This window comes from Erpetoichthys calabaricus, chromosome 2 (assembly GCF_900747795.2).
Source record: "Erpetoichthys calabaricus chromosome 2, fErpCal1.3, whole genome shotgun sequence".
Taxonomy (NCBI): domain Eukaryota; kingdom Metazoa; phylum Chordata; class Cladistia; order Polypteriformes; family Polypteridae; genus Erpetoichthys; species Erpetoichthys calabaricus.
Window position 1 is genome coordinate 103620360 of NC_041395.2, and position 144179 is coordinate 103764538.

Sequence of the window (144179 nt, forward strand, 5' to 3'; positions counted from 1 at the left end):
GACAGCCTATTTCTTCTCCCATTTCATTTTGATTGCTCTTCATCAAAAAAAAAAACAAAAAAAAAAACAAACAAACAAAAAAAAGCTGCCATTTGTGTGTCAGTCCACAACACACATTCAGAGTTGTTCTTTGCCATAAAAGGTCAATTCTGCCTTCTAGTGGTAACTACAGTCATATTCCCTCCTTGCTTATCTTAGATTTTGATTCAGATGGATAGAATAGTGCTTGGGGTATCTCCATCAACCCTTTGGTCCCCACAGAAGAGACACTACCTGTGGTGGAGTAAATATCGAGTGATTACATTTAATGACCTATAAGCCTATAATGAGCCCATAAAACCTTCCCAGCAATATAAACAGAAGAAAAAGAAGTCTAGTTTGTCAGCTTTCTTGGACCTGGCTATATATATGAAACCTGCAATTTCCCTGAATTTATTTTCTCTTGGCTGTCTACCAAATAACAGAAATCTTCCTCTCAGAGCTTCCACCTTAGCCCCTGGCAAAATCTTGTAATAAATAAACACGTTTTATTTTATAGTGAATTTCACAAAAGGGTGACATGGTGGTGGTGCAGGATTTGGAGGTACTGTATCACAAAAAATCAACACTGGGCAGGGGGGCAAGTCTAGTTTAAGGGGCAATTATGCACACAGCCACACACATTCAAACTAGGACAGTTTTGGGTTGCCAGTTAAAATAACACGCACATCTTTGGCATGTTAGAAGAAAACCATACAGACACAGAGAGAACACAGCACAGCGAGTCCCTTGGACAGAACTTGAACTGTTGCAACTGAATGCTACTTATACTCTCCAATGGACTCACAGTTAGTGCTGCATTTATTATTGACAGTAGAGAGATATAAGTAAATCAGGTTCTAATATTACAAAGTCATATGCATTCCCCATATTAGCTTCAGAACATCCATTTATGGCATGCATAAAATCTAGTCAAGGCAGAGATAAGCCACGAGCAGGTTTATGTCTCAAAACTTATTAAATAGCATTAGAGCTTACCTTTGTTACATAAACTTCCTGAAAGTATATGAAAGTATTCAGACAACAGAAGACAATCATTTAACATAATTTATTACCATGTTTTTCCAAGGGCTGGAATACATGTCTGGTTTTACAAAAAGGAAACCCACTAATTTCACATCAACTATGATGAAGCTGAAGTAACAAGATAGCTAGTCAGTGTACCACTAATACTCAAAATGTATTAACATCATAAAGAGTAAAAAATTGTGTAAAATTGCTACTGTGTCACCATATATTAAAAATAAATACCAAACAATGATATAAAACAATTCTGGAAGATATTCATTCAAATGAGAACACACTTTTTTCCAGCATAGTGCTTTCTAATTATCCATGCTTATAATTCTGGAGAACTGAACCTTTTGTAAATAATAATTATAATAATAAAAGATATCATGCACAACCTTTATGTTCACTGGAATTGCATTATTCTAACATCCAAAATGTCTTTGAATATAAAAACATAATACCTTTCTCTTCAATTCAGCTTAGTGAAAGAAAATTGGAGGCATCATTCTGTAATGCCTCGGGAGTGTGGAGGAATATTTCAGACAAAATTAAATTAATAGTTTATTGATAAATGTGACAATACATAAATAAGAAGACAATGATATTTGAGCATAAGTAAATGTGTCATAAAATGTTTTTTGCTTATTTCTTTCTGTATTATTTGATTATTTCAGTGACACACACACACACACACACTATGAAATATGTCTTGAAATAAAAACTGCTATTAACGCTCGTCAAAATGATGAGGGTAGGCTTTACTGAGTACTGTCTTTTGATTAGTGAATTGTCAATAGAGGGGATGTGCACAGTCTCAACTCCGCACATGCCTATGAACCTCAGGATTTCTAAGGTGAGCAAAGTTGCTGAGAATTGCGATTCAAGAAGCTCTGAATTCATTATTCTCTCAGGAGTCTGCATCTGAAGAGTCTGCTGTGAATGTAGCACTAGACGGGCGAAAATCTACATCCACTTTACAGACAAGTCTACAATTAAAACACTGTACTCAACATTTCATGAAAGACACTTTTCATTTCATGTATTTTATGTTGCCTGCAGTACCACTGAAATAAATAAATGAACAAATACATAAAGAAACAAGCAACAATAAACAATTTATGACACATTTAATTATCTTTGCTCATATATAATTATGTTTTTATTGACATATTTTCACATTATGACACAATACATTTATTAGCATATCTTTTTTTTCTGAAATATTCCTCCAATACAAGAGGTTAAAACTTCATTACCCCCATTAGATGCTTTACTTGATCCGGGCTCTTGTATTCATCGACCCCCAGATTAAGTGCAAGCAAACAAATTACAACATAAAATTAATCCAATCTTTTAATTAGGATTCATGATATAAGACAGGCTTCAGATAGAATGAACTGAATCAGCAGTGAACATTATCATGTCAGGGGGACTCGTGGGCTGGGAACACGTGCCAAAGTAAAATATCATTATTATTATTATTAAAGAAAATGAGACCACCCTAACACAATGTTTTCTTTTACTCATTACCACGTTGCTTCACACAATGTTGGACATTTTGGTAAAGATCATTTTAATGCACAAATCATTCCCTTTTGGGGGCTAAAGATGCATTTGCATTAGTGTTTAGTAAAGCTCTGTCATAAGAAATGACATATAGAAACTAGACCTGCTGATTCATTTTATAATTCTTTTACAATTTAATTGTGCAAATAATGAATTTAACTAAGACTGAATGCCTGTACGAAACATGAATTAGTGATAGACAATATTACCTCCAATTTTCTATGAACGAAATAATAAACATATTAAGTGTTAAAAAACAAACTTCCTTGCAGTTGTTACGCACAATAAATTAAAGTACAATCATGTGCATACATACAACATTGTCCTTCCGCTAGTCAGTTGCATATTTGCTCAATAGTATTTAGGATGTATTAGTTAGCACACAATTCTGCCCAAATATACATACATTTCTATGATGTTTCCTTTGTTTTTTCAAGAAGAATTATACATTGTAATAATTTCAGCCAGTATAAGGCCAAGGAGCACTTAGATATTCAGGCACTCCCGGTAAAAAGAAAAACGCAGGAAAAGTTGGCAGTTGCCCAGTTACCCAATCACGTGGTCCTGAAAATAACACATAATTGAGAGAAGGGAAAATGTTAAACAAGGTTGAGTGAATGTTAAACACTGCAACTTCCTGACGGAGTTGTGAGCAATGTGGGGGCATCTGCCAGAAAAGGGATCACCAGGTGGCCAGCAAATAAGCACCAACTGGACCAGAGGGATGTTCCTAAATCAGGCAGGCTTACTTGCTCAAGGCTTAAAGGCAAACTTGTGCTTGATCTTTACAAACGACAATGTTGTACAATTTGTTAATTACACTTTATGACTTCAATGAATACTTTAATTCAATTATTTGGTATTTTGTTTCATAATGTTAACCTGCAAAACAAGTACAAGTGCTTGCTCAAAAACAATTAATAGAATGAGGGAATCTATGCATTAAAAAGTGTAGGGATCAGAAACAACTTTTAACAAATCATTTTAATATTAATAATAATAACAATAATAATTAAGCATTCTCATTTAACTTAAATATTTATTGGAATAAAAGACAGCTGTGGAGCAATGCTCTTTCACATGCATGTACAACTGAGTGCACTATTTTCTCCTGCAAATACAGTAAAAACAATCAATTATATTTTAATCACAAGGAATACAACAGCAAGAAGGAACATTAGGCTATATATTAAATTTGATAAATACAATGTGCCATAAAAAATTACAAACTCAATCCCTAAAAAAGAAACAAACTTGCATTTCAGAATTTAAGTGACACTGCTTAGCCCTGACACAAAGTGCTTCTCACATTTTAACCATTTTAAGAGAATTTTAGTGGTGGTATAGTTAGTATATTTTATTGGCAGGGATTTGGTTTATGCTCTAAATATGTAAAACAAAATGGCGTGAACATTTTCTTCAAGATGTTAAAAATGTGCACTGTTTAATACAGCTACTTGCTTAGGTGCAACCCATTTTTAAGTATCAAAGAGCAAAAGTCTTTCCTATAAAATAAAATTTGTTTAATGATTTACTAAATGGCAAGAATATTTGTTAATATTGCTGTTTTCATGAACAATACGCATTGCGCTATATACCCATCGCCACATTTTTGACGACTGGAACTGTAAACAACATTGATATCGTGAGACAAAACTAGGATCGCAAAAGTTTACTACACAACTAAATGAATTCTTGTATTTTTTGCCATTGTGGGTACACCCATAAAAGTTTACAGTTCTATGCTTTTAGGAAGCATTTGGTGGTCCTGTCACCATAAATTCAAATACTGTGTCATATTCTGAATAAACTGAAGAAATGGCTCTCATAACATCACAGCAGTCTGCATGCAAGATGTGCTCAAAGTGAAGCATTTTAAGCTGGGAGAAATACAAACCTTGAAACAGTATAATTCTATCACACCTTCACAGAGTATAAGAATATATAAAGAACCTGAGAATTGTGATTGTTTTTAAAACTGATAATATATAAATAAGTATGCTTCATTTACAGAGATTATCAAAAAAGGAATTTGTTAACAGTTGTAAATAAAAAAATTAGATTAATAAAAAAAATGTGAGATTATTGTGGCAGACATCTGAAGGAACTAAATGTTCATTTTAGTGTTCTGACCTTTAATTAAATTTTCACCATAGACACAAATGGTCAGTTGGTGAAATATATATATATACCACAATTTACAATTATTTAACTACTATAATGGCAGTTGTTGCTAAGAAAAGAAAAAAAGAAAAATCGGAATGCTGCAGCTTTATTCATTTGGCAAGAAATGAGGCAATCTCCTTCCCACCATTATCCTTCTATAAATGTGTGTGTGTGTATAAGTAATATGTATGGAAATATATGTAGTTACTGAATCCAGTTTTACCAGTTCCCCTGCCAACAGCCCCAACACTACATCTCACGCAGACCATGTACAAACAATAGAAACTATGAACACCTTTCTAAGCTACAATGAATTGTAGACCCTCTGTGAAAGGCAAAAGGTCTAAGATATGCAAACACAAGACAATGTTGGACAGAAGCAATGAGCTACTGAGGAATATTGTTCTGCTGCCTGCGTTTTGCAGACCTCATCTTCTCAAACCGAGACTCCATTTCTTCAAGCACTTTTGGGGTGTACCGTACCACCAACTTCACTGTTCCCTGGGCGGCCTTCAGGAGCTCAACAGCCTTCTCATGGTGCTCTCCTTCAACACTCTACATCAAAAGAGAAGAAAAAATAATAAAATCATTTTATGTTTCAATGTGCTGAATTTAGAAACCATTAACCTTTCCATTACTCTCAGATTTAAACTACTTGAAACATGCAAGTGTAATCAAACTTAAAATATAATCACTTAAACATTTAATCAATACTCAATCTTTTAATCACTTTTATTACTAGCAAGTATTTAATCAAATTTGATGTTAATGACCAATAACCTACAGTGCCTTGCAAAAAATTCCACCTTCATCTCATTTTTCACATTTTGGAGTCTTGCATGCTGTGAGCTTGATTCATTGTCAACATCAGTTTACTGACTGTCTACTGTGTTTACCTAGCTTGACTTGTGGCCCCAAATGCTTTTTGTTCCACTCTCTGTGTTCCTAGGTATCCTTTTGGGCAAGACTCAGCCTTTTTATATTATCCATCACCACTCCACCAACCACATCTTCTTTGGCCTCTCTCTGGATTTCATCTATACCACCTTCCATCTTGGTGCACCTCTTCACCCAATCATCCTCTTTTTTTTTTTAGCTCTTCAGGCCCAAACCCCCAGCACAACACCTATCACCTCCTTACCAAGTCTGTCTCTTAAATCAGCACATCTTCTTCTCGCTCTGTGACAATCCATACATCCACCTGGTCATTCTTGTCTTCATACTTTCCATCTTTTCTTAATCAGCCACACTCCTCACACAACTGTCACAAACTTTAGCCTACAGTGACAGAGGGCCTGCTTTAAAAGTCTGAATGGAAGAGAGAGCTAAGAATTTCTTCCACACCCACCTGACCGCTGCAATCATTACCATTCCTGCACCTTAGGACATTTAACTTGTCAGTCACACATTATTTTATACAGAGCTTCCCCCATAAAGAAATACAAAAGTAGAAATTTAAATAAACACTTAAAACACATTTCTGCAGTATCCACTATGTGAATTTGCCAAATACTCTACAGGAGTGATGCAAGTTTCAGGGTTTCCTCCTTGCCACAATCCATTAAAGGCCCTTTTCGTAGGATGGTTTGGAGTTGTTCCATCGACATTTTTAACTGCAGCAAAATCATGTTTAGAATCACTTCTAATCTTGAAACAGCTTCTGTAAAATGTGTTTTTGCTGTTAATTAGGGACATTTAATTGTAGTATTGTTGTGGATTTTTTGCATTTTTTAACTTCTTTAAAATAGATACAAATAAACTTCCAGTATGGATTTCATAATTACTGGTATGTTAAAATTAGTTGAAAATTTGCAAACACATATAAAGAAAATAGAAAATATACAGTACATTCAAAAGGAAATGGGAAATGTTAATTTCCTGATGGTGTATTTGTGTGTTAAAAGTATTATCTTTGTGGGTGGAGCTGCATGTGAACTGTACATAATAAGTATGTCTACCCCTTTAAGTGTATTACCCAGAGTGCTGTGTGGTTCAGCCTAGTTGGTGAACTAATAAAAACAGGAGGCTGCGTCTTATACTATGTTTCCTTGGCAGTGGCGGAGGCAATGGCATAAGTGAGAGAACGAGAGAGAGGAAAAAAAAAAAAAAATCTAATTTTTATCTTGTCAAGAGACTGATGAAAATCTACTATTGAATGTTTTAGAGGAGCAGAACATACAAGCATTTTGAAGAACAAGAAGCACGTCAGTGTGTATAAGTAGTCAGTAGTACAGTCATGACCGAAATTATCGGCACCCCTAGAATTTTCCTTGAAAATGCACCATTTCTCCCAGAAAACTGTTGCAATTACAAATGTTTTGGTATACACGTTTATTTCCTTTATGTGCATTGGAACAACACAAAAAAACAGAAAAAAAGCCAAACCTGACATCATTTCACACAAAACTCAAAAACCGGGCTGGACAAAATTATTGGCACCCTCTACTTAATAAAATAACTGAAATCAAGCGCTTCCTATAACCATCAACAAGCTTGTTACACCTCTCAACTGGAATTTCCGACCACTCTTCTTTTGCAAACTGCTCAAGGTTTCTCAGATTTGAAGGGCGCCTTCTTCCAACAGCAATTTTGAGATCTCTCCATAAATGTTCAATCAGATTTAGATCCAGACTCATTGCTGGCCACTTCAGAACTCTCCAGCGCTTTGTCTTCAATCATTTCTGAGTGCTTTTAGAGGTATGTTTGGGGTCATTGTCCTGCTGGAACACCCATGACCTCTGACGCAGACCCAGCTTTCTGACACTGGGCCCTACATTGCGCCCCAATATCTTTTGGTAGTCTTCAGATTTCATGATGCCTTGCATACAGTCAAGGCATCCAGTGCCAGAGGCAGCAAAACATCCCCAAAACATCTTAGAACCTCCACCATGTTTGACTGTAGGTACTGTGTTCTTTTCTTCATAGGCCTCATTCAGTTTTCTGTAAACAGTAGAATGATGAGCTTTACCAAAAAGCTCTACCTTGGTCTCATCTGTCCACAAGACGTTCGCCCAGAAGGATTTTGGCTTCCTCACGTACATTTTGACAAACTCCAGTCTGGCTTTTTTATGTTTCTGTGTCAGCAGTGGGGTCCTTCCTGGCTCTCCTGCCATAGCGTTTCATTTCGTTCAGATGTCGATGGATAGAGCTGACACTGTTGAACCCCGAGTCTGCAGAACAGCTTGAATATGTTTTGAAGTTGATTGGGGTTGTTTATCCACCATACGGACTATCCTTCATTGCAGTCTTTTATCAATTTTTCTCTTCCGTCCACGTCCAGGGAGATTAGGTACAGAGATTAGCTACATGTGTTGTGAACTTCTTGATTATGTTGCGCACAGTGGACAAAGGAACATGAAGATATCTGGAGATGGACTTGTAGCCTTGAGATTGTTTATATTTTTCCACAATTTTTGTTCTCAAGTCCTCAGACAATTCTCTGCTCTTCTTTCTGTTCTCCATGCTTAGTGTGTCACACTCAGACACACAACAGAAAGGTTGAGTCAACTTTTCTCCATTTTAACTGGCTTCAGGTGTGATTGCTATATTGCCAGTTCAAGCAAGCATCATATGCTTGAAATAAAACGATTTACCCACAATTTTGCAAGGGTGCCAATAATTTTGTCCGGCCCATTTTTGGAGTTCTGTGTGACATGTCAGATTTGGCTTTTTTTCTCTGTTTTTCTGTGTTGTTCCAATGCACATAAAGGAAATAAACATGTATATACAAAAACATTTGTAATTGCAATCATTTTCTGGGAGAAATGGTGTATTTTCTGGGAAAGTTCCAGGGGTACCGATAATTTCGGCCATGACTGTACATTTATTACTTTTTCAATGTGAAATGATATAAATACATTATACCAGTATCTACGGTCACCATCAGCATTTTTAATTATACTGTGATCTGGATTATTGGACATAACATCCACTCCTAAAACCACAAAACTCTACATTGTGATGGTATTAATTCTAACTAATGAGATTAACTTAAGTGAGCTGCCAATTTCATACACAATTTGAGTCAAACTATGTTCTTACTGAGACAACTGCAATAAGCTAGCAATTGCAACAGGGATGCATATTTGTAACTGGAAGATTTCTGTTTTTCATTTCTTGTGAATTGAACATTTTTGATATTTTTAATTTCATTACACATGGATCTGAAAATAAAGGTGTTAAGGATAGCAAAAACTTTCAAGATGATGTAAATATAACATTGTTTTAAAACAATGTTCTACGATTTTTCACATTGATTAGCATTGTATCTGATGCTCACTTCTTTTACGTAAACAATAGTTACTGTACACTGCAGGAGTTTGATCATCTCTATCATGCTGCAGTTGTTGTCCTCTTTGTTGCCTAGCTACATATTTGTAAAATGTATGTGAATATGTGCAATGCTTTTGTATTTATTTTTAAATTCATTGCTAGTTTGAGTTTGCTGGTTTGCTCAGCACACCAAACAATATTATAATTTGGAGCATTTATATTAAAAAAAAAAAAAAAAAACACACATTGTGAGGTACTTAAAATGTGGAGTGTAATCTGTTAATTTAATTTAAATTCAGAAAATAATACATATCTCAATTAACGCCTCTTGTACATCTATTATTATAACTGCCTATCTTCACTGGAAACCAGAACTTTTCTCATAATAAATTCCAAATTTTGCATATTGTCCTGAAAATATGGGTTGAAGAGTCAAATTAGGAAAAAGATATTTATTTTTTACGTTGCTAAATTACTCATACATTATTACCGGTAGTATACATTGTAAGCCAAATCTGCCTAGCATCCAAGCAGGGATGGCATGTGGTAGTTGGCAGTCCTGATGGGAAAGATTTGGAGCCACTCAAGGTTGCTACTAGGAGGAGACTTCCCTATTATCTTGGGACTCTGTCTCACCCAGAATTGCATCTGAGCTACTCCTCTGATGTCTTGGAAATACTCCCAGGTCTCACTTTAAAAGTAGTCTCTTGTGTTATGCAGAGTGAATTAAGAGTTAAAAAATGTAGCAGGGCAATTATCATCTGGGGCCTCATGTATAATCGGTGTATATGCACAAAAATGTTGCCACGCACAGTGAGATGTATAAAAACTAAATTTTGTGTAAAGCCACGCACATTTTCACGGCAGCCTCATACCATGAGTACACAAGTTTCTGCTCGGTTTTACAAACGGGCGGAACCCAGCATCAAAGCAGTGCTACTGCTTCTGTGTGGTGACCTTTTCTTTTCTAGATTCACATCTATGATGCAGGATTTATCAAATAAACCAAAATTAATTGCATATCATTTGCAAATTTATTTCACTTGATTGTAATCATTCTGTAACAATATAATGGTGCATGCAATGGCCAAACTATTAAATCTACCATGACTGCTTTAGCGTTGTTAGAAGACGTGACATATATTTATAGATTATGACAACTGGCTTCCAAGTCAATATTCGATTTCCAAGAGCTATCCTCTTGTAGTGAACTGGCGCCGGGCTTTACAAAGGCAGGAATTGTGCTCTGCATGCTCTTTTGCAAGTTCTGTCTACCCTCAGGTTTTTAGCCATAGGTGGTTTTCTGCGTGAACTTGCTGACCGATCAGGTATTTCACAATCATCACTGAGTCACGCCATGCCAGCTGTATTAGATGGTATTATCTGCTTGTCATCCATCTATATTAATGATTTTCTTCCACTGTGGTTGAACTGGCAATCATCAAAGAGCAATTTCAAGTAACGTCTGGTTTTCCAAATGTAATTGGAGTGGATAACTGCAAGGCACATTGCTATTGCAACGGTGCTGGACAAGTTACTTCAGCCAGGGATGAATCAAAGAATGAGGAAGCATTACATCATCTATAGTGGGACAGCCTATAAAAATGACAACTTTGCACAGTCACAGGTGCATTTTCCAACTAGTGCAGCAATAGGCAAGCAGTCATTTCAAGGATAGCTAGTCACCTCAAAGACTTACTATGTAAAGAGCAGCAAATCTAACTGTTTTGTCTCTCTGTGCCGACGCAACACTATAAAGGCGCTTTCAGAGAATGACTTTGCTCATGTAAATAGAAAGCATTTCCACTCAATACTCCACAGAAAGTGTGCCACACTGTGCAAGCATGTAGCGTACTGCATAATGTGGCACACAATTGTGGCTACCCGTACCTGAAGAGAAGAAGTATGATGAAACTGACCCTGACCCATCAAATGATCAGCCAAATCGGACAGTGTTACAACTTCGTTTGAATGTAATTAGCAGAATGTGAAAACTGGGAATCAAATGCAGCATTTATTTTTTAACAAATTAATTTATGGTCAATATCACTTAATACAGTCCTTATATTCAGTGCTAGTACTAGGTTATTTTGCACCCTAGGCCAAGCTTATTAGCGTGCTAACTGACTGTTCTATAGTTCAGCGGTTCTCAAACTTTTTCAGTCCTGGGACCCCTTTACAAGCCATACGATATTCGCGGACCCCTGATGCGGCCTGATTTGTCAACCCAAATTATAATAGCATAGCCACAGGCATAAAGTGTAAACTTCTTTTATCTGAAGTCGACTTTATAAAATAAATCATTCTTTGTAGTCATTCTATAACAACACTAACTATTGACAGTCAATGATACAGTGTCATACGACAGTCACAGGACTAAAGCCTGCTTAGCAAAAACAAAAAATGCAAAACAACTACAACTACAATATTTAATGCTTAATACTCGTACTGCATAACTACAATACAACATTCTTCATTTAATAATAAAGAGTAAGACTATTAATTTTACGGCTACCTACCAGTGGTAAACATTTTAATTATTTAATACGTAGGTAAATGTTTTAATTATTTAATACGTTCAAATGTATTACAAATACAATTACATTAGACTCTAATACTCATAGAAACTAATGAGATGTGTGGGCTTGCTTTTGTCGGCAGAGAAGGTCTATCCTTGGTGAGATTTTTGATAGACACACTCGAATGTCATCTTCCACCTGGAGACATGATCTAAACTTAGATTTTATCACAGCTAATGCTGAGAACAATGCTTCGCACTGGTAGGTAGATGCAAATGGGACCAGCACAGTCAATGCTCAAAAGCGTATATTCATTCCTAATGTTGCACCAAAACGCTCTCAATGTTTGTTCTTGAAATTTAAGTTTGAGACTTTTGTCACTAGACAATTCAGCCAACTGTTCTTCTTCCTTCCCGGTCAAGTAGGTAAGCTGACAACTAAATGGATTTCTGATCCAGTCATAATCTGCAATGTTATCTGTTGGAAAGTACCTGTCAAAGTATTCTTCCATCGCCGACAAATGGTCAAAGATATCTGTTGCCAAGTTATCAATGGCCATATTGTTTTCATTCAGAAATTCAGTTAACAGTTCAAATATATCACAGCTTTTATTTTGTACTCGTGTCTTCCATATTCTCAACTTTTTCTTGAAGGCAGTTATCTTGTCTGTTGTTTTCAACACGCCTGAATCTCTGCCTTGCAGTGATATGTTAAGTGCATTAAGTTGACAAAAGATACCAGCCAGGTAAGCCAATTTTGCAAGCCATACATTATCTGAAACAAACTTCACCAGCTCTGAGTTTTTATCCATCAAAAATGATGCCAGTTCACTGCGAAGCTCGAAGACGCGTTGAAGTACCTTTCCGCGTGACAACCAGCGAACCTCTGTGTGTAGCAGCAGATGTCGATGATCTGAGCTGCTTTCTTCGCACAGTGCAGCAAACAGTCGTCCATTCAACGGTCTGCACTTTATCCAATTAACTAGTTTAATGCATGTATTTAGCACTTCACCGAAGGATTCGTTTAAATTCTTACTAGCAAGAGCTTCGCGATGAATCATGCAATGTGTGGAGATAATATTCGGAGAAACAGTTCGTACGCATGCAACAACCCCACTTTTATGACCTGTCATTGCTGCAGCTCCGTCTGAACAAATTCCAATACAGCTGGACCACTCAAGCTTGTTAGCAATGAAGAAATCATTTAGCATTGCAAATATATCTTCACCTGTTGTTCTAAGTGGCACAGGTTTGCAGAACAGAAAGTCCTCGACCACATCAAGCAATATCTAACGTAGACCAGTAACTGCGCTTGGCCTGCAATATCGGTACTTTCGTCCAACTCTATGGCAAATGTACTGCTTTGTAGGCGCTCAACCAATTGTAATTGGATGTCATTGGACATGTCGCAAATTCGCCTTCTGATGGTATCGTTTGATACTGGTATAGACAGTAATTTTCGGCTGCTTTCTTTTCCTAACATTATCTCGCATATTTCTAAAGCCGCTGGCATAATCAAACTCTCCGCAACCGTGTGTGCTTTTTTGCTCTTAGCTATTCGCATTGCCATAATATACGAAGCCTTAAGAGCTTTTTCATTCACTGTTGTCGCAGTGCCAATAATTTTCTGTTGATTTGCATACACTTCTGCTCGACGTTTGAAGAAATCAACGGGTTTGTCTTTTAGTTCATTATGCTTTGTTACAAGATGGCGCTTCAGTTTAGCAGGTTTCAGACTTTCGTTCGATAACACGTTTAAACAAATGACACATTGTGGCTGATCACTGTTGTCTTTGTACTGTATAAATCCGAATTGTAAATATTCAGGATCATATTTACGTAATTTTGCCTTACGCGGTGCGGACTCTCTTTCGGCATCATGTCTCAGTTCATCGCCACTATTTCCATTACCCCCGTGCTCTTCTTCAGATATCCACTTACGCTTAAAATATTTATCCATACGTTAGTTGGGCGTGCGAAAAACAATTTAACAAGCAAGAATTACCACTGTATAACTTAATAATTAATCATAAACTGTGCATGATTACAGGCTGCGTCTATAATGACGTCATCATAGAATAGTTCATTATAGACATATATATATATACTATATATAGAATATAAAATATAAACAGTAGTGAGGGGTGAGTTGATTATTATTCGCATTATCCGATTGGAAAAAATGGCGTTTAGCGAAGAAGTTATTAATTGTAAGCAATTTTCTCCCTTTTTGCAGACCCCCTACGGTCGTCTTGCGGACCCCCAGGGGTCCACGGACCACAGTTTGAGAACCGCTGCTATAGTTAACCTGTGCGGCTGGGTTTTCCCCCTCGTATGACCTGCATCCTAGCCGAATGCCTAAATCGCCTTAATAGTAGCACCGGCCCTGCTTATATATACCTTAGTTCACTGGCCACATCTCTTACAGCAGGCATGTCAAACTCACTACCATTGGTGGGCTGCTTTGACTGCCATACGTGCGTCAGCAGGCCGCACTGTAACAAATACTATTATACAAAGTTACTGTAGCTTTTTTTCCAATACTGAAAAGTTTAAAGAAAAGCAATTTATTTCCATTCAATCTCCGTACAACAGCGTACAATTAGAGTCTTAGTCTCTTAGCTAGGTCCTTATATTACTATATTATATTCATTATATTATATTCATTGCTCATATAGGAGTCTTACAGTGTGAGATCTATTTCTTTTGTCCCGACACTTGGCATCTCTTGTTAGTAACCAGTTCGTCAATATCAGGCTTGAAATCTTGTGCAGCTGCAACTTTTATGAGGGACGAAAGGTGCTCGACGGTAAGTCTTGAGCGATGTGGGGTTTTGGTAGCTTTCATTAACAAAAACAATTGCTCATAAAGGTAAGTGCTTCCGCACATAGGCAATACTCTCGATGCCAACTTAAGGATCTACACATACGAGGATGGCAGGTAAGCATACAAGCCTGGCACACCAACTTCGTTGTATTTTGCCTTCAGAATAGAATCTGACTGCAGTTCAATCAATTTCATTTGGATATTCTCAGGTGCATTCTCAACGTTGTAAGAGTATGGCGACGTAAACAGCGGAAAGTCCTGTTCGTGTGAATTGAAATCACAAAAACGCTCACTGAATTCATTGCTCAGTAATTCAAGTTGGAAAACAAATCCTCCAAAAATCTAATTTTACTTTACTAAGTTTACTTCAAAGTTTATAAAATAAGTCGATATGCAAAAAGCCCCCTGACCTACACTAATTCAAAATCACAAAAATTTGTTAATAAACAACTCACCAACTTCTCGCATCCACTTCAGATCTTCAGCTGTAGTCTGCATTAACTGTTCGTTACAATACTAGCACAAAATTACATAAAACTAGAGCAAAAAAACGTGAAAACATGCGAGCTATTACTATATGTGATGGTCAGTTCTGCCCAGTGGCCAGTCTCAGCAACCCAGCCAGTAACGGCTCTAGGCTCGTGGTGGCCCTGGGCAGAGAAAGAATCGGTGGCCCCTTCGCCCATCCGTTGCGGACACTGCATAGCCGCCTTGTGCTCATGACACGCTACTATATGCGTGTGTCCGTAACTTGAAAACCAAGTGGTGACCCATAATATTCTCATTACGGCAGAACGTTATAATACTACATATAGCTTATTACTCTGACTGAAGCGATATTAGTAAATACAGCGTACTAATTAACAAGAAACACAATGTTTTTCGGCCACATTGCCATCAGCTGTGTTGTTATTTTCTCTTTCTGTTTTATATTCAATATATATTGTCGTGCAGGTGCAGTTTGCACATGCCTAAGGCCGTCCCTGCTGCCAGGCTGCTGCAGCCTAGCACTTCAGTTGCGATGTCGCGGCTCATTAACTTTGGACAAGGCTCGTTGCTATACTAGCAGATGACGTTTCCGGTACCATAATGCCATGGGAAAACGCGCTTTTGTCAGAAGGCAGAAGTAAGAAAAGTCAATAAGTAACGCCGAAGATGCAGAATGATTCAATCACAAACAATAGTAATCATTTTGTACAAGTTTAGTGCTAACTAGGATCTGTCATGTGGGCCGCACAGATTTCTGTTGCGGGCCGCGTGTTTGACATGCCTGTCTTACAGCATCCACTACTGTATTTTCTGACTCCAGAACAGAGCCTGTAGGTACACAGTCAGATGGTCACCCGTCGGTTTCAGAAGCAGAGGTATGTACGTAACCAGAACCCGAAGATGTGCTGGGCGCAGCAGCACCATCACTGCCTGGAGTCACGTCCTTGGCACACGGGTCAGTTTTTGTAATATTATATGAAACGGAACAAATTGACAGTGGGCTACAACCTGCCTTTTCACGTCGACTTTGATATCTGACCACTTTTTTTTTTTTTTAAATTTAGGCACTGGGCGACTTTCTGAACTTGAACTCTCGACTGTCTCTGCCACACTGTATCACTCCATCAGTTTCCTTCTGTTGCTTATACTACTGCTTACACCAACAAATAGTACATTTCCTTGCCTCAACTTTGCATTCACTGAAATTCATCTTTTTCCATGTGCTTTTGCCATTATCTTTTAACAAAACAGTGAACGTAAGGAGCTATTTATATTGATTTGCACACTCAAATAGGCAAAATCTGGGGAGGAGTCAGGGTGGGGCTGTAAGAATGTACATGTGCATTAAAATTCACGTTGATTGGGTTTTACAAAGGAAAAGTAAGCGAAACTTGGCTTACAGTTTTATGTATCTGAATTTTTTTGAGCATACTCCACGTTTTAGTATGAATTCTCTGCATGACATTATACATGAGGTCCCTAGAGTTTAAGAGGTGAAGGAAGGAAGTATACTGAAGTATTGTAGAAAATGCTTATGTATGTTGAAAGGCAACTGTAAAAATTAAACACTCACTTTAGATCAAAAACTTGTTTACTGTAGTTGTGATTAGGGTTTTGGGTACAGGAGAGCCCCTATTATCCAGAACATATAACAAATGATTTCTACAGATGACCGAATTTCATTATTCCCCCTTTACAAAGTTTTGATTTACTTAAAAGCAGATATTGTTGTTATAATACATTTCATACTGATCAGTACCAAATGACTACATCAACTTACTGGATCAAAAACAGGATTAAACTGGTCCTCATCCTATAATATAAGACTAGTAACAGCAAAGCTTGATTTCTGGGTCTTCTCACTCATTAATAAACATTGACCAGGGGTAGTATTGGTTAGTCATTTTTATGATGATGAAAAAATGAGTGATGCTTAGAGAAAAATGAACTAGAAGAAATAAAAAATTTGGGAGTTGGGTTGCAAGTAAGAACCAATCCAAAGGCTGTTTGCTTCCTGTTACATGGAGTGGAATCAAAGCTGTTGGCCACCAAAACATGTGTTAGAGGCCACTGTAAGCTTAGTAATTGGTCACGTGCATAACCAGACAGGAATGGATGCAAATTAAAATGAACTTAGTGCAAGTACCCATTGGTTTTACCCATAGTTTTTAATTTAGCACTTGTTTTGTCCCACCTGTTATAACACACATCTCCCACTCTTGTCATCCATTTCTGAAATTCAATGAGGTAATATGTTGTGTACTGTATATATCAAATATTCTGTTTTTGGCAGCTGTGTCAATAAAGTAATGAGAAAGCCGCACAAAGCCTTTACCAGTTACAGAATCATTGGGATGGATATCTTGACACACAAATTGAAACATTTTGCTATAGTTTTTTTTGACTAATGGAAGCAGGTTGCTTACCTCTCATATACAATTTTGTTGGGTTGGGTAGGGTAAAATGAATATGCCATAGCAAGCCTTAGAATGCACCTCTAAGCTTTGTCACATTTGTCCAAGTTTAGATACTTCAGCTCCTTTTCATGTGAATCTAAACTCAGATATCTAACTTCTTAGTCTTTTTCTTACTATGCTATACTGGCAAGTTTGCATTGCCCTTTGCACATTTTCTGGCTCCAGTTTCTGAATAAGCTTTGCATATGTGATGCCAATGAGAAATGTATCATAAAAATAATGTTGTTATGATTAGATTTTTTAAAATGTCAGCATTTTTTTCAAATTCAAAGCAACAAGATTTTTAGTAAAGTTTTATTAGACTTGTAAAATGTTGTAATCCTTCATCATGTGATCTTAATTCTAACCATCCAGTCCCACGCCCACAAATTACATGTTGTATCCCAATATTAGTTAAATGAGAGCTCTGAAAACATTGCTGAACTACTCGTTATAAGACTCTTTGTTTCCACTCTATAAAACTGAGTAAATATTTGATAGCTAGGTTTACCTAAGTTTCCAGTACACTCTTAAACAACTAATTTCACAAATCATTCTAACTGCAAAATTTTTCAAAACACTCACCACACCATTGACAGAAAGTAGCTGATCTCCTCGCTTGAGTCCACCATGCCGGTCTGCAATTCCCCCTGGGATGATGCGTGAAATATAGATTGGAGAATTTTGCTCTTTTCCACCCATGATATTGAAGCCCAAGCCTTCTTCCGTTTTTGGAAGCTCAACTACCCGAGGGTGGGAATGGCCTTCACTGGCTGCAAAGGCAGCTACAGTTGCCTATCAAACAAATAATACATACATTTAAGAACAAATGAAATATATTAAGCCTTCAATGTATGTTCTATGACAAAAGAAATGTTGCACCAATGGTAGTGGTTCAAAGTGCACGAAAATCAATACTTATGATCTGCCAAAAGAATATGGAAGACTGTAACAGTTTTAGAAAGGTGATAACCCAAGCACTTGAGTGAGTCTTCACTGCTTTTATGAGGATGGCTGGTCAACCTCATGTACCGCAGCATATTTACAATGTTATTATGTTGTCAATGATAACTGCAGTATGGGTCTTGCACCTATGAGGAAGTATATGGGAGTACCACATAAACAATGCCACAGAATTAGAAGAAGGACAATGTAACAAAGTTCCTCTGTTAATGCTTTCCACTGTCTATAGAATATAGATTCCTCCAAGGACAACTGCGTACATCTTGAATCTCAGAATAATGAATTGCAATGGTAACAGCCTATCTGCAGCATCTGCTTTTGCGAAACTGCCACTGTTGGCTGCATCTGGGCCAATCATCTCCACTGCCGAGTCCCACTTTTCCCTTGTCATGAGGAGCAACTGAGTTAAGTCTGCCGATGTACCAAGGAGAACCTGTTAATCACTATATAACCTTTTTAACAGGACAATGGCTCAGCACACACTGTGAAGTTTAAAATCTCTCTCTAGTAAACCCATTCACAGGACTTGTTTGCAATGTGCTGGACATTCTGGGATGCTGGCCACAGTTTACTGCACATCCTCCATTAAGTATTTTATTCCTGGTATTGTGTTTGCACAATACAGACACAGGTGGATATACTTCAGAACAGTTTTTGGCACTTTATTGACTCCATGCTATGCTTCATAACTTCTTATATAATAACCAATACACACAAACCTGTTCTGTTCATTTAAATAAGACCACTACTTCTGAATGCACGATTTTTGGTGAGTGCATAGCATATTTAATGACAAATAATGATACAAAAATGTACCTTAAGATTATTATTCTGATAAAATCTTTTTGCACAGATATAAGTAAACATTTAGTCACCTAAATATGTTATAAAATGAAAACAGAAATATTTGGTTATTAAGCTAAGTTATTTAAAACTATGACCATGCCCATTTCCTGTTCCCCTGGGATATAAATATGAGGCTGCACATATGTCAGATCCTTTTGTCATCCATCAATGTGGGTAAATCCAAAGTGCTTCCAACTCACATGAGACTAAAGGTTGTTGACCTAAACAAATTAGGCAATGGTTAAAAAAAAACAATCATAAGAATATGAAAATACTGCTAACCACAATTACAGCCATATTAACTAAACCTTTTTCTTTTTTTTTTTAAGTGTGAAACAACTGAATATTTTCCAGGAAGAGGATGAATTAGCACACAGCCATGCACAGTGAGAAGGACGGATGGTAAGAGAGGCAAACAAAAACCCAAACAGCACAGTTTATCATCTTTACAGGTTGGTTGAATCTTTGGGTTATAATATATCTAAATCAACTGTTAAGACCCCACCTCCATGACAAGAAGCTTTTTGGAATAGGTTTATGTTTTCATTGATAAAACTGTGCTCTAAAAAATAGACTTATGTTCAAGAACAAAATGTTAGAAGATAAAGCTTTAGTTGTTTGTTTAAACCCAAAATGTCACTCATTACATGTGTACTTTAACTTATACATTAATGTTTAACTCATTTTCGAGAGGGGGGTGCCAGTTATTCTGACGTTAACTGTATACACACACACACACACAAATAAAAATTCGGATACCTTGGCTGTGGCATTGGCTCTGACCTCTGGGCTGCTGTTAATATCTACGGTCTCATAAACATGTTCATAAACCTGAAAGATAAGTGAAAAGAGTTACAAAGTCCTGTTTACTTTTCAGTTAATTCTTGCTAACTTCATTAAATGGTGCACATTCATTTTTCTACATGACTGAAACAAATATTGTCAATTCTGCTGCAGGACCTGTTGTGCTTGCTGAAAACAACACACAACATATTTATTCTAACACCATATTTCAATTGTGGTGCTTTGTGTTTGTACAGGCTCTTTCAGGCTAAGACATGAGCGATTATTTGAACAATATGCTGTAGCAAAATATTCTATGGAACACACAAATCAGCAATTAGTTTAAAAGTGGGATACTACTGGTTCTGGAAGCAATGCACCAAAACCAATAACTATTTTTGCCCCCTTTCATCTGTTGACATTGTGGATCTTATGGGAAAAAAATCCTCCTAGGCTGAAATGGCAATTACCACAACAGACAGACTGTGGTCCTTTATAAGGAGCATATTACAGAACATGGAACTTTATTTACATCACTTCTTTTAGAAAGCATTTTCAGCACAGCCCTTAAAATGGTCTCTTTCATTTGTTAATAATTTATTCTAAATAATTAAAAAATCTAGTGTAATTTATTATTTTTTTAATAAAATTGTAAAAATAATATAGTTAATGCAAAACTGTCTTCTTGTCCTTTTGGAAAGAAACATTGTATGATGCAAGAATCTTAGCAACCTTAATTTAGTAATTTCCTCACTGTTCTCAGTTAAGTTTTGAACCAAAAATTTATTAAGTTGTGCACTGTGTAAAAATAGTCTTCAGGAAGGTGATGCTTGTTTTTGTTTCAGAAAGATAAGATGCAAATGACTTTCATATTCTATATTTTATTAAAACGTGAAATAAGAACTTCCTGGCTCCATTGCAAATATGAATGATTGGGATGCATGTCAGGTGAGTGTAACTCTCCACTACACTTAGCAGTGTTTAAATGATACAGGTTCACAGATTGCTGTTTTAGTCAATGCTTTTAATTTTTTTGCCAATATTTTCATCACACATTGAGTGTTTACTTATCTACAGCGTAAGGTGACAGCAAATGTCTCAATGCCAGACATTTATGGCATCAATACTGTGTGTGAAATTTTCATGTCTACTGTTTACAAAATGTTTATCCTCCTGGTCAAAGTCAGTTATCCATACTGGACATAATGGAAATTGAGAAATTCTTTTTAGCATTCTAAAGAGTGACCACAGTGGGTCATACTATACACTGCTTCAGATGTTCACAAGTGCTTTTCTAATTATTTGGTTAATGATGTCACACTACCAAATAAAACCATTCTTCACACTATTTATCAAAAAGCTATACTAAATACTTATATGATATAATAAAATAAAAAGATATCTTATTATAATGTACTTTTTTACATTACAAACATTTCACTACTCTATAACTTGTTCAAGTTAAAATTTTCTGCCATGTGTATATACAGTGTACTATAAAAAGTATTCGCCCCCTTGGAGGACTTCATGTTTTATTTTTTATGCAAAACTAAATCTCAGTGGACTTAATTTGGATTCCTTTCACTCTGACCAGCAGAAAAGCACTCTTTCATGTCAAAGTGAAAACAGATCTTTGCAATGTGATAACAATTAATTACAAATATTCAACACAAAATAATTGACAATTAACATATGCAATTGTTGGACTGTATTTCCTCTTAAGATTCTTTACAGATCCATCATCCTACAGCTAATTGCAGACTTTGTCCTAAAAAAGTTTGATCAAACACTCAACCTCTTCACTGTAAATTTTCGGAGTATTCCAAAGATTATAATCTTGCACTGCAAAATAAAACAAGGTACTATAAGAAGTAATTTGTATGTTAAATGCAATTATATAGACTTGGGGCGACACATTGGCGCAGTGGGTAGCGCTGCTGCCTCGCAGTTGGGAGACCTGGGGACCTGGGTTCGCTTCCCGGGTCCTCCCTGCGTGGAGTTTGCATGTTCTCCCCGTGTCTGCGTGGGTTTCTTCCCACAGTCCAAAGACATGCTGGTTAGGTGGATTGGTGCTTCTAAATTGGCCCTAGTGTGTGCTTGGTGTGTGGGTGTGTTTGTGTGTGTCCTGTGGTGGGTTGGCACCCTGCCCAGGATTGGTTCCCTGCTTTGTGCCCTGTGTTGGCTGGGATTGGCTCCAGCAGACCCCCGTGACCCTGTGTTTGGATTCAGTAGGTTGGAAAACGGATGGATGGATGCAATTAAATTATTTAGGCGTAATACGTCATGACTAATTAAATCAAATTTGTATGTGCAAGAGGTTTTTGCTCATTTATGTGGAATGCCATAAAAAAAAAAATCTCACCGTAGATAACATGGTGTATACAGTCAGAAATTTACTTTTTTAAAATAATCATAGTGCGGTATGGTGGCGCAGTGGTAGCGCTGCTGCCTCGCAGTAAGGAGACCTGGGTTCGCTTCCTGGGTCCTCCCTGCGTGGAGTTTGCATGTTCTCTCCGTGTCTGCATGGGTTTCCTCCGGGTGCTGCGGTTTCCTCCCACAGTCCAAAGACATGCAGGTAAGGTGCATTGGTGAACCTAAATTGTCTCTAGTGCGTGTTTGTTGTGTGGGTGTGCCTTGCAGTGGGCAGGCGCCCTGCCCGGGGTTTGTTTCTTGCCTTGCGCCCTGTGTTGGCTGGAATTGGCTCCAGCAGACCCCCCGTGACCCTGTATAATGGATGGATGGAAAATAATCATATTTGTGCATTCATGACAGTTGTCTGGAGATGGGTCTAACTGCAGCCTGCAATACCTATTACGTATGTCAGGTAATGCCCACAATGTCAGTCATGAAACGCCCTTTGAATCGGATAACCATCCCACAACCCTAATCTTAACCACAGTGTAATGTAATGGGCATTTTGTGATTGATCTCAAAGATACTGCAGTCTGCAATTACACTCGGTTGGTTGTCCACACAGTAAGGAGAACATGTACCTTAGCTGTAACTAGACAAGGCTGCCGTGACCCGTTCTTTTCTATTCTTTCTGTTTTGAAGAGACAAAGTGTTGAGCAAATTGCTTACTTTTCAATGTGAAACTTTCACGTAAGGCCAAGCATGTCTTAAATCCTAACATATTTGAAAATTCAAGATGGTACAAAGCACAGTAATAGAACCAGGGTAGTCTTTAATTTTTACATTAAAACTTCCCCATCCACATTGTTATTTCTATTCCAGCTAAAAATTGTATCAGTACAGTATATACAATTTTACCTCTGTGGGGAACAGGACAACTGAATGGAAGAGAATGATCTAATGCAATTAATGGTAAACTAATTCAATCCTTTCTTATATAACAACTCTGATCAGATTTACACAGAGACCAACAACTAATTGTGGATCTTTAAACTGCTTTAAATACATAGTGACAGGAACAGGAAGTCTCTGAAAAGCCCTGTAAATAAGCCTCTTTAACATTTTAAAAATACACAATAAGCTTTACCTAACACAATTTTTGTGATGGAAAAAAATATTCATAATATATTTACATCCCCTCGCTCATTCCAGAAAGCACCTTCAAAGGATGTACCGTCATAAGGGATGAGGGAAAGAAATGTCAATGCGGTTACATTTAATATTGTTTGTTTATACACTCGCGTTGTAATCTGGCAAAGCCAGTAACTAATCTTTCATCGGTCACTCTAGGAGTTTCCAGAGGCAGGCAATCATTGGCTGATGACAGGCAGCCATTCAAGGATCTTCAGAAATCAGACACAGGCAAGACGCCAACTAACTTGTTGCTTCCTGCTGCCATACACCACAAAATGATCTAGCACCCGCTCTTAATTTCTTTAGCTACTGCAACATACATTTAATTTTGATTGCTAAATGCAGTAAGAAATCAAAATATTAATTAATCTATTAAGTACACATTGATTCATACAGTAGGCATCAAAGACACACAAATACACATATACTGTATATGTAATAGCAAGAGTACCCTGCAGTGGAATAAAACGCAGGTGCAGTCAACAAATAAAGTAAAAAATTTTGGAACAAAAAATAGCCTATCCTTCCCTTTCGAATATGTGCAAAATGTGTATGATGTGCATACCTGGCAAACACATTCAGAATTATATTATATTAATATATATGTATGTATGTATGTGTGTATATTATATATATATATATATATATATATATACACATATATACATATATACATACATACATACATACATACATACATACATACATACATACATACACATACATACACACACACACACACACACTGTACACACTACACATACATACGCACAACACATTTAAAAAAATACTTTGGACACCCCTGGCCAAATTACATATTTTGTTGACATACAAAGTAAAAAAAATTGGAAATAAAACTTTGACTGCAGACTAACTAAAGAAATGGCATTTTTATGAAAATGTTAATTTACATTTACTTATTGGGCTGTTGCTGTTATCACTGTCAGCTTACAACATATGAGATACAATTAGTTATGTTTCTTTTATTTTTCCAAGCTGAAATGACAAGCTCATAATCATACTGTGTCTGCAGCAGGATTTGAACCCACATATTCAGGGTTTGAAACGCAAAGCCTTAATACCTATGTCACACTGCCTGTCATGCAATTATGATTTATTTGATGAGATAATAAATAAATAAAAACTACAAAGTACTACTAAGTCAATACATAGTAACACCATCTTTGGAATAAGTCACAGCTTTTTGGTAGACATCTATAAAGTCTCTGTATTCTTCTTTAGGAAATGTTTCCCCTTTTCTTCCTTGCACATCACTTCCACCTATGTGACATTCTTAGGCTGTCTTGCATACGCAGCACATTCAAGATCTACCCACAGATTTTCAATGACGTTCAAGACTGGGGGCTATGAGGTTCATTCCAAAATCTTCAGATTTCTTGAGGTACTTTACAGTAGATTTCAAAGTCTGTTTAGGATCATGGTCTTGTTGTAGAAGCCACCCTTGCTCCAGCATCAGTTTTCTGACTGTTGTCCTTGAGAATTTGTTGGTATTTAATGGAATCCATTCTTCCCCGAGCTATCATAATGTTTCCTGTATCACTAGCTGACACACAACCCCAAAGCATAATAGATCCACCCCCATATGTAACAGTTGGCAAGATGTTCTTTTTTTTCAAATGCTGCTCCTTTTTTCCTACAAATAAACCTTTTGTGGTTGTGGCTGAAGACTTCAATTTTAACTTCATCTGTCCACTGCATTCAACTCCAAAAAGCCTCCGTCTTATGCAGATGCTGTTTTGTAGATTTTCAGATCCTCAGAACAACCCCTAGTTGTTGAGTGTTGCACAAGGTTTGGAGCATCAAAGAACTTTATTAGGGTCTTTACTAGATGACTAACACCTAATGCTTGGAACAGACTAGTGACCCAGATAGTCCTGAGACTTTAAGCCTGAAAGGGTACCCAAACTTTTTCAAATGTTACATTTACTTTTTTTAAAAAATGTTTTCAGGTCATCAAATAAACTGCAACTATATTAACATTTTTGTTCATGTTTCATTTTTTTCATACATGTCAAATCTGTGCATCTGGGTCCTGTCTTCCTACTAGAGATTGTAAAATAGTAGTAGAGCAAAAAAAGCACTCTACATATGATACACCAACCTAAACAGTTTCAGCATGCAGGTACCTTCTTATAATCTTCCTTTCTCACATTCATTCTCACACTCAGAGAAGCATAAAGACAAACAAATCTTTGGTATTTCAGGGATGGGCAGAGGAAAACATGCCATCCTAGCATCAACAAAGATTAGACTTCTTTATATAGTTTAATGTGTAAATAAAACTATAGATGTGAAAATCTCAAATATATTATGCTTGTTTAAAAATCAGTCTTACACACCGGCAATAGCTTGATTAATGCAGCACTTATTGCTGTGACAGTTTTCTAAGGAATCTCATGTTTATCGCATGCAAATATGAGGAAAGCTGGCAAACTACGGTTACTGCATAAAGGATTTTTTGTTTGTATATGATGGTTGATCAAAACATTTTAGTCTGACCTATTAAGAAAAACACCAGTAAAACCACACGTTTTTTCAATGTAATCTCCATGAAAACTTACAATGTTCATAAAGGTTTTCTATGCCGTTCTGATGAAACCATAATTGTGCAGGTGACTTGTTATAGTATGTTCATCATTAACAAAATTACATTCCATTCCTTGGGTAAGAGGTGGCAGTTATATGGTGCTAGATCAAGGTAGGTTTGGCATCTCTTTGAATCCACAGTACCACAGAGCAGTCTTGGCAATCTGTGCACCATCACTGTCAAAGAAACAAAGGGGATAGTTGACAGCGTTCTTCGCTGGTTTCCCTTACTGAGAGATGCAAAAGCCCCAGCAAATTAGTGTAATATTGACTAGTTATATGGGCTCTTTGAAGCAAGTAATCAATATAGACTACACCTTCAACATAATAAACATTGTGAACATGATTTTGGCTTGAAAGTTGAATTTCTTTGATGTTGGTAAATCCCCAGTTATAAAAACAACTATCAAATTCCTCCAAGTCTGAATTCAATAGCTTGAGATTCTCGTTGGAACATCAAATGCAGTGACACTTTACTTCAGGAGACAGCAATCTGGATACCCATTGTTCACAGACCTTATTTATGTTTAACTGTTGACCCACAGCTAATCCTTTGTGAGGGATGGCCGGCTAAATATTCCGGTCCACACCTCCTGGCCTCCAGATGGAGCTCTCCCAGCAGCATGGAAAGTCCCCAAATTCCAGCAGGGCATTATGGACATTGTAGTTGTTATAAACAACCCTGCTGGATACCATGGGGACCACCAGGAGCCACTGTAGGGAGGCTTACAGAAGGCTACGTGCCCTATAACCTGGAAGTGCGTCATGATCACATGACAGGAACGACGTGCTTCCAGTTGAAGAAAAGGACTTTTTAATCTAATTGGGATGGAACCACTTCCGGGTCAGGGACTATAAAGGACTCTGGGAAACCCCAGACAAGTGAGCTGAGCTGGGTGGAAGGGTGGCAACGCGTCTGGAAGTGGAGAATTGTTTATTATTGATTATTGTTCTTGGATTTATTGGAGTAGTGTGGAGTAGTGGTGCTTTGTGCACTTATTTATAATAATAAATATTCACTTTGGACCTTTACCTGGTGTCTGACATCTGGTCTGAGGGTTCAAGGGGTCACGGGGACCTTTAAACTATCACACCTTACAGTGTACATTATTTCATGCAAGGTTATTTCAGTTCTTCATTATGATTTGCTCCACAGAAATGTCACAATACCAGAATTTTTGTATTCAATATCAATACCAGTGAAAATCTACAATGCTTGATACCTATTAAATACTAAAGCAAAAACAAAAATTAAGTTCAAAGGCTTTCTATTTAAAATTCATCCATTATTCAAGTGAACAATATTGTGTTTTTTATGTAGTAGAATATAACAAATATTAACAGTAAAAGGAGCTTTAACATGAAAACAGTTGTATTGGCATTCAAAAATATCAAAACACAAAAAATCTTATGAGGGATATCAAACTAGAATTTAAAAAGGAAGATATCATCATCTGATATATCTTACCATTTGCACATTCCAATTTATTCTCTGAAATTTTCACTCCAGTAACTGAGAAATACTGCTTAAAATCAATACCAAAACAAATATTTAAACATTATTATATCTGTACCGTTGAATTAGTAAGTTTCAAACTCTTCAAAACTGTTTTTGTTACATGTTTTTAAAACCTGGTTTGTCAGAGAATCACGGTTATATTTGCAAAAATATGCTACTGTTAAGATTTATATTTGCCTCATTAGCTGGTAAAAAATAATAGAGTAATATTAAATGGATAAGTCAAACTGATTCAAATTTCAAATGTAAAAATCCTGGTGTTTTCATTTTTCCAACCTCTCCCTGTTTTGTATTTGTCACAACTTTCGGGCATCCTGCCTGAAATCAAACTTGTCAGGTTTACATTAATCTGTTATTTCAGAACTCTTGTGAAACAACCTTTCTTGTGCCATTTTCAAAGTATCCTATATGACTGATCACACTTTGTTATTGCTTAGCCAGTGTACAAATACAGAATTAGAATATATGCAGGAGTGACGCTACCAGCAGTGTAACTGGAAGGCTGCATTACAATTGCCATTGTACCTTTCAAATATATGACATAAAGTCCCCTCCACAATTATTGACACTTCCTGGTAAAGATGAGCATAAAGGGTTGTAAAAAATAAATAAATAAATATCACGTTTTGGCAAATTACCTTAATATCATACTGAAGGAGGAAAAAAAAAAAAAAAGAGAAATCCAACTTTCAATTGAAGTACATTTATTCTAAGAAAAAATAGTTCCCAGGCGGCACAGTAGCAGTTTTATCACTGCTGCCTTGCAGTAAGGAAACCAGGGTTCACGTCCCAAGACATCTGTGGCATGCACTTTGCATGTGCCTGCGTGGGTTTCCTCCACTTGCTCAGAACATGCAGGTTAGCTGAATTGGAAATCCTATATTGGCCACTGTGTATGGCTGGGGTGTGTGTGTGTGTGTGTGTGTGTGTGTGTATGTATGTTCGCTCTGTCCAGGGTTTGTTCCTGCCTTGCTCCCTATGCTAGCTGGGATAGGCTCCAGCAGATCCGCGTGACCCTGTTCAGGACTAAGCAGGTTGGGAAATGAGTGATGACTGAAAATAAATCTTTACGAAGACACAATTATTTTTAATAAAACCACATGTGCCACAATTATTGACACCCCTAGAAATTCTTATGAACAAAATGTAACTGAAGCATTTTTAAAAATCTATTATCTTATTATTTTAAGTTGATCACAGCATGTAGAAACTTTCAAGCAGTTATCCATGACTTCTTGTTTCACTGGGGTATAAATATGAGGTGGCACAGAGGCCAAATTCCATTATTAACATGGGAAAGATGTGTTGACCTTCATAAGTCAAGGAATGGCTATAAAAAAAGTGCTACTCGCCTGAAAATACTCATTTGTATAGTTAGGTCAATAATCAAAAAGTTCAAATAAACTGGAACTGTTGCCATCATTCCAGGAAAAGGACCTAACTTTACTTTGCACAGTGATCAGGATGATAAGAGGGGTAATGAAATCCATAAGGATGACTGTTAGAGAAATACAGGAAAAAGTAGCATCTTGGGGTCACCAAGTCTCCAAAATTACAATCGGACACCACCCTTCATGCCAATAGATTATTAGGAAGGCATGCTACAAAAAATCCTTTTCTGTCATTTAACCACAAATGTAAGCACCTGGAGTTTGCTAAATGCTACTGGAACTTTGATCGGAAGCATGTACCACGGTCAAATGAAATGAAAATGGCACCAAATACTCAAGGTTGGTTTGGTGTAAAAAGAAAGATGGTTATGCTAAAAAGAACCTGAATCCCACTGTCAAGCATGGTAGATGTTCTGTGATGTTGTGAAGCTGTTTGTCCTACAAAAGGTACAGGGAACCTTGTTAGGGTACATGGCATCATGGTTTTTAAATTTAATTCTGGCTTCCTCGGCCAATAAACAAAATCTGGATTGTCATTACAGCAGAGGAATGATCCAGAATATATGTCCAAATCAGCACTAAAATGGTTAAAGGAACACAAAATCAAGCTTCTGCCATGGCGGTCTCAGTCTCTGGACCTAAACTCTATTGAAAACTCTGTGTGCAAGAGAGTGCACAAGAGAGGACCTAGGACCCTGGATGATCACGTACGTTTCTTTAAAGATGAATGATCTCAGACTCTCTGCTCTATATTTTCCAACCTTGTAAGAAGTTATAGCAGAAGACTCAGGGCTGTATTAATGACAAAGCAAGGTTGTATAAGTGAAAATACTTTATTAGGCCACATTGCACAGACTAATAACCACTTTACAGATGCGATTTAAATGTTATTAATGACAAAAGAAGCTTTTGTTATAAGGTCTTGTACCAAAAGAGTAAATGAGTAATGGATGCCTTTTTGTAGTAACTAAAAATGAAAGTGTTACCAATGTATTAAATACAGGATCACCAATAATTGTGGCACATGTGGTTTTGTTAAAAATTATTATTTCTTGATGAGGAATTATTTTTTCTCAGAATAAGTTAACTTCAGTTTAAAATTGGATTTTTCTCATTTTTTCAGTGTGAGATTAAGCTAATTCACTAAAAGGTCAACTTTTTATAACCTTTTTACTTATCTTTACCAGAGGTCCCAATAACTCTGGAAGGGACTATATGTATTTTCACTATGTTCGTCACATTTTACGAGTATACTAATAAACATTATATTGGCTTGAAAAACCAAACGAATGACACAAATTTAGCTTTTGTAGATTTGTACTCCGCAATGAAATATGTTACTTTGCCCATCCACCTAACTCAGGCATCTCAGTGGCTGTAGGTTTTCATTCTAACCCTTCCCTTAATTAGTGACCTGTTTGTGCTGCTAATTAACTTCTTTTGAATTAATTTTAATTGACTTGTTTTATAAGATTTGTTCCCTACAATTTTTTCATTGCTCCTCTTAATTGCTTCATTCTTTCCTTAAACAGAAATGGAATGTGAAGTGAGTGAGCCAACAGAAGACCAACTAAGTCAGGTCCTCATACACCAACCATTTTCACTCCAAGCAGTTGCTTAATTAGGCTCCGAGTCTTGTTAATTAAAGCCATTCTTTAATTCCATGACTTGTTGCTGTTCTCATTGTGCAATTTCAGACATTTTTAAAATTGTTGATTTTTTTCTTTGCTTTTCTAAGAGCACTGTTAAAATGTTTTGGGGACCTCAGCAAATCAACATTCCTGAGACCTCCACCCTGTATATTTTCAGATATTGTATGATGGTCACAGCTTGCTGGTCATATTTTGGTCAATTTTATATCTCATTATTTTTTGGCTGCTAATTAAGGAAAAAAAAACAATTATTGGGTCTGAGTCTTCAAGAGCAAGTTAATTAAAATTAATTCAAATGAAGTTAATTAGCAGCAAAAACAAGTCACTAATTAAGAAAAGTGTTAGAATGAAAACCTACAGCAACTGTGGCCCTCCAGGACTGGAGTTTGAGATCCCTGTGCTAACTAGTATATATTTGTGATGCTTTGTGGCTCAAAAAACAAAATACATTTTATTTTAGTATTAGCAAATGGAACATCTTATTTTATCACCAAATAAGCCAAATAGCCACTCAATCTGGAACATGAATTAAATTTTACTTCTTGGGACTGTTTTCCATTGCCTGTATGCAGTTACTTCCCTCATCCCATAGTCCTATACTCCTAAAACTGTATGTGTGTGATGTTTAATCCACAACCTTGAACTGTATAATTAAATAGTAAATGAAGAATGTCTGTGGATGTGCTTGATGAAATCAGAGAATGAATTCAAAGCCACTTTTTCTACTTTATGGATTGTGTAGGACACTGTATTAAAAAGTGATTAATTTCGCTGTCATTTCATCTGTTACAAATTTGTGAAACTACAAGTTAAATGATTACAATTCACATCCAAAAGGTCATAAAATTGAACTTGCATAAATCTATTTGTGAATTAACTCTATAAAGGGATAAAAGTGGAAATAACTAAATCCTATGCATGGCTGTGTGTTCTGGCATTTTTTGTTTTTATAATAAGCACAATTTCCACAATTGTGAGCTGAAGTTTTCCTGGCTTGCAGATGCATATGCAGATGTGACTTCTATGTTTTTTCTTTTGACAGGTGTTGATGTGGTGCTGTATCATCACCACTGTGAGCCATGTTCTTATATAGTTTTTACTCATACATTACTTTGCCTTTCTAAGTAATTCATCTACTTGGTGTCACACATGAGTGTAGTATCAATTGTCACTCAGTTCTACCAATACAGTAAAAATAAATAAAAATCTAGTACTGTTATGCTTTCAAAACTTTTGTATTGACTTGGTATTGGTACAGAAGTGTCGGTTCTTGTCCGTACTAATATGCCCCTCAATACTGTGCCTTTTTCAGAGCTCTCCAGTTTTGAAGTGGATCATGTATTTGACAGCAGTAGTGGAAATTAAGGGAAAGAGCATTTAAGACAGAACTCGGGAAGCACTTCATCAAACAAAGAGTTGTAGGAATCTGGAAGTCATGTAACACTGACAATTTTTAAAAAGTTTCTGAGGGAGATATTGTGACCATTGTGCTAGCAAAGAAGCTTGTTGGACTGACTAGATCTTTTGTTTGTCAACTTTCTTGTGTTGCTGGGTAAACTTTTTTTGTCACAACTTGACGACAATTGTCTTTTTTTTTTTTAAAAGCTTTCTCACTAAAAGTCCAGAAGCCAAAATTCTCCCACATTGCATTTTCTGAATACCTGTTTGAGAGAGAATTTTCTTTCAGGTGGACCAGGTTAAGTTAACACTGGTAAATTAAATTAGGTTTGTTTTTTTATTATAGTAAAATTAACTAAAAGAAGGCAATGAATCTTAATATGTAAATCTATAAAGATTCATTTATGTAACTTTAGAATCTGTGTTACACTTGTGCAATATCAAAATAAACAATTCATAATTCAAAACTTAAGACAAGTTTAAGAACTGAAAAGTATGCCTATATTTGCATATATTTATTGCAAAAATTATCAATTCAAAATATGACCCATTATATTTAGAAAAATTGATAAACAATATGATAGTCAAAGAAATTGTCATTAGTAATATTACTGAAAGCAACCCTGAAGACTTTTTCCAGAAAACACCACATAACACCTGTATATCTTTAAAGGAGATGCAAAAAGATGTTACCATGTAGTGTCACCACTTGGCCATGTCATAGGACCTAAATCAAAGGAAATATATGGACTAGAGTAGACGCCAAGGAAACCACATATTTAACTGTTTCCTCAAAAGTTCAGAAGCCACTTATTTGGAGGAAGAGCAATGGCTATAACTGGACTGCAATGGCTATTCCCACCAAATCACCACTATAAAAGGTGCATTTCCTAAAGCTTATATTTCTTCAAACGAATCAAAGCTGGGTTCCAGCAAAACGTGTAACAGGCATCACTGGTACTCTGCTAACACATATCTCCATTACACCATACTCTTGACAATATATGGGGATTATCACATCTAGTATGCCAAATGTGTGTCATCTGTTGGGGTTTCCCTTTACATTGTTTACTACTTTTAGTTTCAGGTTAGTAGACCACTTGACTTTATACAGTGCAACATAAAGGAAACTGACAATGAATATGGGGTACCTTTTGTACAGTTTCATTTAAACTTATTTTTAGCGAAAGTAAAAGCAATTTTATGCAACACTGGTGCCTTTTTAAGGAACAATGAGGTTCATCATTGGTGGAGCCATAAAATATTCCAGCAGCAAAGGCCACAAAGAAAGAACAAAGCCTGAATGAGATTTTATAGTCAATCGAGTGTCATATCCCCAAATACCCTAGTTTTGTTTCTCCTCAGTACAAAAGCTATTGCCTCCACACCCAATCTTTCTCATTTATCTTCCTCTCAACTCCATGACACTACACACGTCCATTTGCTCATTCTCATCCCTGTTCTTTCCAAGCCTTGCTTCATATTTTGCTTTCATCAGCCACGTCTCCCCCAGAGCAAACTACTTGTCACTCATCTGGTGAATAAGCTTGTTCATGCATTTCTCACCCTCGCAATCACAGCTGCTTCTCACCCCTTCACCTGCATTCAACATGTCATCCAAAAAGCAGAACTTCCCTAGTTTACAATCAAACAACTCCATTGCAGACATCTAAAATTACACTTACCACATCAGCATTCTAATCTAAATTTACACTTACTACATCAGCATTCCACACTTCTCTCCCACACATTCTACAAACGTCTTAGTCACTGACTACAGACTGTCCTTCACACGACTACATCTTTTACACACCCACTTGTGGCAACCCTGTGCACTGGACAGAGTTCTAACACAAACACTGCAAAGCCATATATCTACCTCTTCCATGCCTCCAGCCCCTAAACTGTATCTCCAGCCATTACCTTGGTATTTTCTGTATTCACCTTAAGATTCACTTCCAAACTAGCCTTATATTGTGACAAGGACCCGGCCGGGACGCCCCTGCTGCATATGTTCCGGGGGAGCAACCATGGGCAGCTCAATACCTCCCCCGGGATGCTTGGTGGCAGCCTCCCTGGCCGACAGTGATTCCCCAACCTCACGTAGGGCTCCATGGAAGATGGGAGTCCTCCACAGCCCGGTTGGGAGCTGGGGTGGCCACCAGGGGGTTCTGCGTGGATTCCACAGCCCGACTGGACAAATCTTCAGCCCCACCCGGAAGTGCAATTGGAACCAGGTGGTCAAGCACCTGGAACACTTCCGGGTAGACTATAAAAGGGGCCAGCCACCACCACTCAGTGGCCAGAGTCGGGAGGAGAGGACGAAGCATGAAGGGAGGAGTGGTGGTGTCAGAAGGGCGGGTTTGTGTTACTGGTGTTGGTATAAAGTGCTTTTGGAACTGTGTATTGCCTGTGGGGTTCACGGGGAAGACGTGCCCCGGCATGATGGAACCTCCACCATATTTGACAGTAGGTAGCAGGTGTAGCAAATTTTTGCACAGCCAGTTTTTCACATTTGATTTAATTTCATACAACTAAATACTGCTTCACTAAAAATCTTTGTTCGGAAAACACCCCAGTACTCAAATGTTCGTAGGAAATGAAAGACATACCACTGTTATCTTTTTTGTTGAAAGTAGAGTAAACTATTATGCAGGCTGAGAGGGTTTCCCAAACTTCTTCATATGACTGTATATACATACATACATATACATATATACATACATACATACATACAGTGATCCCTCGCTATATCGCGCTTCGTCTTTCGCGGCTTCACTCCATCGCGGATTTTAAATGTAAGCATATGTGAATATATATCGCGGATTTTTCACTGCTTCGCGGATGTCTGCAGTCTACAGTACGTGTGCTTCCTCAGTTGATTTGCCCATTTGAATTGAAACAAGGGACGCATTTGAATTGAAACAAGGGACGCTATTGGCGGAGGGCTGAGAAGCTACCCAATCAGAGCACGCGGTTAAGTTCCTGTGTGCTGCTGATTGGCTCAGCGACGGAGTGCTGCATTAACCAGGAAGTATAATCTCACTCATTCAACATTAACGTGCACAAGCGCCAACAGAGGATGCAAATGATTGCAGAAAAGGTAAACGTTTTGGATATGTTGAAGGAAGGAAACAGCTACACCGCTGCAGGACACCATTTCAGCATAAATGAGTCCACGATTCTTTTTATTTAAAAAGGAGGAAAAGCATATAAGATCTACGGCCGCAGTGTCTTTTAACCAGGGCGCAAAATGAGTTGCAAGTGGACGTTGTAAGGCAGTAGTCTGGATGGAATCTGCTTTAGGGATTTGGATTGAAGAGTGATGGAAGAAGAACAACGGCGGTGCTAAACAGTCGCCTGAAGAGGCTCCTTTAGAAGAGCTGTAACGCTATCCTTTGTTGTGCAGTAAAATTAAACTCATCGTTATCGGACAAGTCGTCGTGTCATTGTTGGTGAGTAACCATGATTAATTATTTACGTACAGTACTTATTACATGTACATAGTTTAGTGTCACTGTACACACATTTTACTGTATACAATTTTTCTTGTATTGTACGTATTTATTGATGGTGGCCTGTCTGTCGTAATGGCTGTAACATATGTGATATCGGAGACGCTCGATATCTTTAAAATAATATTTAGGTTTTACTGTATGTAAACTGTGTTTACATACATAATTTCAACGAATCTTACCTAATATCTAAGAGAATACAAAGGGTTTATGCTGTATAATTGTGTGTGAAATGTTTATAATAGTGTGGGAGAGTTTATAAGAGCTTAAAATATATAAAAATAACCATATAAACATATGGTTTCTACTTCGCGGATTTTCTTATTTCGCGGGTGGCTCTGGAACGCAACCCCCGCGATGGAGGAGGGATTACTGTGTGTGTGTATATATGTATATATATATATATATATATATATATATATATATATATATATATATATATATATATATACTAGCAAAATACCCGCGCTTCGCAGCGGAGAAGTAGTGTGTTAAAGAGGTTATGAAAAAGTAAAGGAAACATTTTAAAAATAACGTAACATGATTGTCAATGTAATTGTGTTGTCATTGTTATGAGTGTTGCTGTCATATATATATATATACATACATAAACACATATATTATATAGCAAAATACCCGCGCTTCGCAGCGGAGGTGTGTTAAAGAGGTTATGAAAAAAAAAGGAAACATTTTAAAAATAACGTAACATGATTGTCAATGTAATTGTGTTGTCATTGTTATGAGTGTTGCTGTGTTTTATATATATAAAATACACACACACACATATAAACATATATATACATATACATATACACATATATATACATATCTACATATATATATATACATATACACATCCACATATCAACATATATATATACACATATATACACACACACACGCTTTATGGGTGATGATTGTTTTACTCTTTTTATCTTTATTTTATTTTATTGTAGAATCAACTCGTATCTGCGCACAGCAGGGCAGCCGTGGGCGGATGCGTATGGTGTATTCACTCCATGTTATCGTGCATTGCGCTGTCAGTGGTATTTTGATAAAAGAATTTGAACAACATATAAGAAGCGTATAAATAATTAAACAGTAAAACATTAACATTTAAGAAGTAAAGTTACATTAAGTACTACTGCAGTGCCTTCGGGTATACCTCATTTTTTGTTTGCCCATTACATGCTTAAATGTATACATTTTTTGGTGCACCAACCCGAGAACACGCGACATAGAACCGAGCGTGGGAGAAGCATGGATTTTAAACACGCGTTCAGTTCCTCTGCTGGTCTCCCTCGTGGAATAACTGGTAATGTTTGACTAAAATTTATAGCGAGTAAAACGACATTACCTCCTATTTTTTTTTTACGATCTCTGAGATCTTGCTTTTTTCGGTTCAAGGCTTCATAAGCTCTATATATATATATATATATATATATATATATATATATACACATACACACACACAGTGGAACCTCGGTTCACGAAGTCTCTGAACACGTACAAATCGGTTTACGACCAAAAAGTTCGCCAAACTTTTACATCTGTTCACGACCACACACTCGGTATACGAACAAGCCAGTTTCCCTTTCGGTTTGTGCGTGGTTCACGACCAAATCAGGTTATGACCAGAGTTTTGGAATGAATTACGGTCGAGAACCGAGGTTCCACTGTATTGTCACACACCTGCGCATGGAAGGCAGCTATAGGGCTTGAGTAAGGGCAATTTCGAATTAGACCAGGATGTGGCAGAGTGCATTGACACTTATGTCTGGTTTTTGCGACATTGGCATAGTCTACAGGATGGAAAGGTCCCGGAAGAGAAGGGGACAGGACTTGCAACATACCCAGGTGGGAGCGTACCATGGCTGAGTTTTCAGGTGGAGAGGGCGTCCCATGGTTCAGAGAGACCCGGTACGGGCTATGCTCCCGGCACGCTTAGCCAGGCGACCTAGGCAGGCCAGGGAGTGTGTGGGAGGGGCTCACAGAATTGGGCTGCACCGGTTGGGGGAGGCAAAAGGGGCTTATTATGCTCTCTCGGAGGAGAGTGCCTGCCTCCCTGTGAAAACAGAGCCCTGATTTCCACCTAGGGGTGCCCCAGACTGGCAGGTGTCTAAAGTGAGAAAGTGGAGGTTTGACCCAGAGCGGCCGACCCACAAACAAGCCTGGTCCTTACGGGCAACGGTAGGGCAGTGGTTACGGCCACATGAGAACAAGCCCTACCAAATAACAGAGCGGGTGGCCTACTACCTGCTCCTGAAAGCACTTCCCCGTGGCTTCACCCAGCCAGTCTGGGGTAAGCAGTTTAAGAACATGGCAGAGCTCATAGAGCTCCTGGAGACACATAGGATGGCCTCATAACCTGAGGGAGCAGAACCGTCCCTTGGTCAAACTCAGCCGGAGTATGTCCCAAAATCTAGCATACAACCCGGAGCTTGTACCGACGTCCCCCGAGCTGCAGGCGCGCAAACCACTTGGGAACAAGGAGGAATGCAGGTGGAGGGGGGAGGAGTGGTTGGTGTGCTCTGACTAACCCGTTGGCGGTCCCACAAACAGGCGTGATGATCGTAAACGGGTACAAGACCACAGCCTTATTTGATTCCAGCACCAACATTAACATTGTTGCTCACCAGTTTGTGCTGCCGCAACAGTGGTTAAAAATTAAGACCAGTATAACCTGTGTCCATGGAGAAATCCGCTGGTACAGGTCCGCCACCTGTGTCATCAGTTGCGGAGGATCAGTACAGAAATTAACCGTGGCGGTCCTGGTCTAAAATTAAAAGCAGTGAGACAGAGACCACTCCTGGTTTTAACTTAGGCCTAGTTGTAGACGAGGATGAGCCGTCTCATGCTGCCTCCATGAGTGACGTGGCAACTCCTGGACTGTCACATGCCGATAAGTCATCCACCAGCACCGAGACAGAACGGGAGGAAACCACACCCCTTGAGGTCGGCCCGGACCCTCTCTCCCTTTTGTAGTTTCAATTTAGAGAAACACCGGCTTCTTTTAAAAGGGAGCAGTGGAATGACGATTCCCTTAAGTTTGCCAAAAATGCAATGGTCCTGGTCAACAGCCAGCGCACTCAACAGTCCTCACTTTGTGTTGGAAAACAACCTTCTGTATCGCATATCAGAGCATGACGGGCAGGAGTAAAGGCTACTGCTAATCCCGCTTACCTTCCAGCGGCAGGTCTGTGAGTTAACACAAGCCCACCTCCTAGGTGGCCATTTGGGCACCGAGAAAACCCTGGAGTGGATCAATCTCCGATTTTAACGGCTGGGAATCAATGAGGAGGTTAGTCGCTTTTGCACTTCCTGTCTGGAGTGTCAATTGCGACAAATTCCTAGGAAGGACCGTGCTCCTCTCGTTCCTATTCCCCCAATTGATGTCCCATTCCACAGAATTGGGGTCGATTTAGTCGGACCCCTAGAGCTCTCAGCCCGAGGACACAAGTACATTTTAGTCCTCGTGGATTATGCTACCAAATACCCCAAAGCTGTTCCGTTGCACTCACCCAATTCTAAAGCCATCGCACGGGAATTGGTAGGGGTCTTTCCGTGAGGTGGCATCCCTAAGGAAGTCCCGACGGACCAAGGGATGCCTTTTACCTCGAAGACGTTCAAGGAGACTGCCAAGTTACTTAAAATAAAGCATCTAAAGACAGCGGTGTATCATCCTCAAACCGACGGTCTGGTAGACACATTTAATCAGACTCTCAAACAAATGCTTCGTAAGGTGGTCAACAAGGACAGAAGGAGTTGGGTTCAGCTCCTCCCCCTCGTCCTTTTTGCCTATCGGGAAGTCCCACAAGCCTCTACGGGGTTCTCCCCTTTTGAATTATTGTATGGGCAACAGACCCGGGGCACATTAGACATTTTAAAGGAAGGATGGGAAGAAGAGGCCCTTCCCACTACAAATATATTGGAGTATATCGCGCAATAAATTCGGCCTCTCCTTAAGAGTCACATGGAAGAGGCTCAAGCAGCACAGATCCGGGGTTCCGCCCGGGAGATCGGGTCATGGTTCTAGTATCTACCTCCCACTCTAAATTACTAGTCCATTGGCAAGGTCCATATGAAGTTAAGGAGAGGAAAGGACTCGTCGACTATTTGGTGAATCAACCCAATCGTCGGCCGAGGGAGCGGGTTTATCATATAAATCTGCAGAAACCGTGGAAGGATAGGGATCCTGATCCCTCCTCCGGTCAGCCCCGCTCATTCTTTGTTCACGTTAGCAGCCTTACCTTCGGTGCAGATTTAAGTCCCAGACAGCGATGGGAGCTGGAAACAGTTATCCTGTCCATCCTGGAGGTAGTGAGTGAAAACCCCGGAAGGATCTCTCTGATTGAACACGACATTGTGACAGAGCCGGGGTTGTAGTCCGAGAACGTCCGTATTGCCTTTCCGAGGCAAAAAGAGCTGAAGTAGAGCTTGAGATCAAACACATGCTGGAACTAGGAGTAATAGAGGAAAGTCATAGTCCCATCGTATTGGTCAATAAGCCTGACGGGAGTTGGAGGTTTTGCAAGGACTTCTGTCAGCTTAATCGTCTCCCAATTTGAAGCTTATCCAATGCCATGAGTGGACGACCTCCTCGAGAGGCTAAGACAAGTTCAGTATTTGACCACGCTGGACATGACAAAGGGGTACTGGCAGGTTCCTTTAACGAACTCCGCAAAGGTTAAGACCACGTTTTGTACCCCTAGCGGACACTAGCAGTATCGTGTCCTTCCATTTGGGTTACACGGGGCTCCGGCAACTTTCCAGCATCTGGTGGACAAAGTGCTCAGGCCCCATAACTCATATAGTGCTGCCTACCTGGATGACGTGGTCATCTATTCCAGCACATGGACGGAACACCTACAGCAGGTAAAAGCTGTACTGCGGACACTTGGTGAGGCTGGACTTCGGATTAATCCGAAGAAATGTTTCTTTGGATTGAGTGAAGCCAAGTACCTAGGCTACTTGGTGGGTCGGAGTACCATGAAGCTACAGTGCTCCATAGTAGATGCCATTTTGAAATGGCCCCGTCCGCGAACAAGAGGCAGGTCCAAGCCTCTCTCGGGCTGGCGGGGTACTACCACCGGTTTGTTACCTGGTTCTCAGAGAGAGCGGCGCCCTTGACTGATTTGGCAAAGAGGGCCCCAAACATTGTGGTATGGACTGACAAAGCAGGCGCTGCATTTACAGACTTGAACCAGGCCCTTACAGCCGCACCTGTTTTGAAAGCACCTAACTTTTCTTTACCTTTCATTCTCCAAACAGACACTTCGGACATAGGCCTGGGGGCCGTGCTGAGCCAAAGCGTCGATGGTGTGAAACACCCCATCATGTTCCTGAGGCGGAAACTGTTGGATTGGGAGACCAGGTATGCGGCAGTGGAGAGGGAGGCTTTGGCGATTAAATGGGCAACTACTCAGCTGAGGTACTACCTGTTGGGCTGGGAATTCACCCTTGTCATGTACTATGCACCTTTACAGTGGATGGCCCTGCACAAGGAGTTGAATCCACAGGTCACCGCAGTTTTCGCTCATTCATCGTCAGGGCTCTCTTCACGCCAACGCCGATGTCCTTTCTCGGGTTCACGACCTCTTGGTCAGGGTCGTCTAACCCAACTTGTCTGGGCAAAGGGGGGGGGGGCGGGGGGGTTGGTATTGGCCTTGTTACACACGTGCGAATGGGAGGCAGCTAAAGGGCTTGAGTAAGGGCAATTCCGAATCAGACCGGGATGTGGCAGAGTGCACTGACTCTTATGTCTGGTTTTTGCGACAATGTATCTCCCTATTATAGAAAAAAATCCTGGGAGAGAATGACCAGGGAGACGAGACACTTAAAAGACCCACGAGACGAAAGAGATTAAGGTCCCCGCGAGACGCTCCGTGGCCAAAACATGAGACTTTGTGCCAAGAGACTGACCCAGGACCGTCTCGCAGGGACATAGAACATGAGATTCTTGCAAGACGCGCCCTACTTACAACCAATATCAAGACAGACCAGGGGCAGCAAAACACTCAGTCCTGTCAAGGCTGAACACACACAGATCCAGGGCTCTCAGCGCATATAAAGCATTTAAGGACAATACATTATAGATGAAACGTCGACGACTAAGCGAAGAAGAAAGAGCAGCGTGGAGAAAAAAGATTCAAATGTTGGAGAGAAAAAATGCAAAAAAGAAAAAGAATAATTTAGGTGCAAATTCAGAAAATAAGGAAAGTAATAATCAGTCCAGAACAAGTGGAACTGAAAAAAAAGCATGTCCAATTGGGCTCAGAATTAAAAAACAAAGTATAACTTCATAAAAACGTTCAAAAACATTGGCGCTATACACATGCAGAGCAGGTTAGAGATTATGAAAGCAGTGGAATTCGAAAGGCTCAAAAAAAAAAAAAAAAACAAAAAAAAAACGATGGCACGATACACATGCAGAGAAGGTAAAGAATATGAAAGCAGGAAAATTCGAAAGTATTGTAGCATCCCTTCCAGGTTGAAGCTTTTTTTTTTTGGAATGACTGTTAGGTTCGATTGAGGGAGGGCAGAGGACAGCACGGAAGACTGACAGCAGGGTATTGACTGATGCGATAAGGGGGGGGGGGGGGGGGGGGGTTGGAGAGGGTGCTAGAAGATTGTGTTTGGGGTTATGAAGTCAGCGTTCTTTTTCCGGGTGTGTCGGAAGTGCTGCAAGGGAATTCAGTCCTCCTTCCGGCAGCACTTCCAAGTGTGGTGGAAGTGCTGCATATTCAAGTCCAGGGGCTATCCAGGCACCTCCTGGTGGTGGCCATGGTGGAGCATAGGGTTGGATCCCCCATCTCAGTGGCCCCCGTAGAACCCTGGGGAGCTGTCCCCTTGTGGCCCAGGGAAAACACTGCCTTCCTTTTGGTTTTTCCGTACGTCCAGCATCCCTGTGGGGCAAGGTCCCTGGACATCTATCACAATATATATACACACATATATACAGTGGGTACGGAAAGTATTCAGACCCCCTTCAATTTTTCACTCTGTCATATTGCAGCCATTTGCTAAAATCATTTAAATTAATTTTTTCCCTCATTAATGTACACAGAGCACCCCATATTGACAGACAAAAAAAAGAATTTTTGAAATTGTTGCAGATTTATTAAAAAAGAAAAACTGAAATATCACATGGTCCTAAGTATTCAGACCCTTTGCTCAGTATTTAGTAGAAGCACCCTTTTGAGCTAATACAGCCATGAGTCTTCTTGGGAAAGATGCAACAAGTTTTTCACACCTGGATTTGGGGATCCTCTGCCATTCCTCCTTGCAGATCCTCTCCAGTTCTGTCAGGTTGGATGGTAAACGTTGGTGGACAGCCATTTTTAGGTCTCTCCAGAGATGCTCAATTGGGTTTAAGTCAGGGCTCTGGCTGGGCCATTCAAGAACGGTCACAGAGTTGTTGTGAAGCCACTCCTTCGTTATTTTAGCTGTGTGCTTAGGGACATTGTCTTGTTGGAAGGTAAACCTTTGGCCCAGTCTGAGGTCCTTAGCACTCTGGAGAAGGTTTTTGTCCAGGATATCCCTGTACTTGGCCGCATTCATCTTTCCCTCGATTGCAACCAGTCGTCCTGTCCCTGCAGCTGAAAAACACCCCCACAGCATGATGCTGCCACCGCCATGCTTCACCTGTGGGGACTGTATTGCACAAGTGATGAGCAGTGCCTGGTCTATATACAGGTAAAATTCCGTTACAACGAATATCTTTACAACGAAATTTTCATTACAACGAAGTATTTTTATGGTCCCGACAGTTTCCCCATATGACACCAGTCTATAGAAATCTCGTTACTACGAAGTCCATTCAGCAGATACTTTCATTACAACGAAGTGCACAAGAGACTTTGAAATGCCTGAATGAATCATCCACAGAGCAGTTAGTTCTGTGGCTGCAGCTCAGTTGTGCACAATGATCCCCAAACAGAAACACTGTCATTTTTTTTCTTCTTTCAACTTTCCTAGTACTGTTTTGCCTTTTTTGTTTCCTGCGGTTTTCAGTGATACCTTTTGCTTATTGCTCGTCAACATTTGAAAAACATCCATTGGAATTTAATTCATTGTCACCCTCCTATAGAAACGGCAGACACAAAAAAACGATAACAGTTCATATTAGAAAAAAAAAACTAATTTTTGCAGCTCTCGATTGCGGCAAAAAGAAAAAACACGTTGCCAGTGAATTCGGAATTTCGCTATCGCTATCGACGCTGTCAACTTTCTTGAAAGACAGAGCAAAAAAAGCAGAAAAATCTCGGGTTGCAAACGTATGAACTGCTGCATTTGAAGACGTCGAAAAAGCCGTTTTTATGTGGTTCAGTGGTTCTCGTTCAAGAAACATTTCTATTAATGCGGCACTCACTCAAGGTAAATGTGGGGTTTGTAAACTCTCTTGGGACTTCCCACAACTGGACAGTCAGCCGAAGAGCGTCCCGAAGTGCGATCTCCGCTTTTGTACGGGGCAATAGCAGATATGCTGTGTCTCTCCACCAAAGTAAACAGTGTTTACACAGAAACACAGAAGATTGTAGAGACAGGAACTTTATTCAAACACTGCAAACAAACATGTCTCTTTTTCAAAAGTTTAAACGTGCTCCTTGACAAGACTGTTATGACAAATCCATCTCACAATTAAGAGAATGCAAACATATCTTCCTCTTCAAAGGAGTGCGCGTCAGGAGCAGGGAAGGACAGAGATAGAGAAAGGCAAACAAACAATCCGCAACTGACAAGTGCTTTTGGACTTTTAAGTCTGCGAAGTACCGCGCGGATCACGCGATAGATCAGCCGCAAGGGAGCAATGTGAAGGTAGTCTTTCAGCGTCTTTTTTTAACCTGTAGGGGTGTGATCAGCCCCCCAGCTCACAATAGAAAAGATCTCGAGGGGTGATGCAAGGTTAGGAGCACGTACATTGTAAATGCAGACACTGTAACAGGATTACTTGATCACTGACCTGGCCACGACTCTGCCTGACTGCTGTGTCTGTGTATAGCAGAGTGGCAGATCCCGCTACAATAAATAACTGTGCCGCTCCTGTTTCAAGCTGAATAAAGCTGTTTTTGCTAAAGTACTGAGACTAAGCCTCGTGTTTTGGGATGCAAGACAGGGACTTATAGCGCGACCCTGATCATTTATGATTTGCTTCTATGGCGCTTCATTGCAGCACTGTGTGCCTCCTATAGCCCTGCCCCAGCAATGGACAAACAATCTTCCACAGACGCTGCAATCGCACTTCAGGACGCAATTTAGCGTGTCGTTCCCGTTGGCTGGGGTCTCAAAAGAGTTCAGAAACCTCACAATATGAAGAAGAAATAATGAGTCAGCTCCTGATTGATAACTGCAGCCCACAACATGCTTCCACATTTAGATAATGTTCGCGTTGAATTCCTCCCACCCAATTACACGGCAGCGCTTCAGCCATTGGTTTTGGGCATCATTCGCACCCTGAAAGTGTCTTATCGCAAGGAAATGCCGAGAAAAATTCTCATCAGCATAACTTGTAGGCAGGAGGAGATTAAAATTAATGTGAAAAAAGCTATTGAAATTATTACAAACGCCTGGATACAAGTTAAAGAAAGTACTATAGTAACAAATACAGAATCTCATTTATGATTACTTTATGATAACGACATTTTCGTTACAACAAAATATTTTTTAGGTCCCTGTGAGTTCGTTGTAACGGAATTTTACCTGTATATACATATACTGTATATTTCTAGTTGGAGATTCTCAAAGGGAGAGAATGAATCACGTATCATAAAGTAGTTTTTATTCCTGCCAGGAGCCTTCATCAGTGGGTAATGATTAGACATACAAGAATCAAAGGCAATATATAGCAAAATAAGGCGGGGGGGGGGGGGGGGAGTAATGAGGTGGGGTTAGGAGGTTGTTGGTCGTAAAGTTTTATTTATTATGAGGATATTCTTTTTCTTAAGTTTGTATATGCTGGGTTCATGTCCAAATGTCTGTTAATGGCGTTTTCGTTTGATAGCCAAGATTCAGCCAGCTCTCTGGCATCTTACTTGTACATTGTCCCAGTTAAATGTACAGTGTCTCACAAAAGTGAGAACAACCCTCACATTTTTGTAAATATTTTATTATATCTTTTCATGGGACAACACTGAATATATGACACTTTGATACAATGTAAATTAGTCAGTGTACAGCTTGTGTAACAGTATAAATTTGCTCTCCCCTCAAAATAACTCAACACACAGCCATTAATGTCTAAACCGCTGGCAAAAAAAGTGAGTACACCCCTAAGTGAAAAATGAGAAAACTACCCAGAAAAAGGCAAATTATTAGGAAAATGATAAAAGGGAGATATGTATTTAAAGCTACAGCAAAAATCTAAATATTGCTATATAAAAATTAAACTGATGTTCTTTTCTAAATGCAGAATAAGAAAAGGGGAAAAAAGACCAGCAAAAATAAGTTAGATCAATTAGAAATAAAATGACTCACTGATTGTGAAACTGGTAGGTACAAAAATTTGAGGCCACATAATTTAAGTGATAGTAAATGGAAGTGAATTATGTACACAATATGTATTCTTTTGTGATACTGCCACAAGGATAAAGTCACTGTAACGAATTAACCCTATTTTAAAATATGCTTAATACTTATAGTCCTGCCAAAGTAAGGAAAAATAACATAAGTCTTCCTACCTCTCGCACAGCATTGCAAAATTCACTTTGAAGCACCCTCTGCAAAGCCTGTAGCTTCTGGGGAGGAACCTCGCCAGTTCTCTGTAGTTTATCCAACAATTCTATTGCTCGAGAGATATCTGCAGAAGAGCACAGGCAATATTTGTAAAAATTAAAGTTGCTTCCAAACATAAAAAAATATAGTTCTAAAGGTTCTGGAGCAAAAAAAAAATTCTACAGGGTTAACATAGATTCATGATATATCCCAGTGCAAATCTTAAATTTTGATAAAAATAATTAGATGCAGCCAAAGAAGTCCAGTCCAGCTGGCATCTGTGGGGAGTATGCAGGTTCTCATAGTGTAGGTAAAAGGTCTTCTCTCTTATTTCTAAGATGTGCATGTCAGTTTGATTACTTATTCTAAACTACAGCTGAATGGGCAAGTCTTGGCATTAGCATTAATATGCTCTGTGAGAAACCCATAACATGTGCAGCACTGTTTCCTGCCATAGGCCCTACCTCACCGTACCCCTCCATTAACAAGATACTGAGTTGGACAATGGCAATAACACATAATGCATAATAATGCACCCCCCCCCCGTTTTTTTATCTTTTTTTTAACCCTGAACATACTTTCAAAGAGTATCTCCAATTCTTGACTTGAAAACTTAATCCCATGATGAATCTAGATGCTGCAGTTCTATAACTGTGACCCTTCCGATTCTCTTTTTGCCTTTCTAACTATACTCAAGATGCACATGCACATAGTGTTAGGGGAGGAAAACACTGTTTTAGTGGTTTTTGAACTTTTAAAATGCTTGTGCAAGACAACTTGCTAATACTGTAATGGGTTTGCAAAGGGTACCAAGGACTCATCAGGAATATGCACTTAAATATTCCTCAGATGGGTAGGAAAAATAAAGAAGAGTTGGTGGTATCAGCCTAAACTGTCACTGGTCCTTGGAATAACCAAGTGATAGACTGTTGCTCATTGTACTTTGGACTCCTGCAAAGTTTTCCAGACAGAAATTGTAGGGAGCACTAGAGGGAACTCCAGTAAGAGACAAAAGCCTGTTTTAGTATGAGCTAGGCTTACCTGAATATGATTCTCAAGTATGTCAACCAAACACTGGAAATACTTTCAGGTCAGCCTTTAAAGGACCTTTTAGGGATCATTTATACTTCACGCTCAGAACACGTACGCGCCCACATCATGGCTGCCACACGTTCCCAGCGTTCATTTGATGCGTCCTCTGAGCAGGTCCTCAGAAATTAATGCGACGCGTGCGCAAGTTGCAGTACCAGCAAAAAGTCAGGGTCGCAGTATGCTAAAAGTTGGAATGTGACGTCAGAGTCTCTGTTTACTATCTACATGTGACAGAAAGCCGCTCTACGGATCTTACGAGATTGGTGTGCGCGCTTCGATGTTTGATGAATGGTTCAAAGTAGTGAAGCAAAATGCCGACATACAAATGCATCCGTGGTGCTTTTATATTCAAGTGTTGCATATTCCCGATCGTAATGACACAATACGTTTTAAAAGTCTCACATACCGTCTTCTGTGCCATCTTTTTTTCTAGGGCCTCCTCCGGTACTGACAGCAAACAGCAATAGATCGCCACACTGAGCACATTAAATGTATGATATTCCAACTCACATTTAGAATCGTTAGATTTATACTTGATATCACTTTCATGATGAAATGCATTGAAGTATGTATTTTACATTTTACAGATAAATTGGTAATTTCGTTTAAATAATGAATATTGTTAATAATCACACACATGGGGGTGACACAGTGGCGGAGCGTTAGTGCTACTGTGTTGCAGGGAGTCATTTCACTGATATTCCCTACCTGCAGTTTGCATGTTTTTCTGCTGGGTTTCCACAATGTGCTCCGGTTGCTTTCCAAAAATATGCAGATTTGGTTACACTAAAATGACGCCATCGTGTATGTGTCTGCTTGTATTCACCTTGTGATGATCTTGATGCCTCATCCAGGGATTGTTTCAGCCTCGTGCCCAATACTAGCTGAAATGGACAAATCCCTGGACTGATGGATTTAATCATTAAAAAATCCTTTTCAGAGATATTGCGGTAAGGTGTCATCGGAATTTAATGGGTGTTCCAGGCAATTCACAACACAGCGAAGTCGAACCTGTTCTCCCCGTGATTATATAAACAGTACAACGCTTGCACAGCAGAAGCGTCCGCTGCAGCATGCATCGCGTGAAGTATAAATCTGGCCTTAGCCATCATTGGAGTCGAAGTGGATGGTGTAGAGGGCGATGAGGAAAGGAGGCTAGTTTGACAGTGTGAGGAATCATGTTGAGATGTTGTTGGGTCAGAGTCACACAGTGCCAGTGGGTTTACATATTGTCTAGTAAAGCCAAAACAGGCACAGCATTTGTTACCTTTGCTGGATTTTTCCATTTTCCCTCCTGTAAACCCTTATTATTTTTCTATTGTTTTGGATTTCTGGTCTCGGCTGTTTGTGGTTGAGGGTTCAACCCACAAGACCTCCCTCAGGTCACAACCCTAATAATACTAAGTGACTGAATGTATTTTAGGTATCTATTATTTGTGAAACTGAAAAAAAAATTTTCATTGACTTGGCAGTTTTTTCATCTAATCCTGTGCTGATTAAATAAAATATTTCCTTATATGTGCTACCTTTTTTAAATGCTGTAGAAGCACAAGTCCTAAAAAGATGTCTTGTGACAGAATTGTGTTTTATTAAGCAAAATTTCATTGCTGACTTAATTTTGATTTTCTTTACTTTAAAAAGGGATACACATAATTAAATGAAAACAAGTATTTCACTAAGAAAGACTTACTGTCCATCTTTTTGGGGAAATAAAATGCACCTCATTATCTGTATAGTTTAGAACTTTTTTATCTTTAGCTCTATGACTTCTGAAGTATTAACTGGTTTGTAACTAATTCTAAATTTAGAAGTGTTTCTATTTAGTGACATGGTATTACATACCTCTTACTTGACATTTATTTCACACCTTTATACTTAGATGCAAAGTAGTTTTGCAAATTGACACCAATGGTATTACACTGTCATGGTGGAATTCAGTGCTTTGTGACCCCAAGTATTTTCAGCAAGAGAATGGATGGTGTTGAGCATCTTTTTTATATTTAAAACATCATTAGTGATGCAACAAAATGAAAATTCTTGGCTGAAGGTAAAATTCAGAAATCACTGGCAAGAACATCAAATACCTTTTTTATTTGTTTTTGATCCACTGTACAAGGTATAAATTAAGTCAGTTATATGTTTTATTTATGTTTCTCATTGAAGCTGAATTGTAAAACAGCAAGTTAATGAAAAATCCTTTTATTAATGCATTGAGTCTTTTCAAGGAAACAGTGTGCTTAAAAACTGAACTGAAAATAACTAAATAAATATATAAATAAGAGTAACACTGTACTTCTGTAAATAGTAAATGATGACTTACAGTACACAAGTCTTTCAACCAATGAAATTTACTAGGCCTCAAAAAAAAAAACTGCACTCAACAAAATGAAAATTGAATTGGCCTACAGAATACACAGAAAGCAGCATTGTCATCAGTAGTGAGTCAGTGGAATTACACAATTCTCAGTCTTGATCGACAGACATAATTTTAAACTTCAATAAAGAACCTCAGTTTGGAACAGATATGGCTATTCTCTTACACCATCACACTATTAAGTTGTTCGTTAACAATGAATTCAAAACAATGTCACTTCACAATGTTAGTGTGTGCAAGATGAGTTAGCATCGCCCGTTCCTTACCTGGCAAGTTCTATAGATACACACCCATTTATTAAACTCAGCTTGCTTAAATCGTTTTGCTTAGCACACATATTAAATTTTTATGATCAATTCTCTTTCTTCTTTCCTTTGCCCATTTGATTTTTAGAAAGGGAAGTAACACATATTTGGTCAAACAAATTCTGCATTTTTACATCACATACCCAGATACCAAAAGTGCCATTTAAAAAATATTTTTAGCCAAATAGTTTCAGTGGACAAAAAAAAAAAAAAAAAAAAGGTTACATCCTTGGATATTATAGTAAACATTGGTATGAAATAACCACGATTACTTGCAATGGGTGTGGCATGTGAAGAGTTTTAAAAAAGATAGTGAATTAAAAATGCTGCTAGAACTATCCAGTAAGGGACATCAGAGTAAACAGTATTTAAATACATTTGTCAAGCTATAAAATAAATCTGCAAAACCCCTATTATCTGAATGCAGAGGATCTCACGGTCGAATGCCTTTTCTAAGTCCACAAAACATTCGACCGTGTCCCTCGGGGAATCCTGTGGGGGGTACTCCGAGAGTATGGGGTACCGGCCCCCCTGATAAGGGCTGTTCAGTCCCTGTACGATCAGTGCCAGAGCTTGGTCCGCATTGCCGGCAGTAAGTCGAACCTGTTTCCAGTGAGAGTTGGACTCCGCCAGGGCTGCCCTTTGTCACCGATTCTGTTCATAACTTTTATGGACAGAATTTCTAGGCGCAGCCAGGGTGTTGAGGGGGTCCGGTTTGGTGGGCTCAGGATTGGGTCACTGCTTTTTGCAGATGATGTTGTCCTGTTTGCTTCATCAGGCCGTGATCTTCAGCTCTCTCTGGATCGGTTCGCAGCCGAGTGTGAAGCGGCTGGGATGAGAATCAGCACCTCCAAATCCGAGACCATGGTCCTCAACCGGAAAAGGGTGGAGTGCCCTCTCAGGGTTGGTAGCGAGATCCTGCCCCAAGTGGAGGAGTTCAAGTATCTCGGGGTCTTGTTCATGAGTGAGGGAAGAATGGAGCGTGAGATCGACAGGCGGATCGGTGCGGCATCCGCAGTAATGCGGGCGTTGCATCGGTCTGTCGTGGTGAAAAAGGAGCTGAGCCGCAAGGCGAAGCTCTCAATTTACCAGTCGATCTATGTTCCTACCCTCACCTATGGTCATGAGCTATGGGTAGTGACCGAAAGAACGAGATCGCGAATACAAGCGGCTGAAATGAGTTTCCTCCGCAGGGTGTCTGGGCTTTCCCTTAAAGATAGGGTGAGAAGCTCAGTCATCCGGGAGGGGCTCAGAGTAGAGCCGCTGCTCCTCCGCATCGAGAGGAGTCAGATGAGGTGGCTCGGGCATCTGATCAGGATGCCTCCTGGACGCCTCCCTGGTGAGGTGTTCCAGGCACGTCCAACCGGGAGGAGGCCCCGGGGAAGACCCAGGACACGCTGGAGGGACTATGTCTCTCGACTGGCCTGGGAACGCCTTGGGATTCTCCCGGAAGAGCTAGAAGAAGTGGCCGGGGAGAGGGAAGTCTGGGCATCTCTGCTCAAGCTGCTGCCCCCGCGACCCGACCTCGGATAAGCGGGAGACAATGGATGGATGGATGGACAGAGGATCTCAAAGGAAAAAATCTAGACCTTGTCTAAAAAAAAAGCTTAAAGTTATGAAAAAAAGAAAAATAAGAAAACATTACCACAGGTACACAAAAAGGTAATAAAGTGTTAAGTGAAAGATCTCTAATAAGGCTAAGGATGCATAATAAATTGGCCATAATATCAATGTCGACCAGAAATGGAGTTTAAAAATGATCAGTTCTGCATGGAGTGTACAAATTGTTTCACACATATTATATACTGATATGGTGATGCATTAAGCATATGTCACACAAGCAAGACTCTTCATAGGTAAAATATTGCTTGTCTGAATGGCAGTGAGAACAAAAAATGTTCTGAGGCTCCAATGTCAGTTCAGCTGTTACTGAAAGGCCATGTCACATTAGATGACTTTTTGCAGCGATTTTCAGTTGTAGCCTTCATTTACATAATCTTAACGGAAGGAGTCAGTGCCGCCCTCTTATAAATGCCACTTGTGTATTGTGATATACCATGTGATTCACTCCAACTAGTTTGTGGCTAACCTCAACAAAATTTTAATCATAAGGTTGAGCTTGGTGTACATGACAGCTGACAACCAATGATCGCTCATCCGGAAATACAATGCATATAATGCAGTGACAAGGAATAAGGAAAGTGGGTGTTTTGGACTTTACAAGCATAATAAAGGCTGGTCTATCTGGTGTCTCATGTTTTACATACTGATGCAGAAAGGAAAAAAAGAAAACGGCTAAGATTGCAGATGAATTCAATGTACCTATCAACCCTTAATACAGTGTCAGATCCATCAGTCAGCACATTGGCTGTCAGAAAAAGAGCCAAGCATGACAGTGCTACAATGTTTGCACGTATTCGATAAATGTGACATAGCCAGCAGTTTTCTGTAATTTAAATTGACACAGTCCAGCAACGAGATCAGCAACTGCAGTTTGCAAGTCTCACATACCCAAAGATTAGAAGTTGTGTAATGTGACATCAGCTTAAGAAAGTTAATAGCTTTCAATCAAGACAGGCTGAAATCAAACTCCATTATTCTTAATACTCTTGACTGCAGTGCACCAAGATTCCATTTAAAACAACTCAAAAATTACATTAAGGGTAGGTGTGTATATTTATACTTAAGTTGAAAGTTAACTAACTGGCCAAGGTTAAAAATATGACAAAAGGTCAAGAATTATCCTATTGATTTGTAACTTTGAACTTTTTTTTTCTGCAGAAGCATTTGTGCTATACATGTGATAGAAAAATCTGTGAAGCCAACTGCAATGACTGGAAATTTTTGAAAAGAAAGCCAGTGGATGAAGGTAACAAATTATAATTGACTAAAGTTCCAATAGCATGAGACAAAAGATTTCTAAAAAACCATCTGTTTCATTTACTTCTTGGGAATTAATTGGCACCAACTGCTCACTGTACATTTTATGTGCTCTCTGGTGTTAGCACATGCCGGCAGTGCATTAACTGTCACTAGCTACAGTATCTGCTTCATTTACTTTTCAATATTAATCAATACAGGTCTACAGCTTGGTCATTGCTGTGCACACTGCATTTCACAACTCCTTTAATGTTCATGCAGGGAAAAGAAAAAATACCTTCCATTTATTAAAACAATGAGCATGATAAATGGAAAAGATGATTGTTTATGGAATGTAATTTGAAGAATGTTGTCTTAAATACAATGTTTCCATTCAAGTGGGCTTAGCAACCAAAACTAAGTGACATCTATTACCTAGAATGCCCTGTTCACTTAAAGGTTCAATCCTCCATATTCCAACAGTGAAAAACAGCACTGGAATATAAGCCTGGCCGGCACCTTCTGTGTAATAAAATCAGTGGTAATGGAGCAGCTACTGTATTTGCAAATTGGCTAATCACTTTTTATAAGCTAGAAATGGCTGATTCTGAGCTCGGGCTAATTGATTGGTGCACTGTCTGTCAAAAGTATGCCTGAACATCAGAGATAAGTTTAAAAAAAGATTTTAGCAACCAATGCGTTGACTCTGCTCACAAAGAACAATAAAAAACTGAAACTAGAGTTTTTCCATAAATATGAATATCACTGATTCATGCCTTGGTTTATGTAGATGATTTTAAGGGTTAGCTATCTAAATTTTACAGTGAAAAGAGGCACGGCAATTAGCTTTTGAGATCATACATCTTGGCTAGTTTAATTAAGAAACTGACTTTATTATACAAAATGACTTTGCTCACAATCTAAATTAAAAACACTTTTTTCTTCATTTATGATTGCACATCGTACCATATTATCACAAGAATCGCCAACAACTACTTGTGGCGGACAAAAAAAAAATCTGAACTTGCACACTGTTGTATATTGAAAATCTTATGTACCAGTATTAGCAACACAGATTAAAACAAATCAAACAAAGGTATACAAGATCCTAGATTACTTGAGGATTAGTGTAGTATATTCGGATTAAAAAGTGATTAAGGCCAACCCCTGCCAAATATATTGCGTATTTTACACACAGTATGCCGAGAACAAACGGGTATTCATTTGGAAATATGTTCTCTGAAAAAATTCAATTACTTAATGAAAAAATGAATGCAAACTAAAGTATGCACTTCTGATAATTCATTGTACAAATTAAGCACAAAAGGTTTGTGTGATGCAGGCATTCTCCACATCTTCAGAAGAAATAAGGCTCAAATACCCTTACCGTCTGCTCATCCTCTTGCAGACTCTTAAAATGGTGCAGTAAACAGTCACAAAGCAAATTACATTTCCTTCATAACATATTGAAAAACAGGCTACCACCAATTTTCACCTTCTTCACATTAAATCGAATAATTTTTATTACTCAAAACAGAAATGCGATTGAACTTCTCTGTGTAGTATTGGTTTAGCAGACTACATACATTAGAGTTTATCGGGTTTTTTTTTTCCTTTCCTCATATTATTAAACATTTGTATGATAGCTTTACTGCTAACTCTAAATTACCCCTGTATAAATGAGTATGTGCATATAAATGACTGTGTCCAGTATTTTGTAAGAGGCTGTACAAGAGACAGGAAGTAGCTCTGGACAGGTTTCCAGTCCACTGCACAGCTCATTTTGTGCATACACTCAGCCTATTTATAATTGTCATTTAACCTAACCAGCATGTCTTTACATAAGAAAAGCAAAGTAAAGTGCCTGGAACAAAACCATTACAAACATTGAGAAAACATACAAACTGCACATGCGCTACATCTGGGCATGAGATTCCATCCCTGTATGTGGTATCATTGTGCTGCCCAAGTCTGAACTAGAATAGCATAAATCATTTGTATATTCTTTTCAGACTGGAACCTATTTTTACAAAAAAAAAAAAAAAACAAACAAATGTAATACTTATTAATGTAATGAGTAATGTAATTAACACAGACATGTCCGTTACCCATCAAAATGCTTGATAACACTTTGCTAATTAAATAGAGTTGACTGCAGGAGTTCATCTCTCTTGAATCGAAAAAACTAAAGCTTAGTTCCCTCTCCCACTCATTCTCTTGCTTGCTGACGCCGCCAATGCAAGCAAACACAGCACAAAACATAGTTTCCTCCCATCTTCCCTTCCTGTTTGCACTGACTTACCAATCAGGTTGAACTACACAGCATTTTGGGTAATTCTCTTAAAGGGGCATGATCACTTATTACACACAGTTCGCATACAAGTCTATAATATACAGGTGCTGGTCATAAAATTAGAAAATCATGACAAAGTTGATTTATTTCAGTAATTCCATTCAAAAAGTGAAACTTGTATATTAGATTCATTCATTACACACAGACTGATGTATTTCAAATGTTTATTTCTTTTAATGTTGATGATTATAACTGACAACTAATGAAAGTCCCAAATACAGTATCTCGGAAAATTAGAATATCAATTAAGACCAATGCAAAAAAAGGATTTTTTAGAAATGTTGGCCAACTGAAAGGTATGAACATGAAAAGTATGAGCTTGTACAGCACTCAATATTTAGTTGGGGCTCCTTTGGCCTGGATTACTGCAGCAATGCGGCGTGGCATGGAGTCGATCAGTCTGTGGCACTGCTCAGGTGTTATGAGAGCCCATGTTGCTCTGATAGTGGCCTTCAGCTCTTCTGAATTGTTGGGTGTGGCGTATTGCATCTTCCTCTTCACAGTACCCCATAGATTTTCTATGGGGTTAAGGTCAGGCGAGTTTGCTGGCCAATCAAGAACTGGGATACCATGGTCCTTAAACCAGGTACTGGTAGCTTTTGCACTGTGTGCAGGTGCCAGGTCCTGTTGGAAAATGAAATCTGCATCTCCATAAAGTTCGTCAGCAGCAGGAAGCATGAAGTGCTCTAAAACTTCCTAGTAGATGGCTGCGTTGACCTTGGACCTCAGAAAACAAAATGGACCAACACCAGCATATGACATGGCACCCCAAACCATTACTGACTGTGGAAACTTTACACTGGACCTCACGCAACGTGGATTCTGTGCCTCTCCTCTCTTCCTCCAGACTCTGGGACCTTGATTTCCAAAGGAAATGCAAAATTTACTTTCATCAGAAAGCAGCAGTCCAGTCCTTTTTGTCTTTAGCCCAGGCGAGACGCTTCTGACGCTGTCTCTTGTTCAAGAGTGGCTTGACACAAGGAATGCGACAGCTGAAACCCATGTCTTGCATACGTCTGTGCGTGGTGGTTCTTGAAGCACTGACTCCAGCTGCAGTCCACTCTTTGTGAATCTCCCCCACATTTTTGAATGGGTTTTGTTTCACAATCCTCTCCAGGGTGCGGTTATCCCTATTGCTTGTACACTTTTTTCTACCACATCTTGTCCTTCCCTTCACCTCTCTATTAATGTGCTTGGACACAGAGCTCTGTGAACAGCCAGCCTCTTTAGCAATGACCTTTTGTGTCTTGCTCTCCTTGTGCAAGGTGTCAATGGTCATCTTTTGGACAACTGTGAAGTCAGCAGTCTTCCCCATGATTGTGTAGCCTACAGAACTAGAATGAGAGACCATTTAAAGGCTTTTGCAGGTGTTTTGAGTTAATTAGCTGATTAGAGTGTGGCACCAGGTGTCTTCAATATTGAACCTTTTCATAATATTCTAATTTTCCGAGATACTGAATTTGGGACTTTCATTAGTTGTCAGTTATAATCATCAACATTAAAAGAAATAAACATTTGAAATACATCAGTCTGTGTGTAATGAATGAATCTAATATACAAGTTTCACTTTTTGAATGGAATTACTGAAATAAATCAACTTTGTCATGATATTCTAATTTTATGACCAGCACCTGTATAGTAGATAACATCTTTATGATGCTAACACAAAATCACATATCCCATTTCACTTTTGTATTCACATTTTTTGTTTTACACTTCAATGTGCTTGGCAGTTTTTCATTAATTTTGAGTATACTGGTAAAATTTTTTTCTCAAAATTCGCACTGGAAGAAGAATTTCATTCAGCACATCACCAGCTACTAGTACGCAGTAAACTCATACTGCAAATGTTGTGTCACTACGGGACTCACCTCTGTAAAGTCAGTGGACAAATCAAGAATGAGAAAAAAGATTCAATTCTGGAGTCTGGTATTAGTTGGTGGAGGCTTAACCAAAGACATTGTAACACTGTTATGTACTCTGTCTTAAAGAGCAATAAAAAGTGTCTTATATGATGAAAATCGAAAATACAATACAACAAAATGTCAAATGTTTGAAATGGCAATATATTCTACTTGGCAAAAATATTTTTAACTAGACATTAAGCCCGTTACAATAACGGGCGCTAGCACAGTAGTGCCTTCTCTTTGAGAATTTTTTTACGCTCATTTTCCTGTTCCTCTATAGCTCTATTTGCTCTTCTGGGTCTCTCTCTTTTAGCATTTTTCTGACGCTCATTATCTTTTTTGGGCAGCATGTTGATAGTTGATAGTCACAGTAATATAGGCTTGTACGTCCGTAATATTTTCTGTTACAGTAATACTGGCTTGTATGTGGCTGTAATATGTGTCACTGTATTGCGTGCCTTTAATTTTCTTTGACAGTAATACTGGCTTTGATGTCCGTAATATGCGTTTAATTTTCGATCACAACAGTGGGCAATCAGCAGATTCTCCCCAGCAGCTGATGTAATGTGTGGCGTGTAGTTGATAATCGTGCTTGTGGCGTCTCTCCAGCATGTACTGTGCACTTCCCCAGCAAGTATTTTAATCTGTGCTGGCGTGCAGCTGTTTATTGTATGTGTGGCGTCTCCCCAGCAACGGATTTTATGTGCGCAAAAATAAATCTACTTTTAAAAGTCATCCTATTGTAATATCATGAAAATTCGTATATTTAGGAAAACCCCTTCAACAACTGACACTATTACACTTTACCGGGCCAGGCTTCTTAATCGCAAATCTGACATCTTCATAGTGAACACTTGCACAACCACAAACACTAATCCAACCTCTCTGGGGAAGCTGGTCTCCACGTCTCAGAACCCGATTGGATTTTTGGTGCCTTTTGTTTTAAGTCTTACCTCATTTCCAGAAATCCAATTGGATCGGCCGTGCGATATTTTATAGGTCCCGCCCTTTCTGTCTTGTGTGACATGTCAGGCGGCCTTTGAAGCATCGCACTGTGCCCCGCGTATGCGCACTTCACCAGAAGGCACACACACGGACACTGGACGCACACAGGGGTTTTATTAAAGAGGATGCCTTGCATTTAGCTAAACAATTTAAAAAAATATATATAATTTCATAATATACAAGGAAAACACATAGGTGATCATATAATAATTGATGGTTATTAAAATGGTGGTGTGCATAAAAAGTAGCATACAAGATTGCACTGTGCAGCCATAATGCAGAGCACTTTTACTCTCATGCACAAATGGTACTATAAGCTATGCAGTTAGCAGAACAACATACTTTTGTTACTTCATCTACTCTTTGGGATATAAAATTTTCCAGAGCAAAAGAAGACACCTTTTTTTTTTTTGAACACCCAACTTGAGTTTTACTGAAAAGAAAAGCAACAGACACAGTTTACTTAAACTTACAAAGAAATACTTTTTTAACAGCTCTCTACCAAATGCAAATTATGAAACCAGAAGCCACAGGCATCAGCAAAAATCTATAAAACTGGATTTCTACTTATTTAACCAGATGCAGAAAAACAGTAGCGATAAGATAGGAGTGCTCCACATGGAGAGAAATCATGTATTTAGTCACTCAAGAGTCTCCCTGGTGGACCACTACTTTTTATAATTTAAAATTTATAGATGCCAGCATAATGACTAAAATTATGAAAAACCCACAGATAACACTAAAGTCAGGGTGATAGCAGATACTTAAGAGGCAGCAAAAACAATTCAAAAAGACCTGGACAATCTCCAAAACTGGTCAAATACTTGGCAAATACAGCTTAATAGTTCATAGATGCAGGTAAAGGAAAACATCTCTCTATTATAAACAAAAAAAAAATCCTGAGAGGGAGACGAGACGTCATCTTCTCAGAAGACAATTTGACATCCCTTGATAGAAACTATAACGTCACGTGAAGACAATTTGACGTCCTGCGAGAGACACTTTAAAGCAGTGAGACAACATTTAAAACAAGTTTATGGACATCTAACCAAGCAGTTGTTGGAATGCTTTTGGCAGACAGACATCATGTGTCTTAAAACAACGACAAGCAGAACACGCAGCTTGCCAGCAGCAGCAGGAAGCCAGCAGATGATCCGACTGCTTCTCCTTAGCGTGCGTTCAGCCACCCCCAAAAAACAAAGGTATACGAGATCCCATATTACTTGAGGATTAGTGTAGTATATTCGGATTAAAAAGTAATTAAGGCCAACCCCTGCCAAATATGTTGTCAAATATGACGCGAAGTGGCAAAAGGACAACTTCTGTACAAGCTTTTAAATGATTGATGTGCAGCGCGACAAAAAGAACATACAGCTCGCCAGCAGCAAAAAGACAGCAGATGATTCGACGGCATCTCCTCAGCGTGCGTTCATAAAGGACAAGTATTGTTTTTACAAAAGTTTTAAGGTAAAAGTGAAAATAATGCATATGTAACAATTCCCATGAAAATAATAATCTCTTTAAATTGTATATCCAGTAAACCAAACCAGGGGGTGGGCGAGCAAAGCAAGCAGGGAGCAGAGCCCCCTAGTTACTTATAAACATAAGATAGGCAAAAATGACCTAGGAAGCAAACTCTCTGAAAAAGATGTTAAAGCAAAATTATCAGTCTACAAAATGTGCAGAAGCAATTAAAACGGCAAATAAAATATTAGGTTTTAAAAGCTGTTGAATATAAATCAAGGAACATTATGCTTAGTCTGTATAATGCACACGTGAAACCTCATTTTAAATATAAAAAAAGACAGACCAGCATTAAATGCTGTGCAGAGACAAGAAACCAAGTTTACCCTGAGACTAAAGGGCAGAAATACACAGAAGCAATATGGGACTTAAACCTCTTTAGTTGTGAGCAAGCAATACATGGGGTCCTAAAAAAAGGACTTCAATATCGTCAGCTCTACTGATTAACTTAATTCAGCAGAACTTTTTCAGTTAAAGACTTAACTATGTACTTGAGGATACCAGTGGAAATTAAGGGAAACTACTTATAAGACAGGACCGAAAAACATTTCTTTACAAGAGCATAAAGGAGTCTGGAAGAAACTACAAAGTCATGTAGTTAAAGCAGAAACCTTGATAACTTTTACAAAGAACCTAGATGAGAGACTGGTATAACTTAGCCATTAGTTAACCATAATAGGATAGACAGAATGGTCTCCTTACATTTGTCAAAATTCTTATGTTCTTATCTTACATGTCTGGAGTAGCAGTCCAACCAACTATTCAAGGTAGACCTCCACTACAACAGTAATTTAATTGATGACTTACAAGACTACACTACTTTGGATAAAATGTAATATCTAAAAGAAAATACTCTCTGATTTAAGAATACTTTTATTCACATCACACCTAACTGAAAAATGCTGAAGACTTTATATGTATGGTTGGTAAAGAATAACAAAAAAAAACATATGTTAAATCTATTATAAATTTTACTAATGCACTGAGGGGTGAACTTCAGCAATCTTTATCTTCCACTTATTTCATAAGGTGCCAAGGTGAGCTTGGCATTTAAGAAAAGTATGATACCAAGGAATTTAGTTATACTATTAACAATTAGCACCATCATTTGTAGCAACTGTATAACCAAGGCTGGGCTACTGTGTACAAGCGTCAATGCTAAGATGTCACACAACTGAGGAGTATAAACAGTTAAACAAATGGGATTTTTTCGTGGCAAAATGCAAAATATCTGATTGTAAATGGTTCATTGCTGTTTTTTACTAAGTGAGTCCCGGATACGATTCTAGTTATTAGGTACTCACTTAAGTGAATCTGCCAAGGTTTGGATTATAAATTCTCCAGCCTTTAAATCAGACTATGTATCTGGTTAAAAAAGCAATATAGAAGTGATTGGTGAAAAATACATCCTACAGATGCACTGGGACACAGCATCAGTGATGTTTCCTGGATTCATAGGGTGTTTCAGGCCTCACGACATCATTCACCCTCGCCCAGGTGACCCAGCCGGGGTTGATTAGCCCCAACTTGCGTCCCAGTAGCATTCAGCCATGGCTCACCCCTCTTAAACCACAGCCACCAGGCAGGGTGTATTGTAGACTGTGTAGAGAGCGGCCGGCGAAGCGTCTGCAGCCTACTTCCACTAGATAGTAATGTGCTCGCCACCCCTGTCTCCAGCAATCCTCCAGAAGCCGCAGGTACTTGGCCAGCTTCCTCAAAAGTCTCCACTATTACATCTTCCTAGGGCACAGTCAATTCTATCAGGGCAAGCTGTTCTGAGGCCTCTTGACAGAATGACAATGTCTGGTTGCAATGATATTGCCGTGATATATGCAGAAAACTTAAATTGCTTGTCCAGATCTACCATCATCTGCCAGTTCTGTGTGATGGAAAACAGTCCTACAATAGCTCTATGCTGCGGTTTCAGCTACTAATTTAAGGTTTTCCTGAGAATTTTTCCCTGTCATGGCAACGCACGCATTTCCTTTTCAGTTTTCATATTGTGAAAATCTAATGAGTGGTAATTTTTATTATTTTTGTTTTCTGCATTGAATTTTATGCCATGGCTTTCCCCTTGGAAGACACAAGATAAAAATACTCTTGTAACACTCCCTTTCACATGTATGTAGGATGCGTGTTTGGCAATTTACACCTTGCCAGCATTGCATTTGGATTACATTATTTCTACTGTAGTTAAATCAGTATTGCCGCCTTTTACTTGACTATAAATTAAAAATGGCTAAAAGTTCATGTATCTAATATATTTTTTTAATTATTAACGACTCAATGAAGAACAATCATCCATCCATCCATCTTACAACACACTCATTTATATTTAAAGTCTTGGGGAGCCTTTGCTGCGTGAAGAACAAGACAAGGATAGAGCCGAAATTTGGTGCCAGTGCATCAGAAGGCACACTCATGCACACCCACTTTAACCAATAACTGGGTCAATTGACCTACCGGGAAAAAAGCACATGTGCGAGGGTTTGCGATCATTCTGAAGTGATACATTAAAGATGATACCGTACACAAAACAACGGGCATTTCAGAAAGTTAAGTCACCTACTCAAATGGTCAACGTCATATACAGCGTTTAGTCATCTATCCCAACACTGCGCGTGCAAACCACACCAGTAATCAGACGTTTATAATCATTAATTTACTCGGCGGTTGTTTCTGCTATCGTAATGTCTACGAAGCGAAAAAAATCACAGCAGCCATCAATGTTAAAATTATGGCATTTAACTTGTTGCGTTAAATCACTGAGCAAAATAACATAGCAAATACTCAAAACAGTATGATTCAATAAATAAATATGTGTATGAAAGCGTTAATCTCGAGTAGCACTGAACAGATCCAGGGTAAAGAAATTCGGGTATACAGGGAACATTGGGCTGAAAAATTACATATTAAATTCATGTCTTGAAAAGTACATTTTTTAAGCAGTTTTTTTTTTCTCTTTTAGGAAATTAGTTGCTCCACATAATTGAGGAATAATACAAAAAGCCATTGTCTGACGCTCCACGTGTAAATGGAAAGAGTCAACCTTGGACAGTGACAAGTGCAGGTGTCCGCGTTGCCCGTAGTGCATAACGAAGGACAGCAGCCTGGACGTTTCTTATGACCTACGTGAAATAATGTTGATTGTAACAACGGCAATCACTAATGAGCATTACGCAGCACCGTCTGCCATGCCCACCTTACGGAACGACTTTCCTTCTGCGGCGCTAAAGAAATGTCAGCTTTCAGCGACTGAAAAGTCGAACCCCATGTTCAGCAAATTGAGTCACCTCTTTACGTAAATGATCCCTGTCATGTATTTTCTGCTCAAAGTTACATCTCTCAAAACACTGAGCAAATACTAAAAAACAAAAACAAAGGCGACAGCACAAATCCCCTCCTCCCTTCTGAATTGAGATCTATCGGATGACTTCCACCTTCAAGCAAACAGACAATACACGCCAGACATGTTCAATACGGCTCATTTTGTTGAAAATGTGAATGAACAATTTTTGACAGCATTTCAAAGACGATTCGAGGCCCAATTTTGGTTTGTTTACCTCTTTCCAGTCTCACCGGATCGCCCATTGAAGCCATTTTGTGCCGGCTGACAGCGCGCGCAAGCGGACTGCTCTTGCTCAAAGAGCAAAACGCGCGCGGCCCCGTGGACGTCAGATTGCGTGCTCGCTCCGGCATAGCTAGTCTAGACGCGAGAACAGTTGATTGGTCGGTTTAAACAGGAGGTTCATTTAATAGTGGCTTTCATGTCTTTCAGTTTTGGTTTACTATTTTTATTTTGCAAATCTGCATGCATGTTGATGTGAAATTAGTACAAGGAAATGTAAAGGAATTAAACGGTGGAGTTAGCTGGTCGTTTGATTATCCCGAGTGTGAAGAACAGTTTTAAATCGTTAATTTTTTTCTTGCGAATTTGTATCCATGGTTATGTGTAATTAATACCATCAGTTTCTTAGATTGTAAACAAAATGGGCATATTCGACATGGCTGTTACTGAATAAAGACAGGATTTAAAAAGGTAGAAAAGGAGACACTGGTTGGTGAATGGTTATCCAGTTATAGGAGCCGAAAACACATTGCAATAGTGCTGCACAGCTTACGATATAAAATGCAATGAACACTTTTCAAGCATTCGTGCCAATTTTGGTTGTTGCTGTTTTTACCCATAACTCGATATGAAACATGCAGTTAGGAACATTTGCTTTTAAGAAAATCAGGTACTCCAGCAACAGGCAACCTAAGACCGTCTCTCCACAAACCGCCAAGTATGATTGAAGGCTGGAATTTACAGAATTTTGAAATCTCAGTGTGTACAGCCCTGAAGAAGCACACAGTTTTCACCATTGCTATTCGAGCGTGCACAAATGTTTGATAAATAATTTAAAAAGAACACATTAATAGTCTACTGACATTTTCAGTTTTATCCATCCATCCATCCATTTTCCAACCCGCTGACTCCGAACACAGGGTCACGGGGGTCTGCTGGAGCCAATCCCAGCCAACACAGGGCACAAGGCAGGGAACCAATCCTGGGCAGGGTGCCAACCCACCGCAGGACTGTTCAGTTTTAAAAGAATGTATATTTATTCAAACAATACAATACACAGTATTTTTAAGTATAAATATTCTACCTCAGTTATTTGTGTTACTGGTAACATAAGGTTTCATGACACAAGGAATCACCTAGAACTAAAGTTGATGCTGTGTCACTGTTTTTTTTTTTTGTTCAGTTTCATAACTGAGTATTACTTGCCTTACTCACAAATATGCTGAAATACTTGAAATACATTTATAAATTTAAAAAAAGGTTTAACTGCGGTGGGCTGGCACCCTGCCCGGGGTTTGTTTCCTGCCTTGCGCCCTGTGTTGGCTGGGATTGGCCCTGTAGTTAGGATATAGCGGGTTGGATAATGGATGGATGGATGAAAAAAAAGGTTTAAGTGGGGCAAACAGAGGAAACATTTTGTTTTACTAGGTGTAAGAGATTTATACATTTATTGCCTATAGAATTATTTCAATTTTAACTTAAATCCCCCCTGACCCCGATGATGTCACTTCCAGTTCTGGCATTACTGAACCCTCTTCCAGTTCCTGTCCAGGGCCCAATGACGCTACTTCCAGTTCCGGCCCCACTGATGATGTCACTTCCTCTGCTCTCCTTTAAAGCCACCATCTTTCTGCTATTGAGTCAGTTCTGTTGTGGACTCCAGTCTGTACACATCTGTGCATTATTAATATCCATTTTGCAGCCAGGAACAATATACGAGTGGCTGCCCCAAACCTTTTTTGTGACTTTTTTTTTGTCTTGTTTATGACAACTGGCATAGCGGGCAGGATGGTGTATTCCAAGAAGAACCGTCCGTTTGTCAAACTCAGATAGATTATGTCCCAAAGATTTGGTCCCACCACTACAAACTGGAGCCTGCACCAAAGTCCCCGAATCCACAAGCAGGCACCCCACTTGGGGATGAGGAAGAATGTAGATGGAGGGGGAAGGAAGAGTGGTGTGCACTTACAAATCCCCTGGCAAACCTACAAACAGGAGTAGTGATTATAATGGGTTTAAAACCGAGGCCTTATTTGACTCTGGCAGCAACATTTCCATTGTAGCTTGCTGATACTGTATATACTACCACAACAGTGGCTAAAAGTTAAGACTAGTCTAACTTGAATCTACGGAGAAACCCACTGGTATATGTCCACCTTCTGTGTCATCAGTTGTGAATGATGACATGGCTATTCCTGGGCTGTCGTGAGTGGAAACATCATCAGCCACCGTTGCGGCGAGACAAGAAGAAACCACACCCCTTGAGGTCAGCCCTGACCCTCTCTCCATGTTACAATATCAATTTAGAGAAACACAGGCTTCTTTTAAAAGGGAACAGTGGAATGATGATTCCCTGAAATTTGCGAAAAATGTGGTCGTACTTGTCAATGGCCAACACACTCATCAGCCCATGCCACAAGGTCCTCACTTTATCTTAGAGAATGACCTTTTATATTGGATAGCGGATCATAAGGAGGAGGTATGGAAATTATTGCTGATTCCATGGACTTACCAGAAGCAGGTCCTGACGGGAGTTGGAGGTTTTGCAATGACTTCTGTTGACTTAAACAAAGGTTAAGACTGCGTTTAGCACCCCTAGCAGTCACTGGCATTATCATGTCTTTCCATTTGGATTACACAGGGTTCCTGCAACTTTCCAGCACCTGGTGGATAAAGTGCTCTGGCCTTATAACTCATAGTGCTTCCTACCTAGATAACGTGTCATCTATTCCAGCACATGGGAGGAACACCAACAGCAGGTCCGAGCGGTATTGCGGACACATGGTGATGCTGGACTTTGGATTAATCTCAAGAAATGCTTCTTTGGATTGAATGAAGCCAAATATTTAGGCTACCTAATGGGTTGGGGTACCGTGAAGCCACAGTGCTTTAAAGTAGATGCCATATTGAAATGGCCCTGTCCGCAAACCAAGTGGCAAGTCCAAGCCTTTCTCAGCTTAGCGGGATACTACTGCCAGTTTGTACGCCATTCGTTGAGAGAGTGGTGCCCTTGACTGATTTGACAAAGAAGAGGGCACTGACCAACGTGGTATGGACTGACAAGACAAACGCGGCATTTAGTGACCTGAAACAGGCCCTTACGTCAGCACCAGTCTTGAAAGCTCCTAATTTCTCTTTACCTTTCATTCTCCAGACGGACACTTCGGACACAGGCCTGGGTGTCGTGCTGAGCCAGAGTGTCGATGGTGTTGAACACCCCATCATGTTCCTGAGCCGGAAACTGCCGGAACAAGAGAAAATGTATGCGACAGTGGTAAGGGAGGCCTTGGCGATCAAATGGACAAAGTATTAATGTGTAGGGATTAAATATTTAAGCAAACACTAACTTTGAGTTTATCTTCTACAGTTAAATATCTATAGGAAATAGATTATTTTGACTTTGGAAATGTATTGTTAACACATTAAAAATAGTGAATGGATAAATACAATGTCTACAAAGTTTTTGTCATAGAAAATTATGATTTTCAAGTGGATTGAATACTTTTGCATGCCAATATAATAGACTAGCCAACCCACGGCGTAGCATACACCACATAATTATGTATTGATGGGTGAACACTTCCTGAATGACACAGTTGTCAGTACTTGTAGATTAAGGTGTAGCGGGTCTTCGTTGTTGACGCTTAATATAGCTTGCGTACTGTGAGGTTTCGGACTTACAGTTGAGAAACACTTTTTTAATGTCTTTTAAGCACAGGGGAAACAATGAACATGTGAAACATCCGTAATGTAATAAGCCACCAAGAAAAGTAACATTACAATAATGCTATCTACGACCCGATCGCTGTAAACAGAAGTGAAAACAAAATCGAGCCCGGTGCATTCTTTAACTGCCTTGTGGCGCAGTAGTAGTGCTGCTGCTTTGCAGTAAGGAGACTGTGGAAGATTGTGGGTTTGGTTCCCGGTTCCTCCCTGTGTGGATAGCGCTTTGAATACTGAGAACACCACTATATCAATGTAACGAAGTATTATTATTCTTATGTGTCCAGCGCTCTCTGTCTCTCGCGCGCGCGTGTATGTGTGTGTGTGTGTGTGTCTCTCGCTTGCTGCATGTGTTCCTGCAGGCATACGCCGCATAATTATTTATTGATGGCTGAACACTTCCGGAAAGACACAGTTGTCTAAAAGGAGGGAAAAAAATGAACATTTGCAAAATCCATAATGCTGCTTTCAGTAAGCACAATGCACACGCGTTTAATTTGTCGGCCACTTTTTGCCATCCGCTTTTGCAGTGTTACCACTTGTGCATATTAAATCTTGAAATCCTTTGAGTAACTAATTAACTAACAACACACAGCTTGTGTAGAAGGTCAGCTGCTAAGAGAGCGTCTCAACTGTTGCAGGGCCTGCATCGGTGAAGCAGGTGAGACGCCAATGAAACAGAGGCACAGGGCCCGCTCCGATCGCTGTAAAAAGAAGTGAAAACAAAATCGAGCCCATTGCATTCTTTAACTGCCTTGTGGTGCTGTAGTAGTGCTGCTGCTTTGTGGTAAGGAGACTCTGGAAGATTGTGGGTTCGCTTCCCGGTTCCTCCCTGTGTGGATAGCGCTTTGAATACTGAGAACACCGCTATACCAATGTAACGAAGTATTATTATTCTTATGTGTGCAGCGCTCTCTCTCTCGCGCACGCGCCTGTATGTGTGTGTGTGTCGCTCGCTCTCGCTCGCTGCACGTGTTCCTGCAGGCAAACGCCGCATAATTATTTATTGATGGCTGAACACTTCTGGAAAGACACAGTTGTCTAAAAGGAGGGAAAAAATGAACATTTGCAAAATCCGTAACACTGCTTTCAGTAAGTACAATGCACACGCGTTTAATTTGTCAGCCACTTTTTGCCAGCCGTCTTTTCTGGTTTGGGCTGCTTTTGCAGTGTTACCGCTTGTGCATATTAAATCTTGAAATCCTTCAAGTAACTAATTAACTAACACCACTCCCCCCCCCCCCACACCCCACACCCCACACACACAGCTTGTGTAGAAGGTCAGCTGCTGAGAGAGCATCTCGACTGTTGCAGGGCCTGCATCGGTGAAGCAGGTGAGATGCTAATGAAACAGAGGCACAGGGCTTATTGGTTTTTAAAGACTGCTTCCTTCATTGTGTTTTGAGAGGGAAACATACAATTGTCCGTGACTGACAATTGGAGGACCGCCGTTGCATGCTCATTCTGCGATTCACATCCGTGACAAACATGCCTCTTCTTACATGGTCCTGCCGCGTCCACCCTCGTTCTCAAAGCATACACACCGCCTGGTCATGTGCCCGCTCGCATTAGCAACTCACTGAGACCCGCCCACCAACTCTAAGACCATGGCGTGTAAAACAGTTTGTGATGGTGGTGCGTGCGTCATAACCGAAAAGAATAATGAAAAGTCAACATGGCTCAGAGGTGCATGTGGAGTCTAGCAGAGACGAACGTGAATGACGCCCTGTGTTGTGAGGTGCTGCGTCCGAGGTGGTGGGCGTGGCTCAGCGAGTTGTCGTCGTATCCAATGACGTCGTGTTTTGTGAGTTGCTGCGTCCGAGTTGGTGGGCGTGGCTCTGCGAGTTTTCGTCGTATCCAATGGTCTTAGAGTTGGTGGGAGTGGCTGTCTTGCGTGCTTTCCATGGGTGGCTACTTGTGTGCTTTCCATGGGTGGCTACTTGTCAGCGGCTTAATGAATTATATATATAGATAATGAGGATGAAGCAAAAATATTTCAAAAAGACTTGGACAGACTTCAGAGCTGGAAAAACACTTGGAGAATTAAATTAAAAAAAAAAGGAGCAAAGTGCTAAATGTGGGCAAAAGAAATGTTAATTATAAATAAAAGATGGGAGACACAATCCTAAAAAAAAAGCCACCTCTGAAAAGGTTATGAGGGTTTACTATGTGTTCGCATCACCTAAGCAAAGTTCAGAAGCTTTAGGATACGACATTTTCCCTCTGGCTGAGAGAATTAAACCTGTTTAGTCTTGAGCAGAGGAGGTTATACGGGGACCTAATGCAGGCCTCCAAAATTTTCAAAGTCATTGATAATAATCCAGCCAAATTGTTTTGATTAAATGGTGAATCATGTATACAAGGACACAAGTAGAATATAAAGGGATGTGCATTTAAGATTGACTCCAGGAAGCTCATCTTTACTCAGAGAGTTGTGGGAATCAACAACATCAAATATCTTTCTATTGCTGTATGTCTAATGCTAGAGAGCAATTTATCATTCAAGATTAACTCACACCTAGTTAATATTTACCAGGACCAGTCAGGGAATTAACTGCAGAATTCTGCCATGGTGAGTGCTAATAGCTCTGTACCATTTGGTAGAATGATGAAGTTAAGGCCCTGTCACATTATACGAATTTCATTTGCAGACTTCATTTACATAATCTTAATAAGTTGGGAATAGTCTTGATGTTCTCCCGTGATGTGCAGTCTGGCATCTCCAGTGACCCAGTCCAAGTAGTCTGCAACTAGCCTCTTTAGTCATAAGGGCAGTTCTTTATGTATGATAGCTAACAACAAATGAGTGCTTGTGTGGAAGTGCAATGCATTTAATGTAGCATTGATTGAATAAGGAACATTAAGTTTTTTACCTCGCAAACTGAAGAGAGGCTTCTCCATCTGATTTCTTGTGTTTTTTTCAAACCATTAGATAAATGGAAAAAAGAAGGAAAAGGGCCAGAGATTACAGCTGAACTCTCTCTACCGGGAAAGCAGTTTTACAGCTCTGGATCTGTCAGGCAGCCTATTTGCTGTCAGAAAAAGGGATGAGTTCAAGAATTTTGGAAATGTGAAATTGTGCTAGAAGGTAGTTGTGGAGTTGTATAGTTTGTTACCCCTTGCGATTTCTGGTTGTGTAATTTGACATCCTCAAGCAACGAGATTAGCAACTGCAGATATCAAGTTTGACTTTCCCTTTGACTAAAAGTAGTCAAATGTGACACTGACTTTAGAAAGTGACTACAAGATGGAGGCCATCTACTGTAATTCTTTTATTGTGTAAGCCCCTGCTTGGGTGCCTGGGAATTGTGGTTTTACAATACATGAAGTCCTGACACTAGAAGTGGTCTGTGGTGTGCCTCAAAACTATTTGGAGTGGGACTTATGTCTGGCCACACAGTCATAGATAAAAAGGAGTATAGCATGGAGCTTAATGTCATACCCCATGAGCTGCCCCTGCTGGTTCTCTTTGTGCAGGAAGTAATGCTGCCAATCTGTACATGCTGGGTTTTACTACTTAGAAGTTCCAAATCTAGTTGCACAGGATGTCAGTAAGTCCCAGGTATAGAAGCTTGGTGATCAGGTTTGATGGTACAATAATGGTAAATGCTGAACCATTGACCATAAACCACACTCTGGCATAATAGTTTTAATTAAGCAAGTTTACCAGGATAGTATGAGCTACAACAGGTATCATCAATATTCCCTTTGTCATTCTACTTTAATCTTGTAGGTGTATCATGTATAAAATAAAAAAATAATCTGTCTGTAACAGCATCAAATTGAAAACAACTGAAGATTTTGATCTTCCTGAGTATATTCATAAAGATTATGGACAGCACAGACAAAACCAGGCTGATATAAAAAGGTGTGGGGGATTCACAAAGGAATTCACTGTTCAATGCAGTTGACAATAAGAAGGAAAATAAAGAAGCACCAAAGTTTGCTTGTGGGTCAGTCAGAACATTGTACCTTCATCACTTGATGGGCCGCTGATTTTATGGAGGAATTAGAGAGTGAGTTAGTTCCTAGTGTCACCTCAAAATCTTTCCCTGATGCCACTTTCACACTTGACAGCAGCGTACTGCAGACTTTGTTCAAAATGAACATGCCTAAAAGCAGCATAAGGTATCCAAACATAATCCCAAATGTGAATTATTACTGATAAATTGTTGAACTATTGTATATATTTGCTTATTTGTTTAGGTATATAAATACAGTGCTGTGAAAAATTAAGTGCACTCAGTGAAAAGATGTGTGTTCAACGTGTTTGTAAGTATGGACCTTTTCATGAATATTTTCAGATAAAGGTAATCTAATTTAACAAATACCAATGAATATTATTCTTTGATATTATTTATTCAACAAAAAAAGTAAGAAATGCACATTGTGTGTTGTCGAAAAAAATAAGTACATCTTTAACTTCAGTAACTGATGTTTGGCAGAAATAGCTTATTATAAGCATCTGTTGGAATTGCCTATTAGTCTCCTATATCTACTTAATTTTTTGCCCGCTCTTCCTTACATAACTCCATCAACTGTGTAATGTTTCAAAGCTTTCTCATACATGCTGCCTGCTTCAAGTGTCCCACAGCTTACATACTGTATAGGGTAAAGAGCAAGGCTTTGACTTGGCCACTCCATAACCTTCCATTACTTTTTCTGCGCCATTCTTATGTTTATTTTCTAGGGTATTTTGGGTCATTTTCTTGTTGCAAGGTTCACTTATGGTTTAGCAGCAGCTATTTGGCAGGTGGTCTCACAATCTCCTCAGATACTCTGGTACAATTTGAAATTAATGGTTTAAATTTGATGGGAAGCTGGCCAGACCCAGAAAAAGACAAGCAGCACAAAGCCATAATACTATCACCACCATATTGTGCAGTAGAGGTTAATTTATTTAAAAGCAGTTTTTGTTTTTTACAAGACATGACTTTGGCATTGTAACAAACTGCCCTACCTTCATCTCATCTGTCCAGAGCATACTGTTTCCATAGTTCTATTCTTCACCTTGGTTTTATCTGGCAAACATCACCTGTGTATCTATAATTTTTTTAGGAATGGTTGATTCATGTACTTTGACTTTGACTGAGGCAAGACTTACCATTAAATCTCTTGATGTTGTCCTTGGGCATTTGGAAACTTCCCACAGCATCCATCAGTCAGCTGTTGAACTGAATTTGGCAAGACACCCTGGCCTTCATAGATTGTCAACTTTTCTGTATTTGCAGATTTTTCAGACATGCAGCAACTGACTACACATTGCTTGGAAATTTATTTATTGTAAAACCCTTCCCAGACTGATAGGCATCAATATATATATTTTTCTGTGGACCACAGAGAGCTCCTTAGAGTTTGGCATACTGTAACCACAGACCTCAATTGCTAAGATTAATCCACACCACAAGGTTCTGTTGTTTATATAAGTCAGGACCTCAAAGTTATTCTTTGATGAAATTGTAATAATTTTCAACTCATTGTGTGCACCTCAGACAGAAAGATTAATATCACTACAAACACTGCTGCATTACAGGAGCTGAGGATGGTGCTCAAGGAAGTGTCAGTTACTAAATGTAAAACACAACAACTTGATGAACACCATTCACTTAATTAGAGCTATCAAAACCAAACAGTACAATAAACCTCTCAGTTATGTGTTTGGTTGATGCTGAGAGAAATGAATACAGCACAGATGTCAAACTCAGACCTTGGAGGGACGCAGTGGTTGCAGGTTTTCATTCCTGACTCTTTTTAAATTAGCGACCCAGTTAACACCGCAAATGCGGTGAGCTGACTTGCATTTTAAGATCCCATACCCTTAATTGTTTTTTTTTTCTTAGCTGGAAGACAAACAATAATGGGATGCAAAGCAAACCAACAGATAACCAGAAAACTCAAGGGTGTCATAAACAGTCCTGAAAGTCCACCATTTTCAGTCCATTCAGTCTTCTATTTAGCTCCTATTGAAACATGTTCATTTAATTCTATGGCTTCTTAGTGCTCTTACTCTAAAACTGGAAAACTGTTCATTTTTTCTTTTTTCTGATATAACCATCCGAATGTTTTATGCATCAGAGTAGACCAATATTTCTCAGAAACCCTTTTCTTTTCAAATATTTTATTTAAACTGATATTATATGACAGACACAGGTGCAAATGGGATATTGTGATCTGTTGGTCTGCCTTGTTTGTCAGAAACTGGCCATTGACTGCTATTGTATACAGAAAATATAGTACAAACTAGGGGGTTCACCCCTGCTCGTTTAGCTCACCAACCCCCCTGCTCACTTCTCTCAACAGCTACTTCGCGTCTCTGCCACTCACATTGTGAAGGGGGGGGGGGGGCTGAACACACCCCAAGGAAACGCGGTCGCTCCTCCAAAACCCCCTCTTAAATGGTAATACAATTGGAAACAAATAAAGTTATTTTTTACCACCTCTTTGCTCAATCAGCTGCTGGCTTGCTGCTGCTGCCATGCCGTGTGATCTGCATCTCGTGCGGGGCTTCGAACATTTAAAAGTCTGTACAGCAGCTGTCCTACTGCTTGTGTTTTATTTCCAGCCCTGGGCGTGGCTAAGCCCAATTTAACGTGTGACAAAAAACGGGACATTAAAAAAGTCACTGTTGCACTTTTAGGCTTAGGATTTAATATATATATATATATATATATATATATATAGTAGATATATGAAATGCATACCAAAAAGAACACAAAATGGAATATAAATGATTAGTAATAATATTATTATGCAAATTCATCCTTCAGTTTTCTTCTTGTCTAATGCAGGGTCACAGCATTAAGCACAAGACAGTAACTGGACCTCAGCAAAATGAAGGCCCTTGCATGTCATGTGCATACATATATCTACATGTATTTATACCAGAGCAATTTGGAGACATCCATCCAACCATCCATTTTCCAACCCGCTGAATCCGAACACAGGGTCACGGGGGGTCTGCCAGAGCCAATCCCAGCCAACACAGGGCAGGAACCAATCCTGGGCAGGGTGCCCAACCCACCGCAGGACACACACAAACACACACTAGGGCCAATTTAGAATCTCCAATCCACCTAACCTGCATGTCTTTGGACTGTGGGAGGAAACCGAGCGCCCGGAGGAAACCCACACAGACACCGGGGAGAACATGCAAACTCCACGCAAGGAGGACCCGGGAAGCGAACCCCAGGTCCCCAGGTCTCCCCAACTGCGAGGCAGCAGCGCTACCCACTGCGCCACCATGCCGCCCAACTTAGAGACATCAAGTAACCTAACATACATGTCTCTGAGTAATGGGAAGGAAATGCGAAAAAACTGATGGAAACAAGGGAAGAACATGCAAACTCTACCCAAACTGAGATGAATCTGTGCTGTGAGGAAACAGTACAAATTATGGCACCACTGTAACAACCTCTGAAAAATCAGTTTATTAGGAATGCTTCAAAGGAGGATTGCCTGTGACTAGTCAACATTAGCAAATACGAAGAACAATACATCTGCAGTTAATATGTTTTATAGGGAGTCTCACTGTGGTTAAACATTTCAGCAATAACTTGTCTGTTTTGCTTCCTTGAATGAGCAGTAGTAGTTCAGACATTGTTTTTACATTAAGAAAAAATGCAGTTCAAATTCTGTTTAGATATCATCACTTTTGATGAATGACTTTTGTCTCTTTCCCTTGAACTGTAAGCAATTAGTGACTGGTGTTACCTTTCTTTGACATTATGGAAAGTCCAAGGTGTGCTCATTATTGCAAAAAATAATTAATTTTGTTAACTTAAGTGTGAACAATGTTATGCTCGAAATTCACACTAGTTAATTACGGCCTCATTTTGTTTCACCCTGCACTAAGTCCTGTTGTGTAGCGCGCTGTTGGCTTTTCTACCCAAATGCGGATTACAGGATTATTTTTCCTATCATTTTCTTTAAGTGCCTCCTGTCAGGATGTAACAAAGCTCTCTCGATTTTAAACTTCATTTACTAATTAGCAGAAAAAAATAATTAGTCCTGCCCCCACGGCGTTTCATTTCCTTTCTCTCCATTTCCATTGAAGGCTGATTTTAGTATTTAGAATTGCAGAATTATTTGCCTTGAAGGAAAAGATTAATTTATCCCATTGTTAGTTCTATTTTTGGATTGATTTTGACAACACTAAAACAATTCAACTGTGAAGAAACAAGCAATAGCACTCATGAATGATTTTTTTTTTGGTCTCTGTGAAAGATGATTTTTTCAATGGAGAAAATTACAAATTGCATACATGATTCAATGAACCGTGCAGTATTTTAGTTTTAACTGACACTGAAAAATGGGCAACTTTAACGGTAATGGGCTGTTTTTTAGACCATTAAATTAACTGAAGGGTAGAAACGAGTTTCCTTGTTTAATTGCAAATAATCTTTAAATGCCAAGTAAAACACTGTGTCAGTTATGTAAACAAAAAAGAAAAAAAAACTTTATCTTCAAATCTTAAAGTTTGCAAATAAGAAGTTTTTTTAGTCCATTTAGCTTTTTTGATTAGCTAATGCCCAACATGTAATAATTTCTCATCCAGCATCTTCTAACAAGATGTCATGATATTTGCCTTCAGCAACACAGTTTGACTATTTGTTCCATTTTACGAGCAGCTTCAGTTAAATCATTTGTTTTCAAATTTCCATCCTGAATTCAAGTTCTTCCTTGAATTTGTTCTTCAGTTTGTATCTGATAAAGGTTTATTGAGCTCATTTTAATGGTGGATCTGACTTCCTCAGGTTTCCTTTGTTGCTAGAACCACATTAAAGTTTCAAGGAAGTCTTTTACCTTTAGCTCATCAGCGTTACCCTACAACATCACAAAAACAGGGACTGCACAAAAAAGATATGCCACAGTCCAAAGCTTTTCCCTTATCATTCACAAAAATGTGCAAAATCCTCTGAACCTAGGGAAATAAAAGATCTTCATTTATATTTCTATTGAAAGATGATTTTTTTTACATTGTTATTAAAGACAGTGGGTCTTGGAGCATAAATTGTGATTTATGATGTCAGAGGCAAACTGTAAAGATGATAGACTGAATGTGAATAATTCTCCTGGAACAACATACATTTCCTTATAATAGAAATATTGCATTACCAGTTATTCTGTTGTAACTGTTGTATTATCCAACCATCCATCCATTATCCAACCTGCTATATCCTAACTACAGGGTCACGGGGGTCTGCTGGAGCCAATTCCAACCCAAATAGGGCGCAAGGCAGGAAACAAACCCCAGGCAGGGCTCCAGCCCACCGCAGGGGGCACACACACACACACACACCCACACACCAAGCATACACTAGGGACAAGTTAGAATCGCCAATCCACCTAACCTGCATGTCTTTGGACTGTGGGAGGAAACCAAAGCACCCAGAGGAAACCCACGCAGACAAGGGGAAAACATGCAAACTCCACGCAGGGATGACAATTATTGTATTACTCAAATGTAAATAATTTAAAACAATTTGAAACACAGTTTATACATACAGTAGTGTTCAATTTGTGCATATCATAAGCTAAGAGTAAGCTTCAACAAATATAATGTAAGTACATTTTGTCTTTCTATTTGTATATACTGTACATCAATGGACCACTTTGTCAGATTCACCTTTCCTGCCGATTTAATTGACTGTTCAGTCATTTGACAGCATCACATATACACAGATTTTTAAAGAAGGTAGACTGTTGAAAATTGGTGTATTATGTTAGTACATTAGCAAGGAATACTTTTTAAAGGAGGTTGAGAGAAATGACACAGTTGAAGTCAGAAAAAGTGCCAAAACTGCACATTTAACAAATCAAGAATCAAAAATCTTAGTTAAAAATTCTGGAACAAGTCAAGACCAAGGCAGTAGTTTTAAAAAGTGTTGTTTTAAACAAAAGACCAATATTCATAAAGGATTCTGGAATCTATAAACTGACTAATTTGATGACATTTTAACTCACTGAGTCATTACTGGTGGTTCAAGACCAATGAGTACATACCCCCTGATAATGTAGAGCTGTCCTAACAACATGATAACCAAAATGGCAACAAAACTGTACAAAGTATTTCATAACAACAAAAGTAAACTTTCCATTGAAAACATAAGAGAATCAGAACCCCCAATAAGAGTGCTCAACCACATACATAGACAAAGAAAAAGACACAAAAATAAATCATAACCCTATTTGCAACAGGATGGTAAGTGTTCAATTCAAAGGGTGAAAAGAATGATATATGGTATTGAATGGAGTGTGTTAGTGGACAATGGATGCTCTGAGTATATGAGTATACTGTGTCAAGAGCAGTAACCCTGCTGGAGTTCTAATGCATGGAAAAGAAAGGCTACCTTCAAAAATACATGTAACTAGTGGTGTCTTGTGGTGAGAAGCAGATTACAGATGAAAGATACTGACAACGCCAGACACCACATCAGCTAAGTAACAAATGGATTAAAGCCTGTCCTATAATAGCTCAATAGAACTGAGGTATTAAACAAGTGTAACAGAATGCACAATTCACCATATGTTATCGTTGATGTGGTGCACTATCAAATGATTCAAGTGGTTTACAAGTTTATCAGCAATTAAAAAGAAGGTACATGGAGACGAAAAGAATTACTGCATGCTGGAGAATTGGAAAAACATTGCCGGGTCCGATTTATCCCTTTTTCAGCCAATTCAAATGAATGAGAAGACAGGATATGGTGAGACAATGGACCCATCAAACTTGGTGTTCTCAAGGCATGCGAGTGGTAATGGTGTAATGAAGTAGGGTTTATTTGAGTAGCACGCTTTGGTCCTGTGACGCAGTGGAATGTGTGATTGTCATAGCTGAAAATTAGTGCTCAGCTATATTTCTTCATGGCAACTGGATAGTTTTGCTTGGATGGTCTTTTTCATCAGTGAAATGGCTTCCTTACTGTCAAAATCTCAACTCAGTTAAGAATTTGTGGGATGAGAGGAAACCAGCTATTCAGAGTAGATTTCTTAGCCATACAAGAAAATTACACGTGCCCTTCATTTGATACCTTTTTAGTCTTTTTCATTTTCTGAACACACTAAGTGCAATAGAATGATAAAGAACATAACATACAGTGTGACCTCATGGCTAGAGCAAAGGACTTTGAACTGCAAGATAACTGTTGTAGTCTCTGCCACTGTCATAGTGTGTCCTTGCAATATATTTGCAAAACCTACAACACCTACACTGAATAATTTGTTCATCCTCACAGACTGCTTATTCCAACATAGAACATTTATACTGTGGATTCAGAAATTATTCAGACTCTTTCACTTTCTGCACATTCATGTTATTGAGTACATTTTAAATGGATAAATGAGCCATTTTTGCCTATCAGTCTACACTCAATAACCCATAAAAACAAAGTGAAAACATGTTTTCAGAATTTTGTCTTAAAACACAAAAACTAAAATCTCTCATGCATACAAGTATTCAGACCCCCAATTCAGTACTTTTGGCAGCAACTCCAGCTCTAAGTCTTCTTGGGTAAGTCTCTGCAAGTTTTGCACATCTGAATTGGGCAGTTTATCTAATTCTTCCTGGAAGATCCTATAAAGCTCCATTACATTGGATGAGAAGCATTTGTAAACTGACATCTTCTGGTCTCTCTCCCCACATGTTCTGTGGGGTTCTGTTGTAACTAACCCTCACCTATTCTGTTTCTCTTCTCAGTATTCAAATGTGGCACTTGGTGCCACAGCCCACCTGCCAAGTTGTTTTGCCTGCCTAAGGTAAAGTCATCCCTGATGGAGGATCGCAGGAATTGGGTTGGGTAGATGGGTCCTATTATCAGATTGGCTGTCTCAGCTGTGGAATGGCCAATTGGGGGAGGCAGCTTGATGGCTGAGGTCTCCAGGACTAAAAAACAAATCCAAATCATATTATGTGACTTCATCTGTTAAATTCTGCTCCGTACTTGTAATATTTTTATTTTTATACTGTATTGAGGATTACTTCTGTTCTGTGTATTGTATTGTATTGACCCCCTTCTTTTTGACACCCACTGCACGCCCAACCTACCTGGAAAGGAGTCTCTTTTTGAACTGCCTTTCCCAAGGTTTCTTCCATTTTTACCCAACAAGGGTTTTTTTGGGAGTTTTTCCTTGTCTTCTTAGAGAGTCAAGGCTGGGGGGCTGTCAAGAGGCAGGGCCTGTTAAAGCCCATTGCGGCACTTCTTGTGTGATTTTGGCTATACAAAAATAAATTGTATTGTATTGTATTGTTTAAGTTGGAGCTTTGACTGGACTACTCAAGGACAGTCATAGACTTGCCACTAAGCCACTCCAGTGTTGTCATGGCTGAATGTTCGGGTCATTGTAATGCTGAAAGGTCAACAGATGCTCCTGTTGGAGGTTGTCCGTAGTCTGGAGCACAATTTGTTCAAGGAACCCTCTGTATATGACTGCATTCATTCCTTCCATCGATTCTGCCTAGTCTCACTGTCCCTGCTGCTTAAAAACACTCTTACAGCATGTCATGGTTCACAGCAAGGATGGCATTAGGCAGGTGATGAGCAACGTCTTGTCTTCACCAGACATAGTGCTTGGAATTCTGCCCAAATAGTTACATTTTTCTTTCATCGTACCAGAGAATTTTTCCCTCATGCTGTCAACTTGGTTGTCATATGCCTTTTACTGAAGAGTGGCTTTGCCACTCTACTATAAACAACTGACTGATGGAGTGCTGCCGAGGTGGTCATCATACCAACATCTGTTGTAGAACTCAACATCTTAATTAAGGAAAGAAACATATCCTCTAACTGGACAAATCAGTAATGAGGCAGGAGAAAAGCTTATCCATCTGTGTCATTTATTACTATTCAGCTAATGCTTGAACAGGGAGCATTCTTCTACAGCATGATCAGAATGGTCAGAGAAACAAAAGATTAAAAAACAGGTTAATTTTATAAACTATTGAATTTAAATACAGTTGTCAATCAATGCATACATTTAGTCTGGTTGGTTCATTGGTTTACACCCAAATGGTCTATTTAAATAAAAGTCTGCCTTATTATATGCCTATTATTCTATTAGTCTTTTGGGTTGAGCCACCACCCTTGAAATTTCTGTGTACTGTATGTAACAACTATCCATTACGGTTGTCCACAGGACATCTGCTGACTTCTTAGTCATCTTATATTCATCTTTCAGTACATTTTGTTGTTCACTTGACATTTATCTGGTTTCTTGATATGCCTGGATAGATTTCCAACATCTAATAACCCTTTATGCTATTTCTTTAAGATGAATGCTATATTTTAATATGGAAAGCATATCAAAACACATTATCCTAATTGACTATATTTCTTCTACACATGTTCTCCCATTTTAGCAAAGGGCTCCTGATGCTCTGGAAGAGTGACCATTTTGCTTTTGGTCACCTCCCTGAGCAAGACCCTTCTTGCCCATTTACTCAGTTTGGATGGATGGCCAACTCTAGGAATAATCCTGGTGGTTGTAAATTTTTTCCTTTTCACAGTAATTGAGGCAGTTGTGCTCCTGGGAAGACTCAAAACTTGAAATGGTTTTACACTCTTACCCTGATTTATTCCTCAATACAATTTTATTGCAGAGAGCTACAGAGCGTTCCTTGGACTTCATGGCTTGTCCTGACATGCAGTGTGAATTGTATAACCTTATATACACATGTGGGTGTGTCTTTGTAAACTATGTCCAATCAGTTCAGTTTGCCAAAGGTGGACTCCAATCAAGTTTTAGACACATCTCAAGGATAATTAAAGCCAACAGGATGCACCTGATGACAATTTGGAGTGCCACAGAGACTGAATACTTAAATTAATGACATATGTCAGTTTTCGATTTCGATTGAATTTGCAAACCTTTCTGAAAAGTTTAACTTTGTTATTATTGGTTACTGAGTGTGGATTGATGGGCATGCACTGCAGATTTATTTATTTATATCTACAACATAATAAAATTGGCAGATAGTGAAGGTTTCTGAATACTGTCTGAATCCACAGTACTCAATGGGGTGCTGGTTATCAACCTGCACCTCACCAGTAAAGTCAGTGTGCAGATTTACCTAGCATCTTTCCATTCAGTTTTTTTAAGGGAAGTTGCTACACATTTTATCCCTCTTATCTGTTTTTTTACAATGTTGTGCTTAGTACTTATTTTGATGGAATTAGCGATCCATCAGTAGGTATTAAAGATTCCTGACAAACATTGCCAGCTGCATGTTATGATCAAGAGGTGAGGACGAAGGAAACCATGTAATTACAAAGTGATTAATTACTAATTAATTACCTTATTTACAGTTTACTAATGAAAGAAACTGAGTTTAACACAAAATAAATCCAAGCTGTATTTTGGCAGAAAAAATGTTTAACAGATAAAAGTAGTTCCTCAAATTATAATAAAATCAAATTTCAAATAATGATTAAAGGCTTGCAAAAGACAAGCCAGAAAGCAATTAAAATTTAATAAATCATATTTTAGAACATTAAGGAGAAGAATCCTCCACAGCTCACACCAATAAGGCTAGCTCTTTCCTACAAGCCACAATACTAGGAATCTCAAAGAACTTAAACACAAAGCTCACAAAGATGCAGCTCTCTAGCCTGAAGGAAAGGAAGCTATCAAAAGAAACACAAATTCATGAAAGTCAAATAAAACCAAGTTAAAATATCTGAATTAAAAAGTACATGGACCAACAACAATGACAGAACTCAATGGTCTAGATGTCAGACTGGGACTGAAAACATCTTTAAATAAGATTTCAGGTGGCTGTACACCTGCATATTTAGGAGGGACCCCCCTCTCCTTGGCTAAACTTTAGAATACAAAAGAACATATACTGTACAACACAGAGAAAAAAATAAAAAATAACAAAGCATTAACAATGATTACAAATAAATTACAGGTAAAATTCCATTACAACGAATATCTTTACAACGAAATTTTCATTACAACGAAGTATTTTTCCCTCTGTAGTTGGAACTACACACTCCTCAGCCTCCCTGGAAAAGTCTATTCAGGGATCCTGGAGAGGAGGGTCCGTCGGATAGTTGAGCCTCGGATTCAGGAGGAACAGTGTGGTTTTCGTCCTGGTCGCGGAACAGTGGACCAGCTCTATACCCTTAGCAGGGTCCTGGAGGGTGCATGGGAGTTTGTCCAACCAGTCTACATGTGTTTTGTGGACTTGGAAAAGGCATTCGACCGTGTCCCTCGGGGAATCCTGTGGGAGGTACTCCGAGAGTATGGGGTACCGGCCCCCTGATAAGGGCTGTTCGGTCCCTGTACGATCGGTGCCAGAGCTTGGTCCGCATTGCCGGCAGTAAGTCGAACCCGTTTCCAGTGAGAGTTGGACTCCGCCAGGGCTGCCCTTTGTCACCGATTCTGTTCATAACTTTTATGGACAGAATTTCTAGGCGCAGCCAGGGCGTTGAGGGGGTCCGGTTTGGTGGGCTCAGGATTGGGTCACTGCTTTTTGCAGATGATGTTGTCCTGTTTGCTTCATCAGGCCGTGATCTTCAGCTCTCTCTGGATCGGTTCGCAGCCGAATGTGAAGCGGCTGGGATGAGAATCAGCACCTCCAAATCTGAGACCATGGTTCTCAGCCGGAAAAGGGTGGAGTGCCCTCTCAGGGTTGGTAGCGAGATCCTGCCCCAAGTGGAGGAGTTCAAGTATCTCGGGGTCTTGTTCACGAGTGAGGGAAGAATGGAGCGTGAGATCGACAGGTGGATCGGTGCGGCATCCGCAGTAATGCGGGCGCTGCATCGGTCTGTCGTGGTGAAAAAGGAGCTGAGCCACAAGGCGAAGCTCTCAATTTACCAGTCAATCTATGTTCCTACCCTCACCTATGGTCATGAGCTATGGGTAGTGACCGAAAGAACGAGATCGCGAATACAAGCGGCTGAAATGAGTTTCCTCCGCAGGGTGTCTGGGCTTTCCCTTAAAGATAGGGTGAGAAGCTCAGTCATCCGGGAGGGGCTCAGAGTAGAGCCGCTGCTCTTCCGCATCGAGAGGAGTCAGATGAGGTGGCTCGGGCATCTGATCAGGATGCCTCCTGGACGCCTCCCTGGTGAGGTGCTCCGGGCACGTCTAACCGGGAGGAGGCCTCGGGGAAGACCCAGGACACGCTGGAGGGACTATGTCTCTCGACTGGCCTGGGAACGCCTTGGGATTCTCCTGGAAGAGCTAGAAGAAGTGGCCGGGGAGAAGGAAGTCTGGGCATCTCTGCTCAAGCTGCTGCCCCCGCAACCCGACCTCGGATAAGCAGGAGACAATGGATGGATGGATGGACGAAGTATTTTTATGATCCCAACAGTTTCCCCATATGACACGAGTCTATAGAAATCTTGTTACTACGAAGTACATTCAACAGATAATTTCATTACAACGAAGTGCCCAAAAGACCTTGAAATGCCTGAATGAATCATTCCTAGAACAGTTAGTTCTGTGGTCACAGCTCAGTTGTGCACAACAGAGCAACAAACAGAAATCCATCCATTTTCCAACCCGCTGAATCCGAACACAGGGTCACGGGGGTCTGCTGGAGCCAATCCCAGCCAACACAGGGCACAAGGCAGGAACCAATCCCGGGCAGGGTGCCAACCCACCACAAACAGAAATATTGTAAAAAAAAAATTCTTTCTTCGAACGTTCCTCGTACTGTTTTTTTTTTTTCTGTTTTTGGTTTCGGTGGTTTTCAGGGATACCTTTTGCTTATTGCTCATCAACATTTGAAAAACATCCATTGGAATTTAACTCATTGTCACCCTCCTATAGAAACGGCAGACACGAAAAAACAATAACAGTTCATATTAGAAAAAAAAAACTTTACATTTTTGCAGCTCTCAATTGTGGCAAAAAGAAAAAGAACGTTACTAATGAATTCGGAATTTCGCCATCGACACTGTCAACTTTCTTGAAAGCAAAAAACGAAGAAAAATCTTGGGTTGCAAATGTATATGAACTGCTGCATTTGAAGACGTCAAAAAAGCCGTTTTTATGTGGTTAAGTGATGCTCGTTCAAGAAACATTCCTATTAATGCGGCACTCATTCAAGAAAATGTGAGGTTTCTAAACTCTCTTGGGACCTCCCCCAACTGGAGAACATGCCAAAGAGCTTCCCAAAGTACAATCACCATGTCTGTGGAAGACTCACAGCTCTGCTGCATCTCTCCGCCAAAGCAAATTCGATGGGTGATGCAAGGAACATTGTAAGTGCAGGGCACAGTATAACTTGGCCACTTACCTTTCCACGACCCTGCCTGACTGCTGTGTCTGTTCATAGGAGAATGGCAGATCATGCTACAATAAATAACCCTGCTGTTTCTGTTTCAAGCTGAATAAAGCTGTTTTTGCTAAATTACTGAGACTAAGCCTCATGTTTTGGGGTGCAAGACAGGGACTTATAGCTTGTCCCTGATCTTTTAGGATTCTCTTCTGTGGCGCCATACTGCACTGCTGTGAGCCTGCTGTTGCCCTGCCCTGGCAATGGACAAACAATCTTCCACAGACGCTGCAATCGTACTTCGGGACACACTTTGGCATGTCGCCCCATTAGGCAAGGGGTGGGGGGATCCCAAAAGATTTAAGAAACCACACCATATGAAGAAGAAGAAAAGGATGATTCGGCTTCTGATTGATAACTGTACTGCCCACAACATGCTTCCACATTTAGATAATGTTCGCATTGAATTCCTCCCACCCAATTGCACAGCAATACTTTAGCCATTGGATTTGGGCATCATTCGCACCCTGAAAGTGCATTATTGCAAGGAAAGGCAGAGAAAAATTCTCATCAGCATAACTTGTAGACAGGAGGAGATTAAAATTAATGCAAAAGAAGCTATTGAAATGATTGCAAATGCCTTGACACAAGTGAAAGAAATCACTATGGTGACAAATACAGAATCTCATTACAACAAACTTTTCATTACAACAAAATATTTTTTAGGTCCCTGGCAGTTCGTTGTAATGGAATTTTACCTGTATTACAAAGGAAGGTAAAATTGATTAACATAAAGAAAAAGAAGAGGTAGGGATGTAACTTCATGCAATATAAATAAAATTTATTATTATTATTATTATTATCCATTAACATAATAGGCTTGTCTATATTATGATTTTTAGGTTTATTATTTTCACCTAATTATGTAAGACACTATTGTAAACTTAAACAGCATCATGTGAATTTTATGCAGTCTTTTTTTCATCTTTTGTATCATGCCATTTGGTTTAGTGTATTTCTTTGTTCTTATTAGTTTTTAACAGACCAAAGAGAGAAAATTGGTGGTAGAACATGTTGTCATGAAATTGACCGGACAATGGATAAACCTCTCTTTTCTTACCTGGTACTAGGACAGTAGTAGATGACAACTAAAAAAGTGCCCATCTTGTCTGTGTGGGATTCAATGTTTTGTTAATTTGTTAATTAGAATGTTTTTTGTGATCTTTGAGTCATGTTCAAATAGAATGAATGATGAGTCCTTTAATTGTTTTCATTTAAGGAACTGTTTACTGTTTGTATCCTTCTTTTAAATTAGGACTGTTTTGGCATAATCCATTTGGATCACATGCTTGGCAGCATGCAGCATCTGAAACTCCATAACAAAGGCATCCATAAGAATCAAGTATACAAAATAACAATGAAATGATGTCACTAAACAACAAACAAAAACACATGCAATCTATACATAATGTATAAAATAGAATGTCTGTCTGTATGTTCCTTATACAATCCTATACCCTTTGACCAATCTGGGCCAATTTTTGCATAGTTGCTCTCCAGGACCGTATGGATAAAATAGAACATGCAAACAGACTGAAGCCTGGCTAGCAGACAAAATGACCAGAGCTTATCATTACTTATCTGAGCTGCTTCTGTTCTGTCTACTATGATATTAAATGGAATATTGTGCGCTTTGGCAGGGGGGTTGTTGGGTGTGGCTTGATCGAGAATGAAAGTGCAGTGCAACTCATGGGGCAATCAAAAGGTTGTTCTTTAACTCCTTTTTCAGCTTTTCTTCATAATTTAAGCACTATGAACTGTCCACCTTGAACTATGACAGCATTCACAGTTACAACCTAGCAAGGAGTTACTGCAATTCTGTAATCCAATCGGACTCAAAAAGAACAAATTCTCAACTCATAAGAGTAGAAACTTTAATAGAGAGGCAGTGTGAATGACAACTGGGTCACCATTTAAAAACACACAAACATTTGCTTTCTTTACTTAACCCATTCTACAAATATAGACGGCCAACGGTGGGTACTTCTGCTAGTCAAAAATAAAAATTAGTAATGTGTACAGAATGTGTACAAATGCTAGAAATAATCAACACGGTCCTGACACTTTCAGTACAATGAGTGGGTTGTTATACAATTCTAATGCTATATTTTCAGATGGGTTTCCTGATGTTCTACATAATTATTCTTTTCTTGGGAAAGAGTTCAAGAGAAAACAAAAAAGTGTATTGAAGTAACTGCAACACTCCCCTCTCAACACACCCAGCACACCCACTTTCATTTTAAAGGGAAGAGCTTGGTTATTGAATTTGATTCAGGCACGAAGTAGAAGTAGATCATTATTTTAATTTCCCCTTGAGCCCTTTTACAGTATGTCACTTCTGTGATAGGTTTATTGATGGAGCTGAAATGTTTTTTCAATTAATCATATATAATAATTCGAGAAATACATTAGTGTTTTTGTAATTCAGGAAAAGTATGCCATTTCAAGGTTCAAGAGCATTGCTTGAACATTTTAGCTGGATCTTTTTATTTTTTGTTAATAAATGCAAACTTAGTACGCAGTGGTTAATGCCAGTGCCTCGTGCTGTTGGAGACTGCGCTCAAATCCCAACCTGGACAATGTCTGGTGGAGTTTACAATTACACTCCTTGTGTGGATATGTCTTCTTTACTATTTCTTTGGATTAGTAATGTATCAGGTTATCTAAACAATCATAAAAAAGTCAAACTCTATCTTTAACAAATGGGCATGTAAGGATGTAAGGTGTATTGTGAAATCCATAATGCTTAAGTAGTTGTTAAAAAAAAAAACATGCAGCTCTGTCATATTCTATTTTCTGCTTGTCACACGGTCAGATATATATTGAACTTTAAAAAAATTTTAAATTTGCTTTCACGTGGCATTTCAACATTAAGGACCAGTGCAGCATAGCCCTACCAGATGTTATGTAAAGTAAGTATTAAGCTTCCTGCAGTAATTTAACTTGATATTAAAATGTATGGGAACCAGGGGAACTCCAACCATCTCAACCCCGAAACAGACAGGCAGAGACACGAGTTCCAGCACAGTACATTTTTATTTACAAGTGGGAAAGTGCTTTTTTCTTGTTCACCACAACATCACATTACAAAAGAGCACCAAATACACAGTATTTTCCTTTTTGTCTCCACGGTCAAGCTTTGTCCTGCTTCCTCCCAACCTGGTCCTCCGAATAGAGTGATGCGGCTCCTTTTATGTTACACCTGGTGGCTCATCAGGATTAACTGGAACTACTCCCAGGTGTAATGGAAACCCAAAGTAGGGTTCTATAGCTCCACCTGGCAGCCCCCACGAAACACAAAAGGATTTTGCCAAACTCCAACTCCTAGTGTGCCCTGTAGGAATCAATGGTGCCACAGCTGCCACAGAGGGCTGCCCTCTAGTGTCCCGGGGAAAGTAGTGCCTTGTGGATGCTCTCTCTCCCGGTCCTTCCGCCCAGCTGGCATCCCAGCCGGGTAAAGGCCATGGCCGCCCATCACAAATGTTTATAACAACCCTCAGCTTTGTCTTCTTAAGCAATTTCTTTCCATTTTTCAATGTAATTTCTTACCTAGAAAAGTACTCCTTCTTGTACTTTGTGAATTTATCTTTGTACTGGGTGCTGCAAGCCTGTTTTTGGCTGAGGGCCTGTACCAACTGGCCCTGCAGTGTTCCCCATACCCTTTGTTTTTTATTTAATTGTATGTTTCCACTTAAGGTTCAAGCTTTTCTTAATCTTGGCCATGCAGCACACTCGAGAGAAGAGGTATGAAAAGTCCACTACCATTTCCTCCTTTAAAGGTTGCCACATTAATCTGAACAAAAAAAAAGAAAGCTCAATATCAGGAATGTATCATTCACAAGACATTATACTGCACCTTGATATTTATCCACCAGTAACGATATCCAGACTAAACTTGAAAAAGCCACCAAGGAAGATTATATGTGCTCCTTCTTGGAAAAGAAGCCAGCAATGTGATGTTCCAGTTTCAAAGAAGCACTAGTGCAGGTCTAGTGCAGAAAGACCTGGGGCCTCATGCATAATGCCGTGCATAGAATTCGCACTATAACATGACGTAAGCACAAAAGCCGAAATGTGTTTAAGCACAGAAAAATCCAGATGCAGGAATCTGTGTGTTCGCCAACTTCCGCGTTTTTCCGCTACATAAATCCCTCTCAGCGTGGAAATAAATGCACGTGCACGCACCTGCTGTCCCAGAATTACGCCTCTTTGAATATGCAAAGCAATATAAATAGCCCTTAATCCCAGCATTCTGTGAAAAGGCAATGGCAAAAGTACGAGGAAAAATAGAAGAATTTTAGCGAATACCAAATGGAGGCAAAGAAAAACGTACTATTTGTTGGTTTAAACAGTTATATAAGCAACAAAAGGAAGTTGATCGAGTGACATAGCGTGTCGGAGAAACTCGAAAGCTCAAGTTCACAAAGTCGCACGGTAACCGAAATAAAAAAGAAGTTGTCACATATCAAAGTCGGCGTGAAAAGGCGTCTTGTAGCCCACCGTCTGAGTGTCATATGAAAGCTTATTAGGGTACAGTGAAAAAAAAGGCACACAATGTGAAAGAAGCACGAAATGTCAACTTTAATCTCGAAATTTCCACTTTAATCACGTAGTTTATTTTGTCATTAAAGTAGAACATCATAAACTTCATCTTAAAATCGTTTAATTTACTAGTTTCTCAAATCCCATCGTAACTAAGGTAGCAGGTTAAATGCTTTGTTGTGTATTTGATCTTATATGTGCTCTATGTGTCTGAATCACTATGTGCTCTTCCTCCGACAGGACACAGAATCCATTATGTTCATAATATTACAGCTCTCTGAATAATTAAAATACTGAGAAGTATACGTGATATCATTTTCATGATGATATGAGTTAAAGCATATTATTAAACATGGGAACACGGTGGCGCAGTGATTGTTCATGTCTTACACAAGATGCTTGCTGCACCATGCGCGACCTTCAATGAAATGCTTTATTACAGAAGTACTGTCTTTTTCAAACATACTAACCCCCAATTCCTGTCCTTACTTTTCTTTCTCCAAATACCCACAGCTCTGTAATAGACGTTAAGCCATCTGTAAGCTTAGAACGCAGATTCTTCAAAACTTTTAAGGAACATCGAACTGTCATCGTAATGTTTAATTATTCTATCTATCTATCCTTCCAGTGTTGCACCAGCCACAGCATGAAAACAGGGCGAGGCAGAAACAATCCGTGAACGAAGCTCAAGCTCGCTAGCGCTGCAGCACCGTGTAGTTGAAGTTAAAGTTTTATCTGTATAATATAATCAACATATTTTGCTGCATTTCATCTTAAAAATGATATCGTCATCATATGTAAATACGCGCTTTATAAAGTGGCTCAGATTGTGCAATATTATAACTGTATCATAAGTACAATTACCTCACAGTAACTTGCAAGTACAAACATTTCTACAAGGAGCACTCGATGGACTGATTGAGTGCGTTTAGAGTTCTTGGGATGAAACTGTTGGTGAACCGCGAGGTCCGAACAGCAAAGGCTGTGAAGCGTTGGTCGGATGAGAGCAGTTCAAATAGTGAATGGCTGAGGCAGCGAGTGCTGTACAGTGATCCCTCGCTATATCGCGCTTCACCTTTCGCGGCTTCACTGTATCGCGGATTTTATATGTAAGCATATTTAAATATATATTGCAGATTTTTTGCTGGTTCGCGGATTTCTGCGGACAATGGGTCTTTTAATTTCTGGTACATGCTTCCTCAGTTGGTTTGCCCAGTTGATTTCATACAAGGGACGCTATTGGCAGATGGCTGAGAAGAAACCCAACTTACTTTTCTCTCTCTCTCTCTTGCGCTGACTTTCTCTGATCCTGACGTAGGGGGATTGAGCAGGGGGGCTGTTCGCACACCTAGACGATACGGACGCTCGTCTAAAATGCTGAAGATTATCTTCACGTTGCTACCTTCTGTGCAGCTGCTTCCTGAAGCGACATGCTGCACGGTGCTTCACATACTTAAAAGCTCGAAGGGCACGTATTGATTTTTGCTTGTTTGTTTTTATCTCTCTCTCTCTTTGTCTGCTCCTGACGGAGGGGGTGTGAGCTGCCGCCTTCAACAGCTTTGTGCCGTGGTGCTTCGCATACTTAAAAGCCAAACAGCCCTATTGATTTGTTTGCTTTCCTCTGTCTTTCTGACATTCTGTGCTCCTGACGCGCACTCCTTTGAAGAGGAAGATATGTTTGCATTCTTTTAATTGTGAGACGGAACTGTCATCTCTGTCTTGTCATGGAGCACAGTTTAAACTTTTGAAAAAGAGACAAATGTTTGTTTACAGTGTTTGAATAACGTTCCTGTCTCTCTACAATCTCCTGTGTTTCTGCGCAAATCTGTGACCCAAGCATGACAATATAAAAATAACCATATAAACATATGGTTTCTACTTCGCGGATTTTCTTATTTCGCGGGTGGCTCTGAAACACAACCCCCGCGATGGAGGAGGGATTACTGTATACAGATAATTCTCTTTCTGATCAGCTGCTGTAGATCTGTGATTCACACTCAGATACAGTGAAATAAATACTCCGAGTGGTGCAGTGAGAGTAATATGGAAAAAGATGATCCACTGTGGCAACCCCTAATGGGAGCAGCTGACAGACAAGAAGAAGGTGCAGTGAGAGTAACAACACTAAAGCAGTTATGGTATTTAGAATAGTTTGACCATTCTGTGGACCATTATATTGTTACAGGTTAATTACAATCAGATGCAATAAATTTATGAACAATATGCGGTTAATTTCAATGTATTTGATAAAGCCACCATCATGGATGTGGATCTAAGAAAGTGTAACCACATAGGAACAGTAGCACTGCTTTGACGCTGGGTGCCACCAGTCTGCAAAACTGAGCGGAGAACTTGCGTATGACAGGGTATGAGGTACTGTGGAAAAGTGTGTGGCTTTACGCCAAGTGTAGGTTTTATACATCACAATTTGAATGTGGAAACGTTCTTACACAACATTTCTGTGCGTACGCACCGTTTATACATGAGGCCCCAGGTATGTATGTAGAAATCATTTTTCAATTGTTTGTTGGCCTCAGCAAATATCTACAGTATTTGTGACTCAAATTCTTTGTTCTAGAAGGTTATGTTCTTTTTTTGCTTACTGAAGACATCCTCAAATTCACAATCCTTAGCAGAGAGTAATGAGGAAGATTAATGTAAATTGAAAACAATTTGGATTCTATGCACACCAAATTCTGGCACTTTTCCTATTTTATGTTATGCACTCATAACCAGGAAAAGCCAGAATAATAAGGTGCTTAGGGAACTCGTTAAAATGTAATTGTTTTTTTCAAACAGTATGCCCACAGTACCTTTCAAATGTAATTATTCAGTATACTAAATGTGAATAAATTATGCTTTCTAAAAAAGACCGACTTGTTTTGGACTTCTTTAGTTTTAGTCTTAATTTTTCTGCTAAAGTATCTCCCTTGAATGAATTTTTCTCATAGGATAGAAGTGCTGAGTATAATAATTGTTGTATTTCATATTGGGACAAATTAAATCCTCTCATTCAATACTCCTTTTTTTAATGAAGGCCATATTTTTTTTTATAGATGTTAATTCAGAAACATTACTCAGTACCAAATTCCAAGAAAATTACTAAGCACAAAAATGAAGATAAAGAAAAAAGGAAAATCTAAACCACAAAGCCATTTGCCTTTAAAAAAGGCAACTCTGAAGCCAAAGAATGTACTCAAAGGAAAACTCAATTTTGAAGCACAAAACAAGGGAGCAGTGTACACAGAAGCAGATGCAAAACCTCAATGGCCTGACTGAGGCTTAACCATATATGCTATATAGACCCCAAGTTCACGTTAAGAGGTCTAATCAATGCACCTGGAGCTGGTAATGACAATCCACCACCTTCTTCTTTTTCTTCTTCTTCCTTTTCATCTTTTCCCATTTCTGTGTGTTGTTGATATGCCTAATCAACCATCTCCATATAACGCGGTCCTGCACCTCCTCAGTCAAACCGTTTTCCTTCAGATATTCTTTTACTTTATCCTTCCACCTCTGCTTTGGCCTCCCTCACTTTCTCTTTTCTGTGTACTTCTATTCCCATCACTCTTTTGCGCACATATTCATTGTCTCTCCTCATCACATGTCCATGCCACTTTCTCCCCCACTTTTGCTGTACCTCTGATTGTCTCATTTCTTATTCTGTCCTTTTTTTGTAACTCCACACATCCATCTCAACATTCTCTTTTCTCTCACATCTAACTTCTCCTGCGCTCTCTTTACTGTTTATGCCTCAGCTCCATAAATCATTTTTGATCTTACCATTTACCAACTTGGAGATTTAGCATTGGCAAAGTCTCAACTGGTGTAAGGAAGAAATTCGGTAAGTGTTTAATAGAATGTATGAAGGTTTCTTGAAGGAATTGTTGAATAATACATGGTTGGTAACTGCGGTAGGCATCTCACACTAGTTAGGGTAGAATCCTGTCTAGGACCAGCCAGTGGGACTAGTAGGATTCTTTATCTTTACAAAGTTAATGCCACAGCAACAATGCAGTGGCTATAAGGACCTTATATGGTCACAGGTGTTACAGAGGAAACTATTAAAGCACTTGTGGCTTCTTAATTAAGGGTTTCTCCCCTCTGTCATCATAGACTAAACTACACTTATAAGCAACAGAGAATACAAAATGGACAATTACAAAACAGTTAGCAGAGACAGGGACTTTAGAAATCAAAGAGAGACAAATGTTTAAGTCCATTCTGAGTTACAATGTAAATAGAAGGAAGATTTTTCTCATGATGATTGATTTTGAACAACATGACTTGGTTGCTACATTTAGTATGCCTCACAATTCATTTGAAGCTAAACTCAAATGAAAGGAAAGAGATCTTGAGCTCTGAGTCAGTATGACAGAGAACCATGCCTGGTAAGTGTCTACGACTGTTTTGTGCAAAAATACATTTTATGTTTGGATTAACTTTTATACGTGAACACATGTTCTCTGTAACAAACAGCATGGTGGCAGAGTGAGTAGCACTCAGGCATCCAGTTTTCAGGATTCAGACCTCATCCTTATTTATGTCCATTAAGAGTTTGCATGGCCTATCCGTGTCTAGGTTAGTTTACCTGGTTTGGCTAATTTGCTATTCCAAGTTTGCCTGAGTGAGTGAACTTCGAGGTGGACTGACAACATGCCTAGAACTGTACCTGCCTTACTCCTAGTCCTGAAGATGCTCCCCATGACCTTTAATTGGGTAACATGGGTTAAATTATGTTCACTGTATTGTAATAAATTGAATAATCACTCTTTCGAACATGACTTACAAAGAGTAGTCATTCACCTGTCCTTTGGAGCTGTCAATCAACCATGTCTTTGTAGGGTTCAGAGAAACGTGGAGACCACCCATAAAGAAGACAAATAACAATTAGGAAGATGATTTTGGCGTGTAGTAAGACACTCAGGAAATTTATTGTTTCTTTTTTTAGTGTAGTTATCTGTTATGTATATCATGGTTATAATACAGTATACATATTAACCTGTACAGCATCTATATATATAAAATCCCTATGTGCGTCCAGGTGTCCGTGTGTGGGTGTCTTCTGGTGAAGTGCGCATGCGCGGGGCACGGTGCTATGCGCGATATTACTGTCAGAGAAAGTTAGAGGCGTTTTACGGAAATACAAACCAGTATTACTGCGAGAGGAAATTAAAGGTACACAATACAGTGACGCATATTACAGCCGCATACAAGCCAGTATTACTGTCAGAGGAGATTAAAGGCATATTACAGACACGCACGCCTGTATTACCGCCAGAGAAAATTAAAGGTATATTACGGACGTATATTACGGACATACAAGCCAGCGAACGTACAAGACGGTATCCTTCAATAAGGGTGCACACAGGCATCCTTCAATAAGGGCGCGCACAAAAAGGAGAGCCTCAAAAGGACGACCTCAATTGGGCGCAGCGAATTACGCGCGCGTAAATAAAGATCTACACCTGTTGCTCTTCACATATGCCAGAGCCATTTGAACTAAATTATCTACGCGCCCTTATTGAATAGAGCCGTACAAGACAGTATTACTGTCACAGAAAATTAAAGACACACAATACACGGCGGCAGCCCACGAAGAACGGTCAGCTCAGCAAGTAAACATCAACAAAAGAAAGGCTGAAAGAAAGAAAAATACGACCAACAAAAAGAATAAGGTCAAAGTCCCTTGCCATTTAATATAGACTGTTCCTACTAATGTTTATGCATTACTGTTATAGCGCCCGTTATTGTAACGGGCTAAATGACTAGTTTCAACATAAATGGCTACATAAACAATAATGTATAAAATATACATCATTCAGCAGTCCTTCAGAATTGACTTGGATGCTGCTTGAATGTGAAGTTGTTACATAAGGAAGTGTTAAATACTGTTCATACGACCATAGTATATTTTATTTGCAAATTGTTTTAGTTAATAAAAGCTGATCACAAAAGTGGCTCTTTAAAATGTCATGTAAGGGTGACATGTGGGCCAAGTGGTTAATGCTTTTGCCTCAAGGCCTCAAGGCTGATCCATTCACTTTCTATTTGTAGTTTATACTTTCTCCTTGTGTGTACATGAGTTTTTCTGCTCGTGTCTCAGGTTTTTCATTCTACAGTTCTGAAATCACCCATTGGTTGGATCTGTCTTTGCTTTTCAAAAAACATGCGCCCCATCCAGAACTGGCTCATAACCTGTTCTATATAGTATCTACTAAACAATACAGAAAACATATAATATTACAGCACATCGCAATGAAAATGTACTTTTGAAGTACAATTCAATCAACAATAAAAATAGAATTGGCTAATTAAGTACAATATATGGGAATATATGAGTGATGAGTTACATAATATTCTCACAACTGCTTAATCTATTTGAGCGTCATGTGGACTGAAGATTAACCCAGCAGCACTGGACTCAAGGCAGGCACTAATCCTGGAAAGGGTGCCAGCCCAGCGCAGGTTCCACTCATACAAACATCTACATGAGTCCAATTTAGGATAGCCAGTTAACCCAACTTGCATATCTTTGAGGAAGTGGAAGGACAAGCAGAGTATCTGGAGGAAAACCCACACAGAGAACATAAAAAATCCTGAAGGACAACAACCTGGCACAGGATTTGTAGCTAGACAGCTACTACTGTTTGAGTAATATTTATCATGAAATGTGAAACAATGAAATTGAAACAAATGTTCAAAACAGGACCTGGAGAAATGGTCCTTGTGAGAGATGGTAAATCAGAAACAGTATTTTTACAGTCTATGATCTTTGTGGTCTGCTGTCTGAGTTTCTATTATGGTTATAGCTAAAGAAGATGTTGCTCCTCATAAGCATTTGTATGTATGGTTCATTTGTAATTGTAATATTTTACAGTATTTCGTTGTCTAAATTATTCTAAAGTAAAACCAGGAATCAGTGCATAGATTCTGATTCATGATGATTTAGCATATGTTCAACATTTGTCCACCAGGGGGCACTGACTGCTAACATAACAAATGAGAGATTCATTCAGTTACTCACATGACATTCTATGTAAATATTTCATAATATATTAATGAAAAGATATCCCTGTTGCATATTGCTTACTTTCCTGGGGCTAGTAGTTGACCATGAAAGCTGGTTAATGATTTTGAGACATTCCTGGGACACATCTATTTAGGTGTAATTTATTATCCTAAAGAGACATTTTACCTTTAAGATCATATACTTTTCTCATGGAGTTACTGTAAAAAGTACTTTATTTGTCAAAAAAAAGAGAAGAGCATTGCACAGTTGTGTAAGGGACTTGTTTTAACTATTCAGATAAGGCTTAATCTTCAGAAACAAAGTATGATTTTTTTTTATACTGGTAATGAAGGAAGCTCTCTAAAGCACTACCACAATTTTGATGTACACTTTGTTTTACTTTATAGTCTGTTCCTTGTACTCAGTTTATCGAACTTTGTATCTAATTCATGATTTTGTCTTTTCTTGCCAGGAAGTCGTCAGCTCCCTGTGAACCTGATATGAATTTAATTCTATGAGGAAGGAACAAAAGAGAAAGAAAAAAAAACACTTTTGCTATCTCAGATTTTTTTGGACGACTACCTACTCTCAGAGTAATACTGTGTGGTTTGGTGACCATGAGAAATTTATATTTTCATAAAATATAATACAATTAGACATTTAGGTGACACTTAAATATATATTGTTATCAGTGAATTGGTTTGTTTTTATGCAGTATGCCTTCCTCTCACATCCCCAAAGATGTTCTACTTAGATTAATTGGTGACTTGTGAGTGGGCCCTGCAATGAAGGAGTACTAGGACTTGTTCCTACCTTGTGCCCAATGTTGCCAGCTCCGCGGAATGGTAAATTGGATTAAGTGGGTTTGAAAATATTAAGTATTATGTATGTATTATGTAAGAAAATAAGAATGGGTTGTTGTCACCATAACCCTGAATTTATGAGCATGCTGTATGGCTTGCTCGGGCACCATTATCCCATTATCCCTGGCTTAGTGGGGTGTGGGTTGAATGGGAATGATGGGCATCGATGGGGCTCCTTTTATCTTTTTCTATAATTCCTCATTTGTAATTGCTGATTACTACCTATGCCTTATTTTGTACTTACTGTATTGGTTTTTGAGATTGTTTGTTTCAATAAAATTTGATTGCAGAATATTAGGAACTTAAGAACACTTTTAATATTGTTTTCATACAACTTCATATATTATATAATTATGTTTCATGTCATAACGTCATTAAATACAAGCCAAACACAAACCTTTTTGTACTTAAGTGTAGTTGGTGCAACACAGTAAAGCAAGATAGTGAACAGGGCAGGTTAACTAGAAGACACAGTTTCTGTTAAAAAACAGTGGAAAGAACTTCTGTGTGTATTTGAGTATAATGATATAATGAATGTTTCAATGAGTGAGTTGAAAACCAAGTAAGGACTTCTATGAAGACTCAAACAGTAAACAAGCTGGGACTAAAAAGATCTTGAGTGTTGGTTTGGTTTACATCAGGTAAGTAGTGCTTGTGAAAGGGGATGCAAGTGTTGTTCAGAGGGCAATTCAGAGATTGCCTTTGAGATTGGCTTTGACATGACCTGCCATCAGAAAAATTCAAGAGAGAATCAAATTCTACAATAATTCTGGGAGATGCCTAAAGACGACCAAGACTAAAAGCCAACACAAACATGTTATGTCCAAACTTGGTAGCAAACTCCAGAGGTGAAGTGCTTGTGGGAGTCATGCAGATGATCAGGGTATTGCAGACCTGGTAGAGAAAGGGCTCAGCACACCACTTGGTCACAGTCAGAAACACTTAATGGCAGAAATGTTGTATTTTATGCCAGCACAGAAAATAAGAATGCCTGACAGGGGTAGTATAGTATAATTATTAAATAAGAGCCTTGCACCAAATTATTCTCATGGCAAATGACTAAAAGAATGGCTGGGTGGACAGGTAAAAAAATAGGAGAATTCCTCTTTTGTTGGTAGATGGCTACTGAGCATCCATGGAGAGAGAGCAAGTACAAGGATTCTCCTAGGTGTGATCAGGTGCCTGTCCCTTTATATGGAAGCTGGGCATCAGAAAGCAAGGCTACCTGTGGCTGCCAGAGGGAGTTTTGGGTAAATGGTCCCAGGATTTTCATAGAGGACTCCTAAACCCAGAATTGACTTAGAGTGGAGTTTAGGACCTTCTTGACCCACAAGATTGTGTGATGAGAGATGAGTTTCAGGTGATCATTTGACTGATTGGAAGAAGACAGGCAGCAATTAGAATGAAAGAAAGAAAGAAATTGTTAGGGGTGGTTGTAAGCTTAGAGGCAGAAGTTGTAGCACTTTTTGGATATGCAAATTGACGAGACACTTTACCTCCTGGAGAGTGTTATGTAACAGCCTGCATTTGTTCAATGGTTTATGTATATTTTCCGTTTTTATTGTTATATTGTTTTCATGTGCTTTTTGTATCTGTGTAAATTTGGTTAATATTGTTAAGTCTTTTTATTATTTAGTGTTTATGTATTGTGTTTTTAGTTAGATTCCTTGTATTCTGTCAGTGGTACCCTTAGAGACAAGGCCACCTTGACATTATCAGTGAAGGACCGCCCTTAATCTATATATTTCAGGCTTGGGAGTATGTCCCTTAGAGGTTCATTTATTGCCATGAAGTGCTTTTATATGTGTGTGTTGTTCTTTGGAATTTTCTGTTCATTTAATATTTTGCATCTGATTATTAGATTTCACTTTGAACCTTTTTTCATTGGAGTGCTTTTTTAGACATATTCTTCATCCTCTTCATTTGTAAAGTTTCTTTGCTCATCTTTTTGTTCATACTCTCCCTTCATGGGCATTTTTGTACATTTTGAAGTACTTTTTGAACTTTAAAAACCTATAATCCATTTTGGGCCTGTGCAGGCCAAATCTTACCTGTTGAGTTTGGGGTCAGGCTGACTGCGGAGAGGCCTATCATTATGCAGGCCACTAAAGGTCTTGGCCTATTTTGTGAATCTTTTTAGATGCAATATGGAATATGTTGCCATACACGTGTCACAATTATTAAAGTGATTTACTTTTAATTTACAGTAATCCCTCGCTACTTCGCGGTTCACTTTTCACGGATTCACGACTTCGCGGATTTTATATGTAAGCATATCTAAATATATAACGCGGATTTTTCGCTGCTTCGCGGGTTTCTGCGGACAATGGGTCTTTTTACTTCTGGTATTTGCTTCCTCAGTTGGTTTGCCCAGTTGATTTCATACAAGAGATGCTATTGGCGGATGGCTGAGAAGCTACCCAATCAGAGCACGCAGTTAAGTTCCTGTGTGCTGCTGATTGGCTCAGCGACGGAGTGCTGCATTAACCAGGAAGTCTCATCTCACTCAGTTAGCATTAACGTGCTCTTGCTACTGCATTCAGGGGATTATCACCTTCATCGTCATCATTTTTACTGCGCAGCATATTCATCACGTCATATATAGCTACGTGTACTTCGCTATACAGTAAGTGTAAACTTATCTACCGATTTCATATTGCTTAGCAGTTGTCCCTGTTATTAATAGAGTAAAGGGTGGGTTGTAAACAATACAGGGAGGGTTTAAAAACGTCCAAATACACGTTAAATAATTAAATAAATATGGTGTCCCTACTTCGCGGAAATTCAGTTATCGCGGTCGGCCTTCGAACCTATCTCCCGCGATAAGTGAGGGATTACTGTATTGTAAAAATTAAAATTACCAGATGCCAGACTACACCGAAAGGAAATAAAGCCACAATAGTGTACATTCACCTAAAATAACTTGCTTAATCTAATCCCAGTTTAGCTTGTTACTACTACTACTACTACTAATAATAATAACAATATACTGTACATTTTAAAATATTAAAGCTTTTATCTAGTTCATGGATTCTTTCTGTTCAGACACATTGCATTTCATCCAGAGTTTTCAAAAAACATATTATCTTCACACTTGTGAATGGCAGTTGTGGATTGGCTGCTATTGACAAACACTTTATGAGAGGGATTTAACAGGAAGACTCACAAACAATAAATGATCCAATTAATCCTTGACTAATAAAGCCTGGCTCAACACACCCCCACCTCCAGTCCCACAAACATCACTTTCTGTGGACATGCTTAACCTGTGCAGGAAATTATTTTACATACAGTTCCCCAGCAGTGACCTACAAGAGAGTCTCTTGACTTATTGAAAAGTTAAATGACTGCCTTTTTCAATATGGAAATAGTGTATCATAAATAGAAATACTTTTCAAAGACCAACAGAAAAAAAGATACCTGTGTTACTGTTTACCTTACTTCTCCTACTCCAAATCATTTGTAGTGAAAGAAAGGACAAACACTTGGTGAGTATGAAGATATTTATGTAATAAGAGCATGTATTATTTATGTAATAAAAACATAAGAAAACATTTTTGTGTGAACAGGTCATTCTGCCCCCAGCACTGATTCTTTATTCTTATTCATTTAATGCTACAACATAAGTACAGTAATCCCTCCTTCATCTCGGGGGTTGCGTTCCAGAGCCACCCGCGAAATAAGAAAATCCGCGAAGTAGAAACCATATGTTTATATGATTATTTTTATATTGTCATGCTTGGGTCACAGATTTGCACAGAAACACAGGAGGTTGTAGAGAGACAGGAACGTTATTCAAACACTGCAAACAAACATTTGTCTCTTTTTCAAAAGTTTAAACTGTGCTCCATGACAAGACAAAGATGACAGTTCCATCTCACAATTAAAAGAATGCAAACATATCTTCCTCTTCAAAGGAGTGCGCGTCAGGAGCACAGAATGTCACACAGATAGAGAAAAGCAAACAAATCAATAGGGCTGTTTGGCTTTTAAGTATGCGAAGCACCGCGGCACAAAGCTGTTGAAGGCGGCAGCTCACACCCCCTCCGTCAGGAGCAGGGAGAGAGAGAGAGAGATAGAGAGAGACAGAGTTTGTTTTTCAATCAAAAATCAATACGTGCCCTTCGAGCTTTTAAGTATGCGAAGCACCGTGCAGCATGTTGTTTCAGGAAGCAGCTGCACAAAAGATAGCAACGTGAAGATAATCTTTCAGCATTTTTAGACGAGCATCCGTATCGTCTAGGTGTGCGAACAGCCCCCCTGCTCAATCCCCCTACGTCAGGATCAGAGAAAGTCAGCGCAAGAGAGAGAGAAAAGTAAGCTGGGTAGCTTCTCAGCCATCTGCCAATAGCGTCCCTTGTATGAAATCAACTGGGCAAACCAACTGAGGAAGCATGTACCAGAAATTAAAAGACCCATTGTCCTCAGAAATCCGCGAACCAGCAAAAGATCCACGATATATATTTAAATATGCTTACATATAAAATCCGCGATGGAGTGTAGCCGCGAAAGGCAAAGGGCGATATAGCGAGGGATCACTGTAATGCTCAATATATAAATATTGAGTCAAGTCTGAAAAGTAAAAGACTATTTGCACTAGACTATTAAACTTTTTTTCATCATGTTTTTATTGTAGTTAAGGGTCTTCTACAATTTCTATCAAGTTTTTTAATATTGTAATAACTCAATAAGTCATGTTCTGTCGCTGATTGAAGATCTCCTCCTGTTTTTTTAGGAAACAAAATCATTTTCTTTTTTTTTATGGGAACTTTATATGTTTAAAGCCCCTAAAATTAAAATTGTCAGTGGACTAAAATCCAACATTCCCTTTTGATTTTCGTTCAGAAAAGAAGTGCAATTCGTCTATTAGTGTGGTGAGGCAAATACCTATATTTACAAGTAAGAATGATGGAATAACACCAAACACTGTACAATAAATGTGCAAAGCAAACCTCTAACATCAGTCTATGCAATTCCATTGTGAAGTTAATAATCTGCAGTGTTACACTGAAAAGCAAAATTCAATATTGTATTCCACATAAATGGCTCACTCTGTGGCCCTGAACAAATCACTTTATCTTTTTGTGACTCAATATGTAAAAAGGTTTGCAAAATTATTATACTACTTGACAGGTTGTTAATTAAAAAAGAAATGGTATAAAATAATATTTGTTTGTATCAGTCCGTGGGTGAGACTTCTCCAAATAAAAATAAACTTTAACTTAATGGAATTCACCTCTGGTTTCCTTCACTTCTTCACTTTACATGCCATCTCATCTCCCACCTCCATACTAACAGTCATAAAATGTAAAATTTATACTAGAATTATATTTATTATTAAGAGAGAGTCTAGTGCAGTACAATATTTTACAGATTAAACAATCAAATTCAGTTGCTGATCTTTTTTCTGTTTTTCTGTTTGATGACAACATAAAAAGTAAAGAGAACAGAAGAAAGGAATGTGTAATTTTTCTACATTTTCCTGCTAAAAGTCATTTTTCTAATTACGTCACTGACTTCTCCATTGAGTGCACAGTTGCTTTGATATTACATTGTTTCTACATATTTCTACTTTACATGGCATGAGATACTCCACGGTGGCACGGTGGAGTTAGGATAAAGTGGGTTGGATAATGGATGGAGATACTCCACCTGCCATCTTATTTAAAGGTAATCAGGGCACTAGAAGATTGGCTGAAGCAAAAAAGAAGTGAAGCCATTTGCAAAAGAAAAGATTTTACTTAGCATTTCAATATGCCTGGGTTTTCATCATCAATGTTTTAAAATGTTTAACAAATATCATCATGTCTGTTTATTCAGTATGCCAAATCACAGTTCTGCTGGCTTCTCTATCGGCCATTTCAACTTAAAAGAAGTCTCTGCCGCTAGTAAAAAAAAACTAACTTATACTGAATTTAATCTACAAAGATGTTAACAGTTATAACACATTTGATGTTAAGCCTTAGCAGGCCTTTGTGCTAAGTTGAAAAAATGAAACCTTTGCAGAAAAGCACACTTTACAAAGAGAAAAACAAATGCTGTTGCTGGGCTGTTCAACAAGGGCTAGCAGGAGGCAGTGAGTAGATGCAGTAGTCTCAAAGAAAAACAATGAAGCATGCAATCCGTCAGTTGTAAATGTCCTTATTTTTGTTTGTAGAATATTTTTATACCTTGACAATTGTCAGTCCAGTGTGCCATGCATCATAACCATTTTGTTTTTCTTGAAGAATGGAACAAGTAATGTAAAGAAGAATAAACAAACAGTGATAGCCTTAAGCATCCAACATGTGCAAATACTGTACACTAAATAATATATTTTGGAGACGTTTATATATATGTATGTATACTGTGATGGATGGCAGGGCTGGGCTGACATCCCAGCCGGGATAAACCCCTATACCCTTACTTTGCAGGGAGGCCAGCTGTAGTGGATATGCAGGAGGTGTGGCCTCCCTGATACACTGAATGTCAGCATTCCAGGACCAGTATGCTCATTCAGGTGCCTGCAGGGCATGCTGGACATTGCAGTCCTGTGGGACAACCCTGCTGGGCTCCTTGGGCACCAAGACAGGGAGCTGCTGGGAAGGCTGTCCCTATTTTCAGGGGGTTCTGCCTGACTCAAGAATGTTTACTCCTTGACACCAGAAGTATTCCTGGGTCCGGCATAAAAGAGGCTGCCTCCGTCCACTCATGGGTCAGAGTTGGGAGAGGAATGGGACAAGGCTTGCCTGGAGCAGGAAAGGAAAGGAAAAGAATTGAGAAGAAAAGAAGAAGAAAGAGTGTTACTTATTAAAAAACATATGAAAATTATTTTGTTTAATAAAAAAGGTAATTTTGAAACCAGCACTGTGGTCAGTGTGATTGAGTCTGAGGTTTATATATATACTGTATATAGGTGGAAGAAAGCAGCAAAATAGATTACAAATCACTCAAGTTGGCAATAATCGATGGCATTCAACAGTGACAGAAGAAAACCACTGACACATCCTGTGGGAAAAAAGAAAACATTTTGTAACAGTTTTATAAATCAATAACTAATTTTTTTGAAGTTCAAGTTCATAAGAAGTAATTTCTTAGACATCACAAAACCATTCACTCATCAATATGATCCAAAGTGGCACACTGTAATCTGAAATGGCAGGTTATGTTATGTAATTTTCTCATACATAAAGGAATAGTTATGTCATTATCTTAATAAAAATATATTTTTATGCATTTTAATTATGCAGTTAATTATTTTTTATTATCAGTGGCATAGTAATATTATATATTTATTGTAGCCACTGCAAATAGTTTTACCCAATTGTTCTGTTACAGTCTAAATAAAACATCCTGAAATGGCAATTCATAAATTTCATTTGTGTGGTTTTCTGTGTCTTTTTGTGGATCCAGACTTCTAGTCTGTGGCTGCTGTTGCTGCTAGAATTGGATTCTGTTTGGGGGATAGATATAAACTGTATTTAAAGATTGTGATTTTTTTAAAAAGCTAATATCATGAAAAAAATGTAAATCAAATGAAGATACTGAGACTGCATCAAATTGTGAGAGAGACATGTATCCCCATCCTTACTACTGAACAAGCCTTATTTTTAAATTACTAAAAATAAATTACATTAAATAAAAATAAAACAGATATATGAATGTCATATCAGCTTTTGTTATTTCCCTATAACCTATAACATCTCTCCATGTATTGTTACATTTACCCTGTAACAAAAATTTAATTCAGGACCTGCAATCAAATTGTGATTAGGAGCAAATATTTTTATCCATTGGCTTCTAAGCTTCCATGGTGATGGCACATCCATTATTTGTGTAAAATGTGACTTACCTGTGGGGTTTGTTTTGATCAGTAAATCAAAGCACTGTATGCTGGTAAACTGTAACTAGGTAACAGTGCTTAAAATGTTAATTTAAAAAATTAGCAGGGGTTAAACGTGCCCAAACCTCATAAATTTTGAAATTACCATTTATCTTTAGCATTTTTATCATAGTTATTTGACTTAGATAAACAGCCTACGGCTAGACCCCTAATCTATTATATGGCTATATGCTCTTATAATCTTTCAATAACATTACAGGAGGTATTTTTGCTACAAAATACAAAACAAAAATTAGAATTTAGAAATTACAGAATTAATTAGCCAGTATTTTGGATTTCAAAAAGTGTGACCCAAGTTCACTTCTAAAGATTGTCCAAGCTGACCACCATCAAGAGAGTGATTCTCACAATTAATTTGTGATTTGTCATATTGCTCAGAAATAGTTCAGAATCACAGTCAATTTCAGTTTTTTGTATAATGTGCATTAAAAGATTACAAGCAATCATCCCACTGATGGCTTTAAGTAAATGTTTTTCTTCACAAAACAAGCAGTGCATTACAACAATTGCAGTGTAATGAAGTAATAATTCTTAAACAAACTGGCATTGCATGTTCATCCATCAGTCCATTCTTGAACCCACTTAATTTAATTTAACTATACAATATCACACATAATAAAGCAGAACAGCTCCAACAATTCTATATAAAGGAAAGCAGCATATTGGTATATGGAAAAGATTTTTTATTATTTTTGAATGTTCATGCAAATTTTTGTCATATCTTTATATCATTACCTTAAACTGTTTTTAAAGTTTGAGCTGATGACTGCTCTAAATCTAAATGGGTATTATGATTCTCTATCATTATAAGTAGCTATTCTTTAATTTTTACGCTTTTTGTAACTCTGATTAGCTATTATTATTGCAAATCACTTTGAGCTACTTTTATGTATGAAAATGTGCTATATAAATAAATGCTTTTGGTGTTATTGTTGGTGTTGATTATTGAGCAAATATTCCCCACCCAGTGTGGCACAGTGGTGTTGTGCTTAGCACACCATCTGTAAGCATTTTGCATGTTTTTTGCATGCATATGAAGTTTTTTCTCTGGGTACTCTATTCTTTCTAAACATGTGTTTGTTTGGTTAATTGTCATTTTCTAATTTTTCTGAGTGTGACCCAATCCTGCTGTGATAGCCAGCCAACTTGACACTAAAATAGATTCATCATAATGTTATATAATTCTGGCCATTTAAATTGACCATAAGCAAAAGGGGCTCTGGTTATCTGGTACAGTGCTTGACTGTATCAAGTCTTTTGTTTATCAGACCATTCTCAGTTTGTCTTCATGGGTAATAATAAATCTCACTTTGCTCCAGTATGCTTTGGTGTCCTAGGGTCTGTACTGTTTAAAATCTATGCTATCTTTAGAGCAAATCAAAAGGAAATATAATATGGTTTGGGTTATCATTGTTATGCAGATGACACTCAAATAAATATTGTGGTAAAACATACATGTATTTCTACTTCTACTCTCCTTACCAAAGTCATAGATTGCAAAATTTCCTTTTAAATATGATGTTGAAAGACTGAGTTATTTTAATTGGTATTTCTTCTCCTATACATAAAATTAATAATTTTAGTTTATGTGTTGATACTATTCAGGTATCACCTTCTACTAACGCAAATTGGACCAAAGAATATACAGAGGAAGTGGTTGCCAAAGAAGAAGTGAGATAGTCAGAGAGGTGCAGAAAGTAGACAGGAGTACAAGGAGATAAGGTGTAAGGTGAAGAGAGAGGTGGCGAAGGCTAAAGAAAAGGCATATGATGAGCTGTATGAGAGGTTGGACACTAAAGGGGAAGAAAGGACCTGTACCAATTGAAAGAATACTTCGAGAATCTGATGAATGAAGGGAAAGAGAGAGAGAGAGAAGGTTGGATAATGTGGAGATAGTGAATCAGGAAGTACAAAGGATTATCAAGGAGGAAGTAAGGACAGCTATGAAGAGAATGAAGAATGGAAAGGCCCAGATGACATACCTGTGGAAGCATGGTAGTGTTTAGGAGAGATGGCAGTGGAGTTTACTGGTAAATATTTTAGGAATAAAGGGGATGTACAGGGCTGTAGTAACTACAGAGGGATAAAATTGATGAACCAAAGCATGAAGTTATGGGAGAGAGTAGTAGAAGCTAGGTTAAGAAGGGAGGTGATGATTAGTGAGCAGCAGTTTCTTGCCAAGAAAGAGTACCACAGATGCAAAGTTTGCTCCAAGGGTGTTGATGGAGAAGTATAGAGAAGGCCAGAAGGAGTTGCATTTTGTGGATCTGGAGAAAGTATATGACAGGTTGCCTAAAGAGGAGTTGTGGTACTGTATGAGGAAGTCAGGAGTGTCAGAGAAGTATGTAAGAGTTGTACAGGATATGTACGAGGAAAGTGTGACAGTGGTGAGGTCTGCGGTAGGAGTGACAGATGCATTTATGGTGGAGTTGTGATTACTGTACATCAGGGATCGACTCTGAGCCCTTTCTTATTTGCAATGGTGATGGACAGTTTGACAGACGAGATTAGACAGGAGTCCCATGGACTATGATGTTTGCTGATCTGTAGCGAGAGTAGGAAACAGGTTGAGGAGACCCTGGAGAGATGGAGATATGCTCTAGAGAGGAGAGGAATGAAGGTCAGTAGGAACAAGACAGAATGTGTGTAAATGAGAGGGAGGTCAGAGGTTTAGTGAGGATACATGGAGAGGAGTTGACAAAGGTGGAGGAGTTTAAATAGCTGGGATCAACAGTACAGAGTGATGGGGATTGTGGAAGAGAGGTGAAGAAGAGAGTGCAGGTAGGGTAGAGTGGATGGAGAAGAGGAGTGATTTGTGACAGACAAGTATCAGCAAGAGTTAAAGGGAAGGTCTACAGGATGGTAGTGAGACCAGCTCTGTTATATGGGTTGGAGACGGTGGCACTGACCAGAAAGCAGGAGACAGAGCCGGAGGTGGCAGAGTTAAAGATGCTAAAGTTTGCATTGAGTGTGACAAAGATGGACAGGATTAGGAATGAGAACATTAGAGGGTAAGCTCAGGTTGGATGGTTTGTAGACAAAGTCAGAGAGGCAAGATTGCATTCGTTTAAAAATGTGCTGATGAGTTTGTGGCCTCAGTCATTCGCTGATTTTTCCTTAGAACCTATCTAATAATTGTTAGCAGAAACTGCAAATATCCTCCGCAGTTTATATGGCTTTTTTCGTGGCAATACTGTACTGTAGAGAGAACAGGAAGCAACTGTAGAGGAAATGCGGCTTGGGATGGTGAAAGTAGCCAACAGAATTTGAAACTGTGACTCCCAGCAGTCCCTGCAGTGGCTCTGATTGGTCTTCTGCTAAGGGTGCTAGAGCTATTGGGGTCAAAGGATGTTAGCATTGCTTTTAAAAAGTGGGCCGGTGACCAAAAGCAAAAAAAAAGTTTTTGTAATTTGTGTTTCAAGTTCCTGTCCCTCTGCCTGCCTTCTGTTGGGTTACCTGCACTTATTTGTTTTGTCCTGGATCGTTTCATTTTGGCGTCTGCATTGTCTGCCATCTGCCTGTGTACATGAGGACTGTAAGTGGATTCATGGCCATCCTGCAAAGAAAGAAGCGCTCCTGAACCTGTCTTCACTATTTCAGGAACTAGTCGTAGGACTATCTTTACATTCCCATTCAACGTCAACATCAACATTCAACATCTCTGGACTATCTATTTTCATCATTACATTTCATCTGTTGCCGTTTTTCATGAACGTTTTTCATTACTGTGTGTGTTTTGTTGGTGCTTTGTTGTATTTAATGTGTAATCGCTGTAAGGGGAACAGGGGTGGTATAGTTGTTTTCATTTGTTTTCATTACATTCTTTATTTCTTGTTTGATTACCGGATTGCTTTGTTTTTGTCTCTGTTTGTGAGTACGTGCGGGTCGGGTCAAGGCTGGGTGCGTCCCTGGAATCTCCATCATAAAAATAAATAAATCGCCGTCTTCTCTACGGTGTGAATCTTAGCGGCACCGGACTGCTACAGCGTTATTCATTTCTCCTTGCTGCTGATTGACTGTGATGCATCTCCAGCTGAGTGTTCTTGTGTTTTCTGTTTTGTTCCTCTTAACCCTTAAACTGCCACAACCAGCTATAGTCATTTCCCAGTGCCATTCACGAACACGCAGGAGCTGATCAGTCAGTGCCATACATTCGTTGAGCAACCAGCTCATGACCACTGCCAGCCCCTTGTGAGCAGGGGTGCTGAATGCACCCCTAGAAGACACGGACGCTCCTTGAAAAAACCCTCTTAAAAACCGCTGATAGACTACCTTCATTGCTCCCTTACTTGCTGGGCTTACTTGCGGCTGCTCTGTCGTGTGATATGCTTCTCGCGCAACACTATGCATACTTAAAAGCCAGAACAGCTCCTGTCCTTTTTGGCTGATTGTTTTGTTTATCTCTCCTCCCCCAGACATCCTCTGCTCCTGTTGGGGGTCCCGCTGCCGTTGTGCTCCCCTATGATCTTTGTCTATTCTTTAATCGAGAACTAACTGCATACTGAGCTCGTTTTACTTCTGAAAGAGACACATTTGTTTGAAGTGTTTGAATAAAGTTCCTATCTTTACAATCTCCTGTGTTTCTGTGCAATTCTGTGACGCAAGCGTGGCACACTGCAGCCTCACTGTCTCTGGGATTGAGACGGCGTCAGCATTTACCTCTGTGTGCTTGCGTGCTGCCAGTTCAAGCGCAGTTGGCTCTGTGATTTACTTAATTTCATCCATGGCATCAGTTGCATCTTGTACATATTGTTCCAGTAGTTTTTTAAATAGTTTTTACAGTTCATTAGCAGTGTGTAAAATGATCAGTGTTGCAGTAATTATGATGCTCTCTGCATGGAAACAAATGTGTTCTATTAAAATTTCACATTTTCTTTGTGAATTGTGACGTTTACTTAAAGTGCAGCAAAAAAATATTTGGCGTCCAGGGATGCATTAACTCCCACGTATGTGGCAGTTTAAGGGTTAAAGCCCCAAGATGCCGCCGTAACGCCCTGTGCCTTCTAAGGCTTCTGGTAATGAAAACGCGCTTGCATGAATTACAGTACATACCTGTATAGCAGTAACATCGGTATTTTACATTCTACAGTAGCACTGTGGGAGACATAGCAGTACAGTACTGTACAGTATACAGATTTACCTTTACATTCTTTTTTTAGGTAATGTATTAAGCTGAGTTTGAAATTGAATTAAAGTGTTTTGGGGGCATATTTAGGGTTTAAACTATAAAAATAGGCATTTTTTAACCACATCCAAAATTTGCGGTTTTTCACAATTCGCGGGTGCTCTAGGAATGTAACCCCTGTGAATTTTGGGGGTGTACTGTATTGGGAAAAGGATGCTAAGGATGGAACTGCCAGGTAAGAGGATAAGAGGAAGGCCTAAGAGAAGGTTTACAGATGTGGTGAGAGAGGACATACAGGTGGTGGGTGTAACAGAGCAAAATGCAGAAGACAGGAAGATATGGAAAAAGATGATCCACTGTGGCAAACCCTAACGGGAGCAGCTGAAAGAAGAAGAAGTTAATCTAGAAGAAAAATGTGAATATTTAAGTGCATACAGCAATGGCTTTATCCAAACCACACTGGCTTCCAGTATTTTCTTGGATTTATTTTAAAATATTCTTACTTTTATACAAGACTCTTAACAATCTTCAACTTTCATATACAGTATTTCAGAATGCCTGTCTCTATATACCTGTGATTGTTTTCTCCTATCAACCAGTGCTGACCTTGTCAGCATACCAATAATTCGTTTTTGTACACATCAGGCAAGCTGAGTAGAATATTTCAAAAAAGATGCAGAAAAGATGTTATTCAGTTTCTGATTTTTTTGCACATTTCTTGCTCTTGTCTATAAGGTTACATACTGAAGCTGTTCACATTATGTACAGTGGATTCAGAAGGTATTAATACCCCTTCACTTTCTGCACACTTTATGTGTTGTAGGATTAATTTTAAATGCATAAGCCTGCCATTTTACTCATTAATCTACGCTCAATAACCCATAGTGAAAAAGTAAAAAATGTTTTCTGAAAGGTTTGCAAATTTATAAAAATATGAAACCTGAAATCTCTCATCTATTTACATATTCAGACTCCTATTTCGGTACTGGGTAGAAGCCCTGATATGCAATGTGAATTGTGGGAACTTCTATACACAGGTGTGTGCCTTTCTAAATGATGTCCAGTCAATTCAGTTTACCACACGTGGACTCCAATCAAGTTCTAGGCACATCTCTACAGTAATTAAATCAAATAGGATACATCTGACCATAATTTGGAGAGCCACAGGAAAGAATCTAAATACTTAAAGGAATGAGAGATTTTAGTTTTTGATTTTTAATAAATTTGCAGACTTTACTGAAAACACGTGTTTACAATGTCATTATGCGTTATTGTGTATAGATTGATGGGCAAAGTTGTACATTTGTTAATTTAAAAATAATATCTACAACACACTAAAGTGTGAAGACATTTGAATATTTTCAGAATCCACTGTGTCTACAGTCAGCCCTTAATGGGGTGTCAGTTATTAACCTGAACTCCTTCGGTAATTTTAGTGTGCAGACCTCCGTAGTACTGCTTAATTCACTGTACATGATAACCAGTCAAATGTATCATAACAGTTTTGGCTGTCAATATTATCATTGGCTATCAAGCCCTACCAATTCTCTTTTTCTTTCTCAGAGATCATTCTGATACTATGTGCCACTGCACCATTGTCCAAGCTTCCCCATTATCTTATAGAATGTGTCATTGGCTGGAAGGACACTTCTATAGTACAGTCTGAGATAATGATTTGGAAAATGTAAATGTATAGTAGAACTTCCAGGAGGGAATGGATGGCAATTTTTCATAGGTTGACAAAATGTATTCCTGAACTAGAGATTTTTTTCCAGAGTATGGCATTATGGAGTTGTTGTTTTCTTCTTCTCTGCTTCTATAGCTGTAGTTTAAAAAGTAACATAATATCTCTACCCATTCATCATTTATAAGATAAATAGATAATTATGGTTTTAACAATTTTAAAGTTGCTCAATATTTTCATATGTTTTTCTACACCTGTGTGCAGCACATTGGGGCTAATATTTCGGAGACGAGCATTTGATCCTGAGTGAGAGACAAGGTGGATTATTCTGAATGGTGAACATAGTCTCTGATACAGTAGTGGAATATCCTTAACTGAGCACAGTAATTTTACATGGGGAGATTGTAAAAGTATTTAATTCAAGACCCTGTTATAATGCACTGAAGGTATCTGCCCCACAGATATCAACAATACTAGCAACCTGAGCTACATAAGCTCTTCTTTCCCTCAGCAGGTTTAATATGTTTTAGAAGTGGCATTCAGTAGTAGCGTAGTACATAGTGCATAGTACAATATGGGAAAACTACATTGAGTGGGAGTAAGGATATGGTGCAAAAGAAATGTTGGAACACCAGCCGGGTCATCCCATTTATTTCAACAAAGAAATTGAAAAGAAAAAAAACACAGAAATATAGGCTATCGCCTTCTCTTAGTCTGCAAAGGCTGCTCGATTGAATGGGTCTGGCTTTCAGGAGCTCTGTCTGGCCTGAGCCAAAGTGAGATGCCTCTTTCTGTGGATGACCGGCTTTATAGGACTCAGCCTGGGGTCAGCTGTCCTCTCTGGATGTCTTCTTAGATCGGCGGAGGTAGAAGGAGGTGATAATTTTGGCGACAGTGCCATCTGTGGTATTACATACCTATGATGAGCCCAGAAGATAATCCTCTGATGCACATGCATGGCACCTGTTATTGTAAGTATTCTAAGTATTCTACAATTGAAGCAACTGGTAATTTATCTTGATGTATTCTATTGTTTTTTATCAGTTTATCACTTTACTGCCATGGTTTCTTATTTCTTTTAATTTTTTTTTCCTCTAAAAGATTGTCAGCCATAGTCCATGATGATGCTGTCTATTGTTGGTAGTTTTCTATAAAGTTGTTTAATACATCATATCTTTTAAGAGTCAGTAAATAATTATAGTGCAAATGAATAAAAAAGAAAAAACATTGAAGGACACCACTGGGGCTTACTGTCTAATTTTACTGTTGTCAGTGAGTGGGCATACTGTACTGGTAATGGCAACCTATGTAATGTTCAGTACACATTTAACGTCAAACATTTCTGCGGCACAGTTTCTTGCCAGTGTTTTTCACAGGCTACTTCCTCCTACTGTTTGGGCTCACTGTTGGGTGTCTTGGTATAGTTTTCTTTTTAATTATTCTCTTGTTGTCAGCCTGGCCCCTTTGTTAGAACTTCTATTTAATTTTCTTTATGAAGTGATAATTGCATTCAATGGTTTGGTGCTACTTGCTTTTTATTTGTTATATTATTTGATTAAAGGCATTGTATAACCCACTGTAATGTAAGTAAGGTCATACATCACTGTCTGAACAGTTGTGCTTCAAAGGTGTTTAATCCACCCCACTGCCTCGCTCATAGTCTAGTGAAGAACAGTCTATTACAATATAGGGCCAATGACTAACCTTACCCAAACGGTATTAGGAAAGCTACTTTATGTGATCATTTCTTTTTTGGTTTACCATTATGATTCTTATTTTAAATGGACATTTACACTTTTTTGTTTACTACTAAGACCCCAAATTTGAATACACTTAAACTCACACACATTGTCTGCATTTCTGTGATGCTTTTGCTTGCACCTTTTTTGCATTTCTGCAGTTCCAAATGTGCCTGTGTGACAGTTATCAGATAAAGGATGATCTTCTTGGCTCCTGAAAATAAAATCATAATATGGAGAGTTCATAGCAGGGCATCTCTACCCCAAGGGTTAAATGAGTTGCAGACCATGGAAGGTGGGTCAGGGCTGGAATCCCCCTGAAGCAGACAATTTCATGATCTCTTCTATATGGAGTGGTAGCTGACAATTTCAGTGCTTTTTTTTTTCTTCCTGGTACTTTATTCTATTAACTCTCCTTCCACACAGCAAACTGAATCAAATTCAGACCACGTCACAATTTTCCAGAAAGTTCTGCCTTAGCAGTGTGGAGGTGGAATGAAGATCATTCTTTCAGAAAAGCATGTGATTAATTTGTCAGGTAATTTTCACCTTAGGACAGCATTTCAGTGCAATGATTGGAACGACTACCCAAGAACTCCAAGGATCTACATTCAGTTCCCAGCAGGATACTATCTTAGTTTGCTTTCTTATTTCCCCCCCCTACCTTCAAAGTAGATGCTTTGCAATAGGCATTGTTAAAAAGAAGGGTTGAATTTTACCTTATGCAACCCCTCTTTACAAACAACATGGTAAAAGAATGTTTCATATAAAATTGGAGAACAAATGGTCACATGCTGGAATTATAGAGCAGCGCATTTAAGTTTTATCCTAACTCATACAGTAACTTAAACTATGGAAATGTATATATCAGCAGCTGTCAGTCCCTTTCAGTTGGTATTGCTGCTGCCTGTTTTGGACTTCATTCACTAATATGCATTTATAAACATGCAACCGAGAATACTGCTGCACATGGAAGCAATGTAGAATTTTAAATCAGTACATCTTAAACCAAAGATTCATTTATCTTTATTGCTTATTGGTCTTGATTATTTCTGTTAATATTGTTCTGTCCATTTATTATTTGTCTAATTATATATTTTCTGTAAAATTCATTCTATTTATTTATTATTTAATTTCTATGTGTGTAATATTGTGTTCTACCAAGTCCCTTGTGCTTTGTGGGAGAATCCCCAAAAGGTGGGACCACCCTTATCTGACCTCTAAGGAACCATTCTCAGTCCTTGAAGACAAGCCAGTTCCTGGGGATTTACTGTATGCCCTTTGTGAGTATTTCTTTCTTTTGCTTTGCTGGAACTCTCAATTTTGTTTCTGATTTCCAGATTTGTATTGGAAGCTGTTTGCTATGGATTGTCCTTTAGGCAAATCGTCTCTGCCTCCCTTTGGATATTTTGAGTATTTTGTCATTTTAGTTTTTGCTAATAAATCTTCCTTTTAACATCTTTAGTGTTACATTTTTTCCTCAAAAGTCTTTGTATTGTTTTGCTCGAAAGTTGACATTTTTATGAAATATCTTTCTACCATAAAATGTACAAAAAACACTAAAAGTACCCAGTAAGAAGTGCAAAAAGTATAGTAATGATACAAATACCATATATACTGTCAAAATAAGTCTTTTGTGTGGTATATCTTCATTCACGGTGAAATACAGAATCCAGCGTCATAGTTGGGACAGTTGTAATGTGATTCTCTTTACAGACTGACAGTTTTTGAAAAGCACATGGTACATGTATGAGTTGGATTCTGCTTCTTCTCTGTTGGTGGTAAAAGCTCAATAAAATGATGACCAATAAGAAGCTGTGGACTGATCCTTGTTGTGCCGGGTTGACCGCATCACTTCAACAGTAGAGTTGACGGTGGATGTGCGGTAAGAATTTGTTCAACTAACTGGCAGGTGAAGTTTGCATGAGAGACATTCTTGTCAGCTTTTTGTTTGAATAACACTAATTAATTCCAAATACACTGTTCAACCAGATGATGAAACATTTTCTTGTAATTGTTGCTTTTGCATAACAGGATAGAAAAGTTAATTCTTGATTAGCTCGATCCACGCCACCCATTGTGCTATTGTAGTCAAGCACAACACAAGGCATAGTAACCTGTTTGTTGCCTTTAGCTTGAACGGTGACTCTAGCTGCATTATGCACAGTACTAATAAGAGATACATCTTTTCTTATCTTTCCATTTGATCGCAAGCACTTTACCTTTTTGCCAAGTTGCTACTGCAACTTGCTGTGGTTTAGCTCTTCCAGAGTCTTCATGCATGCCAGGATGGTTGGGACGAGCTTATGTAGCTCAAGTTGCTGTTCACTTTCGGATTCATTAGAATCACTTTCGCTTTCACTGTCTATTTTAGTTTCACTGCCTGAAGACAGATTTACTTCATCATCACTGCTGATGAGATGCTCCTCACTATCACTGCTCTGAATGTCGAGAGTGTGCAACACTTGGGCTGCTGAAAAACATTTTTTACAAGACCCCATTATTACTAGCCACACCTACAAGTGAGAGGAGACTGTTATCCAAGTAATGCTCGGGCCTAATGCTTACGCAAGATGTACCAATACCGTTGCCTGAGTGACACTCGGTACTGACGCTTTTAGCACTATATTTACAGCCCGAGTAATGCTCGGGTCTAACACTAGAGAGGTTAATAAAGATTCTTTGTTGCCTTGCTCTGTTCAAGCCAGACATATACAGTTATTATGTGTCTCTTATTGTATTTTTAACTTTAATGCCTGTGGAGTTGGCAGGTCAGGCTGCCTTTGATGAGGCCTTTCATAAATTCTGAAAACGAGCAAGAATTAAAAAATGGCAGCAGACATAGAAACTGACACACATAATGGCCTGTGAAGAAACACATATACAAAATGGCAATAAGATGACATTACCAAAACAATGTTCAAATATAAATAATCAAAAATAAAAATTAATAAAGTACTAAATGCTGAAAACAATCATTGCATTTCTCACAGTTTTATGTGAAATTCCTATAGACTTTAAGCCTCAAGACTGTGGCTTCAGACTCCATCTCTAAGGCACTAAGGGACATTTTCACCCACTATTAAATATATATGTTGTGAACATTATAATAGATAGAGAGGCATCTCGACTGCCCAGCCAGGAGGCCATCATAGAAGGATACGAATGGACGGCCATCCTGACTGGGTTGGTTGCTGGTACATTTCCCAGTTGGCATGCCATAATAGAAGAACAAAGGGAGACTGCTTCCCAGGGTCAAGTGTCTCTCGTGTCCACAGTATGGCAGCATCCCTCTGGTAGAACTCTCATGTGTACACCTGCAGGGCAAGCTGAGAGCTGTTGTCCTGATGGGTGGCCCTGTTGGGGTATTTGGTTACCACCTGAGGGAGCTACAGGGGTATACTATCCCTACATTGAGGGGCTTCCATCTGGACTGGAAGAACTTCCGTCAGGCAATGCTCTGACACCAGAAGCACTCCTGGGTTCAAAATAAAAGAAGATGCCTGCCACAGAGAGTCAGAGTGGGGAGGAAGAGGACGACACTCACAAAGGGGGAGTGGAAGAAGACAGAAGAATCACTGATTGTATGATTTATTATTGCTGTGTTGTGCTTGACTTAATCTAAAACCTGTTAAGTTTTTTGGGAAAGAATAAAAGAACTTTATTTTAACATAAAACTGTGTCTGTGGGATATGTGCTTGGTGTTTAGGGCTCAGTGGCTCCAACTATTATTCACAATGTGAAGCAGGTGTAATACTGGATTTGGAAAGCACTATGAGCACTAGAAAAGTGATACATATAATGAAATGGATTGTTATTATTATTGCTCCCAGTGATCAGCCTTACTCTTACAGAGTAACCTACATTTTAAACTAGTAACAAAATGTTTGATATAAAGACCTCATTTTGCCCCTTTCAAGCCCATTCCTACTTCAGATGCTTAAGTTATTTGTTACATTTCTCATGATTTCTTGCATGAATTACTACAGTTCTCTGTTCATCTGCCTTCATGAATTATCAATGGTCAACCAGAAAATCAAAATGCAAGCCTTGGAATCTTGATTCAGACCAGTGATAGTCATCGTATTTCACCTTACCTGGCTCTGTTACAGTGGCCTCCTGTCAGATGCGCAATCGTGTATAAATCTATCCATCCATCCATCCATTTTCCAACCCGCTGAATCCAAACACAGGGTCACGGGGGTCTGCTGGAGCCAATCCCAGCCAACACAGGGCACAAGGCAGGAAACAATCCTGGGCAGGGTGCCAACCCACCGCAGGATGTATAAATCTATTACTTTACAAATCTGTCAACACCAGAATATCTCAGCATCTGTCTATGCTTCTTACCCCATATAAATACACAAGTAAAGTTAGATCTTCTCATTCCAGTCTTCCTGCTATTTGACCCTACAAGAACATTTATTTACATGTGTGGCTTTCATTCTTTTCATAAGTCAGCTCACAAAATGCCAACAATTATAACATTTAGAGCAATTTTCTCTGAAACTGACTATACTGTGCTTTACTGTGACCTCACTGACTGTTTTAATTGATTATTCCCTTTTCATAATGTTCAGTCTTACCAACATTTATAGTGTCCATCAATATTTTATATTGTTTACGTCTTGCACTATACTTAATTTATTAAGTACTAAATTCTACTTTGTTCATGACATTTATATGGACTGTTGTTTGTAATCCTGTGAATATCCAAGCTGTTAATAACGCAAAATAAAATAAAATTAATTGAACAATGAAACTCCAACTGAACAACAGGCTCCATGTCTTGGGCACTCTTTGCCAGCTGGACATCCCGGTATATTAGCAAATCACAAATAGACCTGGACGTCATGGTGACACAGTGGTAGCACTGCGGCTTCGCAATAAGGGGACCAGGATTTGCATTCTGACTCCTCCCTGTGTGGAGTTTGCATGTTCTCCCCGTGTCTGCGTGGATTTCTGCTGGGTGCGCTGGTTTCCTCCCACTGTCCAAAGACATGAAGGTAAAGTGAATTTGTGATGCTACATTGGTCTTAGTGTGTTTGGTGTGTGTGTGTGTGTTTGCCCTGGAATGGACTGGCACCCTATCCAAGGTTTGTTCCTGCCTTGTGCCCTATTCTAGTTGGGATAGTTGACTCCAGTCCCCCTGACCCTTGTCTGGATTAAGCAATTTAAAAAATGACATGACAAATATGCCTTCCATAAGTATTAACTGTTCAAATAATGAACTTCTCCAAGAGTGAAAAAATGCTATAATTATATTTGAAATTACTTGTTTCAGACACAATGTTTCCTATAAAAATTAATTCACATTAATAGTAGCTAAAAAGATTTAAAATCAAATAGGAATATATTGTGTATTACAACATATAGGCTTAATGGTGCTTCAGCATAGATCATGTTTATAAACACATAAAAGAAATGCCTTGAGACATTACAATAGGACAGAAACATTATTCCCCATAAACTAAATGCATCATAGCTTCAGTTTATCAAAAAGAATGGCAAGCATATTCACAAACAAGACATATTATAGCATAAAGTCATATTATTAAAAACTGGGTTAATCCAGTGAAAGAGTTGCAAGGAGCCAGAGCCTATTCTGGCAGCATTAGATGCAAGACAAGAACCTGCTTCTTGAGGGTTCTAGTCATCACAGGCCCACTCTGACTTAAACTACATTCTCAGATACAAATTGACCCAACATGAGGGTCTTAGTGAATAAATTAAAAAAAAACTAAAGAAAACTGGAGCACATGGAGAAAAACTCGCTCAGATTAGAAAAAACAAATAACTGAGCTTTGAATTCATTAGATCCATGAAGCAGCAAATTCATTAATTTCATTAATTTATTGAAAATTCATATTAAAGAAGTCATGTATTATAATTATAAGAACCTACAAGTGCCTGATACAAAGGGTAAAATTTGTTTTTACCAATTCCTAGAGTTAGAGATAGAGTTATAAAGTAAGCCACTGGACTGCTGGCAGCAACTATGGCACTCTGGCTTGAAATGATTCACTACAGGTTTATGTAATCTCTTTCTTCATTGTCCATACTCCCTTCTGGATTATAAAACTGGCAAGTAGACAGTAAGGTGCTCCTTTTACACTTGGACCGATGGAAGGAGAGAGGTCAGCTCATAAAGCTTACCTTCCTGTGAATGGTGTTGATGCTATGGAGAGAATAGACTAATGTATTAAGTTTTTGAACCGAGATCTCCTCCTCATCCTTTGCTTGTAAGGTTGGCATGCTGACCAGATCACAATAGTGACATGAATAACGCAATTAAGAAATAGCTTACAACATTAGAGCATTAGAAGAACTGTGATGAGTACAGGCCTATCAGCCCAACAAGCTTGTCCATCCTATTCACCAAGATTCTCCAAAATAGCATTAATCGAAATTTTAAGGTGCCTAAAGTCCTACTCTCCACCACAATTGATTGAGTCAAATGTTTGGAGATAAGCCTTCAGTTCACTTGAAAGTGGGAACAAGATTTTGTTTAATACATATATTTCACCACAGTTTCTGAAAATATATTTAATCTCTTCATCCATTTCCTAAATCTGCTTAGTCCAGGGATATGGTCATGGAGACCAGGAGTCTAACAACAGCATTGGACCTCTGGGCAAAGTACCAGTCCATCACAGAGAGCACTTATTCATAATTTCACAGTTTGTAGTCACCAAATAGCCTAACATGCATGTCTTTGAGATGTGGGAGGAATAAAATGAGGTTCTTTCAGAAAAACCCCATGCAGACATGGAAAGAAACAGCAAACTTTATATAGACAGTGACTTGGTGCAGGATTCAAGCCCATCTTCCAACCCCTACAAAACCAAATAGTACCTTTCTTGCTAGACTGTGATCTAAGGTAGCAGATGTAATGATGATATAGGCGCCAAATAAATATAATGTATTATTATCATTATTATTATTATATATAGTAATCGTCTGCCTTAAAGTAAATAGACTGAATCAGGTGAGGTGGGAGAGCCTTTTTGAAGAGTAAACTGTGCTGAATATGCCCAGCACTACAAGAGACCACGGAAATTATAAGTATCAAATTGCTTAAAGATTAACTTAGCTTCATTACTAGCCTGTTAATTATCAGTGCCCACATACCATTACCTATATAACCTTTTTTGTAAAAAAAAAAAAAAAAAATGATCTGGTTATTTCTTATTCAATTTTGCTACCTTCAGCTAACTGATCTATCTATTATTATTAGGGAGCACTCCATTCAAAACGTACACAGTGGCAAGTGTTTTCTACTCTTTGTGCAGATCCCCCAAAGTCCAGGGATGTACTGTTAGGTTGAGTGGTGCCCCTAAAATGTGTCCCATTACTACTATATATAAGAAGCATGGCCTCTGCTTGTGCAGTGATTTAAAAAATTTTTTTTCCTTGCCTGTGAAGGTGTTTCAGTGAATTTCCATCCACTTACTTAAACAATTACATTAAGTTCTCTTCTGTCTTCACCTGCTTAACAAACACATTATGAACAATTGCATAGGCTGAATGATCTTCTCTCAAATTGACTTTCTTATTCTCAGTTTTCCACTAATGTAAACACAACCCTTTAACTACTCAAGTTCAGGGTTGCATCACTTCTCCTAAATTAATCACCGAGGTAGGCACCATCCGACGACTGCATTCTTGCTCTAGGTGTATATAAATAATTAAATACAGCTCTCCAGTGACTGAAGTTCCAGCCATGATGTCAGCTATTGTTAAGTATCTGAGCAGTTCTAATTGACTGCATTCATATCAGTTTGGAACATTTTATTAACACAGAGACTATTAGTTTGTGTGTAGCTGGAAGAACTATTTCATAGCCACTAATTTTTCAAATAAAACAAAACATTCACTGTAATTTCCAAGCATATTCCTGTCAAAAATAAAAAAATGTGTTCATATTCATAAGTCCACGTCTAATGTAATAAGATTAAGGAAGAGAGGTTACTTCTAGTCCCCTCATAACTTTTCTGAAATGGATAAGTTGCTTTAATTGTTTCAGTATTGTGTTAGGACCTCATATAAAGTCAGTCCAAGAATATCAACTAAATTTGCTGCTTTATTGGATAGGAAACAAGGCTGGTGATATCTTGTGTGTCTTACTTTTCAAAGCAGAAGAACAAAGGCATTATAAGGCAGTAATAAAGGAGCATTATGATCATAAATTGTGTCATCTGTGCAACGGAACACTTCAATATCAGTTTGTCGGTGAGATAAGGGTGTGGAAGTGTTTATAACAGATGTCCATACGGTTGCCAAGTAGTTTAAGAAAAGTCAATTAAAAAAATAATGTGATTGGATTAGAAACATTAAATTGCCAGAGCAGCTACATCAAGTTTGTAGTCATTTATCAAAATGTCCTATCCTTCTGAAGCAATATGAGTGACACCAATAATGATGGTGATTTTAGATTCCTAGGTGGGTTTGTAGTGCATGGCTTAAATAAATGCTCAAAGGTCATTAGTCTGAATGGAGAAGACATGAATCTCTCTATATATTATACACATGCAAAAGCAACACCCAACACGAATGAAAAGCTTAACACTAAATAAAGTTCTGTGTTTTGACGAGCTAATAATATCCTAAATTATCTAAGGTATGTCAATGCATGGCTGAAGTTTGAAGTAGGACTATGGTTATTGGGTTTAGGGGCATTACAGATGATTCAGGCTATAAAGTTGTATCAAGCCAGACATTATTTTGTTCTCCAGTCAAGCACCTCAGGAGAGTTTTAAAAAAAATGGTGTCAAAGCCAATGTACAGTAGTTTTGTGTGGACAAACCACAAAAACAAGTCCTGGGTTCAAAAGCTTTATTTTTATTAAACATAATAACTTCACACGGGCTTCTTTACAATAAAGTATCCTCCTTCTATCTTTCATTTCTTTTGCGGTATGTAGGTTAAATTGCAAAAACAGTCATATTTTGGATGCCTTTAACCAAACCATAGCATTGCAATTAAATTATGAATGTGTGCAAATGAAATGATACCGACGAATTGGTTAATTCCACCTTTTCTTTTGTAATCATTTATGCTACATTAAGATAAGGTAACTAGGCTTGCCTTCCTCTGAACCAGAATACATGTTTCTCATTTCAAAGAACTGCCTAAACCTGCAAAAGAGAAGGGACAATCCCTCACATACATGTTCATTGCTGGGAGAAGTGGTTATATTGATGAGAGAGATTTTATATTAGTCAAATATAACTCAAAAGAGAAGCACATAAACATATCATGTCATTTTCTGACCTGCTTAATCCAGACCAGGGTTGCATCATCAAAAAATTATGAATTAAAAAACAAGTTTTCTCAGTTTATATGAACCTTGCATCAATTGTATTTCTGACACTTGGAGACAGCTGAGAGGTAAAGATAATGTGAGCTAGTATCCTCAAAGTCCTTTGTTGTCTTTTAATATATTTGAATGTTTGCTACAGATACCTATTGTTTGAATGATACATTACATGTTGGGATATCTTGTAGGTATGCATTGAATTTGTTTTAATTCAATTTAAATATGCTCCAGAATCTCATCTCTGTTAATTTCTGGTTATTGTGGGACAATTGGAAGCAAATATTTGTCACCCATCACTCTGGTTCACATGGCTCAAATGTGTCGTTATGTTGGATTGATGGGAAGCTGTGAGGAGAATTTCTAAACTCTAAGAACCTTCTTAACAGAAAAGCTGATGGAACTTTGTAAATGACTTGGTTAATCAGATTATAGCATGAATGTGTGAAAGGAGCATCACGAAATTATGAAAATGTCATTGCGATTTAGTGGAATTCTTACTCTGTGTTGGTGGCACACCCTTACACTGAGATTTGATTGTAACTGTCTTTAATGCAGTGTCTTCTTGGTTGAATGCACATCATCCAGTTAGCATAGCAAGTGTGAAACCCCATCAGTGTCAATAAATCCATTGTGAGACAGATAACAGCACCTCTTCTTACTTACAATGCTAAGGAGCTGTGAAAACAATACATTCAATGAAAATTAGTGTTTAACTAGGGGGCTCCACCCCCTGCTCGCTTCGCTCGCCAACCCCTGGCGTTGGGGCATGACAAAGAGTGAGATGTATGAATTAGATATAGAATAGTGTGCAGGTGTGGATGATGCATATAGAAAGCCAAAAATACAGTGTTTGGCACAGAGTAATGGTTTATTTGAATATTTCTTTGTACACAACATTAGTAGTAAAGATGGTGTCCTGTCCTTGAATGAGTCTTCCTTGGCATGGAGCATTTATAACTTTAACGTCAGATGAACGTCGAACACGTGAGAAGGCAACATAAAGTTGTCCATGTCCAAAAACGGGCTCAGAGAGGTAGATGCCAACCTTGTTCATGGTTTGTCCTTGTGATTTGTTGATGGTCATGGCAAATGCAGGTTTAATGGGGAACTGTCGGCGTTTCAATGTAAAAGGTAATTCTAGGTCAGAACTCGTAAGGTCAATTCTAGGAATGAGAACAGTATTGTTAGCATGTGATCCTGTAAGAACTGTTGCTTGAATAACATTGTGTGTCATGGTGTTGACGACTAAACGTGTGCAATTGTATAAACCCTGTTTAGATAGATAGATAGATAGATAGATAGATAGATACTATCTATCTATCTAAACAGTTTAGTGTTAAGGTTTCTTAATAGCATGATTATTGTTCCGTTTTTAAGGCTAAGATTGTGTTGTGGTAATCCGGCTGGGTTAATAGTGTTCAAATATTCTATGGGGAAATTAAGATGGTCATTGTCGTCATCAGAGGGAACTTTGTCAGAGCTTAGAAAGAGCCGTGCCTCTCCAGGAAGTAATGAAATGACCTGGTTATTAATGTGATCAACATTAATATTTTTTGGACATAATATACTTCGTTGTGTTAAAAGGGGCATTTGGTCTAATGAGACCGCTATCCCAAATATCTCCGTAAGTAAGTCGTCGCAGATGAAGGGTTGAGGAATTGTAATAATATCTGGGTGAAGTCCATCTGTATTGGTGAGTGAACAATGTTCTATTTGTAATAACCAATTGTTATATTCGGGATCTGTAAATCGCATGTTTTGTACCAAGTGTATCTTTGGAAAGCAATGCCAATTGTTCGCGTAACATTTTTTGTTCCTCGGTTTTATAAGCGCGCCGAGGTGAATTTTTTTGTTTGATGCGGGTTCGTGTTTGTGGTCCCGTTCCTCGAGCCGTCTAGTTTTGTATCCGTGATCGTGAATTGATGACTTGTTTGATCTTTATCGTTAGGAATATGGATAAGTAATAAGTAGGATCGAACTCCCTGTTAATCTGCGGACTGTTCGTTTCTTCGTATTATCACCAATCAGGTCTCGCGCCTGTATATGTATTGTAGTTCGGTGTCGTGTTGTTTATATGATGTCGTTGCGTATTTTAAGGTGGACTGAATAATAGCTGAGCGTATGGCATGTGGAGCAATAGGTAAGCACTGTCTAAAATCTACTCGTAATAAAAATACCTTTACTCCAAAGGGAATATTATTATTCATCAACGCAATGCCAATTGTCCGCGTATTTTAAGGTGGACTGAACAATATCTGAGCGCATTGTAAGTGGAGTAATAGTTAAGCACTGTCTAAAATCTCCTCCTAGTAAAAGTAATTTTCCCGCAAAGGGAATATTATTATTCATCAACGTTTGTAGAAGTTTATCAATGGTGTTGAGTAAGTGACTGGATGCCATTGTACATTCATCTATAATTAATAGTGTGGCAAGACGGATGTCACGTGCATTGTTACTGTGCATTGTCATAGTGGATACCGATGTTTCTGTGATTGGGACCGGTATTTGGAATAAGGAGTGACATGTGTTTTTGGAGCCGAGACATTTTTTCTTCCGCGGTTTGAATTGGTGGTGCGCGAGCGTCTTCTTTCTTTTTTGTGTGCCAGGGGCTTGTTGAATCTTCCTCTTTGTGTGTGTCCCGTCCGTTGCTTGCAGGGTGGGTGGGGTTGTGTTTGGGTTCTTTTTTTTTGTGTACCATGGGCTTGTTGAATCGTCCTCTTTGTGTGTGTCCCGTCCGGTGCCTTTTGGGGGGAGGGGGTGGCTTTCAGGTGGGCGCAATCGGCTTCTTTTTTTTTGTGTGCTAGTTTCGTGTGCAATGGGTTTCGTGCGGCGCTGTGCGTCGCCTGCGTTTGACTCCTTTTTTCTGTGGTCGCGGCCGCCTCTCGCGGAGCCTCTTTTCTTGGGGTACCTGCGCAGTACGTCTTTTTGCGGCTACGGCCCATGGCCGGATGTCCCTGCGTCCATCCGGTTTAGCATTCTCGGTTAGTAATATGGATTCTCATTTTGACGCGCAAGGCCTATGGCAAATGTAACATTTTAAACAAGCAAACTCACCACTACGATTGCATCTGTCTACATCTGATCACCCATCATTTCCGAACCTTATATTTCTGTGTTCAGATAAAGTAAAACAAGCACAATAAGCTCACATGCATGCTTTATGTCTAAAGATAATCAGTTAGTGTAAGTTCACCTTGAAAAAAGGTGTGCTCTGTGATGGGCTGGCACCTGTCTTGGGCTCCAGTTCTGTTAGAATAGGCTCCAGCTCTCATTTTTATACCTGTACCTTGTAAGGTGTCATTAATCTGCATATGATTTATATATATGTTGTGGAACCTGGCCCGGACACAGACAGACGGACATCATTTGTAAGTCACCCAACACACATTTATTTACACTATTTACAAACAATGATTAAGCACAACCCAGTGCCACAGCACCAATCACCCCACAAGTCCAGGCCTTTTCACAATGCCTTTCCTTTCTTCAGGCCGCCTCCTTGCCTCCTCCCAGACCTCGTCCTTCTTCCACCCGACTCCAGCCCTGAATGAAGGGAGGCGGCCCCTTTTATAATCACCCGGATGTGCTCCAGGTGCTTCCAGGCAATCTTCCACCGGCACTCCCCAGTGTGGCGGAAGTGCCAGCTGCATACCCGGAAGCACTCCAGCTGTCCCCGATCCTCTTCCCCCCAGCACTTCCGGGTGTGCTGGAAGTGCTGAGGTCCAGGGCTCCCAAGGTATTCGGGCACCCCCTGGCGGTGACCACGGGCCCTTACAGGGATGAGCTTCCATGCTCTGTACCCGTGGTCCCCATAGCCGCCAGGGCGGTCGACCCCACGTGGTCTAGGGAAAACGTAAGCCCTCTTCCGGTCCTCTGGGGTGTCCCGGCCGGGTCGCCCCTCTAGCCGCCTGCAACAATATATATATACAGTAGAGTTTCACTTATCCAACCTTCGCTTATCCAACATTCTGTATTATCCGACGTCCCACCGCAAAAAAAAAAAAAAAAAAAAAAAATGCATCAATCGGCAACAAGAACTGCAAGTTGCGAGCGTGAGCGTAGTCTATTTTTTTTGCTAAGTTAATTTTTTTCAGTTAAATTTTTCTGTTGTTTTGTTGTAAAACATGATTACAGTGGATTATGTGGCTGGCCCTCTCTGGCGTGCGTGTCTCTCACGCGTGTGTGTGTGTGTGTGCATGTGCGTGTGCGCACGTGTGTCTCTCGCGTACGCGTATGTGTGTGCGTGTGCATCTCTCTCATGCGTGTGTGTGTGTGTGTGCGTCTCTCTCTCACGCGTGCGTGCATGTGTGTGTGTGTGTGTGCTTGTGTGCGTCTCTTTCGCGCGTGTGTGCGTCTCTCTCGTGTGTGTGTCTCTTGCGTGTGTGTGCGTGTGTCTTTCTCGCGCATGTGTGTGTGCGTGTCTCTCTTTCTCTCGTGCAAGTGTGTGCATGCGTGTGTCTCTCTTTCTCTCACGCGTGTGTGTGTGCGTGTGTCTCTCTCTCTTGCGCGTGCATGTGTCTGTCTGTGTCTCTCTCTCGCGTTCTCTCTCTAACGCTGCACAGGGAATGCACAGGGAGAGACTGAACACGTGCGGAAATCATTGGCGCACAAACCGAAAGGGAAACTGGCTTGTTCCTATACCAAGTGTGTGGTTGTGCACAGAGGCAAAAGTTTGGTGAACTTTTTGCCGGCCCGTTTATGTCGGATAAGCGAGACTCTACTGTATATGTATATATATATATATATATATATATATATATATATATATATATATATATATATATATATATATGTATATATATATATATATATATATATATATATATATACATTATATATATATATATATATACTAGAGGGCCAATCATTATTGCAGCCAGAATATTAGTAAAATCTGTAAATGCACAAAAGAAAAATGATTATTTATTGGAATCAAAATCACGAAATTCTATAAAAATGTAAAAGAAAAATTATTATTTAACAGAGTAAAAATCATGAAATGAGAATAAAATATTTACTCTCTTACCCATTGGAGTATTCCCATTAAACTGAGGTCCACTATGCTCAATGAGTATTTATAAGAGATTAAATAAATGATCCATTCGTTTTAACTGACATTATTATAGATAAAAAAACTTTTTTTTAAAAATGACATGAAAACTAAAGTGTTATGCAATGGGTCATCGTAACTTGACCTTCTTGATATTTTAGTTTATAATTTAAAAAAGGAATAAGAATCCAAAAATCTAACAACATCACATTAAAGTTCGAATAAATTCTGAAAAGAATGATACCAAACATATATATATGTAGGTTTTAAAATTAGCCTGATATAAAACGTGACAAAAAACGTGACATAAAAAATTGTTGCACAAAATCATTGCACTTTTAGGCTTAGGATTTTATATATATATATAGAGTAAATATATACAGTATATATATATATATATATATATATATATATATATATATATATATATTACGACAGCTGTCTGGGGACATTGCCCCACCGGGACTTCTTCCCTTCACCGGGAGAAAGGAAGGACTGGGAGAGGGGCAGTATTTACCCCGGAACATGAGGGGGCAGCCTTCCTGGGTGGTCAACAGCACTTCCGCCACAACAGGAAGTGCTGCCAGAAGAGGAGTTGAATCCGTATGCAGCACTTCCGCCACACCCAGAAGTGCTGCCTGATGTTAATCAATTAACAACTGGAGCACTTCCGGGTGCTGTATAAAGGAGGCCACCATACTCCACTCGAGGCTAGAATCGGGAGGGAGAAGACGGGAGCCTGAGTCAGGACAAGGAGGTGGCCGAAGATGGCAAAGAAAGAAACAGAGTCGAAAGAGAGAAAGAGACTGAGTTGCCCGGTTTAGGCATTGTTGTACTGTTTAATTGGAGCAAGATAAATAAAAGCGTGTGTATTCGGGACATTTGGTTTCTGTGTGTCTGTGTCTGGGCTGGTTTATCACAATATATAATAATGATTTATTAATAACTGAAAACGTGGCAAGAATTATTGGATATGGAGTACATCTTCTTACCTTCTCTCACTGATGCCACAATATACTTTGCATTTTAAAGTCCTTTTCATACTATAGTACTATGTGGTGTAGTGGGTCCATAGCTCAAGTCAAAAAGGTCACTTTTTAAATAAATAGTCGCCGCAATCGCGGCTTAGAGAGGTGGCGTGGTATGTGTGGCCGGAGTGGTTCCTGGGTGATGCGTGGTGCGGACAGTCCTCACTTAAGTGCACAGGTGAGGAGTTGTCTGCATCTGTAATTGAAATCAGGAGCTGCTAATTGCCACACCTGATCCACATCCCCGAGATAAATAATAGAAGCGCAAGGCGGCTAGGGAGGAGTACAGAAAAAGAAAGAGAGAAAGAAAAAGAACATGAAGGGAGGTTAATGGAGAAGGAAGCAGAAAGGAGAAAGCCGGTGCAAGAGAGTGAGAGTGAGCGAAAGCAAGCGAGCGCAGGCTCGCGCTGATTTGCAGGCAGTTGGGGAGAGGCGTGCCTGAGTGGGGTGTTTGGCTGGCACCTGAGGGCCAACGGTAGTGGTCGCTCCTGCTGAGCACTTGTTTGGAGCAGGAGTGATCGGGAGAAGGGTGGCTCGTTGCAGCAAAAGCAGCGGGAGTCGGGGACTTGGGAAGTTGAAGCCCAAGCATGTGAAGAAGGTCAGCTGCATGTAGGGTGACTCCCCTGGTGCATAGCATGGATGGGAGAAGCAGGAGAGTTACCAGTAAAAGAAGGCACTGTTTTAAAAGACTGCTTCCAGCCATTGTTTTAAGCTCGGTTTTTAAAAGGATTTTTTTCTATTGTGTTTTTAACCTCCAGGAGTTCACTTGTTTTTATTGGATTATTTATTTGAAGACTTTTGAAGCACTGCACTATTTATTTGAACACTGTTTTGATTTTGTTGATTTTAATAAAAGCACTTTTCCACTTTTTGCACCATCCCCTTGCTTCATTGTTATGCCTCACTGTCCAGCTCATCAGTGACATTACAGATGATGTCGGGTTCAGATCTCCCAGAAGCAAGACAGGAGCATGGAGCGGAACCCACATCGTCACATACTATAGTATCACTCTGACCTTTGGAAGCTATTTCTGTTCATAAATCACTGGAGCTGAAAGGCTTAAAAGTGAAACATTTTATGATCGGTCCAGGTAAAGCATTATTTTAGAAGACATGTTGGTGAAACTATGGAATACAAGCTTCTAGGTGCATCTTTTCATCAATCACATGAATTAGTCACATACCACTATGTTTGTGTTACATAACAATAGATGCACTGCAGCAATCTCCTGAAGCTCCAATTACAAATTATTTCTCATCTATCTATCTATCTATCTATCTATCTATCTATCTATCTATCTATCTATCTATCTATCTATCTATCTATCTATCTATCTATCTATCTATCTATCTATCTATCTATCTATCTATCTATCTATCTATCTATCTATCTATCTATCTATCTATCTATCTATCTATCTATCTATCTATCTATCTATCTATTTTGACAAAATGATGGAGTAATGGAATAAAGGATTGTCGTGGCTTACAGATTACAATGGCCATCTCAAAGTAATATATTCTAGGTTTCAGTCATCTTCTGTATGGAGTCTGAGTGTGTATTTTTTCTCTCCATGTCTCCTCATAAATCACAAAGATACAGTATGCAGTTAAATACAACTGTAGTTGAGTATGGAAAAATATGCCCTGTGATGCATGGCAGAACTCCTGCTTTGGGTCTAATTCTGCCAGGACCAGCTCAATCACTTATAACTCTAATCTTGATTAAGTGGCTATCATTAAAGATAGATGGATGGATAATAAGGCAGACAGTGAACAAAATGGCATTTTTTCTAGTGTGTTGTGCACATACTGCAGACATATACAGTGGTGTGAAAAACTATTTGCCCCCTTCCTGATTTCTTATTCTTTTGCATGTTTGTCACACAAAATGTTTCTGATCATCAAACACATTTAACCATTAGTCAAATATAACACAAGTAAACACAAAATGCAGTTTTTAAATGGTGGTTTTTATTATTTAGGGAGAAAAAAAAATCCAAACCTACATGGCCCTGTGTGAAAAAGTAATTGCCCCCTTGTTAAAAAATAACCTAACTGTGGTGTATCACACCTGAGTTCAATTTCCGTAGCCACCCCCAGGCCTGATTACTGCCACACCTGTTTCAATCAAGAAATCACTTAAATAGGAGCTGCCTGACACAGAGAAGTAGACCAAAAGCACCTCAAAAGCTAGACATCATGCCAAGATCCAAAGAAATTCAGGAACAAATGAGAACAGAAGTAATTGAGATCTATCAGTCTGGTAAAGGTTATAAAGCCATTTCTAAAGCTTTGGGACTCCAGCGAACCACAGTGAGAGCCATTTTCCACAAATGACAAAAACATGGAATAGTGGTGAACCTTCCCAGGAGTGGGCCGGCCGACCAAAATTACCCCAAGAGCGCAGAGACGACTCATCTGAGAGGTCACAAAAGACCCCAGGACAACGTCTAAAGAACTGCAGGCCTCACTTGCCTCAATTAAGGTCAGTGTTCACGACTCCACCATAAGAAAGAGACTGGGCAAAAATGGCCTGCATGGCAGATTTCCAAGACGCAAACCACTGTTAAGCAAAAGAACATTAGGGCTTGTCTCAATTTTGCTAAGAAACATCTCAATGATTGCCAAGACTTTTGGGAAAATACCTTGTGGACTGATGAGTCAAAAGTTGAACTTTTTGGAAGGCAAATGTGCCGTTACATCTGGCGTAAAAGGAACACAGCATTTCAGAAAAAGAACATCATACCAACAGTAAAATATGGTGGTGGTAGTGTGATGGTCTGGGGTTGTTTTGCTGCTTCAGGACCTGGAAGGCTTGCTGTGATAGATGGAACCATGAATTCTACTGTCTACCAAAAAATCCTGAAGGAGAATGTCCGGCCATCTGTTCGTCAACTCAAGCTGAAGCGATCTTGGGTGCTGCAACAGGACAATGACCCAAAACACACCAGCAAATCCACCTCTGAATGGCTGAAGAAAAACAAAATGAAGACTTTGGAGTGGCCTAGTCAAAGTCCTGACCTGAATCCAATTGAGATGCTATGGCATGACCTTAAAAAGGCGGTTCATGCTAGAAAACCCTCAAATAAAGCTGAATTACAACAATTTTGCAAAGATGAGTGGGCCAAAATTCCTCCAGAGCGCTGTAAAAGACTCATTGCAAGTTATTGCAAACGCTTGATTGCAGTTATTGCTGCTAAGGGTGGCCCAACCAGTTATTAGGTTCAGGGGGCAATTACTTTTTCACACAGGGCCATGTAGGTTTGGATTTTTTTTTCTCCCTAAATAATAAAAACCACCATTTACAAACTGCATTTTGTGTTTATTTGTGTTATATTTGACTAATGGTTAAATGTGTTTGATGATCAGAAACATTTTGTGTGACAAACATGCAAAAGAATAAGAAATCAGGAAGGGGGCAAATAGTTTTTCACACCACTGTAGGTTTATTGGGTCATTATTGTCACATATAGAGGAGGAGTTTATGAGCATGCCGCACCCACCACATGATGAACCATGTCAGGATCCCAAAATAGGACCCAAGTGCAGCCGTGCAACAGGTGACTCCTCAGCACCACATTAATTCGAATGGAATGGAACAGTGCGAGGATTTTTTTTACAGTGGCTGGAGTGCCAATCCTGCCACCAGAGTTCATAGATAATTTTTACTTGCAACTGCTAATCAACGTACAACATATCACTATTCTCTGGCACCATGATTAGTGAGTATCACAATCTTACCTTGAAATTTCTGTTTTCCTTACCTGAAAAATATGTTACTGTCATCTGAGAACCGCATTATTTGCTGCATTTTACTACCGTGTAGTAGAACTGGCATTTCCTGTATTAATTTACTTATTCATTTATCAGCAAGGAATATTCATTCCTTGCTCATCTGGTAATTAAAAGAATAGAGATACCAGACCTGAATTAACCATTCAAATAAAGACAAAACTGTTGACAAATGAATGAATGTTGACGAAACTTTCAACTATTTACTGTGTTAAGCCTCTAAGGGCATAGCTTATCATTGATGACCAAAATCTCTCTCCGATGGGTGGTTGCAGAATGAGACAGAGAACCTTATGCAACATCTGTACTAAAACCTTCAATTCTTTCATTTATTAATTTCACAAAATTCACTTCTTCCACGTGCAGGATCATAGAGAGATGGAGCCTATTTTTGTGCAATAGACACCAACCGCAAATAAAATGCCAGTCTATGACAGGGCACACACAATCACACCCTCACAATTACTCGTACCAGACCAGTTTAAAATGGGCTATTAACCTAAATTGCACGTATTATGATGTGTGAGAAAATCCAGAGAACTTGGACACAAACATGGGCAGACATTGACTTGGCTGAGACTCTGGAGCTGTGAGATGGCTGTGCTACTCCTTTAATACCAACCTCCGGTTCCACACAAATAGTTGTTTTTTTTTCCTTTTTTTGTGATATAATGCAATGTGGCAATAATATTTATCATTTTAAAACTGTAACTGTGCATGCAGGCAGTTTATTTGTGCAAATGATGATCTTATATACTTTTCTTACTAAATCTGTCCTCGGTTGGTGAACTTGAAAACCATTCCAAGACCTCATTGTCACAATCGTATGAAATCATTTGGATCTGGTGTCTGAGATGTTATGCTGCCTACTCTATCTATTTATTTTTGCACTTCAGATTTTCTTTGGTTGGCTTTCTTTTCTGAATTAAGATTTTGATTTGCAGTATACACAAGTGTTCTATACTTTTTAAAAGAATCACACTAAAATAATGTCACCTGTTTTAATGATGTTTTATAATGCTGCCCACTCCCAGCATGACCTAAAAGTGGGCTCCACACAACTCAATTCTTGTTCTTCTCTATGTCCAACATTACTGGAACTAATTATTTTACCAAATGATGCCTTCAGAGAGAAATTAACAATGTGCAGTGTCAGGATTGGCACTCTTATGTGAAGATGAGACCCCACAATTGTTCCCACAAAGAAAATACCTCCTGACACAAATAACTGCAGGGAGGCTACTAGTGTGAAATACCATTAACCATTACATACTTTAATATTAATCTATACCTTTTGCTTATACAAGTGGAGTTAAACACAAGTTTTAAAGTAAAATATAATGAGTGAACATCTCCCATAAACAACACACTGTATGTGTGGGTTCAGCAATAAATGTAACATTTGTAAGGGACGGCCGGCAGCCCAAGAAATGGAAGGATAGGGGAAGATAACTTCTTTAGGGCACTGCCTTTACCAGAATGCTAGATGGCAGCTCCCCCGGGTTACAGCTGTGCCCCGGACTCTCACAGGGCATCATGAAACTTAAAGTTCTTTACCTGAGTCCTTTTGGGTACCGTGGGTGCTACCAGCAGATGCTGCAAAGACTGAGGAGCTGTATGGCATGGGGTTTCTGCCATACCCAGAAGTGCTTTCAGGCCATGTGGGCAGAAGTGCTTCTGCACTTCCGGGTTGGCCAATATAAGAGGACTTGCTAGCTGGGAAGAGTAGAGGAGGCAAAGATCAAGAGACAGAAAGAAAGAAGAGTCATTGTGCTGTACTATTATTGCACTTGTGGCTGTGGTTGTGGGAAATGCTGATGTGAAGAGTTTCCCACGCAATAAAAAGACTCTTATGCTTTTAACTTGTACCCTGTGTCTGTTGTGTTAGGTTTGGGAAGCTGGAACGCTCTCTAGTGTCCACATATGACATAACATTTCCAAAACTGTTTAATCCATTCCTGTGTTGTAGGATTCAAAGTGCCTATCCTGGCACCATTCATTGTGTACAAGCCAAGAAGAAACCATGGATATAATGCAGCCCACAGCAGAATCCACTCAAGCACACAACCACACAAAGGAGCAGTTTAGAATTGCTAATTAGGTTTAACCTGCATGTCTTTGGTGATGTGGGAGGAAAGCTGGGATACCTAGAGAAAAAGCCCACACAAACATGGGAAGAATCTACAAATTTCACACAGGCAACAACCGGGTGTGGGATTTTACCCCAAGAATATGGGTCTGTAACACTAGGAAGTAACACTAACCACTGAACCAGCAAGCCATTGATTCATGAATAAAGCTCACATTAAATCATTGTTGCACTACTACAGAAATAACTTTTTTATATCAATGAATTTTCTTTCTCCACTTTTTCTATAAAAGGAATACAAAGCACCAGAGGCTATCCTATCTGAATCTAGAGTACAAAAAGAAAACATCACTCATTAGAACATTAGAACAATTGTGAAGAGAACAGGCCACTCAGCCCACTGGCTTGCCCAACCATTTCACGGATTTGAAGGTCCTTACAGTCCTACTCTCCACCACACTAGTTGGTAATTTATTCCATGTGTTTATGGTTTTTGTGTGAAGAAAGCATTTGTAACTTTTGTGCAAAATCTCCCTTTAAGAAGTTTCTGTGTCCCTGTATTCTTCTTGAAACAGGGGCCCATCATACTAACCTTTATAATTTTAAACACTTGAATCATGTCACATCTTATTTTCTGTTTGCTTAAACTGAAAAGGTTAAATTCCTTCAATCTCTTTTAACAAATTTCCTAGAATACTGGGCCACTAATATAACAACTGTGCCAGATGTTGCCAGCAATAAATATTTCCATTCTTCCATAAACCAAGATATTCCATCTTAGGCTCTCTAATGCCTAACACTATCCCTGCAGCATGGGCAGCAAAGCAGAAATGGGTCCTGGATGAGGAGTTGGGCCATCACAGGGCAAATTCACATAAAGTGAAGTGTAGGCCCTTTAGAGTTTTAAATTAACTGAAGATGCACAATACTGTTATATTGGGGGACCAGAGTATCCAGAGAAAAAAACAATGCAAACATTGTTAGAAAATATAAACTTAGTCTCCTAAACTTCTAACACATCAATATTAAGCTCTTCATCTTCTGGCCACCCAGTAATACATCTCTCTATTATAAAAGAAAATCTTGAGACGAGACGAGACTATTGCCAAGAGATTTTTTCAAGTTGGTAGAGGGGGTTCCGCTCTCCTCTCAACCATTTCTGGTCAATGGCCCACGCCCACGGTCCTCTCACCTCTCATGCGCGTGAATGCTTTTGTCAGACACAGTTCCTGCGTTCTCAGCTCTTATAAATTTTTACGTTTTCCTCACTTTAAGTTCCCAATAAAACAAGACTTATTATGTTCAAATCTTATTGAAGAATTTCATCCCGAAGGGTTATCAATAGAAGAAATGAGTACATGGGCATCCCTAGCACCAAGAAACGATGAAGTCAAACGAATTAATGTGAAAATTGTCGATCGGTTACATGGCAAATTGGTTAAATGCGTGTTAATAGACTATGCTGAAACAGTTGGTGGTAATGGTGCGGAAGATGAAAACATCAACTGTTAACACCGTCTGGTCTTCCATCGGCTGAATTACTATTGAAAGAAGGATGTATCGTAATCCTGTGACCCTGTGTTAGCATATAGCGGGTTGGAAAATGACTGTATCGTAATGTTATTGCGTAATTTATAGCGGGTTGGAAAATGACTGTATCATAATGTTATTGCGTAATTTATGTATGAGTGATGGGCTGTGCAATAGGACAAGATTACCTGTATTCAAAATTAGTCGAACAGTTCCAAAGTAAAATTTTAACAGGCGGCAAGAAAGGTAATGTAGTACACCAAAGGAGATCTTGATATGCCATTCATATTAAAACGTTTACAGTTTCACATTAGAATAGCTTTTGCTATGATAATTAACAAATCACAGGGACAAACATTCAAAAAAGTCGGTTTATTTATTAGAGAGAAAGAAATGATATTCACTCACGGGCAATTATACATGTACATTGCATTGTCACGATGTAAGTACAAACACTGAATCAAAATTCAATGAGATATTGAGGAAAAGATCATTCCAAATATTGGTTTTACTGAAGTTTTACAGTAAAAGTGTAAGTTTAAAAAGTATTTGCGTGTTAATTTCAAAGCCAAACAGAACAAAAACGTATAACACAACGAATACCTCTAACGCAACATGAAACATAATTTTCTTTCAATTGATTACGTTTTACTATTTTTTACTATGGGGTTAATTACTTGCTGTAATGTAAATGAGTTAGTTCTATTATCCATATGTAACAATTCCCATGAAAATAACAATCTGTTTAAATTGTACATCCGCTTCCCCATATGCAGTGGCAGAGCCGCGAAGTGGCTAGCATGTATTGCCCTCCCAGGGGTTGGCAAGCGAAGTGAGCAGGGGAGCAGCGCCCCCTAGTTTAATAAAATCAAATTTATATTATATATATTTTATATTTTGTTTTATTATTGCCAAATGGGGAAGCATAGCATAGCGGTACAACATTTTCAGCAGCTTCCTGCATACATCAAAAGATCTGATTCTCCTTAGGAAGTATTGTTTGCTCTGGCCCTTCTTGTGCAGCTCCACTATTTTGTAAAACCAGTCCAGTTTGTTGTTTATGTGAACCCCCAGCACCACTTCTTTGTCCACACTGTGAATGGTGACTGGTCTCAAAGGCATCTTGACATGTCAGAAGTCCATCACAAGTTCTTTTTTCTTGCTGATGTTGAGTTGCAGATTGATGTCCCTGCACCACAAAATGAAGTCCTCCACAACTTTCCTGTACTCTGACTCATCGCCATTATTAATGCAGCCTATGATGGAAAAGTCATCTTAAAATTTCTATAGATGGCAAGAGCTGTATAGTGCTGGAAGTCTGTTGTGTAGAGGGTAAAGAGGAAGGGTGACAGGAGAGTTCCCTGGAGTGCTCCATTATTACACACCACCATTTCTGACTCACAGTCCCTCAGACAAACACCTGTCTTTTGGTCAGGTAGTCGATGATCCAGAAGATTGCGGGAACATCAAGATTCAAAGCCTTGAGCTTTTTCCTCAGTTGATGAGGCAGAATGGTATTAAAAGCCCTGGAAAAGTCAAAGAACATTATTGACTGTGGTACCAGCTTTGTCCAAGTGGGAGCAAGCTCTGTGGAACATGTAGATGAGAGCATCCCACACCTATACGTGCCTGATAGGCAAACTGATAGGCAGTTAGGAGTTTAAATGTTCTCCCAGTGTTGATGTGAGCTTTATGTAGGGATTCCAGTTTTCTCTTCAATCCCAAAGATATGTTGGTAGCTCTTTACTGATTCTTTACTGAGTTTGGGTGTCTATGTAGTGTGCTCTACAAATGGCTATCATCTCAGCCTTGTGTTCAGAGCACCTAGGATGGGCACCAACTCCCCATAGGCCTGTAATGGATTAAATGTGTTCAGAGAAAAGGGACGGATGAATGGATCAGCTTGTAATAGTGTAATATTCACTATTTTATCATTCAAAATAATTCTAATGGGCAGCTGTTCAGGTCTTCTTCACACTTGTACACTAAAAAAATGTGAATGCTTTTGATATGAATTTTTAAAAAACTGTATGCTTTATTAAGGACACCATTCTGTGGTGCAGTTAAGCTCTTCCTTATTAAAAGTATCTTAGATTTTTGAATACAATGTTTTCTGGGTTCTTAAATGGGGGTGTCATTTAATCACAGTCAGGTCCTTAGAACCTTTACCACTCTGTCCACATAAACAAAGTAACACAGTTTTCTGTATTAGGTCCTGCAACCATTGTGACAGACACTTACAGCTACCCATCTAGCACCTAGAATTTATACCATAACCTGTTTAACTGAATGTGGATTATTTTGTTGTGTTCTTATAACACAGGATCACACAGCAACAATAGTAAATATCCTAATCTGATGGTTATGAGCAGTATGACTGTTGCCATCACAAACCAAAAAAGAGCCATCAGGTCATTTAAATGTGCTGCCATTCATTAGCAATTGAGCAGCTTACACCCAAAAAGCCATTGCTGTATTAGTAACCTCATCAAACATGGACTTCGCAGCAGGACAGTATGCAGCGGCTAAAGCAAAACTGGTTAGCATTCAAATGTGAATTTGATACATTTACAAATAGGTTTTCCAATTCATTAAAAATTGAAGCTGCTCCTGTGTCTGAGCCAATCATATTGAATTTCACAGCTGTATCTCTTTGATCCTAAAAGCAACAGCAGGCTAAAAAGAGGAAATTTATTTCAGGTCAGGAATACGGTATATTACATGCGTTCAGGTCATGTTCATTTGCCCCGCAAATATCATTCTTTCTGTATTCTTCGCACATTCAGCAGTGGCATTTTACTCAGCACACAAGAACAGGATGTACTGTGTACAAAAATGGACAAACAAAGCCTTTGATACACGCCACCTAGAAAATTACTGAGCAGAGCGGAAACAATTTACTTTTTCTATTGTGCCATGAACTTAACCTAATTAATTTTAAACATAATCATGTTTCAGTGTCAGCATTTTAAGTTCAACAGAATGTCTCTGTTTGCTTCCCAGTAGCCTTGTGGACAGAACGTTTATAGGCAGTTTTTACAGATCTGGTAATATAAAATTCTAATAAAATCATCTGATAATGGTAAATGTTCAGAGGCCCCAAGAATGTATTGTAGAGTGAGAATATTATGGGACCATGAGATGTATGTTTGTCTGGTTTGTAATGTTACTAAAAGTTGGTTTTATATGCTGGTTAATATGACAACCTTACTGCAACATAAGGTTTTGTATGCTTTCTTTCATGAACATTAAGTTAGAACTTTTAGAAACGTGTAAAAATAAATGAGTCTTGTAGCCTCAGCTGAGTTCATCTTGCTGGGGAGTTCAGGTTGCCTTGTACCTCGTGACTGCCAGCTAGATAACATCAGAATGCAGTTAATCAGTCTGCAAAGGCTCACTGGTGACATACATGCTATATAATGTGTTTTAACAAAGATCTCCATGACCCTGGATCAACACTCGTGTCAGCCTTGCTCAAGAACAACAAAAATTGAACTGCTTGGACCAGTAGTGCAAGTAATATTAATTGGCACCGGCAGGTCAAAAGGTCAACCAGTGCAGAGCTTCAGATGGATTGCTTGAGCTTTTCAGTGTCACTTGTTAACCACCTCTGCACTTTCAGATTGTTAAAGATGCGCAGTGAAAGTAGCAGACATGTTTCAGCTGTTTCTTTGACAATCATGGGCAATGCGCCCTGCATGACAGGAGCATAAGAATAATTTTCTCTTCATTTTTTACACTTCTCCAAATGCTGATGCTGATAACTAAATGAGAGCCTTTATAAAGTTTGCTCAGCAACTGGCAAGAGCAGTGCTTGGTAGCAGTTCATCTGTAATGTAGCAGATATTTTTTAATATACTGTACTTTGAATTTTACTTCAAATATGCTTCTTTGCATTACTCTTTTAAAGATGAAGTCATTCACAGCATCTTATAATCCTGAAAACAAACAAATCTATCTATCTATCTATCTATCTATCTATCTATCTATCTATCTATCTATCTATCTATCTATCTATCTATCTATCTATCTATCTATCTATCTATCTATCTATCTATCTATCTATCTATCTATCTATCTATCTATCTATAGTAGTACTAGGGTGTTGTACCATGTTAGCCATTATGAATGTAGAGAAAAGCCAAGCAAAATGACACCTTTTATTGGTTAACTAAAAAGATTACAATATGGCCTAATAAATTATGAAATTCAGTGTCTCTCCCTTACCTCCTTATATGAACTTTACTGGTGAATATCTCCATCATCAGCTGCTTTCCAATGCCAATGCCACAGCCCTGATTCTCCACATTTAGCTTCAATGATCTTTTCACTGCAACACCCGTTGCCAGTCCTAACCAGGATCCTTCTTGAGTTCACTGCCAACCATATACTAAATTTAATGTATTTAAGCAACTAATGGGGGTTGTCTTTCTGCACTTTAAGTTCCTGATTGTCAGCTCTCCTCTCACTTACTCACTCAAACTAATTCACACATACACAAACTCTCTACATGGCTTTTTAGGATGGCTTTTCCCTTTCTGACAGTGTCAACTGCATTTTAATGCCAAAAAAGCCACTGGTATGCCGAATAAATTCACTTGGTTAAAGAAGACTCACAGACAAAGAATGAAGTACAGTAATAAAGATGGAAAACACACTATATACCATAGATAGAGAAAAGCAAAGCAAAATGACACATTTTATTGGCTAACTAAAAAGATCACAATATGCAAGCTTTCGGGACAACGCAGGCCCCTTCTTCAGGCAAGATGTAATACAGAGACTGGAGTTCCCTATGTTTATATACACATTCTAGGACAAGAAACAACATTGGTAAATCTTTAAATGAGAAATTTTAAATGTAAAAAATTAATAGATTCATTCAGGCTAGGGTTAATTTAACAAGAAAGAGAAGAACAATGTATGGTCAAGATCTCTGGATAAGATAACTGTCCAACAAAGTCTTTTGAAGTTTGTAATGAGTTTTTCAAAACAATGTAGATATGTAGATCTGTAGACAGGTTGTCTGTCATTCTGAGAGATGTAAACAATCCTCATATCTGGTCATAAAACTCTTGTCTCTATTCAATCCATGTTGTAATGTATTAAATTTTAGCATGAGTTTAATTTCCCATTCTTTTCTCTCTTGCTGTGTTTTGAAGTTGCCCATAAGCACTGTGACTTTAAAGTCCCTCTCACAGTGTCCAGGGCTGTTGAAGTGGGCCACTACAGGAACATCTGTGTTGCCATGTTTAATGTGGAACCTGTGTAAATTCATTCTCTGGCGGAGTGTTTGTCCAGTTTCTCCCACATAGAGTGCAGTGTCAAGACATTTCATTCAGAAAATTAGGTAGACTACATTAGATGATCTGCAGGAAAATGATCCCTTTATGTGATGTTCAAGTCGACAGTGTGGTATAACTATATGGTCTGTATCATAGATGTGGGCACATGTTTTGCATCTTTTCTGTAAGCATGAAGATGTACCATTTTCTGTTGGTTCACTTAGGGAGCTTCGGACAATTAGTTGTTGAAGGTTTGGTGGTTGTCTGTATGCCAGGAGGGGAGGTTCAGGAAATACATTTCTCAGTGTTTGGTCATTGTTTAGTATGGCTGAAGTTCTTTAATAATTTTTCGAAGTGTTTCAAGATGTGGGTTGTAGGTGACAACAAGGGGGATGCGGTTCTTGTTGTCTTTGTTTTTATATTCCAGAAGGTTGTCTCTGGGTATGGCAGTAGCTCTTCTTATTTGAGTGTCTGTTGTTTTGGGGGTGTAACCTTGTCTGATGAAATCTTGTCTGAGCTCCTGCAGTTGTTGATCCCAGTCTGTCGGGACCACTGACTTCTTAAAAAAACTGTCTGCTTTAGGCCCCTTACCTGAGGGAACCTTACTGGCCACAATGGATGCTGAGGCACTTTACACAAACATCTCCCATGATGATGGCATATTGGCATGTGAAATGTACCTCAAACAACATGATTTACCCACAAAGTCAGTAATAGAATTGATAAAATTCACTCTGACACATAATCTATTCTCTTTTGGACAAGATTGCTACTTGCAACAAATGGGGACTGCAATGGGCTGTCGGTTTGCACCTCACTATGCAAACCTATTTATGGCAAAATTGGAGGAAGATTTCATGTCAATGTGCATCGTAAAACCAATGTTGTATCTCCGTTACATAGATGACATCTTCATAATCTGGACTGCCAGTGAGAAGGACCTCCTCCATTTTCATAATGAATATAATTGTTTTCACCCCAACATAAAGCTGAAGCTCAAAAACAGAAGTCAGCTTCCTTGACACCACCATTCAACTGAAAGACAACACCCTTGTAACTTCTGTTTTTCACAAACTGACAGACAGACGGACCTACCTGAAAAGTGATAGCTTCCACCCCACGCATATAAGGCGCTCCATTATTTTCAGCCAAGCAATATGGTACAATCGTATTTGCTCAGACCCGACAGACCGGGATCAACAACTGCAGGAGCTCAGACAAGATTTCATCAGACAAGGTTACACCCCCAAAACAACAGACACTCAAATAAGAAGAGCTACTGCCATACCCAGAGACAACCTTCTGGAATATAAAAACAAAGACAACAAGGATCGCATCCCCCTTGTTGTCACCTACAACCCACATCTTGAAACACTTCGAAAAATTATAAAAGAACTTCAGCCAATACTAAACAATGACCAAACACTGAAAAATGTATTTCCTGAACCTCCCCTCCTGGCATACAGACAACCACCAAACCTTCAACAACTTAATGTCCAAAGCTCCCTAAGTGAACCAACAGAAAATGGCACATCTCCATGCTTACAGAAAAGATGCAAAACATGTGCCCACATCTATGATACAGACCATATAGTTATACCACACTGCCGACTTGAACATCACATAAAGGGATCATTTTCCTGCAGATCATCTAATGTAGTCTACCTAATTTTCTGAATGAAATGTCCTGACACTGCACTCTATGTGGGAGAAACTGGACAAACACTCCGCCAGAGAATGAATTTACACAGGTTCCACATTAAACATGGCAACACAGATGTTCCTGTAGCGGCCCACTTCAACAGCCATGGACACTGTGAGAGGGACTTTAAAGTCACAGTGCTTATGGGCAACTTCAAAACACAGCAAGAGAGAAAAGAATGGGATATTAAACTCATGTTAAAATTTAATACATTACAACATGGATTGAATAAAGACAAGAGTTTTATGGCCACATATGAGGATTGTTTACATCTCTCAGAATGACAGACAACCTGTCTACAGATCTACATTGTTTTGAAAAACTCATTACAAACTTCAAAAGACTTTGTTGGACAGTTATCTTATCCAGAGATCTTGACCATACATTGTTCTTCTCTTTCTTGTTAAATTAACCCTAGCCTGAATGAATCTATTAATTTTTTACATTTAAAATTTCTCATTTAAAAATTTACCAATGTTGTTTCTTGTCCTAGAATGTGTATATAAACATAGGGAACTCCAGTCTCTGTATTACATCTTGCCTGAAGAAGGGGCCTGCGTTGTCCCGAAAGCTTGCATATTGTGATCTTTTTAGTTAGCCAATAAAATGTGTCATTTTGCTTGGCTTTTCTCTATCTATGATATATAGTGTGTTTTCCATCTTTATTACTGTACTTCATTCTTTGTCTGTGAGTCTTCTTTAACCAAGTGAATTTATTCGGCATACCAGTGGCTTTTTTGGCATTAAAATGCAGTTGACACTGTCAGAAAGGGAAAAGCCATCCTAAAAAGCCATGTAGAGAGTGTGTGTATGTGTGAATTAGTTTGAGTGAGTAAGTGAGAGGAGAGCTGACAATCAGGAACTTAAAGTGCAGAAAGACAACCCCCATTAGTTGCTTAAATACATTAAATTTGGTATATGGTTGGCAGTGAACTCAAGAAGGATCCTGGTTAGGACTGGCAACGGGTGCTGCAGTGAAAAGATCATTGAAGCTAGATGTGGAGAATCAGGGCTGTGGCATTGGCATTGGAAAGCAGCTGATGATGGAGATGTTCGCCAGTAAAGTTCATATAAGGAGGTAAGGGAGAGACACTGAATTTCATAATTTATTAGGCAACTTGCACCAGAAATAATAAAATGTCAGATGAATAATGCCATAAGAAATCACACAAAGATCTATCAACATATTGTCAAACAGTGAAACCACCAAATGACAGTATTGAAAAATATCTCAACATGAAACACTGAAAGTAGAAATGCAAATGAATAC

General features: G+C 38.9%; 1 protein-coding gene across 1 annotated transcript; it reads right to left on the reverse strand.

Annotated features, from left to right (window-relative positions):
• Nucleotides 1–1072: 1072 nt before the first annotated feature.
• On the reverse strand, nucleotides 1073–63354 carry lin7c (lin-7 homolog C (C. elegans)). The gene is made up of 5 exons (XM_028794223.2): nucleotides 63256–63354; nucleotides 46240–46358; nucleotides 19912–19983; nucleotides 17929–18138; nucleotides 1073–5337 (listed from the first exon to the last, which is right to left on the reverse strand). The coding sequence occupies exons 1-5, from the start codon at nucleotides 63290–63292 to the stop codon at nucleotides 5170–5172; spliced, it is 606 nt and encodes a 201-aa protein (XP_028650056.1). The 5' UTR covers nucleotides 63293–63354; the 3' UTR covers nucleotides 1073–5169.
• Between the last annotated feature and the right edge of the window lie 80825 nt (nucleotides 63355–144179).

Coding starts and splice junctions, on each gene's coding strand:
- lin7c (XM_028794223.2), bottom strand. CDS start 63,292: ATGGCTTCAATGGGCGATCCGGTGAGACTGGAAAGAG. Junction 18,139..19,911: donor GAGCCAATGCCACAGCCAAG/GTATCCGAATTT, acceptor TTTGTTTGATAG/GCAACTGTAGCTGCCTTTGC. Junction 5,338..17,928: donor TACTTTCTGTCAATGGTGTG/GTGAGTGTTTTG, acceptor CTTTTGATGTAG/AGTGTTGAAGGAGAGCACCA.